Genomic DNA, 126,043 nt, shown 5'->3' on the forward strand with positions numbered 1-126,043 from the left:
GGCACTTTAGAAATATTTGAAAAAGCTTCTAAAGTAGAATTTTGGAAAATTTTGAGTTTGGGGGGAAGGAGGATTTCAAGAACATCTCCCCATAACATAATTTGTCCTCTAAAGTTGATTCTGATATTTGTAGCACTCTATGTCTTAGTGCTTTAGAAATATTTAAAAAAGCTTCTAAAGTAAAATTTTGTAAAATTTTGAGTTTGGGGGGAAGGGGGATTTCAAAAACATCTTCCCATGAAATAACTTGTCCTCTAAAGTCGATTCTGATGTTAGTAGTGCTCTATGTCATAGCGCTTTAGAAATATTTAAAAAACCTTCTAAAGTAGAATTTTGGAAAATTTTGAGTTTGGGAGGAAGGGGGATTTTAAGAACATCTTCCCATAACATAATTTGTCCCCTAAAGTTGATTCTGATGTTTGTAGTGCTCTAAGAATATTCAAAAAAGCTTCTAAAGTAAAATTTTGGAAAATTTTGAGTTTGGGGGGAAGGGGGATTTCAAAAACATCTTCCCATGACATAACTTGTCCTCTAAAGTCAATTCTGATGTTAGTAGCACTCTATGTCTTAGTGCTTTAGAAATATTTAAAAAAGCCTCTAAAGTGAATTTTGGAAAATTTTGAGTTTGGGGCAAAGGGGGATTTCAAAAAAATTTTGAGTTAGGGGGAAGGGGGAAATATTGTAGAATTCATTTGGCCTCTAAAGTTGATTCTCATGTTTTTAGCGTGCTATCTGTTAGTGCTTTGGAAATATTTAAAAAGTTTCTAGAGTAGAATTTTAGAATATTTTGAGTTTGGGGGGAAGGGGGATTTCAAAAACATCTCCCCATGACATAACTTATCCTCTAAAGTTGATTCTGATGTTTGTAGCGCTCTATGTCTTAGTGCTTTAGAAATATTTAAAAAAGCCTCTAAAGTAGTATTTTGGAAAATTTTGAGTATGGGGCAAAGGGGGATTTCAAAAACATCTTCCTATAACATAATTTATCCTCTAAAGTTGATTCTGATGTTTGTAGTGCTCTATGTCTTAGCGCTTTAGAAATAATTAAAAAAGCTTCTAAAGTAGAATTTTGGAAAATTTTGAGTTTGGAGGGAAGGGGAATTTCAAGAACATCTTCCCATGACATAATTTGTCCTCTGACAGTTGATTCTGATGTTTGTTGTGCTCTATGTCTTAGCGCTTTAGAAATATTTAAAAAAGCTTATAAAGTAAAATTTTGGAAAATCTTGAGTTTAGGGGGAAGGGGGATTTCAAAAACATCTTCCCATAACATAATTTGTCCTCTGAAGTCAATTCTGATATTTTTAGCTCTCTATCTATTAGTGCTTTAGAAATATTTAAAAAGCTTATTAAGTAGAATTTTAGACATTTTTGAGTTTTGGGGATGGGGAATTTCAAAAACATCTTCCCATGACATAACTTGTCTTCTAAAGCCAATTCTGATGTTTGCAGCCCTCTATCAATTAGTGCTTTAGAAATATTTAAAAAGCTTCCAGAGTAGAATTTTAGAAAATTTTGAGTTTGGGGGGAAGGGGGATTTTAAAAACCTCTTTGCTTCATGAGAGCATGGACCTATAAAAATAAAAACATCTTCTCATAACATAATTTGTCCTCTAAAAACAATTTGGATTTCTTTACTGGTCTATCTCTTGTCAAATCCTTTCTTTAAATGGCTTATCAACACAGAGTTGCCTTCTACCCAATGGCACCTGGGTGCTACTGTTAAAGGGGTTATGATAAGCAAAGTTGTGACATCACAAACGGGTTTGATAAGCAATGTCAGCTATATAGTAAATAAGTTAAATGGATCATTAAATGAAAATAGGATTTTGGAATATATTTTAATGAACAAGGTTAAAAGCTGAAGTTGTGTAAGGTAAGCAGTGATTTATAATTATGATAGAAATATAGGATGAAATGTGGGTAAATATCTACCAAATCATATTATTGAGTTAGAAATAAAGTGAATACACCATTCGATGCCTTTTTTTATGCTGAATACAAATATAATAAGCATTTCTATCGGAAATGAATTTCAGCCCCCCCCTATATATACCAATTCAGGGTTAGGTTAGGTATAGCCTATATAGGGGGGGGGAGGGCTGAAATTCATTTCTGATAGAAATGCTTATTATATTTATAATCAGCATAAAAAAAAGGCATCAAATAGTGTATTCACTTTATTCCTAACTCAATAATATGATTTGGTAGATATTTACCAAAATGTGAGCTAAAACAACTAGTAATGTGCAGGAATTTACCATTGGCCTAGAGGGAGGATGGAGTGGAGGTAGGCACTTCAAAGTACCATCCCAGGACATACCTTAGCATGTAGATCCATCCCTGAAAGTTTCATTTTCCTAGCCCAACCCCTTTCCAAGATAGCCAAAAGTAACTAAAGTAGAATTTTACCCCTAAGCTCAAATTAAACTGACGGTTTGATTAACTCCAACAAGAATCATCAAGATCTTTGAAATAATTAATACTGCTTACGACTTTCGATTAGCTCCCGAAACTGTTCAGATCCTTTGCTCTTCTTTTTAAGAGCCAAGAGAACATAATTTCTGAGGTCTGGGTCAACACTCATTTTGAATTTTTAAAATTAGTGCTCAATATTCAACCAATGTTACCGACTATTAGTTCATGAATGTGTCCCTTCAGCATCCGAAAATGTGCCATTTTTATCTAAAACATGTCCGTCCAGAAATCTCAAAACTAGAGGTTATTTTTTTTACATTTGTGTTATTGACCAGAAGAAACTTTGTAAATGTCTTTCAAAGTGGCCAGTTAACATCAAACATAATCAAAATGAAAATATCCATATTAAACATTCTCACAAACTGACGTATTGAGAAAGCACAAAACCATATAAAAATTTGAATCCCTTAAGCTAAGTTCTCACTGCCCAGATTGCTGTTCTCACTGACCAGAAATCTGGTCAGATTTTCGTCTCCAGAATTCTGGCCAGATTTTTTTCCCAGATTTTACTGTTTTCTGACCAGATTTTTCGATCAGATCGAGTTTGATATTTTCTGGCCAGAAAAAAAATCTGGTCAGATTTTAGCCTTAAAAGTAGTTCAAAGCATGGTTGATGTAGCTGACGAACAAGCAGATATTTAAAGATCACTCAGAAAACGACAACCACCAACCAAGATCAAGGTAAAAAACTGAAGAAGCTGACTTCACAAGAATATTAGAGAAAAATTTGTTGGAGATACATGAGAAGGTGTAGATTAGTTCCCCCTGATAAAAACAACTTTTTTCTTACTGTATTTTATTTAGTCAATTGGGCTGTAAAGTTGCACAGATAGCCTACTGTCCAGTAGAAGCAGGGTATAAGCAGCTCACTTCTTACTGTATATCCCAGTTCTATTGGTAGGGCCTCTGTACCCCACACTACAGTGGGAACTAAACTGCACCTTTATTTAGGTAACCTGACTTTGTAGAAGTAGAGCTCAATCAGTCTAGTACAGAAATATGATGGGGAGAAAAGGCCATAAATGTTTCAGCAAATTCAAAAGTTACAGGACTCTCTTAAATTATAAAATTGTCACTGGTGTTATAATTAAAAATACTAAAACCTAATCGTAGCCCGCACATTAAGATCGTCAGAGTGGAGGGAGCCAGCAAGCATCCGGCGACAGGGGTTGGGCAGAGGGGGGGGGGCGGGGGGCGAGAGGCAGCACCCCTGGTGCTACCTTTAGAACACGAGTGTCTAGGACCCTCTTAACACCAATAAGTTGTTTTTTTTTCAAGGGTAGCTAATTTGCTAATTAGTAAGGTAATTATCTAATTTCAGATATTTTAAAAGAACACCAGTTTCTAGGAACCTCTTAAAACCAATTACTTTTTTTACATAAAAATTTGTTTCAGAGGCAACTGGCGAGTGAGTTCCAACCCAGTTACCATGGTAAGCTACCATAGTAAGCTCCTTACCCTGCAGAGCAGCATGGTAAACAAAAAGTTACTATGGTAACTAAAATCAAGGGAAAAATGTCAGGTTGGAACAATAGTCATGGTAACTCTATGGTAAGGAGAAGAAGGTTGGAACGGATTTGCTAACTTTTTTTTCATGTTTGCTTACCATGGTGAGTAGGTCGGAACTCAGCATAAGTCAACTGATATTACAATATATACTGTAAATATGTTATAATGTAATAATATAATAGTGTAATCTGTACCCTTTTTTCTTTTTAGGCATAAGAACCAGAGCTGAAGCCAGCTGGTACCTTGCAAACCCCTAGGATACCATTATCGTCATGGAGGACAAAATAAAATGGTCTGACAGTGACATTGAACTCCTTGTCAACACCTGTATCAACTATCCATGGCTATGGGATTCTTCTAGAGAAGACTTCAAAGATTGTAGGAAGAAGAAAAACTCTTTTGCAGCCATGGCAGAATCCGGGATTTTGTTTTCAGATTATGGACTGCCTGTTCAGAATCTTGCATACATTTTGAAGAAAAAGTTTGACATTCTAAGAGATACTTATATGAAGTGTAGACGCAGTGAAAAAGGTAAAAGTGGAGATGGTGCAAAAGTAAACAGAAAAACATGGAAGTATTTCCACCTTTTCAGCTTCATGACAGAGACGGGTCAGCTAAGAAAAACTGTGGACAACATGACTGAGCCTCTGCAGATTGCTTCTGTTAGTGAAACTTTGACCAGGATAGATACTTCAATTGATGATGAAGACGAATTTACTCAGCATATAGAATTGAGCTCAGAAGAGTTTGAGCAGACAGCAGAATCTCTTTTTCAGCCGTCAAAAAGAGCAAGGATAAACTCCGCGGAGAATCAGCAGTCTGAAACCTCATCATCATGTATGTCACCTTTAGCTCCCATCCAGCCTGAACGAAAGCGCAAAACATCCCAAGAGCCATGTGGTAGTAGTGGAGGTAACAAGACTCAGAATACTCCTGGAGGTAGCCAGGCACATACAGACATTGACCAAGAAATTGTCAAAGCTCTTTCGTCTTTACAAGAGAAAAAAACACCCAACTTACATTTTAGCCAGTACATCTGTAGCGTGTTGAACGGTTTGCCAAAAAAGCACAAGCAGCGGCACGTCATGAAATTTCTGAAGTGCTTAAAAAATATGAAAGTGATGACCAGGAAATGAGTAATGTGTTTGTGTAATTTCTTAGTTTACAACTAGACTCTATGGTTGATTAGACCTATGGTTGGCAATCCTGCTATGGTTCAGATATACAAAGACATGCTTCAAAGGCAAGTGAGTTAGAGCGGCTTATGGCTATGCAGTAGAGCATTCAAAAGCGGTAGGAAAGTATATTGAAAAAACTAGTGCCTATGTAGAAGAATAGTATCCATATAAATTCATTTCAGTGCAGTTCTTTGCTCTGAGTTTTATCAGTATGCAAAATCTCAATACCCCAACATTTTCTACTGCACTCACTCATGCTTAGCTCTTTTTTCTACTTTCGAATGCTTGTTATAGTGGACGAGCTCGGATGCTGCATAACTACCGTATCCGTTTTTTTCTTTTTTTCCTCTGTCAAGACTTCCGTAGTGCAAATATTGATGCCTTGACGTATTCAAAAGTTGGATATAGATTAAGGGCGAAATCGAAAGTTTTTTTTAAAGCCGGTTGTTTCGAAAATCTTCATTTTTACTTTAGGACAGTGGCTAAAGACATGGAAATTGTGCAATTTCTTTTTTTTCTCTTTTTCTTTCAGGCGAGAAAAGTTCAGTGTCAAGTATGTCCACTTTTTCACGCCATATTCTTTCCAAAACAGATTGTGCCTAACGTAGCGGCTTAGAAAGAAAAGCGGTTTTGGGGAGAGTAACGAAATATGTTTATGGATTCTAAAAATGAACAAACAAATTTAAGGCCTAAACAGTCGTTGAATTAGTTGAGATAAGTTTTTGCTGGAAACTATGCATCTGGATTGCAAGCTAGGCACTAAATTTAATGGTATTCAGCGCTTCGCGTTAACTTTGGTTTCTCAACGGAAAGATTACGGTTCAGAAGTGTTATAACTGTGTCGCACATTGACCCAAACATTTATGTATAGCTTGTGCTTTGTACTTTGTACTATACTTGTGCTTTACTGAAAGTTAGTTTTTATCTCAGTATTAAACAGTATTTTATCTCACTATTAGAAAAAATAGTCGCTATTTAACAGTTGCCAGTCATTACTATCAATTATCCTCCCCTGAACCCATGCAGCATATTTATCTGATAAATTTACCAGCAATATATTGAAAGCAGGAAAATCCACCAGAAAAAGCGAAATAAGCCGTTTTTACTATAGACTTTAATCTTTACTATAGAAAAGTAACTAAACTACAGCCAGAAATAGACGCACACATTTACACATTCATTTCTGATAGTTAATCACACAACTTTGAGTGTGATAAGTTTGCATACAGCCTGCTGCTACAACACAACACTGACCTACTCAGGAATGCGGCCTTGACTCACTCTACTCAGCTGCCAAGGAACACTTCCTTCTGGCGTCATGAAGTAGTCTCGAAATTTGTCACGGGCATGTTTGGCAGCTTCAGCTGGGTTTCGTGCTGCTGTTGAGACAATTGGTAACAGCCCATTTATTTGCTCTTGTCTCCACTGCCCCAATGTTATAACACCGTCAGTTTCTGTGTCAACGAAGTTAGCACTAACATACCTCGAGTGTCTCCGTGGAGTTGTAAGATCTTCGGTACGCAAGTAATTATGTAGGCAAACACAAGTGCGTATGACCTTGTCAATATTCTCAGGCTTTGCATTAATTGCTTCTCTGAATATCCTCCACTTGGCACCAAGAATTCCAAATGCATTTTCTATTATCCTTCGTGCACGAGAAAGCCTGTAATTGAAAATTTCCTCTGGTACTGGAAGGTGATCACCAGGATAGGGTCTAAGTAAGTTTGTTTTCAAGGGGAAAGCTGCGTCTCCAACAATCACATATGGTAAGTAGGTGGCATTTCCTGTATCAGTCGTATCACTGCCTGGAAGATCTAAAGTACCGGCAATCACTTTCTTACCAAGAGTTGAATTGCCAAACACAGAACCATCACTTTGCCGGCCATAACTGCCTATGTCAACATAGACAAATCGATAGTTAGCATCGCACATAGCCATCAACACTATGCTGTGGAACTGCTTGTAGTTGAAATATTGTGACCCCGAATTCGGTGGAGCCTGGATTCTAATTTGCTTCCCATCAATAGCTCCAACACAGTGTGGGAAGTTCCATTTTACTGCAAACTCATGGGAAATTTCCTTCCACTCAGATTGCTCACTGGAAAATCGTAGAAATAATGGGGACAGCACTTGGCAGATTGCATTCAGTATTCCATATAATTTGGTTGGCAATCTACCTTCCCAGGAAATATATGAAGCTTTGGTTTCTCTGTGTACCACCAGCTGCAAGATGTCTTAATGTCACTTCAAGCCTTTCATTAGGTCATATAGCTGCTCTGAAGTTTGTATTTTGTCTTGCAATATATGGTGTAACCAGACCAAGCAGGTTATCAAATTGCTTAGGTGACATTCTGAAATAGTCATGAAACCAATCTGCATCTTTCAAACGCAGGTTATTGATTAGTAGGTTTGAAGCACCATTTTCACTTCTCATTTTTAAAAAGTCTCTGACCCAAAATTTTCTTTTTCTCATAGTCTCTGAGGCTTGTAGGCCTTTTCTCTTCTTTCTCCTTCGAAGTAAGCACAAGAGCAAAACAGTTGTAGCCTCATGATCCATTTTTTGAATCTTACGCCGATTTTTCCGATGGCCAGAAAAAAAAATCTGTCCAGAAAAATTATCTGGACAGTGAGAACTGAATTCCGGTGTGAACATGCGGAATTCCCAGATTTTTTTTCTGGACAGAAAAAAAATCTGCCCAGAAAAAAAATCTGGGCCGTGAGAACCAGTCTTTACTTTGGAGAAAATTCTTTGCTTGCAAAATCTCTGACAAAACTCGAATACTCAAAAAAAAAAATTAGAAAAATTACAATTTTGTTGAAGCGTGACATTTCTTTTACCAAAATATATATCCTGTTTGAAATATTTCATTTTATGTCATAAATTTACAAAATGTGGCACTTTTTTTGCTCTTTTATGTCCCAAATTCCTAAAATGTGTCAATTGTTTGCCCTTTTGTTATTCTATCCCAGCACATAGGAATGTGTCTTTTGACATAAAATATTTCCAGTTGGGAACCCTGTTCCCCATCCTGAGGACAGATATCAGGTCTCTGACTGCTCCATATGCTATTAAGCAGGGTAACGGCGTTTTTTTTTTTTTTTTTTTTTTTTTTTTTTTTTTTTTTGTCTGCTGCCTACCCATTCAGCTGGCGATTATCTAGTTTTCAAGCCAAAAGAAAACAGCCTTAAATCAGATTTCTTTCTGTGGACGAGCAGCTGCATGTCAAAATGTCATCCTATTGGTGAAGTTTATGATACCCCATTGCAATGTCAGTCTGCAGATATCTAAGTTAAATCACTTTCACCACATGCAGGGGTGCTAACTCACAAAAAAATTGGGGGGGGGGGCATGGATTGTTTCAAAAGAAGATGCAAAAATGGCATTTTACATGATCTAGGGGTGGTGACAATTACCCCGACCCACCCTATTCAATTGGAGTCCCTGAGTATAAGATAAATGAGTTTCACCTCTCTCCCATGTGTCTACTTGAGACTAACCTTAATCTCGGAGTCATAGACAGTGATAATGATATTTATGGTCTTACTCTGCTCAAACCTGATAATGATCAGCTTTTAAATTAATCCTGGAGCTGATGTGAGTACTTAGAATAGAATCTTCTCGCCAATTCAAGCTCCCAGCCTCAGTGGCAAAGACTCCCACTGAGTGAAAAAAAAAAACCTTCATAGCAAATCACTTGTTATTGATACGGTTTACAGCCCCTCAAGAAAAAAGATCACTGACCATCTTGAAGAATTAATAGACTTAATGAGGGTGAAGTTTCCGAAATTAAGTGCCAAGATCGCCCTAACTGGCGAGTAGTTGAAAAGTCAGACTATTAAGGCTGAGTGAATTGCTTTGTATGAAGTAAATTTCGCTTATAGTCTGGATCAAATCATGGAATTTGAAACGTATTGTGGTCCTAATGGACTGCCTTTGCGTTATTTGATCTACATCTAATACAGCTTCATTTGATGTTAAAAGCTATCCATTCGCTAGCGACTTCGGTAATCGTGGCTCAAGGATATATAAATTGCTTACATCATACCCAGCGCAATAACGCTGCCTAAGTAAAGAACGATGTGGGCACAATGTATCAATTATTTTTTTTCGTGGTCTTAGACCAGAGCACTTCGTATCGAAGGAGTTGTCGTAGAAACTTCGAAAAGGGTTCATTCAATTGAAAATTGGAGTGGCTAGTGCCCTTTTTAATAGTCGAAAGTGATTGGAGGGCACATAGCCCCCCCCCCCCCCCCGCCACGCCCATCATTCCCCCAAACACATCCAATCAAAATTTTGAGGCATTCATTTTGTTCAGCGTAGTTGATTTCCAGATAGAAAATATGTTTTTGAGGAGGACACTCTCCCGTAACCCTCAGGGCAAGGGTTTTAATTTATTCCCTGGGGGTATATAAGAACGATGTTGGCACAATGTATTATTTTTTTTTTTTTCCTCTAGAGCAGGGCACTTCGTATCGAAGAAGTTGTCGTAGAAACTTCAAAAAGGCCTCATTCAATTGGAAATTGGAGTGGCTTGTAACCTTTTTAATAGTCGAAAGTGATTGGAAGGCGACTAACTTCCCTTACATGCCGACTAATTACCCAAACATATCCAATAAAAATTTTGAGACAGCCCTTTTATTCAGTGTAGTTGCTTTTCAGATAGAAAATATGTTTTTACGGAGTAAAATCCCCCCACAGCCCTCAGGGCACGGGTTGTAAGTTATGCCCTGGGGGCATATAAGGTTTTTATAGAAGGCGTTGTCGTAGAAACTTTAAAAAAGGCGCATTCGTTTGGAAATTCAAAGGACTAGTGCCCCTTTTAGTAGTCGAAAGGGATTGGAGGGCAACTAACCACCCTCTCACACCCACCTTTTTCCCAAACACATCCAATCAATATTTTGAGATTGCCATTTTATTCAACGTAGTTTTAAGTTCTGGAAATTAGGTCTTTGAGGATGACAACCCCCCCCCCCACAGCCATCCGGACATGGGTTGTAAGTTATGCCCTGGGGGCATATAAGGTTTTTATAGAACGCGTTGTCGTAGAAACTTCAAAAAGGCTCATTCAATTGGAAATTGAAATGGCTAGTGCCCTTTTTAATAGTCGAAAGTAATTGGAAGGCAACTAACATCCCTTCCACGCCCACCATTTCCCCAAACACATCCAATAAAAATTTTGAGATAACCATTTTGTCCCATGCAGTTCAAAATTCAGGAAATTATACCTTTAAGCAGGACACTCCCCTCACAGCCTTCAGGGTAAGGGTTATAAGTTATGCCCTGGGGGCATATAAGGTTTTTATTGAAAGCTTTGTCGTAGAAACTTGAAAGGGGGCTCATTCGATTAGAAATTCAAAGAGCTAGTGCTCTTTTTAATAGTCGAAAGTGATTTGAGGGCAACTAACCCCCTTCTCCCCAAACACATCCAATCAAAATTTTTAGATAGCCATTTTATTCAAAGTAGTTGAACATTTTGGAAATTAGGTCTTTAAGGATGACAACCCCTCCCCACCACAGCCCTCAGTGAAAGGGTTGTAAGTTATGCCCTAGGGGCATATAAGGTTTTTATTGAAATTTTTGTTGTATAAATTTCAAAAGGGCTCAATCAATTGAAAAAGCTAGTGCTTTTTTTAATAGTTGAAAGTGATTGGAGAGCGACTAACGCCCCTCTCACGGCCAGCTTTTTCCCAAACACATCCAATCAAAATTTTGAGATATCCATTTTTTTCAATGTAGTTGAAAGTTCTGGAAATTAGCTCTTTTAGGATGATAACCCCCTCAGAGCCCTCAGTGTAAGGGTTGTAAGTTATGCCCTGGGGGTATATAAGGTTTATATAGAAAGTTGTTGTAGAAATTTCAAAAAGGGCTCGTTTAATTGGTAATTGAATATGCCCTTTTTAATAGTCGAAAGTGAGCCAGAACAAAATTTGCACTTTACTGAAAAAAATACACATGAATTTGCATTGTCAGTTTAATGTACATATACTGATATTTATTAATAAGAATATTAATATTATTTGATTTATTAAAGTTATAAAAGTAAAAACATTTACATATTTTTCAGTAAAGTGCAAATTTTTTTCTGGCCTTTGGAAGGCATATGGGTTTTTAGCCCCACTTGTGTTAATTTCTGCTCGTTTTGAGTTTTACTCGGTTATTTATTGTAATTTCTGTTCGTTTTTGGTTTCATTTATTTATTGATGCTGATTTGTGGTAGTTTTACGCCTGGTAGAATATTTGATTTTTGCTCATTTTTTGTTTAATGGAGTTCATTACTTTTCTTTGCAAAATTTATTTTGTGGAAAAGTTTTTTTTAATTAATCTATAAGAAATAGCCCAGGAAAAGATTTAGAAAAGAAAAACACGAAATAGCAGGGTCTTTTTCATGAAAATATATTGCAGATGAGATTGAGCCGTTTGTACCATCTAAGCTAATTAAAGTACCTTCTCGGACTATGATTTGGTTGAACCTACTATTACAATCGACTCATTGCAACGCTAGGCTGCACGAAACCAACACAGCTGTACACATTCCTCCTCCACACCCAATATGTTCAAAACTTTACTCCTCGCCCCCTCTCATGAATATCTGGTTCCCTTTAAATATTTTCTTCTGACCTGTTCGAACCCTGTATAAGACGAGCTGGCCAAAACATGAAAATTTTTACTAGGACTCAGAACGAGTCAATTCAAGCCTTGCGGGATTTAAGAAGAAACTAATAAGTGGAACTTTAAAGCGGGTTGGAGAGTTGTCGGCGAACCCTCTTCTGGTCATCAATATCCTATACTCTTGCTACAGCCTTTGTGCATACATCTTTGTTTCAAAAGTTGATGATGACGGAGCCAGCCCTCTCATCTTTCTGCCTCGCACAAATATAAACATCGTAAAATTGGATATTACCAAGGTTTATGGTCCCAGGAAAGGCCTGTTCTCCAAATATCCTCTTTTAGAATTAGCTTTAAATCTGGATCTTTTACAAAGGCTTAATCATTAGAAAGTTGCATATGTTGTCACGGTTTCCGAAGCTGACGCAGACCAATTCATGTAGGATCGTACAAAGAAATTCTGTTTTAAGGGGAAAGTATTTTGAGGGTGGTAATGGTTCGTTTACACATTGAGGAAATCCATGCGGAAATCCGTCCGTGTCTGTTCGAACTATGGCTAAAATAACGCTGCGTTTTAAGGCAAAGATTTCAAATTATTACAACAGCATGACCTATGTTCTTACCCTATTCTGAAAGCTGTTGAACAGTAGAGAGCCAAATGACACCGTTTTTCTTAGTTTTCTAATAGCCTATGTGCGAAGAATGGTCTAATAGGCGTGTAGCCTTAAATGGAAGATACTACATCGCGTAGTTTTTGATGGTTTCTATTTAGCATTCTACTCACTTTAAAACACTTGCATGATTCCATTATGTTTTTACCAAACGTTGCGGTCAGCAAGAGATTTTTTCTAGCAAGAAAACAAAACGGAATTTCCGTACGGATTGCTAAATCCGCATGAATTTCCGCAATGTGTAAACGAACCATAACTTGGAGTTCCCGGGGATCCTGCAAACGACTGTAAAAAGGACAATCAGGCAGTTATGTAAATACGTATATGAAGCGTTGACATCGATGAGTGAAACTTGATATTTATGTAATTTTTTTTTGTGGAGTGTATTTAAGAATACTGTGCTTTATGACCTGGAATTTGGCTTATAATAAATTATTATTATTATATTATTATTAATGACAAATCAGCCTGCTATACATCATAGGAGAAGCATACGAGTGTCACTGGTAAGTTATTATATCAGAATCTCGAGTCAAACTGGTTTCTAGTTGCACCCGATACAATTTTAGAAGAAAAGATTGCCTCATACCATAGGATTCCGTTGAGCTTCTTTCTCAGAGGTAAGACGTTCATTTTCTATCTTCTTGGCTGCTTAAGATATAAATTAAGACATCCTTGTATGAATTTTAGTTTTCCGTTTGTCTGGAGGTGTGTGTAAATAAATAATTTAACAACTTATTATGGCCTCTTGGGGTATGATTTTAATAGTGAAATTGAACTTGTTTTGTTGAAAGGGTTGTGGTGTCGATTAGGATGTATGATTTGTTTTAGTTGTTTTATAATCTATTTAGTCTTGTATTGTTTTTAGTAGAGTTTTGCAGCCCCCTTGGACAACTTTTTTACTTCTCGGGGTGGCAGTTAATACTGATGTTGTTTTTAGGTTTAACGAATATATATATACATATATATATATACATATATATATATATGCATATATACCTCTATATCTCATCTTTATGAACTTTGAAGTTTGTGAACGAGTTTGATACGCTTTTTCATTTGCAAAGCTTCAGAGCTATGGACATGGTTGTCCAAGGATGAAGTCGTCCTAGAATGTTTTCAAATTGACCCACGATACAAGCTGCAGTGCCTCAAGGAACCTGTCTAGGCAGTCTCTCTCTGGTGTTTATCAATGACTTAGAAGACTATCTTACGAAAACCTTACCATTATGCTGATAATACAAAGACTTTAATTGCAATTCCTAAGCTTCAAGCTTACAAGTTCTGAAACTTGAAGGTAAACATCAAGCTTACATTCAACCCTTCAAGGGTTGAAGCTTCAGGATTACGGGGAAAGACTGCTTACTGACGATAATTCAAATGTAAATTTCAATGCAATCAGAACAAAAGAGATGTCGATGTCGAAGCAGCAGCTCTGACTCTACCTTCAAGGGAGTACTCTTCTTCTTCTTAGAGCGAATTCTGGTCACTCTTATGGACTGAACACCTTAGTGAAGTGAGATCTTCATGCTCCAGGAAGCTATCATCCAATGCAATAGCCTTCACCCCGATCAACATATTATTCTTCTTTTCACATTTAGCGTTAGACCAGTTATTCAACGTACATCTCCTCCTTTACTAATTTCCCAAAATCCCATACTGCTCTTCTCAAGCGAATCCAAAATGGAGTAATAATAATGTATAAAACAAATCTGGTAGGAATATTACTAGCCTCCTTTAAACATTGCCGAGCTTTGGCGTCGCGACTATCTCAGTTCTTTATTAATATATAAACACTGTCCTCCATCAGAGAAGCTGGAGATATCTCTTGTCTGGTAGGGCTGAGTTGATGAGATTTACAACTTACAATAGGGAGCAACCCGCGAGGAATACCGAAAAGATAGTACTATTCGACTTAATGTTGCCATGTGGAGTAACCATACAGCAGAGGTTATCGCACAGAACTTAAGCACCATTTACTGATTAGAGTTTCATCGAGTTCTTCATTCCCAGTTACCATACCATGTACCTCATTTCACCAATTATTTGGTTTTCATACTTTTCTTTTTATTAATATTTACAAGATCTTCTGAATTATTAATATTATTAATTCTTTGGGTTCTATTGGACGCGGTTTAGTAATAAGAATAAATTCTTATAAATAGTTGAAATCATTCCCACTTTCTTTTCCTCTCTCCTTCCCTTTCTCTCCCCTCTCCTTCTCTGACATTTCTCTGAGCATTTGAACTGTATGCAAGGTCGCATCCAATATATTTTTCGAATGAGGGGGTACAAAAAACATTAAAAAACGCATAAAAAATTGGTTTATATGTATTTTGTTAGGTTTTTACGAGTTGTGCAAAAGTTTCGAGGGGGAATGAGGTTAAAACCCTGTAACCCCTCCCCCTGGATACAGCCTACCCTGTATATCTTACCTTCACTTAGCAGACTAAGAAGCCTTTGGGGGGAATAGTATATCGTATTATTGTATGTGTATTGCATTATGAATAAATTGTTATCTATTTTATCCCTTAAAAGCCCTCTTGTTGTTTTTTTTAATCTCGCATTTTCGGACCTGAAATAGTATTTTTTATTCATTTTTTCTATGCTATATTTTCTTCAATTAAATACAGTCAAATGACCTGGGTTCTTTCGATGTATACAACAGCTCCACTGAATCAGTGGAACTGAATCATAAATTCTCAAGAATATCTACAGAAGAAATACGAACTAGATAGCATGAATATACGAATCTTCCCAGTGAATTAATTCAGCTTTGAAAAAAAAAAGATTTTCATGAAACCCAAACAATTCACAATGTTTCGTTTCAGGCACAGAGTTGCAAGACCTCTCTGAACTAGTTGTGAGTTCATTATCCCTAAAGTCAAACAGCAATACTGCATAAAACTCATATTTATTTATAATCATACGAAAACAACAACGAAAAATCCACATTTTTCCTTGCATCTATTCCGAAACAAACTCAATAACATTCATGCTTATACCCTTATATTGTCATATAATATTATGCATACAGACTAAGTGACGTTTCATGCCATTTTTGATAATACTCAGTTTGTTGTGACGATTTACTGTGACAATCATTCATGATTAACCATTTGGGTTTTTTATTACCTGGCAGGAACAAAAGCGCAGAGGAGACAAGGACCATGAGCCACCCCCCCCCCTCCCCCCAAGCATGCGTGCATGATCTTCTTGAAAGGGAAGGTTAGATCTAAGAAGAGGGCATGCTCAACAAAATAGAATATAGAAAGTATTTTTATAAAAACCATGGAATAGTTCATTTTCAGCGCCACCCCCCCCCCCTCCCACCACCACCAACATAATCTGAGTCTGTCCCCATGCACATTGGCTTAGCCAATTTTGTTACTTCTAAAGGCAAATTTTACTTTTTAAATCAATAAAATTCAAAATAGCGTCAATTTTTGTTTAGAAATTTCAATAATTGACAGAGTGCAGAAAACGGCCCCTTCCCCATGCCAGATTCCGGGGTACGTCCCTGTGCCTGGGCGTTATCAATTATGTCATGTTAGTCACTGGGTCCACAAAAAGCATATAAATACCTGAAAGAAGTGAAAATTCCTAACAGTACATAATCAAAAAGCTTAAAAAGTATTAAAATATGCAAAAGTACTTATGAAAGTATAAAGTCTTCGCAGGTTAAATATTAAAAAATGCATTTTGTTCTTTTATTTGTTAAGTACAAATAATTTAGGCATAGATAACCTGAGATATAAGGATGAACTAACAAAACAGTATTCAAGGCCGTATCCAGGGGGGTTAGGGGTTTGAGCTTCCCAACTTAAAATTTTTGTCCGACTCGTAAAAGCGTAAAAAATGCATATAAACAAATTTTGATGCGTCTTAAAAAGTTATTTTGTAGTCCCCCATCCCCCGAATAAAAATCCTGGATGCAGCCTTGAGAATAATACATTGCTTTTCAGACACACTTATTTTAGCACCTCAATTTCCCACAATATGTCTCTTAATGTAAAATGGGTCAAGGAAAAATATAAACCCACCCGAGGTGTTACCAAATATCAGAAAGCACGTACATCAGGTGGCAGGTCCCGAGCATCGCAAACTGTGCCACGCATTGCGGGGACTGTGCCACACGTTGCACTCCGATACGTACACCAGGTGACAGAAATTGTGCGACCCCTCGTATACCGCAGGTAAGTTTATCATTCACTTATCTAATGAAACAACGTAAATATATTTTGTCTGTTAAAAAGAGGGTAATTAACTACCTTCCGCTCTTATCTTTATATCGACAACATATTTTTTTTTTCAAAGGAATTATTCAGACATTGCAGACGTGGTAATAGATAGACGTGGCAATAGATACACGCCTCTAGCCTCTACAGAAATGCGTTCTGCGCGACGATGCCAGAGACGTTCGAGCGTCTGATAAGCAATACTTTACGCTAAATGAAAGAGAAAATATAAAAAACATAATAAAATCACTTTTTTGTTCAGCTTTCGCTAAAAAATCTATAATTTTTTGGATACAAATTTGCAGAATGTATCCAGCCCAGAAAAAATACCCTTACACCCCCAGGGAAAATATTCAGGTATCACAGTTACCAATACCAATTTTTATTGGATTTGGTAGGGGGAAGAGGGAGCCATCACGATTTTTTCTCCCAAGGGGGGTGAATTTTGGGAAAAATCCTACAATACTACAAGGTTTTGAAAAGGTCTGGCATTCAAAGGTAGATGGAATACACAGTCTAAAAAAACCCTAAAATAAATAAACTGTTTATTTATTTTAAATATAAATAATGTTTTTTTTTTTTAATAAATTTTTTTTCCCATTTCGCCGGCCCTTCTGCCTTCCAGGTCAATTCCTATGAGTCTTTTCTTCCTAAGGCTTAAATCGGTGAGAACCTAGGTTTAAAATATTTTCTATATAACTGTATTTTATACAATATATTGTACAACTAAAAGGCAAGCCAATCCCTTGACAGACGCAAAGAAAAATACTTAAATTCGGCAAATATGATGAGCATTTAATTCATTCGCTCATATTGTTTTTTTTTTGTATTGAAAAATAGGATTGATAGAGTCAAATGATTCTCTAAGACGAAAAAGACAAGTGTCTGAAAAGACCAGACTTCTATTCAGACATATTAACGTTAAGATAAAAACATAAGTTAATAATAATTTTAGATAAGTTAATAATTTTAATAAGTTAATAATAATTTTAGATAAGTTAATAATTTTAATAAGTTAATAATAATTTTAGATAAGTAGTTATTTTAATAAGTTAATAATAATTTTAGATAAGTTAATAATTTTAATAAGTCAACAATAATTTTAGATAAGTTAATAATTTTAATAAATTAATAATAATTTTAGATACATTAACAATTTTAATAAGTTAATAACAATTTTAGATAAGTTAATAATTTTAAGGAAAGATTTATCAAGGCAAAACAACGACTTGAATTCTTTGCAAAGTAAAAAATGGTAAGTAGCAGCCATAGATTTCCTAATAATTTTATAGAGTAGAACACAGAGTATAAAGAGTGGGAACTAGCTCTAGCATTAAAAAGAAACTATCAACGCCATCTGGCATTTGGCAACACTTAGTATTTTTTAGCGTAATAATAAAATCATCAATTTAATTAGTGTAATTGGTAAAAATTACGGTAGTAATAAGCGCCTGATTTCAGTTCCCAACAGAAAAACGATTAGTAAGCTTGAAAAAATTCCAAGTGTCGCCAGGCTAGATGGTCTTAGCGCCAGTTTCCACTCTTTGGAGTGTTATCCATACTCTTGGAATAGAACCTCATCATCCTACTTTGATGCAATATTTGTTTAGTTTAGGGCGAGGATTACTGGCGTTTCCTTGTAAGACAAGCTTAAGGTCCACCCAACTTCAAAAGGATACCTAGAGGAATTTAGAAGAAAATACGGGGGTAAAATTCTAATTTACGGGGTTTTGAGTTACGTGAATCAAACTTTCAGAAAAATATCTAATTCAGAAAAAAACAGAGAAAAAAATGTACCCCAGGAAGGTATTACCGAGCAACCATACCAACCTTTTTGTTATTTCTAGGGCTTAGAAGATGGTATACATGACAGGTCTACACCTATCTGAATTCTGACAAAAACTTTTACCTTAATTTTAAGTTTTCATTTTAGTTTTTGAAAATACAATTCCTGTTATTTCAGGAGGATTTAAGCCACATCTAGGGTTTATTTCAAAATTTAACAAATACATCTACATATCTTTAAAACCCTATAAATTGGGACTGAGCAAAGATACGAGGGTCGAATCACTTTTCTTCAGGGGCACTAATTAGGGGGAGGGGCAGGAAGGGCAATTACCCCCCGTAGACTTTGAAAATACCTTCTTATTTCTATTTCATAAATATTTTCTATTTTATCATGGCTAACTGGTCGTTTTTGCCCTCCCCAACGATCCTTGGCTCCTCCCTACAATACAGTTTCGCGAATCAGTACCACTACTTTTCTTGTGCCTCATTTGATCAGAAGGTCTATTTTCTAAGGTTTCAATTTTATAACACCAAGATTGTTCAAGGTTATCTTCATGGTCAATTACCCCCCCTCCCCTCCCCCCATCTACGACCCTTGCCTCTCCCTACAATACAATTTTGCAAATCGGTGCCACTGCTTTTCTTGTGCCTCATTTGAGCAGAAGGTCAATTTTTTAAGGTTTCACTTTTATAACCCCAAGATTGTTCAAGGTCATCAAAAGCCAGTGCCCGCTAGAGGGAGGAGTGGAGATAGGTGCAAAAAATATCTTTTCAGGAGATTATTAAGGCTCTTGATGCATTCCCGAGTTTCATTCACCAAACTAAACTGCTTTCCAAGCCTTTAAACTAGAATTTTATTCACCCGGGAAGCGTCGGATGATTTGCCTCCAACCATACATGCCCCCCCCCCTGCCTAGGGCAGAGCATCAGGAAATCGGTACCTGCGTTACGCACACCTCATTGGTCCGTATACGAAGGTTTGTTTTTTATTTCAGATTCTCCAAAAACGATTTGATTTGTTACATAAATGATAAGATTTTTAGCAGCTCACTATCAAGCAATTTTCAATAAAATTTGTTTCTAACAATTCGTGTTAGGACGTTGGAAAAACGGCTTTAGATTTTAATGAATATACTTAAATAGATATAGGGCTGGATGCTCAAAGCATTAACGTATTCATTTGTGAGTCCATCCTACGGGAAGAAAAGCATATTGCAGTCCCAATAAAAAATTATACACCAAGCATTAAAAAAGATATGTCACAACACTGCATCTACCCACAATTTAAAGATAAAGGAGTATTTGTTGATACATATTTAAAATACACTATAATAAAATGCATCACTCTTGTTTTAGACCACAAATTGTTTTCTGACTATGAAAACAAAGGCTAAAAGTCATAGAACAATTTGAAGAACTATGTGAAGATTACAAAACTCCCAATGGATAATTGCTTTCATAAGTTGACGCTTCAAACCTAAAAAAAGAAAAAAAGGATAAAATATATGTTTTAAATCTGGCAATTTTTCTTTTTTTTTCATATAATAATTTTTCTTTTGTTTGGTGCAAAATTTCACATAAATAATCCAATGGTTATAATGTAATTTTTGAAATTTTCTTTTTATTAAAATAAAGTAGAGGAGCAGTTAATAAATGAAAATAATTAATAAAATATTAATTAATTAATAAAATAAAAATAAGTAAAAGACGAACAATAATTAAATACTAATAACAAAAATAATAATTAAATAATTTAGATAACAAATAAACTGTATTTTCATCAATAAATTGAAAGTTACAATTTGGCCAGAAAACCTTGTGGGAGACAAGGTGGCGCGGGGGGGGGGCTAATAAAGTTTTTTTCCCTGGGCACAAGAGAGGCCAGAAATGCCACTGTACTACGCACACTACAAACAAAGAAAGCTATTGCGGACATGCTGTCTTCGAAGTTTCAAGGCTTTTACAGCATTCTAGGAAATTACAAGATGCATGTAAAAGTAAATACCCTACTTATTGGATTATTCTTATTGAATTATTATTGAACTGCTAAAGAAAGATATTAAAAAAAATACCAAACGAAGGTAAGACACAAATGTTTCAAATATAGTAATTCCAGAAGAGCGAACGCATGAAAAAATTTCGTTATAAATAAGATAGCGTTATCTATGCCGGAATTGATCCAAAAATTATTTGTTGGAGATGAGAAAATGGATTAATGCAAAATCATTGTCAGTGATAATAAAATACCCACATTATTTAATGCTCAGCTCTGCAAAAATATAATAAAAAAATAAAATATTTTTTCAAAATCATTATAAATATACAGATATTTCAACATACATACATAATTCTTATGTGTATTTTATTACATTATTTATTTTTATTATATTCTTTCGAATATACATTATTTCCAAATTTATATCACAGATATATAATTATTTCCACCATGTAACTGGGAAAACATGAAAAATAACCAAAATAAATGATGAAAAAAAATTTCTTTTGTTTAAAGCATCAAATACACAAAAAGCGCATAACTTCCAACATTTCGTTGCAAATACACTATCTATGAAAACAAATGTTTGGAATTAAAAACAAACCGTGTTTCGGTTTAGTGCCACAACAGACATCAATTTCCCTCCCGCTTTTCCTGCCATTATAAATGGCTCTATGGATATCACATGGGAAGGGTCAGAAGGAGAATGACTCCTTCTGGAGAAACAATAGCAATAAAAAAATTTAATTGTTTGAGTCCTAAGCCCCTTATATATTTGTATCCCCTCTTTCCTTGTCCTTGGATCTATTTGAAACCAAGTCGTTCCATTTTAATGAAAATATTACTAACACATATACAATACTTTAATGTATTACCATTATACATTTCATTAGAAATGGTGAAAACTCCCATCCCCCACCCATAAATTTTTCTGGCGGCGATTGGTGTCCTTGACTGGTTGAACCCATTTCATTCTTAACTGGTATGACCAAAGATAAATTAAAGATCAAACTTGTCTCAAAGGAAAGCGAATCTGCTTCTAAATATCGAAATGTCAATTTTGTTCTAAAGATATTGCATTTTTTGACGATGGTGACCAAATTAGAGAATCAATCCGCTAGTGGATTGCTTATATATTCAACACTCTGTTGAGCAATACCCCCTTAATTCATCAAAAACTGGGCAGTCACTTGTTAATGTTGCTGAAACAGGGAGATGACAACCCTGTAATATATCATTGTGTTTTAGAACTCTTATCCTCCTGATTGCAATTTTTGTGTTATTTTAATTCGGCTCATAAAAAAAAAAATCAAAGACAAAAAGAGAAAAATTAATTTTTCGTTGTCAAAACATAAAAAAAGAAGAAATTGCAAAAATAAAAAAAATATGATAGGAAGATTGTTAAAATGTTTACAAAGGAGGAACTAATAGGGTATATTGGTATATAAATAAAAACACAGTACATCCTTTATTCTCCATTTATCTTAGCAAATTATTTTTAAAATAAAAGTTAACAAAATATCCGCTCAACACACATTCTGAAGCTGCATTTCAGCGTCGTGAAAAGTACAGTGTGATCAAGAGAGTTTTTCTTCTTTTTCTTGTCATATATGACCCCTAAATAATGATTGAGCCGTCTTTTTTTTTATATTTAACTTTGTTGAGAATATCCCTATCAACGTTTTTATAAGAAGCTTTTAGGCTTTTTGAAAATTAAAAACAACATAGCCTATTTACATGTAAAAGCGAAGATATATCTTGGAGGAACATAGGTTAAATTATTCCAGGAAAAGATTTTCCAGATTAAAATAAGGGAAAAACAAGAAATTAGTACATTTCAAGTCAGTAATTATTCTAGAGGTAATGTGCGTATGCGATATCCATAAGAAAAGAACAAAAAAAGCACTTTAAAAATACACCAAGAGAAAATAAATCTGTTTGTCAAAACATTAAAAGAAAAATTTACAAAAATAAAAAAATGCATAAAGTACTGATAAAAGCTTAACAAATGAAGAACTAAAAAGAAATATTTTTATAAAAATCAAAGTTCAATATATGCTTTATCCTCCATTCACCTTAGCCAAATTTAATCATGGCAATTTATTTTTTAAATAAGAATTTAAAATATTAATTTCAACACGCATTCTTGAAGCTGCATTTCAGTGACGTAAAAATTTTTGAGTTAAATAAGTATAATTTAAGCAACCATCTTTTTTTTTCCAACGTTTTTTATTTATATAAACTTTTAGACTTTCTAAAAATTTTAAAACAATATAGCCAATTTACATTAAAAAACAAGTATACTTCTTGGAGGAAATTTTGTTATATTATTTCAGGGAAAAGATTTTCCAGATAAAATTAGGAAAAAACACGATTAATGAAATTAGTACATTTGAAGTCAGTAATTACTCGAGAGATAATGTTCACATGTGATTTCCACGAAAATAAAAAGGAATAAAAAAAAGCACTTTTCAAAGACAACAAGAGAACATAAATCTTTCGGTCGAAACATCCAAAAAGTAAAATTTTTATAAAAACCAAAAATGATTAAAGTACTATTAAAAGCTTTACAAATGAAGAACTAATAGGATATACTGGTATATAAATAAAAATTCAATATATACTTTAATCTTCATTCATCTTAGCCAAATTTTAATCATAGCAATTTGTCTTTTAAATAAGTGTTTACAAATATCAACTCAACATGTGTTCTTAAAGCAGCATTTCAGAGCTGTGAAAAGTAGCGTGAGCAACTTTTTTTTTTTTTTTTTTTTTTTTTTTTTTTTTTTTACTTCGTTGAGACTATTCATATCAAAGTTTTTGTAAGAAGCTTTTGGAATTTCTGAAAATTAAAAACAATACTGCATATTACATTTAAAAACTAATATTTTTCTTGGAGGAAACTAGGTTATATTATTTCCGGGAAACAGTTTTCCAGAGAAAATTAGGAAAAACAAGATTAATGGAATTAGTACATTTGAAGTCAGTAATTAGTCGAGAGATAATGTTCATACGTTATTTCCACGAAAAAAAAAACTTTTCAAACACAACAAGAGAACATATTTATCAACCTATCAACAAGTGAAAATGGGATCATTTTTATACAATCCTGAAAAAGGCTTAGGCCAGCTTTGCCTCTCGCTCAGACTGTCTGTATTGGCTCTATCTCCAATTAGCCATGGCTTGATGGCAACTTGATTTAACTTTAAAAATCAACGGACTCGGTCTCGACCTTCAGCCTCGACCTCATTGTCTGACCAAAAGAGGCTTTTGGTCAAAACACCAAAAAGAAAAATTTACAAAGATTAAAAAATGATTACAGTACTGTTAAAAGCTTTACAAATAAAGAACTAATAAAAATTCATTATATACTTCAATCTCTCCATTCATCTTAACCAAACTTTAATCATAGCAATTTGTCCTTTAAATAAGTGTTTATAAATATAAACTCAATATATGTTCTTAAAACGGCATTTCGGAGTTGTGAAAAGTAGTGTAAGCAACGGATCGTTTTTTTCTTTTTTTATAACTTCGTTGAGAGTATCCATATCAACATTTTTTCTAACAAGTTTTTAGAATACCCGAAAATTAAAAACAATTTAGCCTTTTACATACTGTTTCTCGTCTTTGTAATTTGTTCGATGTGTTTTTCTTGTGTTTTTTTTTTGTTTGTTTGTCTGTGTGTTTTTATTTTCTTTCTTTTTTAGTGATACTCCGTCTTTTGTACTTTTTTTGACGGGTAAATAAATAAATAAATAAATAATAATAATAATATAAAAGCGAATATTTTCCTTGGAGGAAACTAGGTTATTATTTTTCCGGTAAAAAATTTTCCAGAGAAAATTAGGAAAAAACAAGATTAATAAAATTAGCCCATTTGAAGTCAGTAATTAGTCGAGAGATAATGTTAATTTGCGATCTCTACGAAAAAAGAATAAAAAACCACTTTTCGAACACAACAAGAGAGAATAAATCTTTTTGTCAAAACATTAAAAACGAAAAATTTTCAAAGACTGTTCAAAGCTCTATAAATAGGGAACTAATAGGATATATTGGTATATAAATTAAAATTTAGTATATGCTTTAATCTCTATTCATCTTAGCCAAATTTTAATCATAGCAATTTGTCTTTTAAATAATTGTTCACAAATATCAGCTCAACATGTATTCTTAAAGCATCAATTAGGATTTGTGAAAAGTAGTGTAAGCAACAGATTGTTTTTTTCTTTCCTTTTTTATAACTTCGTTGACAGTATCCATATCAACGTTTTTGTAAGAAGCTTTTAGAATTTCTGAAAATTAAAAAACAATATAGTCTATTAAATATAAAAGCGAAATTTTTTCTGGGAGGAAACTAGGCTATATAATTTCTGGGAAAAGATTTTCCAGAGAAAATTGTGGGAAAAACACGATTAATAAAATGAATACATTTCAAGCCAATAATTATTTGAGAGGTAATGTTTGTATGCGATTACACGAGAAATGAACAAGTATTTAAGACTAAATAAAGAAGACAAGGCGATTAAAGCATAAAAATCAGAATTAATAAAATAACAATAATAAATTCAATAATTAATAAATAACTGCATAAAGAAGGCAAATAATTAATAATAATAAGAGTGAATAAGACAATCAAAAGTGAATATCAAATTATTACATAATTACTAAAGTAATCAGAATAAATTTGACAATCAATAAACAAATAACCAATAAATAACTAAATAAGACAAATAATTATTAATAAACTAATAAGGATGAATGAGACAATAAATATAAAAAAAAAAAAAAAAAAAAAAAAAACTAAGATAAGATAAGAGTTAAGTCAATCCAAATTTATACTTTAATATCCATCCAGCATAGTCAATATATTTTTTAATAATGGTTTACTAATACTCACCATCGTGTCAACACGTTTTCTTGAGGCTGCATTTAAGTACTGCAACAAGCATTGTTTGGAGTATTTCTGGTGAGAACTTCTGAAGTGGATATACTTCTAAAGTTTATACCGAGACAATCACAGCCACAATTCCACTCCCTTTAGCTAATCATTTTCATTTCGAAAAATAAATTAGCTAGTTTCAGTAAAGAAAGTCGAAAATATGCATTTTCAAACCATTTCCACAGAAATAAAAATTATTAGCCACCCCCACATACGTGCTGATTATTTTGAAGATCATAAACTCATCTGTATACATCATATATTTATCCCTGGTTCCCCAGAGTAAATATGGATCCCATTGGAAATTGTCTGGTATTATAGGCTAAATTTTCTTTGTGATTTATTTACATTCTGGAATACTCATTTAATTGTTTACTAGGAGAAGCGCCCATACGACAGCAGGGATGAAAAAAAATATGACCTGAGTGTTTAATGAGAAATATCAGCTTCATGTACTCATCGTAAAGCGTCACAATTATTTCATGTCTGAACATTAATCATTGTTTGGCAGTTATTACCAAAGTCAATTAAATAGGTAGATAGTTTTTTTTTGTCATGGCCCTGTGCCTTTTTTGTAATAGTAATTAAATTACGTATAGATATATTGATATAGACATAATTCTCACAATAGCCCCATGTGCCATGGATATTACAACAAATTTGAAAATAACACTACGATAGAAAACCCTCCCTATGTCTCATCCCCACGCTCACAAAATTTCCCAAATTTTTAATATCCACTTTGCAACTACTTCCTATTCTATTTTCTAAAACACTTCTATGCATGACATCCCTTCCAAAAATTTCCCTTCTAAGTACCTTTAGTTCTATACAATAAATTATAAAATGTTTTAAATATCCCACTATATACTATTAGGTGTCTGTTGTTCTAGCCTAATTAGACAGTATTGGTTCCTGGCATGTGGTCTTTTTAATCATCAAAAACACTAGCCTAACAAAATTATTTTGAGAGGCCTCCACAATAATCCTCCCCCTCCCCCAGGAGGGTCCCCTCCCCCTCCTAGGAGGGTCCACTGCATCTCTGGCTGCACTATATGTACCCTCCCCTAGTCTGTTTTAAACTAACAGCAGAGCCTGGGAATACAAAATAAAACAAATAACAAAAAAAAAATATAGAAATAAAATAAAAAATTGAATGAAAGTTAAAAAAAAATTAAACCAAAAGAAAAAAAACCGTAGTGTATACTTCTTCTCAAGGGACGGGAACCCATTCACTATATTGTAAGTTGCAGTAAATATGCAGTAATGAATTGGGACTTTATTGATATAAATTTCGTCATGTAGTTATTATGCTTCTTTTTACTGTTTTACGTTTTCCATCCCAAAGGAACAAAATCAACTTACAAAAATATTGAAATTCGTATACTCTTGTCAATGGTCAGAAACCCATTCAATATATTATAAGTTGCTCCCTGGGTAGAATGGCTTCAGACCCCCGTTGTATAAGACCACATGAGTGTTTTCATAGCTAATGGTTACGTACAGCCAATTATACGGCTAGATAGCAAAAATTTAATATATATTTGGTTAGGCTTTTAATCGCTTTCTTTCAAAAAAGCCCCCCTCGTGTAGCAAAATCCTTGGAATTCAAAGATGCAAACATCAAATCACAACTATCTCCCAATTAAGCAAAATGAAAGAAAAACTCTAAAGTAATTTTGAAATTAAGTAATTTTCTTCTCAATTTTAAGGAAAATATATGAAGAGACTTGAATTCATAATTTTTTCAGTAAAACTGCATGAAAGATATTTTGATTGTAATCTCTTTTTCTTGCTGATATGAGGAAATAAAGACGGCTCTAGAATTGATAACCAAGACTAAACGCATTAAGAATAATAAATAGTAATGTTATCAAACAACTTTGAAGAAAATGAAAACTGAATATAAGGAAACAAGAAAGAACTTCTCGAAAGGTGTTTAACACCTGAATATTAGGGGATTTTTTCTCTCTTTTGTTTTAGCCTTGTCTTTGTCTTCGATGGACATAGACCGAATCATCGGGAAAAGGAGGAACCCCCTTTTGTTTTAGCCCCCTTTGTTTTTGTCTTATATCTGTCATCAATGGACATATAACTAATCATCAAGAGAGGAGGGGATCAGAGAATTTTCCAGGGTGGGGACTAAAAACTGCGAATAAACTGCGAGTTTTTTGTAAAAAATTTCCACTCTTTAAGATAGGGAGTCCTTCGGTTAGTATTAGGAGAAGGGAAACTTCATATCCTCCCTGTTGTCTCTAGCATAAATGGGGCATTAATGAGGCCAGGAATATGCAATGATAACGAAAAGTGGTATTATAAAAATCGTATCTGAAGCTGAAGCTTATGCAAAATTTGAGGCTACAACAGCAGTTTTAAGGGACTGCAACAGTTAACTTACCATTGACATCCATTCAGAGCGATTCAATTTCTTGATTTGTTTCCTTTTATCAGGTAGGGTAAGTCAGAAACACGGCATGGAGACAGCCATGTCAATTGGAGAAGGGGCAATTTGAAAAATACTTTTTTTTGGTATCTCGATCGAAAAAAAGAACAAAACTGCTCCCCCTATATTTTAAAAACACGCCCCCTCCCAAAAAATCGTGCGTTGACATCCCGCGGTCCGCAAATGATCCGTCGATAAAGAAGCAGCAATTGCCAAGGCTGTTAACTATAATACTTATTTAGGGGGTTTGAACCCCCCCACCCCCCGAAATGTTTGTCTGACTCGTAAAAACGTAACAAAAATAGATATAAACAAATTTTTTATGCGTTTCTGAGGGTTTTTGTGTTACCCCCCCCCCCTCCCGAAATTTTTTTTTGAGTAAAACCTCCTCTTAAAAAACTCCTGGGTACGGCCTTGCCACCACTTCATGCTATATAAAAACGAAACCCTGGTGATAAAAGAGTTCGGTAAAAGCTGACATAAATGAAAGCAATTCTGGTCACAAATTGTATATGCAAGGTTATGCTATAAAATGCATGCTAAAAAATTTCATTAGATAAAATTAGCCAAACCCTTGGCGAAAAAACATCAAAATGAATTAGAAAGTTTTAACTAATCATCATGCGATTCCAGCCATCTGGCTCACGCACAAATTTCTCAGATCTTTTAGAGCCATTGCTTGTAATTTTGCAATAAATTAAACCACCCACATCTTAAATAACATTCACGGCTCTAATGGGCAATCCACTAAGAATGGAGTAGTAGCCAAAAAATTAATAAACAAGATATGAAACCAGAAATAATCTATGTTCCCACTGACAGAAACCATGTTGACAAGTTCAAGTGTGAGCTTCGTCCAGTTCTACTGGTTTAACGATCTTATGTCATCAGAAAAGAAATGATGATTTTTTTTTAGCAGTTGCCCTCTGGGAAACCAATCAAATAAAATATTACTTTCTTAATCTGTAGTATCTCAATAACCTTCTAATATAATTCTTCAGTCATATTTATAAGTCATAAGACATATTTATTAGGTTTTCGACTATGCTGAACAAAATGGCTATCTCAAAATTTTGGTCGGGTGACTTTGGAAAAATATGAGCGTGGTAGGGTCGTTGCCCTCAAATTTTTTTGGTAACTTAGAAAGGACACTAGAACTTTTAATTTCCGTTAGAATGAGCCCTCTCGCGATATTTTATGACCACTGGATCGATCGATCACTCACGGAAAAAAAACAAAAAGAAAACAAATAAACACGCATCCGTGATCTTTCTTCTGGCAAGAAAAAAAAATAAAAAATTCTACATTTTTGCAGGTAGGAGCTTGAGACCTCTACAGTAGGGTTCTCTGATACGCTGATTATGATGGTTTGATTTTCATTAAGATTCTATCACTTTTAGGGGGAGTTTTCTCCTTTTTTCGAAAATAAGGCAACTATTTCCAGGCTCGTAACTTTTGAAGGGTAGGACTAAACTAGATGAAACTTAAATATTTGAAATCAGAATGAAAATTCGATTCTTTTGATGTATCTATTAGTATCAAAATTCCTTTTTTTAGAGTTTTCGTTAATATTGAGCCGGGTCGCTCCTTACTTAGGCTACAGTTCGTTACCACGAGCTGTTTGATGACAAAATGAATTTTGATTGACAAGTTGACAAAAAGAAACTTTAAAAACGTATCACATAATTGGCCACGTACATTTTTGTTACGTTTTTTACGAGTCGGACAAACATTTCGGGGGGGGGGGGGGGGTCACACCCTCTACCCCACCCCCCTTGATACAGTCTTGGTGGCTGGGGTTATCAAAAACATGGCTGCTTAAAGCAGAATCAAGAGAAATATTAGCACTATTAGAATTTAAAGCTTCGGTGATGTCATCTGCTATAGTAGGCGTTTTTCTAAATTCTGATGGACTCTACCACCAAATCAACTAAATCAACCAAAATATCACTAAAATCTAGTGATTTTTTCTCATCGGTTGGCAACCCTGCCCTTAAGTATCTTTTTCGGTGCCTGTACGCTTCTGTCCTAAAACAGGCGACCTCTTAAGTCACTTACAACCAAAGTATAATCATCTACTGAACAAGTACTGACAAAACCTATCATCTCCACACAAAAAAAGTGACCCTTTATTACACAATTTATACAGACCCTTAGGTTGTTTTTAACCCTAGAAAGGTAAGCTTCCCAAAAAGTTACGTAGATGGTAAGCTTTCGTAAAAATTACTACTTGCAGAAACATTGACTTTTAAAACTCATCACTTAAGTATATTTTAAAAGTAAGAGGGAATTATCGAAAACAGATCTTCAGATAATGTTTCACACAGCACAAAAGGTTAATTTCATTTCTTGGAGACACATGGTATGCATGACTTCGCACGATGCTCACAACAGAATGGTTTTTGGGAATTGTTGCAAAAACTGGTTGTTATTCGGCAAGTGCGCGCCGGGCTAAGGCTACAGGTCATTCTTCTCGCATCCACAGACATTCCCTAACGTATGTTACCTGTCACCTCCAGTGTTTGACTGATATCGAGTCTGACCGAGTGCTGCCCAGTGGGGGTTTCTAAGCGAGTGGTCATATGCGGCTGGGTCAACTCTTTGAACAGAACATTCATGAAATCCTTTCGTGAAAGTGGTCTTCCACCTGATTTGGAGATAGTGAAGGGGTAGAAGACATAACTGTTGATGCACTCAATGTTGATCAGCCCATAAAACATGCACATGCGCCACCTGCTGGTCTTCCGAGAGTTTGACATTTAACTACACAGTTGGTCAAATGTGTCTACACCGCCTTTGGTGTTATTGTAGTACTCAATGATTTCAGGCTTCTTGCTTGGATACGTGATACTGGTACCCTCATGGCAAGTTGACAGAAGCAGGACCATTTTTGATGGCTTAGGAAGATAAGACACTAGAGTCAGCTCCCGATCGAAACAGAACATTGAGGTTCCTGTGATTCTCCCTTTGCTTACAAGCAGCTCTTTCAGAATTTCACTCTTGTTTTTTCGTACTGTACCAACTGTAGTCAGTCGATACGGTTCTTTCAGTAATTCTGCTGCAAACGGAATCGATGTAAACCAGTTGTCAGTCGTGACATTTCTATTTGTCCCCCAGATAGGTCTTGTGAGCTCTCGCACATAGTATGGTCCTAGTGGAAATCTGTCAGTCCTTGTCGCCTTTCCCAAATATGGCATTGCTTTCACCATGTACTTTGTTCCAACGACGCACATCATGACATTCTTAAGTCTGTACTTTCTAGGTTTGTTGGGAATATACATTCTAAAAGGACAGCGTCCACGGAATCCTAAAAGCTGCTTGTCGATAGTGACGTTGATTCCTGGGCGAAAATGTTCTTTGCAGTTCTGTATGATCAATTCCCACGTTTCCCTTATAGGCGCAAACGGATCATGTTTTCTTCGTTCTTCCCGACTATTTTTGTCATCGAACCGCAAACAATTGACCAAGAATCTGAAGGGCTGACAGCTCATGGTGGCATGGTATGCAGAGCCACTCAAGTGGGTGTCGAAGAGCTCCTCGGTCGAAAGATACCCATATTTGAGTGAACCTGAGAGAATAAGGATACTAACTCGAGCCCGAACTTCTATGTTAGCCATTCCAGCAATGTTTGCCCTTTGCTGTGAATACAAGTCTTTCTTCCTCACTATTTGCTCGTTCCTTTGTTTCGTTATTTTCTCGAACCCAACGTTTGAAAAAAACAGGTGAAATGCCGACAGTTCACTTTTGGCCGCTTTTGTATCGCCTCTTACAGGACCAGCTACACTTCTAATAATGTTTCTCGCCTTTGCCTTGTTAGGTCTGGACGGCGGGACAGCCGACCATCGATGACCATTCTTTCCTTTCAAAGAGTTTGTCCTTGGAATGACAATATGTTCGTCCCCTGGCAGCTGAGAGGATAGAGGAGGGTCGTCATCGGTCTCATTTGACGATTCAGGAGATGTAGGACCTTCAGCAACGGTTTTTTACGCTTCGAATACGGCTGGCTTAAACTCACTGTAGTAGAAAGGTTTTCATCAGGGCTGCTATATCCGTTCTCGTCTGGAGGAAAATAGTCATCATCGGAATCTTCGCTATTAGAAATGTCAAAGATTTCTTGGTCCTCCTCATCGTCTTTACAAGAATCTTCTGCTGGTTCACCATTTTCTGATTCAAGCAGACGCAGGATTGCCGCATCTGAATCCCGTCGCGAAGTCATTCTGCAAAAAGAAAAATTTTTGCTGCTCATTTTTTAAATCAGAAAATAGCCAAATTCAGCATTTTCATGTGCTATTTGCTCAGGAAATTTGCTACGAAGATTGTCAACAACGTTAAACAACTTATATAGCCTCAGTGTGCAAAGAAGCTTTCTAGATATCCAGTTTTTGTAAAAAAATCCCTTTTTCTGAAATAAGAGAAAAAGTTAAAAAGATTTTGAGATTTCGTAAATTTTAATGAGCACACTTAATATATCCCCAAACAGTTCAAATAAAAAAAACTCGGTGACGGCACAAGAACTGGCTAGTCATAATATTAGCATATCGGGGAGGTCGGTTCGCGCAATGCATCCGTTTCCATGGCAACCGCGAAAAAGTGTTTTTGCGTCGTAAAATATACGAAAGCTTACCCTTCTAGGGTTAAGAACCTTAGTTACACAATTCAATACAAATTTCCGGGTAACTCGTCGCCTGAATCACGCTCTATTGGCTGGGGCGATTGACTGAGATAATTTATTGGCTGGGAGCAAAGTACTTTGGCTCGGAGCGATTAAGTAGTACAACATTTTGCGTCTAGAGGCGCTGAGGTACGCGGATCATTTTTGGAGAGTTTTTTCAGTACTTCAGTAGATGATTATACTTTGCTTACAACCAAAGTATAAACACATACAACAAGTACTGACAAAACCTAACCTCTCCACACAAAAAAAGTGACCCTTTGTCCCCGTCTCCGGAGACGATTCCATACCTATGCGAACCTGGGGGATAAATCACAAGTTCCGTAGGTGATTATACTTGTTCCGTAAAAGCTGTATTAAATTTAATTTATTGGCTCGGAGCCATTAAGTAGTACAGCATTTTTCCTCTAGAGGCGCTGAGGTACGCGGGGTCACTTTTGGAGAGTTTTGTCAGTACTTGTTCAGTATGTGTTTATACTTTGCTTACAACAAGGAAGAATAATCGTCAGAACGGTTTAGTGAAGGCACAGAAATATGCTAGTTCTGCTCCATAAACTTTTTCCAACCATTGCTATAAGATATTTTCTTTCAGATTCAATCTTAAATTACGTAATTTGAGAAGATCTCAGGGGTGGCATGAAGGTCGAGTTTTGTTATTTTTTCCGCATCCTGGAATTTTCGTTATGGAATGGAATAATTTTTCCTTGTCCTAGACGACCATATGTTTCAACCAAGAATCAACAATTCCGTATCATAAATGAAAAACACAACCCTCCACATAACAAACAGATGCAACCTAAGGAGGAGATAGGGAAACAAAAAGGACGTTCCGCACCCATGAAGAGCTGGTATTTATGGTGTTACACCTAACTGTTGAAACTCCACTCATGTGCCCATTCTTCTAAATGGCAATAAATCAATTGTTTATTTTTATAAGGACTGCGAATAATCGTAACCGAGGAACGTCACATTTAACAGCTTTAAAAGTGTTTATTCAAGAAGGGATGGCTCATAGCCTATTTGGACACAAGCCCAATTGAAGCTTTTGTTTCGTCTACGCACTGTTTTGAACAATTTTCATCCAGCATCCATCAGTTATCACTAGGTTGCAGCAGTAGCTGCAACCTAGTGGAAGGAAAATCATGGCACTTAGTACTAAAATTAATAAAGTAAAACATAAACTAATTTAAAGTACAAAGGACGTTAAAACAAGAACGTATTTTTCCCCTGGAAACTTAAGAAGGGTCCCCTTTAAAACAAAGATTTTCTTTTATCTTTTGTTTCTTTCAAATTCAGGAAGATTTTATGGCAATATTACATTTTCGGGTACTTTTGTCTTATAGCCACCATACTCAAGAAGCGAAGTTAGGTTAATCCTAATGAAAGGGAAGGTGTCATAAAATCTAACCGTCAGGAGCACTACAAAATCCGTCATAACATCGACAAAAAAGAAATCCGTCAGAACCACTAACCGTCATAACATCTAACCGTCAGGAGCACTACAAAATCCGTCATAACATCGACAAAAAAAATCCGTCAGAACCACTAACCGTCATAACATCTAACCGTCAGGAGCACTACAAAATGCGTCATAACATCGACAAAAAAAAAAATCCGTCAGAACCACTAACCGTCATAACATCTAAAATTTTAAAACTTTAGTTTTTTGGGGGTTTAGGGGGGAAAACGTACCTAGGCTAGATTAGGTTACGTATATGATATATGCTATGTTTTTCCCCACTCCCTGATGTGCAAATATATAGCCGAAATTTGTTTGTAAACTATTATATACTTATTACTATTATATAAACTTATAAAAAATTTTAGATGTTATGACGGTTAGTGCTTGTGACGGTTAGTCGAAATGATAGCACCTCCTGATTTACTATACCTGACTTCGATGAAAGTAAAATACTTTTATAACAAGATTACGGAAAGTACAACAGAGAATTATGGGAATAAGGGCCCCCGGACGCATTATATTAAATGGTTTGGGTACTTCCTTGTTAGCTATTACACACTCAAGAATTGAAGTTAGGTTAATCATAATGAAATATACCAGAATATGATGAAAATATAACAGTTTGGTACCAAAAAATGGAAAGTACAACAAAGAATTATGGAAGGGGGGCCACCCTGACCGCATTATATTAAATACGTAACCTAAACTAACCTAACCAAAATATTAACTAAATATTTAATTAAAATATAGCTACAATGTAGTTTCCCACCGAGCCGAACCTAATACTGTCTGGTATAAAGACCATGAACACCGGTTATTGTCTCATGTTCGTGACACAAAATCTCTGTGTGGTGGCTTTAAGCCACAAGTATTCATTTTCGTTGGTGTTGCCACGTCTAATCATTAAAATAAATAAGTAAAACTAATTAGTTAAAATCAACAATACTTTTCGTTCACAAAATTTCACATATTAACTATCTGTCGATACCTAAATATAGCCTAACTACACCTTCAAAGGAAACCTAAGCTCTCTTGAAGTTTTCTGGTGCCATGTTGTTTTAGCTAATTTTTTTTTTATTCTTCATCCAAGTTTCTTAAAACTTGCAAATTGAAGTTGCATTTATTTTTAACTTCTTTTTTAGTTTTTTTTATTCTTCATCCAAGTTTCTTGTCTTCTTTTTTAATTTGGCACCCGCTGCTACCAAACCTTCATAACTTCATATGGAGTCATGCCATTAAAAATTCAATTCCCGAATGTTCTTAATTTTTTAAGATATAGTCTACATGGCTACGTAAGTCTCAAATTATTCACTTCAAAGAATCAGAACGGTAGTAGTAGTAGTAGTAGTAGTAGTTAATGTACCAAGGACAGTGAAAACAGAATGACCGAGATGAAAATGAAAACTACTGAAAATGAAAACAGAATGAAAACTACTAGTAATGTAGCCATGTAGGCTATATCTTAAAAATTAAGAACATTCGGGAATTGAATTTTTAATGGAATGCCTGCATATGAAGTTGTGAAGGTTTGGTAGTAGCGGGTGCCTTATTAAAAAAGAAGAAGAAAAGAAACTTGGATGAAGAATAATAATAATGATAATGATAATTAAAAAAGAAGAAGATAATTATAAAAGAAGAAGATATGATAATTATGATATTATAGAAGAAGAAGATATGATAATTAAAAGCCCAATTAAAAAGAAGAAGAAAAGAAACTTGGATGAAGAATAATAATAATGATAATTAAAAAAGAAGAAGATAATTATAAAAGAAGAAGATATGATAATTATGATATTATAGAAGAAGAAGATATGATAATTAAAAGCCCAATTAAAAAAGAAAAAGAAAAGAAACTTGGATGAAGAATAATAATAATGATAATTAAAAAAGAAGAAGATAATTATAAAAGAAGAAGATATGATAATTATGATATTATAGAAGAAGAAGATATGATAATTATGATATTATAGAAGAAGAAGATATGATAATTAAAAGCCCAATTAAAAAAGAAGAAGAAAAGAAACTTGGATGAAGAATAATAATAATGATAATTAAAAAAGAAGAAGATAATTATAAAAGAAGAAGATATGATAATTATGATATTATAGAAGAAGAAGATATGATAATTAAAAGCCCAATTAAAAAGAAGAAGAAAAGAAACTTGGATGAAGAATAATAATAATGATAATTAAAAAAGAAGAAGATAATTATAAAAGAAGAAGATATGATAATTATGATATTATAGAAGAAGAAGATATGATAATTATGACATTATAGAAGAAGAAGATATGATAATTAAAAGCCCAATTAAAAAAGAAGAAGAAAAGAAACTTGGATGAAGAATAATAATAATGATAATGATAATTAAAAAAGAAGAAGATAATTATAAAAGAAGAAGATATGATAATTATGATATTATAGAAGAAGAAGATATGATAATTAAAAGCCCAAATAAAAAGAAGAAGAAAAGAAACTTGGATGAAGAATAATAATAATGATAATTAAAAAAGAAGAAGATAATTATAAAAGAAGAAGATATGATAATTATGATATTATAGAAGAAGAAGATATGATAATTAAAAGCCCAATTAAAAAAGAAGAAGAAAAGAAACTTGGATGAAGAATAATAATAATGATAATTAAAAAAGAAGAAGATAATTATAAAAGAAGAAGATATGATAATTATGATATTATAGTAGAAGAAGATATGATAATTATGATATTATAGAAGAAGAAGATATGATAATTAAAAGCCTAATTAAAAAAGAAGAAGAAAAGAAACTTGGATGAAGAATAATAATAATGATAATTAAAAAAGAAGAAGATATGATAATTAAAAGCCCAATTAAAAAAGAAGAAGAAAAGAAACTTGGATGAATAATAATAATAATGATAATTAAAAAAGAAGAAGATAATTATAAAAGAAGAAGATATGATAATTATGACATTATAGAAGAAGAAGATATGATAATTAAAAGCCCAATTAAAAAAGAAGAAGAAAAGAAACTTGGATGAAGAATAATAATAATGATAATTAAAAAAGAAGAAGATAATTATAAAAGAAGAAGATAATTATAAAAGAAGAAGATATGATAATTATGATATTATAGAAGAAGAAGATATGATAATTAAAAGCCCAATTAAAAAAGAAGAAGAAAAGAAACTTGGATGAAGAATAATAATAATGATAATTAAAAAAGAAGAAGATAATTATAAAAGAAGAAGATAATTATAAAAGAAGAAGATATGATAATTATGATATATAGAAGAAGAAGATATGATAATTAAAAGCCCAATTAAAAAAGAAGAAGAAAAGAAACTTGGATGAAGAATAATAATAACGATAATAATAAAAAAAAAATGGTCCGCTGTAAAGCAAAACTAAAAAACAGGTTAAAAATAAATGCAACTTTAATTTGATATTTTATTTAGTTTTAATGTTTTTTTTTAATATTATATTTATTATATAATTATATTATATAATATTATATTATATACATTATAATTAGGTCATCCTCAGCGCACCTACTCGCCACAAAACTAAGAAAGCACTGCCTTATTCATTTTCAGATACTGCCTCTAAGGCCACTCCATACCTTAAAATCACTTTGCAAGCTTAAATAATTTCGCAAGCTAAAAATCATTTTGCAAAATCCTTTTAGCATCTCAGAGACAAAGCATCCATTAAAGAATTTTCCATGCACCACAAGGAACTTCTAGAGCTGCCAAGCTACCAAAACAATATTTTCTTGAAATTTGTGTAAAAGTTTATGATATGTTTGAAAAACTAACAGTTCGAAAAACTAAAACGGGGATCCAAAATATAATATTTGACTAATTGTTAAGCAATGCTCTGTCTATTCAATGTACCTACACCACAAATAATATGTCATCATCTTTGAAATAATATTTATTATTTCATACAAATAATATGTTTGATACATATATTGTCATCATTATTAATACGACAAATAATACGTCCCTGTTGTCGGCAAGGTTTTCGGCAAGGTTTTCAATCAAAATATGTAGCACCTCATGGAACTCCCAAAGCTGCAAAATAGTTAGAATAGTATTTCCCTTGAGCTGATTTTGAACGTTTTCCCAAAAGGTATGCTAGAGCATTTTTTGAAACCGCGATTGTCAAAAAATTTAAACAGAAAACGTTACTTCATTTTAATCGAAAAAACAAAACAAAATTCATACTTCATATTGATGTATGTTTCATTAAATCTAAATATCTCCATCTCCGGAATAAAACGGGAGAAGTTAAATGGTTTCTCTCTGATTTCCAGGAAAATATTTGTCGGTTTTTAGTTGTCTGTCGTTTACTCGGATCTCTTATCCAAGCCCTATAAATTATGGCAAGACCGCTCAATCAATTCTGAACATTTTGGCCACACAAGCTAAAAAAAACTTGAATTATTTTCCCTATTCATCCCACATTAACACTTGGTTCATAATGCGAAACAGCGCAGCAACAGAAAGTAGGACTCTATTCCGACCACAGTTTATATAATTATCCAGTATGATCATAAACTGTGAGTATGATCTTCCCCTATCTCACCCATTATAAAAACCCGGACCAAGGTGCGAGTGCTCCAGAGAACGTTTTTGCAGATAGAAACATAGGCGGCATCAGATCTTTTCATGGGTAACAAGTCAGACAGTGATCTAATCGGAAACAAGTGGAAACCCGCTATTACGAATAATGCACTTTGTTGGAAACAATCGGAAACAGACTAACCCGCTAATGTAGAAAGAAGTGGGAGGAGCTTTTTGTTCGCACCGAGAACGAAGACCAGAAATGATATGCGATAAGCTTACTGGATAATTATATGATCTGTGATTCCGACCAAGATCAACCATATATAATGTATTTGAAGATACTGCTGAATGGAAATCGAAGGGCCTTTCTGTTGTATTATAAAGAAAAAGGATAGTGTCGAAGTGGTCACTATAGTGTATTAAAAAACTAAAAAAAAAACGTATAAAAAATTTGTTTATATTCATTTTTGTTAAGTTTTTAGGAGTCAGACATACATTTTGGGGGGGGGGGGGTATTGCCTAAAAGAAAAATCACTAAATCAGCACATAAATAACTAGATTTTTGAAGAAAATCACTAGATCAAGCACAAATCACTAAAATATAGTGATTTTTTTACCGTGTGGCAACCCTGGTGAATAAGACAGCCCAATCAATTCTAAACATTTTGGCCACACAAGCTAAAAAAAAAATCATATAATGAACGAGACAGGGCGATTCTTTGAGGTCGCCTTAATTCATTTTCAGACACTTCCTCAATAATACGTCTAGCTTATAATCCATGCATTTTCACAAAAAAAAACGAAAGTAAGAAATCAGAATGTTTATTAGAGACAGTAGTCACGTTTTTATGGCTTACAATACCACAGGTTTCTTTTTTGTTTCCTTCTTTTTTCTTTGCGTTTCAGGAATTCATCTGCCGTCTCAGATAACTATCACTTTCTTCTCCAGTCACTTCTGCCTTTTTTCTTTACAGTAAAAGGCGACAGGGTTCCTATTAGGAATTTCTCTTCGAGTTCCTGGCAAGCGTAGCAAACCAGTGGAACAATTGAGCCTTGTCTATATTATGATGTCCAACTTGAAAGCGATTTTTCTTCCATGAGCGATTAAAAAAGAAGGAATCGGAAGGGAGCAACAGAAAAGAATAAAACTTAAATGTAACGGTTTAAAAAAAGGGGTGACATACAGGGTTGCCATCCAGTGATTTATCATTATTTCTAGTGGTATTTTATATTGCCTAAAGAAAAAATCACTAAATCAGCGCATAAATAACTAGATTATTGAAGAAAATCACTAGATCAAACAAAAATCGTTAAAATATAGTGATTTTTTCACCGTGTGGCAACCCTAGTGACATACCAATGCACAGGAGCATAAATACAGACAGGGACAACCCTTGGGAAGGGATGGGACCTTGCGGTCAACTATATTCCCACTTGAGGAGTGGGGCCTCTCGAGGAAATTATAGCCCAGTAAACGACACAGCATTCTCACGGGATTCTAATTAATGGATAATTCTTTTGGGCTTGGTCTGGTTTGACGGGCGTTTTCGCGCTGAAAAACCTCTTCCTAGCTAATTTATCTACTATGGGTTTCCTCCCCGTAAGTAGTGCAGGATTTCGACTCTTGTTGATAAGATGGCTTTACTTCGAACTTGTCTACAAATTAAATAAAAAAAAAAGTTTTTTTCAACTAAAAGTAAGAAGCGACATTAAAACTTAAAACGAACAGAAATTATTCCGTATATGAAAGGAGTTGTACCCTCTTCAATGCCTCGCTCTTTACGCTAAAGTTTTCTATTGTTTAAAAAAAATACAGTTGTGAGAAAGAGTCAAAAAGAGTATAAAAAGTATAAAGGAGTGCTGTTATTGATGTTAAAATAAAGATCACCAACTTGTAATGTCTAGGGTTAATTTGAAGCTGAAATTTCGGAAGGGTAACTCCCTCCCGGGAAGTTATGATGTTGGTAGACTCCAGGATGAGAATTTGACAGAAAGTTTCCAGTCACAGTTGAATACTAAACTTAAAGAGTTCAAAATTTGACAATGTGGAAGATGGTTGGAATAATTTTAGAAAAACAATTTGTGAAGTTGCTGATGGTGTCTTAGGGAATTAAATAAAAAAAAAAACAAGTTTTTTTAACTGAAAGTAAGGAACGACGTTAAAACTTAAAACGAACAGAAATTATTCCGTATATGAAAGGGGTTGTCCCCTCCTCAACGCCGCGCTCTTTACGCTAAAGTTTTTTATTGTTTAAAAAAAAATTGATTTGTTATAAAGTAAAATTTTAGCGTAAAGAGCGAGGCGTTGAGGAGGGGACAGCCCCAATCATATACGGAATAATTTCTGTTCGCTTTAAGTTTTAACGTCGTTCCTTACTTTCAGTTAAAAAACTTGTTTTTTTATTTAATTTTTGAACGTTTTTGAATTAATGCAGGTTTTGATATTGGCTCACCGTGCCTAAATAATTAAAACAAAAGTTTCCTATTAATTTTACTTTTATTTGGCTAAATGGCTTTCTCGAAACTTGTTTAATTTTATTTAAGAATGTTTTTTATTAGTAATAAATATACGTAACTTACGAATTAACTTACGTAACGAACTTCTATATTCATAGATTTTTAATAGGTATATTAGGGGGTTCGCCCCCTAGTCAATACCTTGTCTTTAAGCTAAAGTTCAAATTTTGTTCCAATTCTTTAAAAATGGCCGCTTAATCACAAAGGCCGTTAATTAGAATAAATAGCTCTTATGAAAGTACTAAAAAATCTTTGGCTTAAAGAGCAAGGTATTGACTAGGGGGTGAACCCAATCATAGATGTAATATTTTCTGTTCGTTTTAAGTTTTGATGTTGCTGCTTACTTTCAGTCGAAAAACTTTTTTTTATGTAATTTCTGACCTTTTTTTAAATAATGCTGGGAAATCCGGCGTCCCCTTCATAGCAATGTCCCTTCCCCCATGAAAACTTCCTTCATGGAAAGATCCTCCCACTAAACCCCCCACCCCACACTACCAGAAAAATCCCTCCTGAAACGTAAGTATACTTCCCAATAACCAATACTATATGTTAAAATTGGGTAAAGTTCATAACTTTCAGCCCTCCCCGCGGGGACTTCGGGGGATTAAGTCATCCTAAAAGACATACTTATTATATTTTCGAACATGCTGAACAATTTGACTATCTCAACATTTTGATCGGGTGATTTTGGGAAAAAAGAGCGTGGGAGGGGGCCAAGTACTAGATGGAAGGTATTTTAGATTACTTTGGAACACCTTTTAGAACAGTTAATGGCAACCCTGACACAAGCTCCTTTATGATCTTGCTAAGCTCCATCGATACAATAATTTTACAAATTATAATTCGTCTTTATGGATTATTTATTACTTATTCATCGATAAAAAAGTCTTTGTCCTCATGTCATTTATCGCTCCAATGGCCGTCGGCCAATCATCTGCTCAATAACCATAAAGTGGCATTTCCCTTTTCTCATTTTTATTGGATAGTAATGACGCTTTCTTCCGAGAATAGATGACCACTTTAACTGAACCAGGAATCCATTAAAACCTTAAAAATGCATATTTAATTGTTATAGTCATTTTTCTTTGTGATTTCAAGTCAAGTACGACGGGTAAGTATTTACTGATAAAAAAATTACAAAGTGATTGTGAAACATAAATAAATTGGCGAGTTCTGATGTAAAGGGCAGCGTGGAAATCCTAATTAAAATAAACCGAGGGGGCACCAGCTTTCAGAAACCATGTACACCAGGCAGGGACGTACGCAGGGGGGGCCTTCGGGCCCGCCCCCCCCCCCGAAATCTTACGATTTTTTTCATTTTCCCATAATTTTCTGATTTTTCTCACAGAATAATGGGTTTGAAGGATTTGGTCCCCCCGCCCCGAAACAAATTGGGCCCCCCGAAACAAATTCCTGCGTACGTGCCTGACACCAGGAAGCACGTGGAGAAAGTGTACCAAATCTCTTGGGGACTATGCCAAGCGTGGCGGAAAGTGGGCAATCCTTCGAAAACTTGAAGATAAAACTATTTGGTACTTACGTATTATCAAGAACACACTCGAGAAGTTTGTTTTGTTTGATCTGAGTAAACCAGTTTTTCTCTCGCATTCGGACATGATTAGCTCATTCTTTCGTGAAATACACAACGATGCAGGTATATTTTAATTAAATATTTAATAAACAGAGGTGGTTAGATTAGGTATTAATATAATGCGTTCTTGACGGCCTGCTTTCCATAATTCTTTGTTGTAGTTTCAACAGTTTTGTTACTAAAGCATTATATTTTTATCATATTTTGGTGTATTTCATTATGATTAACCTAACTTCACTTCTTGAGTATGTTCTAAATAATACGTAAGTACTAACTATTCAATAAAGGCGCATCGAAGCCCTTTAAAAATCTACAAAAAAAATAGAAGAACTACGAAAAACAAGATACGAGGTCCGTGCGTAGAAGGGAGGAGAAGGGTCTTTGTACTAGCCCTTTCCCCTAGAGTCTGGACATTTTCGCAATCTCTTCCACTATTTCTTAAATATTTCGTATTTCATTATTTGGAACAAGGGACCTTGTAGAAAAGAAAAAAAAAATGTAGGCTTATACCAGACGAGAAGGTACTCGGGCACTATATTGGCCTTTACAAGGAAACCAGTCACGAAAAACCCGTTTTGACGGGTTAATTCATGAGACCGCTATAGAGTAATGCAATGCATAGCGTGGTTTTAATTACGTTACGATATTTAAACTGTTGTTTTTTGGGGTTTAGGGGGTGAAAGGTACCTAAGTTAGGTTAGGTTACGAATTTAATATATGCTATGCTTCACCCACCCCCCCCCCTAATGTGCAAATATATAGCCCAAATTTGTTTATATACTATTATATATTCATCCTATTTTATTTTATTTCATTAGTATTAAACAAACTTAACTTTTTAGAAAGGCCCATATAATGCACAAGCACCGCGAGAATTATTTTAAGTACTATAATAATTAATATAGACAAGAACTATATTAATTGTTATATAAAACTTCTATTTTAAGGTTTAAGTTCCCTGTGAAAGTTGTGGCATATTTTTCTGTTCTCCTGCAGGTTTAACATATCAATGAACTTTACAACTACTGCACTAATGAAAAAACCTAAGTTTTTGCTGGCGTGCAGTAATACTGCAAGCTATTTAAAAAACACGAACAAACAACAACTAAATAAACTAAAAAATGGAAAAAAAAACAAACCAAACAAGCGAAATTTTCAACCAAGTTTAGATTCTTCTCTTGGAAAGTCTAAATAATGCCATAATTGTGGCTCGGTTAAGGCATCTCTTACTTCAGAACATAGTAAAGATATGTAGATATATCTACTGTGTTTCAGAGGGAATATACACCGTCGGGCAAACAAGAAAGGAACATAGTCTAACTTTAAAAACTAACGCAAAAAAAAAACAGTGGAAACTATAACTAACAATAAATACTAAAAACGTCAAGAAAATATTGAAGAACTGCGTATTCAACCCTAGTCCCGTCGTTAGTGATAAAACTACACAGTGGGGTAGTAATTAATCTACGTCTTTTCAAAACCTATGATAGGGGGAAAGTATAGAGTATAGCAAAGTTTGTTTAAAACAAATACATTATCAAATTGCTCAAAATATTGAATAATTTATATTTATTCTACTACTGGGCAAACATACTCCCTTGGGGTTGGTCCCCAAGAGTATACAACTTAGATTAAAGTAAAATAGGTAAAGGATGCGGCACTAGACCCTTAAGGTCCGAGCCAGCGGTGCTGATCTCCCTCTGAATGTGATTCAGCCAGGAAGTACAATGGGGGGATGGGGGCCAGCCATCATGCGCTTTTGCACACCCTCCCTGTTTACCTTCTCCAGATATCTCCAGTTACCCATTTAGAGCTGGGTCGTATCGGGCTAAGCTTAAAGAGTCATGCCACTGACCCACGTCCCAAACCAAATAATTGGGTACACTAGGATTCGAACCCTCGCCGTCTCGGACATAGGATTCTGAGTCTAGTGGACCAGTCCACTCGGCTAGGACGGCTTAGATTACCCGGGAGGCCACCCACTTTCCGCCACATGGTGTACATCTCGAAGCTCCACATCTGCCGCACAGTTCTTCTACGCTTGCCACAGTTCCGCCACACGTGACACAGTCGCTGCAATGCTTGAAAGGCACCACATGATGTCTGAAAGTTGGCGACCCCTCGAGATAGGCAGCGCCATTTTGTTACTCCCAAAAAGAAATGATTTGTGCATTTTAAAGCGTTATACAGCGAGAAAACCAAAGTATAATCACCTACGGAACAAGTAATAACAAAACTCCCCAAAAGTGACCCCGCGTACCTCAGCGCCTCTAGACGCAAAATGTTGTACTACTTAATCGCTCCGAGCCAAAGTACTTTGTTCCGGCCAATAATTATACTAGAGCGTGATTCAGGCGACGAGTGACCGGGATGAATTGTGTAACTACGGTTTTTAGTTGCCAGGTTTGCATAGGCATACAAAGGGTCACTTTTTTGTGTGGAGAGGGTAGGTTTTTGTCAGTACTTGTTCCGTAGGTGATTATACTTTGGAGAAAACCTACTGCGACTCAGTGTGATTCAGCTTAGCAGTGTGATTCACATACTTGCGACTCAGTGTGGCTTTTTTTAGGGGGATTTCCACCACATGGTGTACACCTCAGAACACCACGTGTGCCACGCAGTTCCACCATGCTTGCCACAGCCTCCACCGCGCTTGGCATGCGTCACTTGATGTACGCGACTTCTAAGAGTGACCGCCCCTCATTCTCTGCAATGCTCTAGGCTCAAGGCTTAGCATTGTGACTTTGCCATCATAGTCAAAGTTGCTGCCCCTGGTGATTTATCACTAGTTCTAGGGATTTTTTATATTGCCTGAAAAAAATCACTAAATCAGCACATAAGTCACTAAATTATTGAAGAAAATCACTAAGTCAACCAAAAAATCACTAAAATCTAGCGATTTTTTCACTGGGTGGCAACCCTGATCATAGTACTATCCTTGAGAGCATCTGAGCTGACTTGTTACGACTATTGTGAAATTTAACGTCTACATATCTCTGTTATATCTCTCTACAATGCTTGTTACTGAACGAAAATGTAGTGTTTCCGTCAAATTTATTACATTTTCAATTACGGCACCTCAAGACGTTAATTATATATATATATATATATATATATATATATATATATATATATATATATATATATATATATATATATAAAAATGAAACTTATGTTTTTCTACATGACTGACCTAGGAGAAAACGTTTCCGCATAACTAGAATATACATAAATTATTTCTATTTTTAAGGCAAAAATAGAGATACAATTATTTTTTCTTTTAGCAAAAAATGATTTGCCCCTTTTGGTTTCTTTTCATTTTCAGGTCCTTTTTCCTAGTCATATACACTGTCCGCAGGTATGGAAAAAGTTTCAAGGCTGTCAGTAGTAGAATTCGACAGAATTCCAAAAGCTGCAGGCACTTTAACAGCACAACTTGTGTTTTGACAGCTTTTCATTGAGCAAAAAAATTCTTACACGTAAAAATGGTATTTTCAAACAAAATCTTATAATAAATATGAAAACTGCCAAGTAGGACTGCTACTTTGCTACCCTACTTTTTGCACGGTGGACTGTCCGGTAATCACAGCTGATGGTTTGCCTGTGTATGACTCATAGCCTGACCGAGGGATCACTCGCTCTCAGAAGTCATATATACCAGGTGACGTGTGCCCAACTTGGCGGAACTGTACAGCTCCCCTTTTAGCCTGAGAAATGATGGTACAGAGAGACAAAGCTCCCCAGAAGAACAAGGTCAATGGACCAGATACTTAAACAGTGAAAAGTGGGTCTTTGAACCAAGGCCCCTTCACTGAATGTTGTTTTTTTACAATTGTTCTGAAGTTTTCCTTCAAAAATAATCTTGCCCCATTTTTTTAATTTTTCAAACCTGCCCCTCCCCGAAGTGAATTCTACCATACTAGCCTGGAAAGGACATAATAGCTGGAGACATTGTTTTAAACATAAAATCCTGTCAAGAAGGTGCACTTTAACATTTGGGGTTTTGCTGTTCTTTCTGGCTGAACCGTTGAAGTATCAAGGACGTTAAAACAAAAATATTTTTGTTCCTTGGATCCATTTTAGGTCTACTCATACCCAAAATCTGCAATTTTCTAAAAAATTTTGTCAGTGTTGCCACTTTGAACCGTGAAAATAACTAGGCAAAATTTTGTAAACCTAACTACCCTTTTCGTCCGTAAAACTTCAAATATGAATAATTTATTGACAGTAAACAACTACATCTTTAAAGGAAAACTACCGATTTTTCTATTTTTAATTCATTTTTTATTTTTAATCTTTTAAAGTTTTTTTATTTTATTTTGTAAGGTATATTTAGTTGTGTGAGTTTCCATTTAATCAATTCATAAAATCAGATTTCATTTTCACACTTCTTAGTACTTTGTGGCGCTTCTGCTCAGGGTAATTTTTTCTCGTTTGATTTTACAGTATTTATAAACTTATAAAAACCGTAATCTTATAAATTACACAATGATCTGTAAACCCCCAAAAAATCTCGACAACAATTATAAGCAAATAAACTATAAGAGTAAACACTTTTATAATTATTTGTGTATGCTTGAGTCTGCATACGAGGGTACCAAATTTGGCCAAACTCGATTATGTTGTTCATGATCAAACAAGATTATAATAATTATTCAAGGGGGAATATGACCATCTGTAAAAACAACCCAAAATAGGCTATAGGCCTACTAATAAATCCTTGAGGGTGTCAAGCCAATTTGAAAAGAGATTAATGTCGAAAGGTCTAGGTAGTTTTCAACCTGCTAAGAGGGGTATTTTGAAAGAATCATTTTCATCGGTTTAAACCAGACAATAACGAACATTGTAGTAATAAGCCATTGTAGTAATAAGAGGGAAGTGCAAAATTCGCATATTATTTCTAGTGATGCCAGAGGACATAAGAAAAGGGATAATCAAAACTTGATTCAATCCGATGTGCTCTTTTATCTAGTCCAAGATCTGATAGATGGGTCCTTAGGTACTTGTGCATTATATCCTACACACGAAAAAAGTCAAGTTTGGTTAATGCTAATGAAATAAAGTAAAATTGAATGGAAATATAATACCATAGTTAGAAACAAATTTGGGCTATATATTTGCACATTAGGAGTAGGTAGGTGGGGGTTAAAGCATAGCATATATTAAAGACGCAACCTAACCTAACCTAACCTAGGTACCTTCCCCCCTAAACCCCCAAAAACAACAGTTTGAATATTGTAAACGCAATAAGAAATCACGCTTTGCGATCCATTTATCTAGCAAATACCCGTTTGAATGGTTTCCTGCAGTACTTCCCCGTACAGGCTATAGCGCTGTGTAGGATATAATGCACAAGTACTGCTCCTTATTAACTAATCATTACTATTAGCAGTTTTAAATAAGTCTTCACTCCCCCCCAAAGGGTACTCGCCTTTGATGATCTTGGAAAAGTTTCTGCTACAGCAGCAAGACAAATAACAAGGAATTGTTTTGACAATGAAATTTTGGTACTGTTCTATCAGCTAGGCAACACGCGAGACAGCCACTCGAGAAAAGCAAAGATCAAATAGGCATTAACCGGTAATTCCTATTAGATGCTGAATAAACAAGGGGTTTCTCACTCCGGGAACTATATTTAGGCTAAACTTGAGTTTTTTTGGGTTTAGGGAGGGAAGGTACTTAGATTAGGTTACGTGTTTAATATATGCAATGCTTTACCCAACCCCCCTAATACGCACATTTATAGCCGGAATTTGTTTCTAAACTATTATGTTTTCATCATATTTTGTTTTATTTCATTAGCATTAACCAAACTTCACTTCTCGCGTGTTGCATAGCTAATAGAACAGTACCGAATTTTTTTCTAAATGAATATTTCGGCTCTATATCTAAAAGCCACAATAAGCAAAGCACAGATAAATATGAAATGAGATTTACAATAAACACGTCACCATTAATACAAAAAAATTATCCCAGCATCATCACTAAAAGGAATCAAACAGTTCGTGGTGACGAACTGTAAGTAAGGAGAGACCCGGCTCAATGGTAACCGGAACTCTAGAAAACGGGTTTTTGATACAAATAGATATACAAAAAGAAATAGATGTTAATGCTGAATTCAAATATATAAGTTTCATCAAGTTTAGTGTTATCCATAAAAAGTTACACACCTGAGAAAATTTGGCTGATTTTCAAAAAAAGGAGGAAAGACCCCCTAAAAGCTATAGAACCTTAATGAAAATCGCACCATCATATTCAGAATATAACAATAACCTACTTGAGAGGTTTCAAGCACATATGTGCAAAAATACTTAATTTTACATTTTTTGCAAGAATAAAAATCACGGATGAGTGTTTATTTGTTTTTTTTTTCCCCAGGGGTATTTGTATTGACTACGTAGTAATAGAATAACTTGAGCGGACTCATTGAACCGGCCAATAAAATTTCTAGTTCCCTTTTTAAGTGACCAAAAAAAATGGAGGGCAACTAGGCCCCCTCCCACGCTTATTTTTTCCCAGTCATCCGATCAACATTTTTAGATAGCCGTTTTGTTCAGAATGTTAAAAAATATGATAAATATGTCTTTTAGGGTGACATAATCCACAGAAGTTCCCAGAGGGAGGGCTAAAAGTTATGAACTTTACCCAATGTTAACATATAGTATTGGTTATTGGTAAGTATACAGAAGTTTTCAGGAGGTTTTTTTTTCTGGTAGTGGGAGGGAAGGGTGGGTCGGTGGTTATGTTGGATAGATCTGTTCATGATGGAAGTTTTCATGGGGGAAGGGAAATTGCCATGAAGGGGGCGCCGGACTTGCCAGCATTATTTATTGGTTATTGGGAAGTATACAACCATTTTCAGGAAGGATTTTTTCTGGGGGGGGGGGGGCTAGAGAAGGGGGTTACTCTGGAGAAGAGGTCCTTGGAGGATGTTTCTTTGGGGTAAGAGACATTTCTATGAAGGGGGCGCCGGATTTCCAAGCATTAGAAATTAAATCGATCATTAGACGATCAGAAATTAAATAAAAAAACAAGTTTTTTCAACTGAAATGTAAGAAGGAATATTAGAACTTAAAACGAACAGAAATTATAACGTATGTGAGGGGTTCTCCCCCAAGTCAATACCTCGCTCTTTACGCTACAGTTTTTTTTAGTGCTTTCAAAAGAGCTATCTATTCTAATTAAACGGCCTTTGTGATTCAGGGGTTTGTGAATAAAATTTTTTTTAAATTTTAACGTAAAGAGCGTGGTATTGACTAAGGGTACAACCCCTTCATATACGTAATAAAAAAAACAATAAAAAAACAAGCGATACGGCTCAATAGTAATCGAAACTTTTAAAAACGGAATTTTGATGTGAATAAATGTATCAAAAGAATGTGTTTATAATGCTGATCATAAATATATAAATTTTATTAAGTTTATTATTACTCATCAAAAGCTCCAGGTCTGAGAAAATTTACTTAATTTTTTAACGAGGGGGGAAAAATCACCTACAACTGAAAGAATTTTAATGAAAATTACACTATCAGAATTCAGCGTATCAAAAAACACTATTACATATGTTTCAAGCTCATATCTGCAAAAATCTGCAACTTTTTATTTTTTGCCAGAAGAAAAATATACGAATACAGAAGTTAGTTACGTAAGTTAATTTGTAAAGACATCCATTTAGCAAAAGAAAAGTAAAATTTTTATGCAAATAAAAGCTGCATTAACTAAAAAACGATCAGAAATTAAATAAAAAAAACAAGTTTTTTAAACTGAAAGTAAGGAGCGACATTAAAACTTAAAACGAACAGAAATTATTCCGTATATGAAAGGGGCTGTCCCCTCCTCAACGCCTCGCTCTTTACGCTAAAGTTTGACTCTGTCTCACAACTTTATTTTTTAAAACAATAAAAAACTTTAGCGTAAAGAGCGAGGCGTTGAGGAGGGGACAGCCCCTTTCATATACGGAATAATTTCTGTTCGTTTTAAGTTTTAATGTCGCTCCTTACTTTCAGTTTAAAAAACTTGTTTTTTTTATTTAATTTCTACAAGGATTGAAAAACAAACACGAAATATATCAGGAGCATGTTTTTAATGCAATTCTTACTTTTTTGGCAGTTAATCTAAAAGGGCTTTTTGATACAAGTTCAATGGTATTAGGTTTCACAATGGGATATGTTAATTCATTCTTAATTAAATTTGTATATAATACGTTGAGTGAGTGTTCTCCCAAATCTCTATTTAAAAAAAGTAGTAGCCTATTATTTAACTAAAAGTTCAGTTTCTATTGTTTCTCGAATTATTTGTTTAATACCCAAATAATTAGCCTACTAATGAGGGTGGTGTTTTCAAAAAAAAAATATTGTATAGTCAGGGTTTTCGAATATATGATTACTGTTCAAATGGATCAAATGGGACAAAAAAATCCCTGTTTAAGAAATCCCTACACTGGGATGAAACTATCCTACTTCCAAATGGGCTCCGATTGAAGCTATCCTACCTCCAAATGGACTCCGATTGAAACTATCCTACCTTTAAACGGACTCCGACTGAAACTATCCTAACTCCAAACGGACTCCGATTGAAACTATCCTACCTCCAACTGGACTCCAATTGAAACTATCCAACCTCCAAAAATGGAAAAATAGGTAAGTTGTCTGTCTTGGGCTAAATTTTATGCTGAATCCGAATTTGCAGTCAAAATTGGCATTACACCGCTAAACTATCTTCAAAATTACCTTTTTTCTTTCTTACAATATGTTGCAGATTTGCTTTTATCACTACCTGAAACTATTCTAAGGCCTTGTTTGGACTTGGGATAGTTACATAGTTGCCAATTATTGCAAAAGAAAACTCTACAGTTTGGTCGTTCCCCTTTTGTTAAAAAAGGTTGTCAACCTTTTTTAGAAGTACTTGAAAAACAATTTCAAAAACTTCAAAAGCTCTCCTGAAAAGTAGCAGTTTTGGAAATCGAGGGATCAGCCACTTTCCATAAACTGGTAAGATCTCGGAGTGCCACGCGTGCCACACAGTTCAGCCATGCTATGCACACTTTTGCCTTTCTTAGCAAGCGCCATTCGTTGTACATGATTTCTAAACTGGCGACACCTCGGTATGAATCAACGCCTCTTGGAATCTATAAAATTCAGTAGGCTACTAAAGGGGTTCGACGATTCAGAAACTTAGTAAGCATTAGCATTTTGTCAAAGATTGCCCTTCCTTAAAACCTCCATTTTCAGCTATACATTTTATTTATTATGGGTGCAGCAATAGGTGCAACCTAGTCAACAGCGAACCATGACCCATAGTAATCGGAAGTTATTATAACTAGTATTCTGATTAATCTTAATAGTAAAAGATTATTTAAAAAAAATCTATGGGAATTTTGAGACAGCCTGAAACTGAACAAAATTGGAAACTAAATTGGCGTCGAATCGAAATGAAAAGTGCACGATTGAAACCACCGTGGTAAAAAACTCTATTGGAGAATTACAGTCCCCCACCTTGAACAGCAAGGAAGATCACTTTTTGCATGAGGAGCAGACATCTTCTTTTTTTATCCTAGGATGATTGTATCGAACCAGAGGTCGTAGAATGTTGGGAGAGGGCTTGTTTGAAAGAAAATTATAATATCTAGTGCCGTTTTCAGGTAATAAGACATCGTGGCGTTTTCATACCTTTTTGCACCGCAAATTTCAATTTTTGCCCAAAGAAGACCAAAATGCCGGGAAATCAAAACTCTAAGATAGCAAATCGATTTCTTTCGCCTGCCACTGAAATATCTTTAGAATTTTGAAAACTAGCGCTTTCCTGAAAACTCAAAATGGACCCAAAAAAACCCCGGATGTTCTCGTAAGATCAGAAAATTCTATAAATAGCCTGCAGAAAATATAAGACTAATTTGTGAGGCTCTTAATACTCTCACAGGCCATGACATCGATAACTTTTAGCATACAATTACAGTTATCCAAAACCTCAAGCAAGCTCAGTTTTCCGTAAAGCGGTAGTTTTGAGAACTTTACAAATAATGGAAAATATCAAGAGTCAGTTTATCTGAGCTAGTTTTGTATATATAGGCTATTGCGTAATCTGCGAAGCAATAATTTTAGTTCCTCTAAGTTTCAACTTTGCTCTTTACTTCTGTGAGAAAATATTTTTTGGACTAATTATCTAATAAAAGGACATTTTAAGAATTAGGACCCACCCCCTCGTATAGTTTAAGTTAGACTAGAAAAAAAGATCCCGAAGCAAAGCAGATCAAGCCAATTCAAAGTCATTAGATGTTATTATTACCAAAGTTTTTTTGCAACTAATAGATCTTGATAAGAATTTTGGCACAACAGCAAGTTTTATTGGCGGCATTAGTTGTAAACAACTCTTTTAATGATTTCCTTTGACAAACAAGTCTTGAGGCGTGATTATCCAAACAAGTAAAGCTTGCAAGATAAAGCATTACTTCAAAATAGGGTGGGCGGGGGGGAGGTATTTTACTCTCAATACAGTATCGTATAATTTTTCACGGGTAAAAGGAAATAAAGAAAAAAGAAGAGGAATCTCAAATTGAAGAAATACGTGGGATATATACCGGGCCGTATCCGGGAGGGGGGGGGGCTACCTAGTTTGACCCCCCCCCCCCCAAAAAAATTCTTCCGACAAGTAAAAAGTGATGAAAATGCATGCAAACAATTTTTTGTTGCTGTAAAGTTTTTTTTATATACACCCCGTCCTTGAATAAAATTCTGGATACGGCCCTGATATGTATACATTTTCCAGAAACATGTCTGGTGTCGCCAACTGACAGTCTACTGTGATAAGGCACGTAAAAAGAAATTATTTCGAGGGATAATTTGAAAAAGTTGACGAGACACAGCGGATGTGAAATTACAAAGGTTAAATTTCTAAAACAACTTTTTTCAACTGAAAGTAAGGAGCAACATTAAAAATTAAAACAAAGAGAAATTATTCCGTATGAGGGGGACTATCCCCTCCTCAATTCTTGCTCTTTACACCCAGGTCTTAAAAGTTCGTTAAAAATACTTCCCGTTCAAATTCAACGGCCCTTGTATTTCGGAAGTCGTTCTTACATAATTGGGATAAAAAGTCAAACTTTAGCGTAAAGAGAGAGGGATGAGAAAGGGGCAGTTATTTCAAACCGTTTGTTACCGCGAACTGTTTTAAATCGCAAAGATCTTGTGACTTAGGGAGACAGGGTCGCATCCAGGATTTTTTTGGGGGAGGGAGGGGGTACAAAAGATTTTTTAGGGGAGGGGGGTTACGAACAAAGGAATATGAATCAAAAATTTGTTTATATTAATTTGTTATGTTTTTACGAGGCAGATAAACATTTTGGGGATAGGGGTTAAACCCCCTAACCCCCCTGAATACGGCCTTGGAGGGAGAAGCTGGGTCTGAAAACCCCTTATTGCTGGTTTCATCTTGTCATGGGCACACACGAATAAACACCGTGATCCTGTCTTATGTACATCTGAGCCTGTGTCCAGAGTTGCTCTGTATCTTCCCCCATTACCTCGTATACACGAAGTGATCTAGCGTGTAACTCTTTTAAACGTACTCCATTCACATTGACCGGTTTAGGTAAGTTGTTCATCCCCACCAAACACGCCTTCATTCGTAGAAAAACTAGATGCAGCCGTATCACCAGTAATTAATTCATTCAATTTTTTTTTACAGCAATCCAATGGCATGACTATCATTAGCTTGAACATAGGATGTACTTTTATGCCTTCCCAGAAAAATTAAAATAAATTCAAACAGCTGGCCCAATCATTTAACTTCTTGATATCAAGACAAGATATCTGTCAAAATGTTGAATGCATGATTGATCATCTTTGATAAGTTAAGCAATTTTTCCACCTGCTTATATTGTATTGTTTTTTTTTTTTCAGCGGACTCAATTAGCGTGGCACCTGCCCACTTGAAAGTACTATCAAAGATACCTTTGAACAATAGAAAGGTATTGTCATTATAAAAATCCTATATCACAATATATGATATTTTTACAATATAGGATATTTTTTTTATGAGGGGGGGGATATACAAAAAAAATTACAAAACACAACAAAATTTATTTATATGTATTTTTGTTATTTCTGTACGAGTCATACACAAATTCTGAGGGTCAAAGCCGGGTGCCCCTCTCCAGGGTCATATCCAGGATTTTTTTCGGAGGTTTTACCCATTTTTTCTCGGCGGGGGGGGGGGGGGGTTACACAAAAAACGCATACAAAATTTGTTTACGTCCATTATTGTCACGTTTTTACGAGCCAGACAAACATTTCGCGGGGGGGGGGGGGCAAAACCCCAAATCCCCCCGGGACATGGCCGTGCCTTCCCCCTGGATATGGCCCTGTGTGCATGTATCTTTCTAACAGAATTGTTACCAAAAACATTTACCAGAAATACATTTTATCGAACCTGGGTAAGATTTGTGCAGAATACTACTAGTTCAATTCTCAGCCAAAATCATGTTGTAGGAAACTATTTGTAGATTTTAAGTGCATAATACAAAATAAAAGCAAAAAAAATCAAGTCTAACAAATTAAACTTTGCAAATTCTATCAGTTAAGCTTTGAGGAGTAGCTGTAAACTAATTTTCTGCTTTACAGTTTAGCATTTTATTTTTACACCTGCGGATTTGAAGTTTTGAAAAGATTTTTTCAAGTATCTATTTATATTTAAAGATTTAATGTTTAAGTTCCACGACAAATCGCAGCTGTGAATTGTAAGTACCCATTGTTTGTTAACCAACAATTCTTTCCACGCATTTACAAAAGATTGCTATGAACAATTATTGCTCTATGGTTTTACACTTTACTTTAAGGCCTTTTTTCAGATATTGTTTATGCTGTATGGATTAATTTTTAAATTCTACGACAAGTCGTAAACTCCTGTGGATCGTATTTTTAGTTATCATTATTTTTAAAATTGAAATTTTTTATCTAATTTAAAAAGATTTATTTGTTGTTTTTAAAATTAAATTTTTAAATTCTATGACAATTCGTAAATTCCTGTGAATCGTATTTTTAGTAATCGTTATCTATTAAAAATCGCTATTTTTTCGCTCTCCTATTAGTGGGGCTGTTAAACAGAAAATATCTCTAGAATTGTGCACTTCAGGCAAAAAGCACCAAAATTGGTGCAGATATAGATTAAAGCACGGGAAATCCAATGGTGACGGGAAGCACGTCGAGCGAACGCTCGAAAGCACCTTTACGAGCGCCCGAGGCGCAAAAAAAGCGCAAGTTTACCAGTCTTTCTACAGACGTATCAAAACTTCTGACAATTAGTTCTAAGATATGGAGAACGAATTGTCAGAAGTTTTGTAAGAACGTTCTTGGTAGCTAAATAAAAAGCAACAGATTGCTCTGAAGCGCGCAATAGAGCGCAAACTGTGCAAAATGGAAGCGCCTATTCAATGGAATACACAAACTGACAAAAACATAGTTTAGAGTGCTAGAAATTCGACTATTACAAGAAGCGGCTCGAGTTTGGCTGTTCAAGCGCGTATTTGCGCGCTCAAAAGCGTGCAAAACTGATGGAACGTTTTGAGAAACTCTGGGAAAAACTGGAAATATAGCATGAAATATGGGGAACCCAACGGTGATCGGTATGAAGGCGAGCGATTGCTCTATAGGGTCTTATAAAGCACCCGAAGCGCTGAAAAAAAAAGCGCAAGTTTACCAACCTCGCTACAAAAGAATCAAAATTTATGATTTTCGAACGATCCGAAATGAGAAGAAACAGCGGACTGTAGAAGATCACAAAATGGGCTCGGCATTTAAGAAAAGGTTCCAGAAAAACACTAAAAACCTTGTAAATACCCTAATAGAATGGGGTAATCCTTTCGAAAGTATGTATGAGTCTCGTTTCGATCAACTCCAGGGGAGTATCTCATTGTCGTGCCATCAGTACCTACCGAAGTCTGGAAATTGTTGGCTAACCCCAGTATGATACTTTTGTGGAAGAGCGTTTTGTAAAACCTACAAAGCCTATTGATTCACCGATACGCCAAAACAAGATGCTATTATTTTCAACTCCCATTTCATCATCGATACCAAAGTCGAAATCGATCCTTCAGATGGCCAAGTCAGATTCGGTCAGATTTGCCAAACTCTATATTGGTTGGAACACCAGAGGCGCTGACTTGGAAGAGTTTTTTCAAACACGAGAACCAGCCTTTCCCTCCTTCAATCTCTCATCGGGGTAATCTGAAATTCGGCAGGAAGTCTGATATTGTTACTCTGCTCACAGCTCATTCTTCTGAAGTTGTGACCGAGAAACCTCACCCCGATTCCAAGATTGTTGATGGTGCTGTCCCAGTCTACCGTATAAAGTCAAAAAGCAAGACGTTCGGCGAACATGTTACAGAAGAAATCTGCCAATACCTCCGTAAGCAGTTCACAAGTGAAACACAGCGAGTTAACGTCGTCTTTGGCGTTTATACGTCCGATAGTTTGAAAACTTCTATTGAGAAAAACGCGGCAAGGCTATGTATCTGACAAAGGTTGAAGAAAGAGCGCCAATTCAAAAAAACTGGACTAGTTTCCTTCAGTGTTCAGAAAACAAGAAGAGCCTGTTCGAGTTCATGGCAAAAAAAAAGAATTGCGACACTGTTACCAATCATTTGATTGTCGTGACTTCTGGTGATATTCCGAGAAGTACAATTCCAACTGACTTGACTGAAATTCATCCTAGCAACCACGAGGAGGGATATAGCAGGATAGTCCTGCACTGCCTTCATCAAGCGCGCTGCGACATGAAATCCATCACTGTCAGAACAGTTGATTCATATGTAGTTGTTCTGCTCATCGCAAAGTACTTTCTTATTGGGGCCGATCAACTGTACGTAGCCTACGGCCAAGGGAAGAGTTCCCGCTACATTCCTGTTCATGACATACCAACTGCAGTTGGCGAAGAAAAGGCGCAGTCACTACTTTTTTTTTCAAGCTCTAAGTGGCTGCGGCACTGTTACCACCATTCCTGTGGCATGGAAAGGAGGGATATCTTCTCCTCTTCAAGAGCTCACTGAAAACGACTTTGCACAGATTGTAAAGTTCATTGTGTACTGTACATGACAGATTCAGTGGGAAAGAGTCGGTAAACAAGTTGAGGATGTATCTGTTCACAAAAAAAGGATCATCCATGGGCAGACTTCCGCCAACCCAGGATGCGCTAAACCAGCACATTCGGCACGCTTACATTCAAGTCCGGGTATGGTCCAGTTCTCATCTTGCCATTATTCCCGAAAAGTACCCCAATGATTACGGACGGGAAAAGACCAGCAATGGGTTTTGGGCTCCCCGACGGTCAACCCTACCCCAAGCTTCTGTCGCCTGTCGAGAGCATATACGATGCAGTTGTAAAAAGCTATACTCTGGGCGCTGCAACTGCAGGAGCAGCTCACTTGAGTGCACCCAGTTATGTTCTTGCCACGGGTGCTGCCAAGTATGATGAATTTTTATGTATTATTATTTTGATGTCCCTTTTAAGACTTAAGCCTAACTTAGAATCTCGGTTTCTCAACATGTGATCTGATATCTCAGTCAAGTACCATACTATGTGATAATTATTGCCTTACTTTGAATTACATTTTCCAATAACAATGACAATCAAGACAAGTTAGCTAAAGTAGCAAACGGAAATGGCTTTTTTGGTTATGCATGTCCAAAAAAGTGCAATGTAGGTCTCTATGTGTGTCGGAAATCCTTCATTCCCTTCGTGTCATTAAGCGTCGTGGGCTCTGCTGGACGCTCTAAATCACGCTTCGTATTGCCTGTTCGATGTCATTTCGAATTATCGCTTGTTTTGAGAAACTAACGTTTTGTAAAATTTCCCATTTTCGCTCTTGAAGCGGGCAGTAAGACATGCCAGGACCGGATTCTGGCTTATAGATTCACTTTTTTAACACCACTCGTCTCTCCGTATTTCAGACCGTGTTTCAATCAAATCTGAACTTTCTGTAACAAGCAGATGAGTTTTGCGCTTTTAGCGCACTTTCAGCAATTGCAAAGGTGCTATAAAGCGATCGCTCGACATTCTGCCTGTGATTATTGAGTTTCCATACTTTGTACTATATTGCCACTTTTTTCCGGAGTTTAGTCAAACTTTCAATCAGTTTTGCACTTCTTGCGCGCTTTTGAGCGCACAAATTTGCGCTTTGACGCACAGACTCGAGCTGTTGCTTGTAATCTTAGGACTTCTAATACTCTAAACTATGTTTTGCCTATTTTGGTATTACATGGGATAGGCGCTCCTATTTTGCGCTTCACGCGCTTTTTTTAGCGCTCTATTGTGCGCTTCAGAGCGATCCTTTACTTTTTATATAGCCGCCATTGGAATCGCCATATCTTAAAATATAAATTCAGAGTTTTGAAACTTCTGTAGAGATGCTGGTAAACTTGCGCATTTTTTAGCGCTTCGGGCGTTCGTAAAGGTGCTATAGAGCGCCCGCTCGACGTGCCCGTCATCATTAGCTTCCCCGTACTTTAATCTATATTTCCACCAATTTTTTTGCTTTTTGCATGAAGTGTACGATTCTTATGCTTAACGGCCCAACTTATATGGGTTTAACTTATGAATGAAAGACGAACATTTTTGTACCATTTCATATCTAGGATTTAGCTCTAGGCTATCCATCTGCCAAATCACGTTTTTGAAATTTCATGTACATGGATTTTTAGATTGAAAATAATTTGAAAATTGGTTAAAAATCGTTGAAAAAAGGATAATTTTTCTATTCTTTTAAGCAAGTTCAGATCCTTCCCAAAGAAAAGTCTAAGTAATGGCGTAAGTCTGGCTTTTTGGATGTTAAATCGGAGACTAATGAATCCAAAAATGCAAGTATATTGTTCTTGTGAAGTAAGTTACAGCTGAAGACTTTCACAGCTGAAACTTTAAGTTACAGTTTTCAGAGGGAACATATACCTTAATCAACAACTGTTTCTATCCATTCCAAAAGGATGGTTGCTAAAAATTGTTAGAAACAATTGGAAAGACAGACACAGGCGAGAACCCTGGAATTTTTTTTTTCCCGGGGAGGCATTAATAAAAGAAAATATAGACAGAAGGGAATGATAAGCACATTTATTTGATATTTTGAACAGAGAGTGTAAAAATATTAAGAAATCTTAGGATTTCAGGAGGCCCGGGCCCCAAGACTCTCCTTGGGTATGTCCCTAAATATACTGGCCCTCGAATATACCTTTCTAGGTCTTATCTAGAAATCTAGATTGGGCTAGTTGATACTACACACAGCAGGGCAAGGGGTTATCGAGGTTTATCCCGAAACCTTATGTGAATAGACTACAAATGCTGGTTACACTATATTGAGAATCCGAAGATAATTTAAGCTTCATATGGATAGAACTGTTGACATTCGTCTTAAGCTGGCGGACATAACGGTAAATAATCAACCAATGAAAAAGTAAAAAAGCTGTCTTTCCACGACATCAAAAGAAATACGCTTTCCTATTGATGGATTCGTTCACTGTTTTGTCCCTAAACCAAACATAAGGTGTATTCTGCCAATATATTCATGAATATTGCTCAATATAGCATTATTTTGTGTCCATAATATTCCAATGTCTTTGGATATATCTTTCCGTCAAAACGTATTTTGAATAGAAGTACCGTTTGGGAGACACCCTTTGCTTAAAGGAACTCAAATAATATAAAAAAAACAATTTTTAAGTTCAGCAAGGCCTTATCTAAAAGAGGAGAGGTACCGGGTTTGACCCCCCCACCTAGCAAAAATACATAAAAAAAAAATCTGGCACGCTTTTTAAGAGTATTTACCCCCCCCCCCCCCCCAAAAAAAAATCTTTGATATGCCCTTGTTCAGTGTTATAATTTTAACGTCAAAACTCCCTGCAATTTATTTATTGGCTGTATAGGGACACGGTTCATTGTCCCACACTCAACAATGCCTTTATAGTCCTAACATAAGGCAGGCTTAAATACTATTGCGATTTCATGTTGCCCATCATGAAATTCGTTCAAAGGTCTACTGCATGTATCATATAATAATGGGTGTAACCCAATTGACTTGTAGGAAGATAATTATTAATTTTACCTCAAAAGGATTATTATTATTGCTCAAAACATCTAATTTACATTTTGGATACGGGACTATAAATTTCGTCAACAGAAAGAATTCCAATAACATAAAAAAAGAGAGAGAAAAAACTGAGTCAGTTTGAAATTCAACCATAGCTTTGAATGTAATGAAAACATTGGCTAGGGTCAAGACTGTATCCACGATTTTTGCTCGGAGGGGGGGGGGGTACAAAAAAACTTTAAAAAGCATCAAAAATTCATTTGCATGCATTTTTGTTACGTCTTTACGAGTCAGACAGACATTTCGGGGGGGGGGATCTACTCCCCCCTGGATACGGCCTTGGGCCACATATGTACGCAGGATTTATTTGAGAGGAGGGTACAATAATGAAAAACAGTATTTGATATTTGAAACAAAAAGTGCTTATAGATTCAGAAAGCTTAGGAATAATGGTTGCAGCGGCAGCTGCAACCTAGTAAAGAGCAAACCACTAAAGAGCAGGAAAATGACTAGGGGGGTGGCCAGAGCATCATAGAGAGATGTGTAGTAGCTCATTTGAAAGGGAATTAAATTTTTAAGTGCCCTTTTTAAGTGACCAAAAAGATTGGAGGACAAATAGCCCCCCCCCCACCCAACAAGTCCTATAAAAATTTTGAGATAGCCATTTTGTTTAACATAGTTCAAAGGTCCAATATATATCGTTTTGATGATGATATGGCCCTTCATAGTCCTGTATGTGGTATCGGGCGTACTGTATCGGAAATATCGGTATCCGCTGTTGGTTTTTTTTTTTTCATTCATTTTCTAGGCTCATTTTTTTAAAGCAGGTCCCGGCAAGTCATTATGGTTGCAGCGGTAGCTGCAACATAGTAAAGAGCGAACCACAGCCCATAGTAACCGAAAGTTAAAAAACACGTTTTGAAAAAAACACTGTCAATTGAATAAAAATTCCATCCAACACTGACTCAGGAATATTAACTATTATTTCAGTTTGACTTAAAAGTAAAAGTTTATTGCGAAAAGAAATTTATGGTGATTTCGAAAAAAAGCCTCAAACCCACTCGAAAATGGCGTCAGATCAAAATGAAAAGTGTACCATTGAAATTAAAATGGTCAAAGCCTTGTACAGGGAAGTTACAGTCCCCCTCCCTGAACAACAAGGAAAATCACTTTTTTGCATCGGTAGCACCGATCTGTCTCACTTTTTTTTTTTTTTTTTTCCCAGCAGGTCTAGCGGGCTACTACAACATCATATAGATTCTTAATGGCTCATTCAAAAGCTGTTTCTCATATCTACGTGCTTTTTATAAATTCTGCCATCTGCAAGTGCAATATGGCACTAAAATGGCACTTTTTGTGCTATTTCTCAATGGGTTTCACCGTAAATAGGCTATATCAATCAACACGGTTTGAACTTCAAAAGTAGTTTGAAGTTTCTTGAATATCATTTTCAATTTGACTATAGGACCAGAGAAAGGAACTTGGATTCAAAGATCCCTATTCCTGTGTTCATGCCTGAGAATGGGGTTGGAATTACAAACGATTACTTTGTACAGTTCATAGCATATATGCTTACTTTATTTTCAATTTCCTTAGCTGAAACGTCTAGAGAATTAAAATCAACTTGGTGGACTGTGATGAAAAAGTTGAGAGCCATGGCTAATTAATAAAAAAAAAGCCAAGAGAGATAGTCTGAGTGACAGGCAAAGCTGGCATAGGCTCTTTTTCAGAATTGTATAAAAATGATGTCCTTACACTTATTGATATATAGTCTATCATCCATCCTGAGGAATAACTAAGGTTGATAAGCATGGAGTAATGGTAATTCAAAAACTATACAAGTTCTGTGAGCCATTTAAAGGCGATTGGAAACCAAAAATAAAGTTTTCTAGAATTCTTTACTCTATGCTCAGTCGTTCGGACAACTGAGATTGTTAGTTTTATATGAGTTTTGCCTACTGGGAAAGCCCACTGGAATTGCAATGGGGATGACCGAGATTTTTGGGTTGCCTAATGAAAAAGAATGTCCACTGGACTTGTATGTAAAACGGGGGATAGCTGCTCCCTTGCCTTCTCCTGTGTTAGGTATTGCTTAGGGCGAGAAGAAATGCACAAGACAAGCATAAACTCCTCGAATTACAACTTAACTATATTGTTATTTCCCAGCAAATACTTTTAACGACTATAAATAGTGAAAATGCTACAAATGACACCGAGAGCCCCCTGCTTGATTTATTCCGTTACAAAGTTTAGAAATACTTAACTTGTTCGGTTTGTCAATGGAGTCAAATTGATTCAACAACTTTAGATGATACAGAAGCATGCTACTTTCCTGTACCTGCAGTCCTCTATCCTCAAGCACATGTCGACCAAGAGATCATAGATACGACGGACATAAGATTTTCCATAGTACTCTACCCGTTTCCACCAGCAGGTATATGTCCCAATTGCCACGAACGTCAGCTTCAGACCATATTCACACACACTCCTAAATTTCTTGTTGTAAATCTGGACAGAAGAGCATTTCAGGTAAAACAAATAGAAGAATACTAGATTTTTGTCGAGGCAACGTACACCTGAGGAAGACAGATGAGCGTAATCTGAGTCAACGTCAATATTATGATCTGTTTATGTCATCAGAACACTATCGTGCATGCTCTGTTGTCATTCATAGTGGATCTCAGTTTAATAATGGTCATTATTACGTTTATCGAAGGACCATAGAAGGAAGCTGGTGCTTGTGCAACGATGAAAAAGTAAGAATGGTAAGCCAAACTGATATTGACTTCTCAGGCATAACTTTCTTAGTTCTTGAAAAATGATCCTAGGTAAGTAAAATGCTACTTAACACGTTGCTATAAATTGTTGTTTTTGTGATTCATTACACATATTAACCTTGTCCTTTCAGGCCAGCCATGCAGAAGAATGCCAGTATATGGAAATCCTCGATTTATGACAAACTGGTCAAAGTGTACGCTTTATACAATCTTCGACCAACCCCCTTTTCTTCCCTGCGCTTTGTCTTAGCATTTGGTAGTAGTTTAACTATTCAGTGACTAGTAGATCTGGATAAGGCGAAGGGAGTTTTTTTTTGCATTTGCGGAGACTAAAATTTGGACGAAATAAAATTGACAGTTTCTCTCGTGAAGCAACCTAAAAAGCTTTAATATCTTATCAGAGATTTATATCTACTTTTATAAGTACTTCGAGTATTTGAAGGCTCCTAACATGCAAACTCCTAAGTTTTATATTTAAAGAATTCTTCTTTTTGTATTTTTCCTCTTGTAATGGAATCCTTAGTCTTCTACTGTAACTTACGATGTTCAGACAAAGTGTAAGCGGTGGCGCCTCATTGTGGCGGAGAAGTGTAACATAATGGAATTGTCCGATCTTCTATTTTCCTTAAAAAAGTAAAAATCAAGTGATATGACTGTATTTCCTTGTAGAAAAACATACTATAAAAACTAACTAGTTGATGATGAATGAATACACAATGAGAAGACAATTCCATCATGGCCAAGACCGCTGTGTTATTTTACCTGTATCTACATTTCTTTTTTCTTGGCCTAAAGATACATTGTTTTGTATGGTATGCATAATAAACTTTCTGTTGTAAAGTGAAAGTTGTTGTAATTTTGTAGGTAGTGGGTAGTATCCGTAAGGGCTGTATTTTTTCCCCTAGATCGGTGATGATTAGAAATTATATAAAAAAATAAGTTTTCAATTGAAAGTAAGGAGATATATTAAAACTTAAAACGAACAGAAATTATTTCGTGTAAATAAAAGGACCATACGAGTGTTGATTCTACGTTATATTTTAATAAAAAAAAAACACGCAAAGATCATGGATGCAGCGGCAGCTGCAACCTAGAACGGTACCATTGCAATAATTATGGTCTAAAGCCCTTTGAAAACGCCATTTTTTGGTCATTTCATTGGAAAAGACACTTCTTTTATTTACAAAAATGGGGGAAACAACCGAAAGAGCTCTTTATGAGAATGTGCTATCAAGTCCATTTTATAAAAAGCGATTACGTATAAATATAAGCTTTTAAATGAGCCTTTAAACAGCTCCCTTTTGTTACGGTAGCCTTCTAGTTTCTGCTAATCAGTAGGTGATTTATAAAGCCCTGTCTTCATTATGGCTTTTTCAGGCAAAGTCAACCAAGCATGGGCGCCCATAAGCTGAATTCCAGGGGGGGGCAAACCGCATCTAATTGACATTTTTAATGCTATATAGTAGAAATCTCAGAACAAAAATATAAAAATAAGGCAGTATCATTTAAATTAGGCAAATCATATGGGCGCCCATGCAGCCGAGTAAAAACAGCTTTTTGCTAATCGAAAAACAAACGTTCCTGAAAAACATGTATTGTTTTGCGAAGTATGGATAATGAACTTTATGTTATAGACTGAAAGTTTTTCGTAGCTGTCAAGGTTATTTGCAGTTTTTTCTAGGTGTCTTATCTCTCCTCCTACTACTACTACTACTACTAATAACTCACCGCAGCACCAAGCCGCCTGAGGCCAACACAGCTACGCACGATCCTCCTCCACCCCAATCTATTCAAAGCCTCCCTTTTTACACCCGCCCACGAAGTTCCCATTTCCTTTAAATATTTCTTTATGACGTCCTCCCACTCCAGACGGGGGTGACCTGCTTTTTGTTCAGCCCTTGATGGTTAGCCAAAAAGAGCAATCTTCCGCACTCTGTCATCCTTCATCCGCACAATGTGCCCTTACCACCACAACCTTTTTTACGTTCTAACCCTCAAAAACGGTATCGAAACACTTTTTTCGTATAGCCTATTATTTGAAATAGGGTCAGTCAGCCGGGTACCCAGAACAATCTTTAAGCAATTTCTCTTGAATACATCTAGAAAATCTTCATCCGCTTTTCGGAGCGTCCATGCTTCAGAGCCATTTTTGACCACTGTCATCACTGTAGCTTCTAATATTCGAATCTTGGTTAGCAGACTTATCTTCCTATTCTTCCAGACTTTTTTTAACTGTAGAAAAACACCCTGAGCCTTGGCTATTCTACTTTTAACATCTTCACTGCTCCCACTATCTTTACTAATAATACTATCAAGGTAAGTGAAGCTGCCAACCTGATCAATCTTTTCATTACCCAACGTCACCTTTTCATCTTCACTTATTTCTAGCCTTAGCGACTTAGTCTTCCTAACATTCATTTTCAAACCTATTCTAGTACCCTGAACTCGCAAAACCGCTAAAACTTCCTTCATTTTTCTCACACTTTCATCTAGGATGCTTAAATTATCAGCATAATCTAAGTCCAGGAGACTTTTTCCTCCCCATTTGATTCCTTGGTCTCCAATTGCCTTTCCTGTGCTCCTTAATACAAAGTCCATCAAAATAATTCATATAAAGGGGGATAGAACACAGCCCTGCTTAACTCCTGATTTAATACAGAACCAGCTGCTAACCTCATTTCATACATAGCACTAATCTACTTAATGTATTTGTCTGGTATACCATACAAGGATCAAACCGTTGCTAAAACTCTTGTATCAACGGAATTGAACGCTTGTTCATAATCTATAAAACTAAGAAACAAAGGCGTTTGACAACTCAGGCACTTCTCAATTACTAGCCTAAGAGTGCAAATTTGGTCGACACATCCTCTAACTTTTCTAAAGCCGCACTGCTCTTCTCTTAAAACTTTGCCTACGGCATCTCTCAGTCTAAAAAGTATAATATTACTGAATAATTTACTACCTACAGAGACCAGACTAATGCCTTGATAGCTACCACACTCACTTTTATCACCTTTCTTGTAAAGTGGCTTAATTAAGGTTTTCCTAAAATCGTTAGGTACTTCCACTTTTTCAAAAATCATCTTCATAATCTTCAGTAACTTATTTCTAACCTCAGAGCCACCATATTTAAGAAATTCACTTACCGCCTAATCAGTGCCTTAAGACTTATTAGTTTTTAACCCTTTTTATACTGCTGATAATTTCTCCCCACAAAACAAATTTTCATTCACATCCAAATGATCACAAACTTTTTCATTTTCCTCTACACCTTTTCATGCAACTCTATCTCAGTTAAGAAAGTTCTCAAAATGTTCGGCCCATGGCGCTTTATTTTTTTCCTTGTCGCTAATTGCGACCCCATTCCTATCTTTAACTGGGACAAGTCCGGATTGACTACTCCCTCTCAATTTGTTAACGTGCCAGTACAATATTTTACTATTATGCCGTCTAGCTGCATCTTCCAGATCCTCGGCAATTTTATCCATGGCCTCCACTTCACACATCCTTACTTCATATTTTAATGCTTTCTCCATTCTTTTTACATTTCTTTTGTTTTCATATGATCTATCACTCAGATGATTCTTGTACAAGTCCTTTCTCCTTTCTATTAAACATAAAGCTTTTTCACTAATATTCTTAGCTGCAGTTCTAGCTTTCTTCCATAAGACACCTTCAGCAACTTAACAAATTTTTTTTTTTAATTATTCCAACCATCTTCCACATTATCAAATTTTAAACTCTTAAGTTTAGTATTCAACTGTTCCTGGACAGTTTCTCTCAAATTCTCATTCTGAAGTCAAACAACATCAGAGCTTCCCGGGAGGTATTTACACTTCCGATATTTCAGCTTTAAATTAACCCTTGACACTACTAGATGGTGATGTTTACTTTTAACATCAATAACGGCACTTCTATATACCCTAGTATCTTGTATTGTTCCTGCCAGTCTTCGGTTTACAGTACATAACCAATAAAGCTAGTAGCTTTTCAATCATACTCATAGTTCATCAATCGATGAGCCATTTAATAATCAAACACCGTGCTGATTATAATTCAGCTATTATACCCTCAAAATTGCAGCGATATACGGCCATTGCAGTTATGTTACGCTACACCTTATTTACCAAGGCAGTTATACCCCATAGCTTTATTTGTACCAATCTGGGCATTAAAATCTCCCAGTAATAACATCATATTTCTACCTGGGACCTTGTCTATTTGCTCCTGTAACTGTAAGTAAAATTCATCTAAGTCCCTAGTATCTCTAGTATATACCATCTATTGAATTTGCCAACGCCCCCGTACCAAACAGGTTTTTCTGGTAGGTAAACAGGTCATTACACTCGGTCATTACACTCTTTGTCAAGAGGATTTACGCAATTTCAAAGTACAACTTGATTGGTGATTAGAATTTGAATAAAAGGAATAGTTTTCTTTACAATTCATATTAGTAAGAGAATTGAATTCAAAGAGAATAGTTTTTTATTTGAAAGGATATTAGAGGAGAAAAAAAAATGAGTGGTGTATTTACACTATTGGAGATTAATGATGGAACCGACAGCAGCAGCAGCAACGATATACAAGTACCTAATGTAGCTGTGGAAATAACTGCTGGTTGTAGACTATGTCTTGAATGGGACATTATGTATGAGAGATATGTGATATTATTAAGCAAATTTAAGCAGGAGGAGCAGCTGTGTTTTGCTGGAAAAGTAAATATTCTCCATATAAATAAACTTCGGTCAGCATTAGATGTCAAATCGAAATATATTGATGAGAACAAAATGCATCAGTGAATATTATTATTATTGTAATTATGTTCAATAAAACTGTTTCTAAATCAATGGTATTTTTCTTTTTCTATAGTAGACTAGCGTATATTTTTTAGAGTAGAAAAAAGAAATTCTGTTTAGTCTGAAGTTGGTTGTGAGAGAGTTAGGACTCTAAAAAATGGATAGATTCGAGAAAGATCTAATCATGAGGAATCTATTTCTTATTGGAAAAACGTTTGATTCTAGATGATGATTTTCTAGAGTTGTCTATTCAAAGGAAAATATTTTCTCTGGGAATGCTTTTAGATATAATGAAAACTTATTCTCCATCATTAGACTACTGTATGAAGCTTCTACGTTGTGGTCCAAATGTATTTACACAATTTAATGATATATTGATCACGACACGACAAAATGATATTGTGGATATGCTTTTAAACATTAGTTTTTAGAAATTTAAGACTTTTTTTTCATAAGAAAGATGGTGCTCTAGGATAATTAACTCCTCTCTCTCTCTATCTCAGACAATTTTTTTTGTGTTGCTAACTCAGTTTCATTGTTGTAGTGAGATCGTTAACACATGACAAAATTTTCCATACATTTTCGTTATGTATGTACACACAGGGCAGCTGGTCATCATGTGAGAATTGCACAATGATTGAGCAGTATGATGAAAAGTGTAGATACTGCAACCCGTGTAAATTGCATAGAGGATATGCTGTACAAATTAAAGGTTGTAAGTCCTGTCTTGAAGAGGTGTGTGACTCTCGTCCTAGAGGCCACCAATGCTCCAATTGTCATTATGATAAATGTAAGTAGTGGGAGAGTACATATCCCGGTATGATTGGAAAGAATCCTAACCGTGATTTTAGTTTATTGCTACGAGATTGGTATCGTCGTGGTTTTAGATTGTTCTGGGAGGAGGAACCTGGTCAACGATTCAACTGTTGGAACAACAAGAGAATATGGTTTCAACGTCATTGTTGTGAAGACACTGGGTGTTATGATTATACGCCCACTGATTTTTATTTGGCTGTGACGGAATGTGATTCGACACTTGAGGACACTGTTTGTGAAATTGCTTCAAATAGGCAAATTGAAACATGTGAATTCTATAGAATGAATGCGAATAGTATCATTGACTATACAAAGATATATGACAAGAGTGAAGTCAAAATCTACTGTAGAAAATGTGATCCTGACATTGCAGTACATCAGAATCAGTACACTGTGTATCTACCTTCAAATAATCTACCCTCACTAGGTGTCTTCGAAAAATACCTATTTTTTTACTAAATATAAAAGAGTATAAATTTTGTTTTATCATGTGTATAATTTTTTTTTTATTAATAAACAAATTACAATAAAAAATTAGAAAAAATTAGTCTCATTGACAAAAATAAAATATTAAATAAAAATTTAATTATATTATAAAATATTAAGTCTTTAAATTTAGGTAAGTCAACGTAGATGTCGACAAACTGTTTGTAGGTGTAGCCGTGGCATCTGAATATGAAAAAGAGAAGTGCATGAAAGCCACGTGTCTTAGTTGCTAAATCCTGTACTCTTCATTGATTTTGAATAATGGTTTTCCCACTGCTTTCAATAAATTTGCTGATGTAGGGTGTGTAGAATTTATACGATAGACCAAGAGGATCAGAAAATTCAATATTATTCGCTGTTTGAAAGATGCATAGCCAATGGCCAGTCTTCAAAGTCGATGGACTGCTATTAACAATGATTAGAGTATTGTTAACACTTTGAATTTTTTCAATGAAGTCCGAGGGTATGCAATAGGACTTGTACTGGAACATGTCTGGATCCATACTAAATACATTGATTATTTGGTTTGTGTTCATGGTGCTAGGTCTAGTAGAACACTGCCGTTGGGTGTGATTTCCCAATAGGTTTCAAATTGACTCAGTGATATTAGCGTGATACTCTCAGTCAGAGCATTGGCAAATGTACACTCTAAACGTACATTCCCTGTTCGTACTATGGTCACATCTTGCATGCCTGACAAATCCAAAACAATAGCCCCATGATTTTTTGAAAACATTGAATAGGTTATTCCATTTTCAAATAGTTGAGAGTCATGATCTAGGGATTGCAGTATGAACTCGAACAGATTTCTATAGGATTTTTGTCAAACGATAGAGTGTACAGTGGAATACCATTCACTTTTCACACGAGGCTAGATAGACCGAAAAATTTAAATCATGGGGAGATTCAGTCCAGGATCCAACGGCGCTGCCACTCTTCACAAAGGCCAAAGCCAATTTTGATGGGATTTTTCCATTGATAAATGATGAATCGCTAGAGCTACGAGAACCGGTGGCAATGTGACGTTGATTGGCGATTGTATGGGGGACAAGAAGTTTAATGTTGTTACCATTGGCTCTTAGCTTTTCCACTGCCAATGCAACAGAGCTCATAACCTGTTGTTTTTGCACGTGGAGAATTGCCGATGTGATAATAACATTTGCATCGGGTGCTGCAGGACGTGTTTTTCTCAAAATGAAATTCAATGGGGCCATCTGCAACTTTATGTCAATCTTGACATTGGGGGGTAGCCATTGGGATATATTGAATATCTCATGATTTAATTTTCCAACTAGATGATACTCATGGGTCACTGCTGTAGTCAACTCACCGTCATTATCAACACCTGTTCGATATTAATAGCCCAATGATTGTCATCTCATCTCATTGTAAGACTTTTGCTTCATCATCATAAATTGTATGTAGCTTGCATAGTTGGATAAATTATTTCTAGTGCTCACCAATGTTCCATTAATAAATACATTAATTTGTTTGAATAGGTTGTGTAGAATACAGTTTTCATAGGAGAGACCATAGCCGGCGTTTGGAGTTGTATTATCTGACTTTTTCTTGACCAAAAAATTTAAATCAATACATTTTGATGACAAATCAATGAGACAGTCTTCATTTGAAAATATTTGAAAGTGTATATTTTCCGAGAGGGGTTGTTGAGGATGAAATTGTTCATAGTAGACGTACTTGACCCTCACCTCAAAATTTTCAGCATTGAATAGATTCAATGAGGAAATGATTGATGGATATTATTCCTTGTGGGGGAGATATGTCATCTTAAGAGAAGGAATCCTTGTTTGATCTTACAGTCTTTTTCTTTTTCTTCTTCTGCTGCGGCTGCTGCTTATTGGCCTTCGTTGTTTTATTTTTCAAAGGCCTTGTTGAACTCCTTTGCTTCCTTCCTGGGTGGAGACTGATGAGTGAATGACGCGAACGCATCGTTTTCAACCCCTCCCCATTTTGTCGAGATTTTAATTGTTCACCAACGCCTCTTGCTGAAGATCTAATATTTTTCTTAAAACTCCTTGAAATTCTTGGCTGACCCCCAGTCCTCTAATGTGGAGGTACCAAAATGCGATGCAACAAGTACAAGATATTTTCCGGCAAGGGGTAGTGAAGAAAAAAATAGCTTAGCAAGCCTGCTACCAGTACCGGAGCCAGACATTGTAGTACGCCACTTGTAGTATTCAAATCCATTGACTACTTGACGTGGACTCAAAGTACCTACATAACACTCAATATCGGGACAGACACATGGCATTCTTCTATTATTCATTTATTAGGTGATTGTACCGTCGTTGTCGTTTACAATGGGTCGAAAATTAGATTTAATCACTACTAATCCTTTTTAAATTGCTATTTGATCACCTAATTAAGTTCTTATTGTTAACTGACAGAGTTACAAATAGGAAGTGTTTAAGGGACTATACTGAAGATGCTTTATATTGTAGTGGTGAACGTGTTCTTGATTGATTTTTCGTTCAAGAACTCGTAGGAGGGGAACATTTGAATTACCATCCCGAGATGTTTCCACAAATGAAGCGTAGAGAAATATACAAGTGTCGGTGGAGAAGCTGGGTGCATAGTCTGCATAGATAACATGGTCAATACCACTGAAATTTTCTGTCTTAATAATACGTTTTTTAAAACCAAGAACCTCACGTAAATTCTCATTGAGGAAATTTCTTTCATTCTCATATGGATTGGTAATATAAATTCTCCTTTGTTCCGTCGAGTAATTGAAAGTGAAACCGCCTTTTTTTCGCCTTGCAATTTTTTTGTTGATAACTCGACACAGTTCATGCATGTTATTGTATTCCCTGTAGGGGATGTTAGCAATAGGGTACTGATTAGAGTCAAAAGTTGCCATTGCACCTTCATCGCCGAATTCAAAAGGTCGTATTTTTATTTCATATTTACGATCATTTCTAAGGATGTCATATGTATTTTTGAGAATACAGTCGGCAAGAGCCACTTCATACGTACTTTCAAATTTGGTGGCAGGTGTAAGTTTTTTTCAAAAACCTATAGTTATATTCTAGTAGTTGCTGAGAAGAACGGAAATATTGGACATGAATGCTAGATAGAAATCATGAGTCATTGTCAATATCTTCAATACCAATCCAAGAATCAAAATCAGAGTTGTATCCTAGCCACCGAACAAGTAACTGTTTCTTACCCTCGCGAGTACGTGTCTTTAATATCTTTTCAATTTGATAGATTTCACTAGAATTTTTAACTTTTTGCAGTTCATAGTCATAAAAGCCGTCGAGAATCTCTTCATCTTTGGTATCACGCAGGCGATAAGTTATGAGTTTAGTGTCTAGGATTTTTGCCACTTTAAAAAGTTCAGTGGACCACAAGTAATTCCCCTTTTCAAAAACATTAGTTGTTCTATTAATTCGAACCGTATCACCAACATTGAATTTATTTTTCTTCTTCTTCTTGACTTTTGATTCATTGGAATATTGTTTAAGAAAGGTGTCAATTGTATTATGATCCGAATGATGAACTTCCGTTGGTGAAGAGTTGGACAATGATTGATGAGGTCTTTGATTATAAATCAACATGATTTTATCTAGATCATGAATAAAAGACGGTTTATTTTTCAATGTACAATATCTTGAAATTAAAAGTCGAATAGTTCTTATCAACCATTCGGCGAATGCAGCCTTTATAGGACTGTGCGTCTGATAGAGCAGTGTACTATATTTCTTTAGTACTTTTGCAACATTAGGATTAACAAATTCACTACCGCGATCCGTTTGAATTTTTTTATATGAATCCTGTTGGAGAATACTTTCAATGGCCTGAGCAACTTCAACACCTCTCTTTGATCGCAATAGAATTGCATATGCATAGCGACTAAAAACACTGATTGCAAGTAGAATGTACTTGTACGGTATATTGTGACGTCTTTGAAGCTCATCTAGAATCAGGAGATCTGCTTGCATTATATGCAATGGGTAAAAGGCTTTAGTTTTTCGATATTGAGTGGCACGAAGTCTATGATTTCTATGCAGAGTGTAGCTTGGCTCATTTTGTAGATAGTCTTGTACACTTTTAGAGCGAACACCTGTGACTTTGGAAAGAGTTGTGGGGGAACTTAAACTCCCCGCCCCGCCAATATTTTCATAAACACCTTTCAGAACTTCAGCCATTTTGAACGTAAACAAGTTGTGTAACGTCCGCTACCCTTTTGTATACTGGCTGCTGCTGGTGGTGGGGACGTTGACTTGATACGTCTTCGCTTTTGTCTAGCTATCAGTGGTGTGCTAGTATTTTACAAAATTGATTTAAAATATTCTTCTTCAAGTTCATATTTTAATATTGGTGATGATGATAATGCACGCTCATTTAGATTTTTTAGAATTGGTCTATTGCCAATAAGACTTTTGGGGAAGTTTAATGTATTTAGAAAGTTGTATAGATGAGTGTCAAATGATAATAGTCCTTTACGATTTGTAACCATGTCATACATAAAATAAATTAGATTATAGCTATTTACTTGAATTATAATCATATACCAATTTATCTCAACTTGAATTTGACCACTTTCCATGAGATAGATTAGGAGTCGTTTTATTTGTTCACGAAATGAGTGGGGGATTTTATTTACAATTTTAAATAAAAATTAATTAAATTACTCCATATTTAATTTTGTTACAGCCGCAGCAGCAGCAGACTCTTGAGAAGATGATTCTTTTTTGGGATCAGCAGCAGCAGCAGCAGCAGTGGGCTTTGATCGATAGTGTTTGTCCACTCGGCGAAGTGCATCTTGAAGTAAAATCAGTTTTTATCATCATCAATAGTTTCATTGTCGAGGAATTTACTCAGATTATCCTCAAAGTGTTCGACGGGTGAGAGGGCGAGTTCTATTGGAGTCAATTTATAGGGTTTTGCCGTTCTCACTAGAGAAAACTGTTTACAAGTCCTGCAATTATTGGCAGTAAAAGTGTGAAAAAGCTACCACCTGATTGAAGAAGACGCTTCTTTTTAAAATTATTCCCTTTCGTTTTAGAGGCCACTGCACGTACAATGGAACGATGTTTATTTGCCTGCTGCTTAACTACTTCTAGTAGTTGAACATTACCCTCGGTCAAATTTAAACAAAGTTCAGATATTAGATTAATGAAATCATTGTCAATACCGTGTTTGAGTATTGCTTTTCTAAGCTGAGGTTTTGAAGTGCTTAGAAATGAAAACAAATGTCTATTTTCATGTAGTTTCTTCAGTGTCATGATAGCGACTAATAGGTCTTTTTAGTATTCACCGGGAGATATAGTGTAATTTCATAGCCGAAAATATCTGTGACTACACTTAAATCCTCGGGTGTATTTTGATTAAGATCCAATAGAATGTAACCGTGGGTTTTATTAGGTGCCTGATTGTATGCCGAGATCAGAAATTTAGGGGCTCCTGGATAGATTTGTTTATTGAGGGTTATTAGCGAGCGAGAATCCCGAACAACTCTGTAGATGATATAGTAGGTACAGTTCAAAGCAATTGTTCGCATACATGTGCTCTGATGAAAGAGATTGTGTAGAACAAGAGTAACGGAAATCTGTTCATGATGAGAGCGAACAGTGAACAATTGTAACATTTGCTGAGACCATTGTTCAATATATTCAGCCAGATCGTCAATGATCAGCCAAGAGTTTGGTTCAATAATGTTGAAAACATCAAGTCCCTGTATAAACTGTATCTGCATCGATCCCATGGTGATGGTGGCAGCAATTGATTTTATTTTATTGTATGACTCCTGCCAAATACTATAGCAATAGTAGATTTTTTTCGGCTTTTCCGCAAACATTTTATCACAATTTTTAATTATTTTAGTTAAGACTGTTGTTTTCCCCGACAGTGAGTGACCACATAGAAACGATCTAAATGGTGTTTTAAATTGATGCATGTTCCTTTCAAAAGTTCACCTGGAAAACTACCTGTAGACTCTAATTGTCTAATGACTATATAATTTTTTTTCCCTACTACGACTCTGTACTTCAAGAAGAAGAAGAAAAAGACAAATACAAATAATAATATTTTTTTTCTTTTATTATATGAACATAAAAAAAGTAACAATACATTGAAAAAAAAAACAAACACTTTTTTAAATTTATTTATAATAAAAAATACAACAACATTTACATATGTATAAACACAGAGAAAAAAACACTTTTTTTTTTTATTTATAGAGAGAAAAAAAACATTAAATTAGAGAGAGAGCACTTTAAAAAATACACTTTTTTTAAATTTATTTATAATAAAAAAATACAACACCAACATTTACATAGGTACAGAGAGAGAGAGAGAGAAAAAACACATTTTTTTTTTTTTTATAGAGAAAAAAAAACATTAAATTAGAGATGGCACTTGAAAAAAAAAAAATCTGCTCTAAGTCCAAAAAAAAAAAAAAAGATATCTTTGGTGACGGTGCGCCCCCCCGCGCTGGCGGCGGCCGCCCCCCCCCCGGCCGCGAGGCCCCCCCCCAAAAGGTTTTTTAGGAAATTAGTTACAGGACTTTATTTAAACCGAGACTTTCCCTGTGGGCAGTACATTCGATCCGGTCTGAAGTTAAATAGTGTCCAAGGGGGAGGGTGGTCACACCATCTTGACAAACATAGATCTTGTCGGAAATGGTACTCATGGCTATTTTCTCTACATTTACAGTATAGTTCTTGTAGTTTAATGAACGAATTGCCAACAATTTGGCTCGTGGAATTGTATTTTCAACAATACAATTCCTATAAATGGTCATGTCGAAATTCTTGTCCACATAGCGCGTGGGTACTCCTTTGCAACGTTTCTTGATTTCTTCGTCATATGTCTGTATAAAGTACACCTTCGGACCGACAAACATACCACGGGAAATCAAGTCACTACCCGTTTCAGATTTAAAAAATAAAAGCTGATTGGGCACCCGACGTTTCACTAGCTCAGGGTAAAGATCACTACTCCTAGTAGTGGAGTCCATTAGTTAGGTAATAATATCGCCGAGTGCCAAATTATCCATGATATTCGATGTTTTTTCTTTGAGCCGTAGAGAACCCGTGTCACCATAGCAGACCTGTACTTGCTTATTTGCCAGCCACTGTCCCCTCGCCACATTGTAATAGAATTCCAACATGAGCTTTTTTTAGATCTCCAAGATAGCACTGCCTGCAGCAATATTTTTATTCAGGACAATGCGTCTTTTTTCCTATTCAAAAGTACCATGTCCGGACCAATGATTGTAAACGAAGTGTAATTGGGATCGGCAATAATTCGAGCACATTGTTCTGGATTGGTCACAACGTCACAACTATTCCTATTACAAACACTCTCCCACATTGTGCCGAAAGCCTAATTCAATTTGACTTTATCACGGGCCAGGTCGGATTTTTTCTTGTCTAAGAATCTATTGCTTAAGCAATTATAAAAACACGATTTAAAATAATTATTTTGGCCACCCACGAAGGCCCGTTGAACCGGTGATAAGTTTAAGCAGTTTCTACTACTCAAAGTTCACGCCACTTTATGTAAACCTATGTTTTTTTTCGGCAGATGGTCAGCACTAATTTTTTTTTTTGAAGTTGTCCAATTGAATCCGTCCACCTCGACTAAACGCCTATTGCGAGGACTCAAAGAGTCCTTAGTCACAGGTATATTGATACACGGGAAAACAAAATCCTATACTGAATCGTGAATCTCGACTGGTATCTCTCAATCAATTTCAAAAAACCATCCAACCGGTTCAGTCTCCTCAACACTGTCGTCGCCAATGTTGGGGAAATGGTGAGCTTGAGGGTCACTGAGCCATTTATAGTCGCCGCACGGTAGTGCATAATGGGACTTGGCCGAGGGGTAGAGAGAATTCATATCGAGGAAAACTGCATTTGATTTTGTCCCCGTCTTCTCCCCCGTTGGATTGTTTTCCAATATACGGGCGCCTTTAAAAACAAACCCCCCCCCTCATTTACCTCTCGATGAACAGGTGCTGATCAATGTCAGTGATTAGCCCAAGTTTTTCCCCACTAATTTTCAGGATGAGGTCCATCACTAGATGAGGCGAAGAAAAATAATACCCCAAATCAAGATTAAACTCCTCATAGATTTTATCCGTATTTTTACACATAATGTCTAACAAAGTTAACACTTCACTCGACAAATACAGCTTGCAGTATTCAAATCCATTTTTACACCCTCCCTCTGCCCAAACTTTTTTAGCAAAACTGTATTCCTCGGGGGTGCAACTACGATCGTGAAGACTGTCGTAAAACAATTCACTGCAGAGACTAGCCTCCTCGGCGACTCTCGACATGGAACAATAATGGTCATAAGGATATATGCCCTTGACTGTTAACAACTCATATAAATAATTTGGACATTGTTGCTTGAGAAGGGGGAAAGCATTGCTGCCGTCATCGTTTTTCTGCACTTGAATTAATTCGCTCAATGATTTGGGGAAAAAACTGTAGGAATCTAAAAAGCGAATTTTATTCGTGTACTCAACACCGGCTTCAACAAATTTCCAGATAAATTCCAAAACAAGCAACTGTTCTGCGGAGTTAGGTATGATTTTTTACGTAAAGCTGTCTATCATCCATTCATCATCATCATCATCATCATCATCCTCTGTTCCATTTCTTTGTAGATGTGCCAATGTAGGTAGCACAAAATTCAGATCGTAGTTAGAGTTATGCATAAAAACCGATAGAAAAAGTTGTTGATTAATTTTTAAATTACATGAAGTGTTAACAATCCCCCGAACATGACTTTTTCCCGTTCAATTAGGGTCAAGAAGGTGATCTTGGTCCTGCATTGTGTCTTTTTTATACCGTACATTCCTACACCCACAAATCCCTGTTCCCATTCCCAGAACCCATTATTTTTTATCCGACTATGTCCTTGGATAATTGGTATGACGTAATCGTGAAATTGCACTGTTTGCCGTTTTTATTAAAGAAACCAATAACTTTTCCATACTGCCCTCCTCGTCCATAGTTAAAAAAAACTCTTCCAATAGCATTTTAGTGTTGGCGTTATGACGGGCGTGCGCATAGGAACACGCAACTAGTTTGTGTTCCTTGACTATATTTGGCCTTGATGGGTCTGAGACCTCAACCAGTCTTGTTTCACAATTTAAAGACACTATATCAGATTGCAGAATAGAATTTTGATAAATTTTAAATTGTAAAATGTCTTTGCCTTCTACCGGCATTTCAATTCTTTGATCTACATGAAGTTTTCAATGCCCCATGTGATCTGATAATGTTCGCTCAGATCTAAATGAGGAAAGGCACATGGGACAATAGAAACGTTCTCCAAATTTTCTGCCTCGAGATAGGAGTCGACTTATCGCAGTAACGGGGAAAAAATTACCATAAGAATTTACATCTTTGGGGGGTTGGTAAATAACCCATACAAAATTTTTAACATTTTCCACCATTGGTGTCCTCACTGAGTACAAAACCCCTTTTAGATTCGGTTTTTTCCCCCCATCTACAAATTCAGTGTCATACTGGAGAACAACTACCCCCACCCCAAGATTTTCATTTGCTTTATCGAATATGAATATTTATTTAAAGGACACCCGATATTTTCCCACTAAAAAATCAAAAATTAATTTAGGGAAATTTTTTCCACCGTTACGTGCAAGTTCGTCAAGATTTTTCATTGTTGACTCATTATATAATGTCTTATGGGCCGCTGCTAAAAATGCATACTTAAAGCATTGAAGTCCAGTGTCAAAATTGAAACCCTGAACTCCTCCTGTAGTCGACAAATCTGGGTGGCATTTTATTCTTTTACCCCTCCCACCTCTTAAAATAAAGTTTTTTTTAAATCTACTGAGATTCAGATCCATGCGTTCAATGTATAAAATGGTGGAACCGCTTCCTCTCTCATTAAATGTATCCAAAGTTTTAATTATTTTATTCACCCATTTGAAAAAGTTGTCTTAAAAATTGTTTAGACATGGGTAGAAAGTCTGGTTACCGGTTAAACAATGAAAATAAAAGACGTCTCCGGATGTCCCCTGTTATAAATAAACTTTTTGGTTCACTGATGCTTTAAGTCCCCCTCGACCTCCCTAAATCTGGATCTGAATATCAAAAAGTGTTCGAAGTCTGTCGATAGAGCGATGGAGATTTTTAACGGGGTCATTTAAAATAATGTTCGCGTTTTCCTCGGGAAAGCTAAAATCCACCCTGTACGTTTGCAAATGGCTTAGAGCAGATTATAACAGATAAAAATCAGTCAATTCCGGGGACGTAGCACTATTTTCATGTCCTGACCCTGTTTGTTCAGGACTCAATTCACTAATTATAAAGTTCTCATTAAAAATGCCCCCGGAAAAATGAGCCGATGTTGTATTACTACTACTATTAAGTGGAATGGTGGAGGAGGGTGACAGGGAATTGTCAATAACACCACTCCCAGTCTGTTTAATCACATTGGGGGGATGTGACATGAGATCTCCTAGTATATATTCCATGGTGGTTGGGGACAATTGATCGAGCCAGCCTATATTGTCTTCTGATAGAATTTTATTATGAGGACCCGGTTCAAATTTACTTGTAGGATCATCTAAATATTCACGCATGAAACTATCTGCCCAATCTGGGTCCTCAAGCATGTCAATATCACAGATTAAGTCATCCAGGCTGGCCATTCCCCCAAAAACATCATGAAGGAATCCCTCATGCCACTCCATATTATCTAGAACCAGTGTAGGTTCATCCCTGAACTCTGCTGGTGGTGACAGAATTGGTACTGTAAATATACCTGCTTCATCACTCGACGGTGCCACTGGGAGTTCTATATTTTTAATCTGTAGAAAAAAAAAGTTTTATATTTTATGTAAAATAACCATTTTTTTGTAGTTAATTAACTTTGTCAATTTCTCATAGTCATTGTCCCACCACCTGAACAATTAAAAGAAAAAGAAAAAAAAGTTACATTGCCTCAAGTCTTTCATAATTTCAACTGAACATTTTAAAAAAATTATTTTTTTTTGTCGGGAAAATGTAGTTTTATTCTTAGAACGATAAGTTAGAACAAGAGAATGATAAAAAATTAATGGTTTTATTCCAAAATTTTTTTTTTAAAATAAAAATGCAAAATTTGAGTCCAATTCGATTGTTTGAGCCTCTTCATCATAACTGTTAATGAAACTTGACCATTGTTTGACTGACGCAGTATGCTGTACGAAAACTTGCTCCTCGGCTTCAGTTAAAGGACACAAAGTCCATATGTCGGTGGTTGGTGGTGGTGTTGTTACTTTCTCAATAATCCGTATTTTTCTCTGTCTTTTGCCAACGGATTGTTTCAACCTGTGCTAAATAAATGTTTTGTAAGAGAGAATAAATTTTTTCTCCATCCATATCAAAAATTAAATTGTTGGTTGGTCCTTTTTAGAGACCCCCGCCCCCCCCCAAACCCCTTCCCGGGGAGAACCCATGGGAACCGGGAGCTTCCGTCGAGGTAAGAGGATCGATACCCTTTCCGAGTTGAGGGGGTATCGGATTTCACAACACTGTTCAAATAGAACAGTCTCATTCTTTTCTTGAACCTTTAAAAAACGAAAATAATTGCCTGAGTTGTGAAACCCATAATTGGAGATTAGTAAAACCTCTTCCTGTCAAAGGAAACACATTTACAATTCAATACGATGGGACGATTTGATACAATGCACCTGATTGTAGCGCAATAATATCAGTTTAAGGGTGACTTGCCAAGCGTGAAATACCAAATTGTTTTTTTTTTGTTTAAAAGGAATTATTGCATTAGAACTTATCTTGGTTAGAAGTTACAAGGTAAGTTTTTTTTTGTTTTTTTTGTAGAAAATGCGTATAAGCACTCCTTTATATATATATATATTGCTAATTTGATTAATGAAATAAAATGAAATAGCCTAGAAACAAATTTTAAGTTTTTTTTTTTTTAACTCACCAAAAGCTATGCGCCTGAGAAACTTTTGTCTTATTTTTGAAAAAATTATGTATATACTTACAAATTCTGACTGGGCCTCTATATCTGAACTACTTTGTAAAACTTGAAGGGGGTCGAGCTCAGTAGGCCGAGCTGAGACATTGTATAAAGTAGTCCATTCCCTTTTCAACTTCCTTCCAGTTGCCATGGAGCTAACGCGGGAGTCAGAGGGCGCTGTCATTATAAGTTGGGTGCTCAATGGATGGTCCAGATCGCGTGTAACTTTTCCAGCGAATTTGATAACAGACGCCCTTGCGGTCTGTATTAATGAAGGTTCGCCATATCTTGCTTTCTTCTCAGAAGGGGGATTATTGCACGTATATTCTTCCTTTAAAAAAAAAGACAAAAATTTAGCATGTAGCAAAAATGAATTTTGGGTTTTTGGAAAATAATTCAGTTTATGTTAGACATCTAAAGTAGTGTAAAAAACATCTTGATTTCAAAATCAGGGGTTTTGATAGTGAGATGGAGGGCCTTTTATAAACTGCTCCTCCCCCCCCCCCCCCTACGTCCATGCTTCCGTGACTGTATTTGTAAATTCAAACTTAAAAAGCAGTATTTGCGTTCCTTATTAAACAATATGGAGAAGAATTGCATGTGACAGTAAAGTAAAACTATCAGATTTAAATCAAATGTAAACATAAATAGACATTTAAGAAGTGAAAAATTTAATAAGCTGGGCTCAGTAAACCCCCCCCCCCCCCCTATTAGATAAAAATGGACCTTAAAAAAAAAGGATTGCAAAACAAACAAATTTTTTTATTAAATAGGGTTATAAGGTAAAAAAATTTTTTTTTTAGGAAATGGGGGGGGGGTGAGGGTTTTGAAAGCATTAAATTTAATTAAGTGAGTATTCAACGCAGACTGGCCATGAAGAATTTTAAAAAAAAATCCCTAAAAAAAAAAAACACTAATCTTGATAAAAAAAAATCACACTGTAATAAAAAGGAAGCTTTTGTAACAATTAATACATTAAAAGAATCATCATTTTATTCTAATCCCAAATTACTGATCTAAAGATAAGCACTTTTTCAAAAACATTCCATAAAAAAGGCCACTGATATTGATAAAAAATCAAACTTTAAAGGCATACTGGCCTTTAATTATTTTAAAAAACAGACATAAAAAAAAAGCCACTTATCTTGATAAAAAAAAGGAAGCTTTTTTAAAAATTAATACATTTTTAAAATAGGTAACCACACTGTTTAAGGAAAGAATTTCTTCATTAACTTAATGACAATACAATTTTTTTTTTTTTTTGCAGACTGGCCTGGAAGTATTTTCAAAAACACCCCTAAAAAAAAGGGTCATTGATCTTTATAAAAAAGGAAGCTTTTGTAACAATCAATACATGAAAAAATCAGCATTTTATTCTAATCCCAAATTGCCGATCGAAAGCTAAGCACTTTTTTCAAAAAACATCTAAAAGACCCATTGATCTCGATAAAAAAAAATCACACCGTAAATTTCAACCTATAAGAGAATTAGAGGTTTTTCAGCTCCTAAAAACAGGCTTCTAAGTAGATAAGTACCCTTAGTTCTAGTATAAGGAAAGAATTTCTTCCTTAACTTAATGACAAGACAATTTCTTTTTAATATAATAATGAGAATATTTTTTACTCACCAAAAATTGGTTATAATTATCCATTTTTCAATGTAAATGCTTTTTACAAAAAATGCCTTTAATCTCGAATATAAACTATTCAAACTGATTGAGAATCAATTTTGAAATCTCAATATATATAAAAATAATTGTCGGGTACAAAGAGACACCGGTTATTGGTTTAACGCTAAAAAAAGACACTGAAATTTTGAAATTACGCAAATCCTCTTGACAAAGAGTGTAATGACCGAGTGTAATGACCTGTTTACCTAACAGAAAAAACTGTTTGGTACGGGGGCGTTGGCAAATTCAATAGATGGTATATACTATCTCTGTCTGTTGGTTCTACATGGGCGTATACTACTATAACTGAAACCCTGAACTTTCTAGTCATAAAATGAGCAATTAGCATTCCATTATTAATACCTCCCCAACCTAAACAAGAGCTGGCAGCTTCCTTATTCATCAGGAGCCCTACTTCCTGCCTGGGCCCCATCCTTCCTGCCTCAATAAATAAATTTTATATCACCCAGTTTCATGCTTCCTACCCCTGGGATATGAGTTTCTGAAATTCCTAATAAGTCCAGCTCTAATCTTCTGAACTCGTCAGTTAAAATGTCGTTACGATGGTCGTTTTTTAACGTCGTAACATTCCAAGTTCGAATTTTCATGTACTTTAATCTTTGAAATTATTTTGGCCCCAGGAAAAGCAATGATCCCGGATACCAGTGCAGGAAGGGGATCACATATCTTCTCAAGTCTACACCGAAGTGCTTAAGCCGGCTTAGAACCGGACAGCAAGAAGTCCCTGAGACCTCCATGAATGGAGGCTTTGTGCAATCCTGGGCCCATCTTCGTCACAACATGGTTTTCAGCACTTGGCAATGCTCTTCAAAGTTTTTCCGAGGGAAGTAAAGTGCGAAGTTGAAGCTTAAAACGGACAAAAATTATTACTTCACAGCCTATTTAATATATATTAATATAACAAGTACAAATAAACCAACTAATTATGTTTCCCTATGCTTTTATGATTGTACAAAACTAGCGCTTTAGGCCTACTGAAAACACAAAATTCAAGTATAAAAAAAACAGGATTATTTATTCAAGAGTCAATAGTGAGTATGTAATCTGAAAAAACTAAACTAATCTATAAAGGTTTTCATAGTCTTACACCAGTTTTGACATTAGTAATTTTCAGTATACAATTAAAATAATCTTAAAAACATAAGCGTAAAACCAAATATTTTTTAATAACCGCGAAGTAATTGAACAGCATACAGAAATATTGGATTGATTTATGAAGCAGCATTTTGCTCTTACCAGCTTTAATACCAATAGTGGGTAATATACATTCTTAAATTGTAAGAAATATGCTTTAGTATCACTTGCAATGAAGATCAAATAAGACATGATATGAACTCTGGAAATCCTATTGTTTCTCTCCATACAAGAGTGAATTTCAAGCTATGATACAAATTCTAAGAGCTAGTCTATAGTCCTAATACTATCAAGATGGCCTTAATTCAAACTAGTGTACAAACTAATCATGATATGTCCTTTTAAGAACCAAAACCAGAGCAATTCATTGAACTGAGCCATTGTGCGGAAGTGATACCAATTTAAGTGTAAAAAAATAAAGAACATCCTAAATTGAATTGTTGCTTTATCTTAGAAGGGATAGATAATATTTTGATTCTGTAAAAAGTGTTCTTGATTGGTTTGCTTTTACTGTACCAAAACTCCTGTATTATTTTTTGTTTTCAGTAAAGCGCTAGTTTAATCATAAAAGTATAGGGAAACATAATTAGTTGGTTTATTTGTACTTGTTATATTAATACAAAGGCGGATCCAGGATTTTTTTCGGGGGGAGTTACTAATTTTTTACTCAGTTTTCGACTAATTTAACTAATTTTTACCTAGGTTTTACTAATTTTCTACTCGGTCAAAAATTTCGGGGGGGGGGGGGGGTTAAAACCGGGTAAACCCCCCCCCTGGATACGGCCTTGTATTAATATATATTAAATAGGCTATGAAGTAAAAATTTTTGTCCGTTTTAAGTTTCAACTTCGCTCTTTACTTCCCTCGGAAAAACTTTGTCTTTTTTAAATTACTTCATGAAAGGGCAAGCCCCGAGCTCTCAGGTAGGTGTCTGACATTGACATTTCTGAACTCGATTTAAAATACTTTTTTTTAAACTAGCAGCGATGCCGGTCGGACGACAGACATAAAAAGAAAAAGACAGTACATACTGCAAGATTAAAGACAAATTGTTTACACCCCCAGCACAAAATTACAAGTCATCTTGTCCCTCGACTCCTAAAAATTGCCCCTAAAAGTTTCAAAACGACCCCCCCCCCCGCCGCGAGACAAAATAGAGAAGTCTTGCATATATTATGACTTTGGAAACAATGATTTTAGAAGAGAAAAGATCCCGCCCCCTTTAGTCAAATTCTTTATACATCTGCACATGTCAAATACTCTAGTATCGATTTTTCCTCAAAATGCAAATTTTATTCAAAATATAATACATTTCCAACATATAAATTTCTACCGACGAAAACAAAAGAAGAAAACTAGCACTGAGCTCGAAGTTGTGACCTTAAGATTGAACGTTAGCATCTTCGTCAAAAAAAAGTATTTATTTTAAATATAACGTTTTGGTACTTACAAAAGGCATTAAATACAGCAACTTCCTTTGAAATGAGCCCTTAAACAGCTCTCTATGATGTTCCAGTGTCCTGCTAGCCATGGAAAAAAAAATAAGGACACATCAGTGCTACTACCAATGCAAAAAAGATTTTCCTTGTTCGTCAAGCAAGGGAACTGTAAGTTTCCTGTACACGGTTTTTCGCCATGGCGATTTCCATTGTACACTTTTTATGTCGAGCCGACACCGTGTTTTAGGGTTTTTTAGGCTATTTTTCGAAATTTCCATATTTTTTTTCAAAATAAGACTAATCGAGATAATAATCTACATTCCTGAATCAGGTACAAATAGCGATTTTTTCTCATTAGCCAGTTTTTATTAAAACGTGTTTTTATTTTTGGTTACTATGGGCCGTAGTTCGTTCTTTACTAAGTTACAGCTACAGCTGCAACCATGATCCGATTCTTGACTGCCTTCCCTCCAAAAAGAAATACCGCGTGTGGCCTTAATTTATGCCAGATCTTATTTTTAAAAGTGTAAATTTGGATAAAGAAGTGAATAACCATAAAAATAATCCGGTAAAATTTTAGCCACATGTACCTTTACTTATAACCAGCGGCGCCAATTCACCAGCATTTGGTGGTGGTGGAGGGGAATATTTTTATAAATCAAGGGGGGAATTTTACTGGTTTTTGAATTTTTTATGAAGATACCAAAAAATGCATTTTAAAAACCTAGAGGGGAAAACACCCAGCCCCAATTAAAAGCGCTCCCTATAGCCAATAGCAGGCTCTAAGTCACAACAACAGCAACAGCTTAAATGGTGTGAACTTACAAAACAAGCAAAATTTTACAAAATGAGGAAAGACACTGAACAAGAAGTTTTTTTTTATTATTATTATTACTGCCGAAAATCATTAGCTCTTGGGCATAAAATGTAATATACAAAAATTAATTGTGTTTTTTAGAGGGGTGGGGGTGGGCATAGATAAATTACACTGACAATTTTAAACCCGTCCACCCGCATGGGTGCATGAAAAGGTAAATTTACTCGGGCAAGTACATGGGAGTGTGTTAGAGGACGGAAATAATATCAAGACATTAGTAGACAAAAGTAGTAAGGGTGTACGCAATTTCAAACTTACATGGAATTACACAAGAATATACACTACAGTTTCACGTACACATTGTAAAAAGCGAGCAAACCTTTACCTATAAAGTGAACAAAAACGTTTTCAACCAGATGGGTTTTTGAAGCACATTCAGCATAGCGTGTCTTATTTTTTCCTTTTTTTTTGGCAATTGACATTTTTTTCTGATAACAAGTACCATTCATTGCGATCGTAGCTTTCAAATGTGAAATTTAAGTCCAGTTTTGGATCAAAAATTAAACTATGTCCGTAAAATCCGAGCTGATTACGGTTTTTGACCGTAAACTCTAGTTTTTTGTAAGAAAATTATGGAAAATACAATTCCCTGGTTTAAATGTGAAACTTAAATCCATTTTTGGATATAAAAATAAAACAATTTCCGTAAAATCTGAGCTAATAAGGTTTTTTGATCGTAAACTCTAGTTTTTTGTAAGAAAATTATGGAAAATACAATTCTCTGGTTCAAATGTGAAACTTAAGTCCATTTTTGGATCAAAAAATAAAACTATTTCCGTAAAATCTGAGCTAATAAGGGTTTTTGACCGTAAACTAGTTTTTTGTAAGAAAATTAAGGAAAATACAATTCTCTGGTTCAAATGTGAAACTTAAGTCCATTTTTGGATCGAATAATAAAACTATTTCCGTAAAATCTGAGCTAATAAGGGTTTTTGACCGTCAAAAAGAGTGAGAGAGATAAAAACACATACAAATACGTAGATTTAGACACAAAAACCGAGAAAGACATGGAGTGTACACCTCGACGGCACATACATAGTGAGAGAGACATGCGCAGTCGACATAGCTTTATTTCATTTTTTAAGGTTAATTTAGACGAGGTTACGTGCGCGCACGTAAATTAAGAAAATTATGGAAAATACAATGCTCTGATTCAAATTTGAAACTTAAGTCCATTTTGGATCGAAAAATAAAACTATTTCCGTAAAATCTGAGCTAATAAGGGTTTTTGACCGTAAACTCTAGTTTTTTGAAAGAAAATTATGGAAAATACAATTCGTTGGCTCATTGGTGAAACTTAAGTCCAGTTTTGGATCTAAAAATAAACCATTTCTGTAAAATCTGAGCTAATAAGGCTTTTTGACCGTAAACTCTAGTTTTTTGTAATAAAAATATGTAAAATAAATTTCTCTGATTCAAATGTGAAAATTAAGTCCAGTTTTGGATCGGAAAATAAAACTATTCCCTTAAAATCTGAGCTAATAAGGGTTTTTGATCGTGAACTCTAGTTTTTTGTAAGAAAATTATGGAAAATACAATTCGTTGGCTCATAGGTGAAACTTAAGTCCAGGTTTGGATCGAAAAATAAACTATTTCTGTAAAATCTGAGCTAATAAGGGTTTTTGACTGTAGACTCTAGTTTTTTGTAAGAAAATTATGGAAAATACAATTCTCTGGTTCAAATGTGAAACTTAAGTCCATTTTTGGATCGAAAAATAAAACTTAAGTCCAGTTTTGGATCGAAAAATAAACTATTTCTGTAAAATCTGAGCTAATAAGTGTTTTTGACCATAAACTCTTGTTTTTTGTAAGAAAGTTATGGAAAATTCATGTATCTGCTTCAAATTAGAAACTTGACTCCAGTTTTAGATCGAAAAATAAAACTATTTCCCTAAAATATGAGCTAATAAGTATTTTTGATCGTAAACTCTAGTTTCTTGTAAGAAAATTATGGAAAATACAATTCTTTAGTTCAAATGTGAAACTTAAGTCCAGTTTTGGATGCTCATAATGATGAGGACTGATGGTTCTAATTAAATATTTTTTTCATAAAAACAAACTATTTTTTTTAAACTTCGAAATTATTCAGCTTTATTTATTTTTTTATTTATTCATTTTTTTCGTACGTAGCTTAAAATGACAAAATGTGCTTACGGCTCTAACAATTGTACTCTATGATTGCTCAGAGACACGATGTGGCTTTTCCACTGGTATTCTATGGCCAGTTATCGACACTACCTAGTCTACTGCATGCATTAAATCAATATTTTTACGCAGTAGACCGATAAACACATAAGTCATATCTTTAAAAAAAGTGAAGATGGAGCATTTTAATAAAGTTTATTTACATGACAATGTTAGTGTAGAATTGAATGCCGACAAGGAGAAGTATTTAAACTATGAAACAAGTATAAGTGGTAGCACTATTGGAAATGTGTGCATGCATTGTCATGACAGTAAGGAATTAAATTTCTTTAGAATACTGAAAAAATTAAACTCTTATGTTGGTGGATATGTGAGACTGAGATCTCCAGAGATGATTGCAATCAAAGAGAATACCAACATAAAAATAATTGTTGATCATAAAGGACAACTCGTTGCTACTGTTGGAGGTAACACACCACCTACTGATTCATCAAATTGTCAGCTTTCGGGTATTAGCATTCAAAGGAAGGTAAAAAAAGAAAGGCCTACTGTTTTACAAATTTCACTAACCGTATCTTGTCTACATGATGAAACTCTTACCTGTATAGAAACAATTTGATAATAGACAGTGAAATTACCAGTAAAATAAGAATGGCATTGGCTGAAAATATCACCATGGAATATAAAGATGAATCGATGAAAAACAAAGCACCGGCAAACGTTACTGCTATTGATCAAACAGTCAATGAACCAAATAATACCAAAGACGAAAAGCATATTGAGTCTGTCGATGACACACCAGTAAAAATTGTGTATGACTCAAAATGGAATAATTATTATTTTACTGATTACGAACCAAGAGAAGACAATAGCTACAATATCAAGAGAGAACATGGTGAACTATTTTATGGAACAGATTCAAAATGTCAAAAGTTAATCATTGATATTAATAATGTATCATAATATATTTTTGTATTAATATTCTACATAGCATTATTTCATTAAAAATATATATGCATTACATTGTTATGTGTTCATTAGTTTTAGAGTAAGCTAGCATATCAAAAATTTAGCATATCATATAGCATATCATATCAACAACATCCTTTGTCGGATATATCGGATAAAACTGACAGAATCTAAGTATCAGAGTGATTAAATTCCATATCAACATCCCTTTCTCGGATACATGGGATAAAATTGAGAAAATCTAAGTATCAGAGTGAATAAATGATTTATCAACATCCTTGAAATGCATTATCAACATCATTTGTAGGCTATATCGGATAAAATTGACAAAATCTAACTATCAGATTGATTAAATTCTATATCAACATCCCTTTCTCGAATACTTGGGATAAAGTTGACAAAATCTAAGTATCAGAGTTATTAAATTCTATATCAAAATCCCTTTCTCAGATACAAGAGATAAAATTTTCACAGTCTAAGTATTAAAGTGAATAAATGCTTTTTTAGTATCTCTTGAATGCATTATCAACATCAAATATCAGACACATCAGATAAAATAGATAAAATCTAAGTACCAGAAAGAATAAATTCGTTTTCAAAGTTTTTATCGGATTCATCAGATAACAGTCATAAAATCCAAGTTCTATTTGTTTTGACTTCATGCGTCTTTACGTTGAATTTAGGTTAGACCGGTTATAGATGGCACTACACCCGCTCGGACACACAGTCATAGTGAGAGAGATATTCAAAATGTTGAGTTAATTTAAGTTCACTTAGAGTGGCCAGACATGCATTGGAATTAGCAAACACCCGCCCAGACACACAGGTGAAAAGAGTGAGAGATATAAAAACACATACAAACACGTAGATTTAGACACAAAACCGAGAAAGATATGGAATGTACACCGCGACGGCGCATACATAGTGAGAGAGACATGCAAAGTCGACATAGCCTTATTTCATTTATTAAGGTTAATTTAGACGAGGTTACGTGCGCGCACGTTTTATGACTGTTATCTGATGTATCCGTTAAAAACTTTGAAAACGTTCTTTCTGGTACTTAGATTTTATCAATTTTATCCGATGTGTCTGACATTTGATGTTGATAATGCATTTAAGGGATACTGATAAAGCATTTATTCACTCTAATACTTAGATTGTGCCAATTTTATCCCTTGTATCTGAGAAAGCGATTTTGATATATGATTTAAAAACTCTGATACTTGGATTTTGTCAAGTTTATCTCAAGTATTCAGGAAAGGGAAGTTGATATAGAATTTAATCAATCTGATAGTTGGATTTTGTCAATTTTATCCGATATAACCTACAAATGATATTGATAATGCATTTCAAGGATGCTGATAAATCATTTATTCACTCTGATATTTAGATTTTGTCAATTGTATCCCTTGTATCTGAGAAAAGGCTGTTGATATGGAATTTAATCACTCTGATACTTAGATTCTGTCAGTTTTATCCGACATATCCAACAAAGGATGTTGACAATGAATTTTTTCTCTCTGATACTTAGATTTTGTCAATTTTATCCCATGTATCCGAGAAAGGGATGTTGATATAGAATTTAATAATTTTAATACTTAGATTCTGTCAATTTTATCCAACATATCCGACAAAGGATGTTGTTGAAACATTTATTCATTCTGATATTTAGATTTTGTCAATTTTATTCAACATATCCGACAAAGGATGCTGAAAAAGCATTTATTCACTTTGATATTTAGATTTTGTTAATTATAATTGTTGTAACTGATAAAAGATATTGATAAAAATAAATTATTAACACTGATACTTAGATTTTGTCAATTTTATCCCATGTACCCGAGAAAGGGATGTTGATGTAGAATTTAATCAATATGAAACCAATAGTTTGTCAATTTTACCCCATGCACCCGAGAAAAGGATGCTGAAATAAAATTTAAACAATCTAATACAGAAGTTTTATCAATTCTGTCCGATATTTTATCCTATGTATCCGAGAAAAGGATGCTGATATAGAATTTAGTCCCTCTGATACTTAGATTTTTGTCAATTTTTTCCGACATATCCGATAAAGGATGTTGTTAAAGCATTTATTCATTCTGAAGTTTAGATTTTGTCAATTTTATTTGATGTATCTGACAAATGATGTTGATAAAAAAAAATTATTCACTCTGACACTTAGCTGTCAATTTTATCCCATGTATCTGACAAAAGATGTTGATAAATAAAATTTATTCACTCTAACACTTAGATTTTGTTAACTTTTTCCTATGTATCCGAGAAATGGATATTGATATAAAATTTAATCAGTCCTATGCTTAGATTTCGGGAAATTATTGTAATGTGTGTCTAGCAAACAACATCAATAGATAATGGATGTTAGTACTGAGATTGTTTAATATTTTTTTCATAACTTCCTTAATTAAAGTTCTGTACTGTGTATTCAAGAGGTGAATTCAAGAAAGAGTTTGTTACTTACTTACTTACAATTGTTTCATAATGACATAATGACATATCCAACAACGGATGTTGATAAGGAATTTATTCATTCTGATACCGAGATTTTGTCAATGTTACCCCATGTGTCTGACAATAGATGTATACAAATTCCTTTTCTTACATCTCCGATGTTTTAATAGATATTCTAAACGTTTGTTATGCTAGTTTACTCTAAAAATAATGAACACATAACAATGTAATGCATAACATATTTTTAATGAAATAATGCCATGTAGAATATTGATACAAAAATATATTATTATACATTATTCATATCCATGAACAACTTTGGACATTTTGAATCTGTTCCATAAAATAGTTCACCATGTTCACTCTTGATATTGTAGCTATTGTCTTCTCTTAGTTCGTAATCAGTAGAATAATCATTATTCCATTTTGAGTCATACACAATTTTTACTGGTGTGTCATCAATAGGCTCAATATACTTTTCGTCTTTGGTTCATTGACTGTTTGATCAATGGCAGTAACGTTTGCTGGTGCTTTGTTTTTCATCGATTCATCTTTATATTCCATAGTGATATTTTCTGCCAATGCCCTTTTTATTTTTCTGGCAATTTTACTGTCTATTATCACATTGTTTTTACACAGGTGACAGTTTCGACACGTAGACAAGATAGGGTTTACGATATAAGTAGAAGAGTAGGCCTTTCTTTTTTTGACCTTCCGTTGAATGCTAATACCCGAAAGCTGACGATTGGATGTATCAGTAGGTAATGTGTTACCTGCAACAGTAGCAAGGAGTTGTCCTCTATCATCAACGATTATTTTTATGTTGGTATTCTCTTTGAGTGCAATTGTCTCTGGAGATCTCAATCTCACATATCCACCATTTGTACAATGGAATTTTTTTGGTATTCTAAAGAAATTTAATTCCTTACTATCATGACAATGCATGCATACATTTCCAATAGTGCTACCACTTGTACTTGTTTCATGGTTTAAATACTTCTCCTTGTCGGCATTCAATGCTACAATAACATTGTCATGTGAACACACTTTATTAAAATGCTCCATCTTCACTATTTTTAAAGATATGACCTATGTGTTTATCGTTCCACTGCGTAAAAAATACTGATTTAATACATGCAATGGACTAGGTAGTGTCGATAACCGGACATAGAATACCAATGGGAAAGCCACATTGCGTCTCTGAGTAATCATAGAGTAGAATTGTTAGAGCCGTAAGCATATTTTGTCATTTTAAGATACGTACAAAAAATTCAATAAATAAACAAATAAATAAAGTTGAATAATTTCGAAGTTTATAAATAAATAGTTTGTTTTTATGAAAAAAATATTGAATTAGAACCATCAGTCCTCATCATTATGAGCATCCAAAACTGGACTTAAGTTTCACATTTGAACTAGAGAACTGTATTTTCCATAATTTTCTTAAAAAAACTAGAGTTTACGGTCAAAAACCCTTATTAGCTCAGATTTTACGGAAATAGTTTTATTTTTCGATCCAAAAATGGACTTAAGTTTCACATTTGAACCAGATAATTGTATTTTCCATAATTTTCTTACAAAAAAATAGAGTTACGGTCAAAATCCCTTATTAAGGGTTTTTGTGGGGGGGTTTAAAACCGGGTAACCCCCCCCCCCCCCCCTGGATACGGTCTTACTACTTGACCGATCAATCGACTGTTCAAACATTGTGATATTTCGACTAGACTTTAGATTTTTTATTATTGCCTATAGAAATTATTGGAGTTAAAATTATGAAGCTCCTGACAATACCGATTTCCATCCTCTCCCCAACTCTGAATGTGCCCAGCAAGTAGGTAGAATTCTAGCATAGAGTGAACTCCTTACAGAGCAGTGGCGGTTCAGGCCTCTTGACATGTGAAATCGTCCTCTTGGATTCTCTTGTCCTCTTGGATTCCGTGACAAGTGAAAGATGTGTTGCAACAAAAATATTGACAGCTAGGTTAATCTATTAAGACAATTTAAATCAGGAAGAGACTTTACAGCACCCTCTGCCCCCCCCCCTAAAACCACCTCTGTTACAGACACTACAAGATGGCATTTCAGATACAAAAGTTGGTTAGTAACACAGCTTAAAGAGCAGATAGATAAAGGCCATGTAACAACACCCAGGAGAGCAATATAAACAGATCTCAATTTTAGAATGTCTCGTTGATGAACCTCCCTGCTTCGTCTTATAAAGCAGACATAGATTCGAAGGATAGGAGGGCAATTTGAAAAGTCGACGACAAACCTATTGTAAACCTCTAAATTATTTCTTATTTTGGGTTATTTGATATATTGCTCACGGATAAACATGCAAGTTACCGTTCTAAAGTGGTGGGGGATTTCTGTGCTAAGCACAAGATTGATCACCGATTTTCTAGTGGCTATAACCCATTTTCGAATGGTTTATGTGAAAACCGAGTAAAGGCGTGCAAAAACATATGCAAGGCCTACTGTTATGAATCCAAGTCTAATTGGTCGGAGTATATTTCAAGTATTCAACTGGTACTCAATAGCGCTATTTCATCAACCACAAAATTTCAACCATTCTAACTTATGTTCGGTCGACAACCGATTTCCTATCTTGATTTAAAGTTTCTGCGACCGCGACGGGACGACTTCAACAGTTACGAAGAATTTGCAGCTAGCCAAGTCCAACAGCTTTTCTACCTCCATAGTGTTTGTCGCAAGGAAATCGAAAAATCAAGAGAAGTTCAGGCCGGACAATATAATAAAAACAACACAAAAATTCCAAGGCTGAAAGAGGGAGACATTACCTATGTTCAGGATATGACATGCAAAGGGTTAAAATTAAAATTTCGCGGTCCATATATAATAATAAAAGTAATACAACCAAACCAAGTTTTCCTACTACAGGAACTAGACGGAAAGGGTACAAGAAGAATAGTAAACATAAGACTAATGAAACCAGTCAAAGACCCCTCCGTATTTCTTGCGAAAAATCCAGAGTACTCTGAGTATGTAAGTAATAAACCAATCACTAAAGAATCGGAAAAGACATTAAATGATGTTGGGCGTTTAGGTCAGCGTTTAAAAGAAATTTCTTTATGTATGGATGTACCAGCAGCACAGCAACAAAGTTTAAGAAATAAAGGTAACTCAAGCACCGCCTACTTAGAATCAAGAAGCCAAAACGGGGAATTAACAGTCCAGGAGTCCAATACCATCAACCCATTATTTGTGGATGTAAACACAGGGGATACTCACCATGACATGACTAATGTATCTACTATTTTGTCGAAACATACTAGTCCTACAAGTAATACTGTCCAGGAGAGTAGCACCAATAATAATGTAGAAAAATCCCCAGTAGCACTGCCATTTGTTGAACCACAAGCTAGTAGAGAAAAACCAAATAGGTCTAAACCGAGGCGTTCCGCAGCAATAAAACCCCGAGGATTTTATTGGGAATAATATCTTAACGTCATTGCTGCATGGTATGATTTTTAGAGTTTCTGCAATTTCATTTATTTGTCGCTGGTATTTTCAGGATTAATTAGCCTTTCCCGGTCATTCCTTTTGCCCTAATTCAAAGTTTATACATAATCCCAACTTTCCTTGTCCTCATCAAATTCAGGGGTATGGGGAACAAGTCTATTTTAAAATATACAAAGAAAAATGAAGTGTTAAAATATCCAGTTTCCGACTACTGTTGTTAGTGTGGTTCGTTTATACTATGTAAGTTTTTACTTATGCAAGTATTGTGTAGTGTTTGTATTATGTAATTGTTTACTAGTTCATGCTGTAGAATGTTAGTAGGCGAGAAGTGAATAATTTGGGAAGGGAATGTTTTGAATTCAATTAAAGTTTGGGGGTTTAATGAGAAGGGGATAAGCCAAATTTGGAAAATTTAACTAAAAACAGGGGGGAGAATCTGTAAAGTATTTAACATCAATTCGGGAAGCATTTCCGGGTATCTCCTTTCTTAGTTAGTTGGGCATTTATGAGTCAATGATAGCGGTCCAGGGGGGGAGCTCTTGGGACTAAAAGCTAGTCGTGGGACAGGGGTCGTTCCCAGGGCTGGAACTTCCGTTCCAGGAAAGTTACATTCTTGGCTCAGTTCTAAAGGCAGTCCATCTTTCGCCTTCGTCTTAGCTAGTTGTTCTTGTGCTACCTTATTTTCTCTGTGTGTATTCTCACGTTATTCAATAAAGACCTTATACCAACGTTTATCGTCTATCTTTGGAATTTACGTAAACCATCACATCTGCCAATACAATAAGGGTATATGGAAAGGACCTAAATAGAGGTTTACACTATTTGCAAATTTGGACATCGAAAGAATTAAAATGTCCAGAACAAGTGCAGTCAATTGGGGGAAGGGGGCGCTTGTCCCCTAGATTTTAAAAATACCTTTTTTGGGTATTTTCATTGAAAAATGCTTTTCTTGGTATATTCATTGATAAAACTGCCCCTCCTCAGGTTTAGAAAAATATATGGTACTATCCCATTATGCGGGTCTCTCGGGTTAATCTATAGAGCAGGCAATGATAGCAAGGTTTTCATTGCGTATACGATATTAAATTGTGGTTTTTTGGGGTTTAGGGGGGAGGTACGGTACTCTTTTACTAAACTGACTCTTTTACATACGGCAATGCAAACCAGTCATCAAATAGACCAAGACGCATGATGAAAAACAGGTTTACGCTGCCTTCTGGGATATAAAGAAAGGCAAGAACTGTATTTAAATTGTTTTTTTTTTTGGGGGGGGGGGGGTTTAGGGGGGAAGATACCTAGGTTAGGTTACGTATATAATATATGGTATGCTTTGCTCCCTATCCCCCCTAATGTGCAAATATATAGCCCAAATTTGTTTCTAAACTATTATATATTCATCCGATTTTATTTTATTTCGTTAGCATTAACCAAACTAGCACTATATAAAAGAGTCCGTTTAGTAAAAGAGTACCAAAGGTACCTAGGTTAGGTTAAGTATTTAATATATGCAATGCTTTACCTCTCACCTCTCTAACGTGCAAATGTATAGCCCAAATTTGTTTCTAAACTATTATATATTCATCCTATTTTATTTCATTAGCATTAACCAAACTACTTTTTAGAGAGGCCCGCATAATGGGATAGAACCAAATATATTTACCCCCCCCCCCCACTTTCGTGAATTGACGTCACAAGTCCCATAATCCCCCAAAGGCGGTACATATAACACTGAAGTTAAATTTGTTTTTATCTGAGATACATAAACCGCTTTATTAGGTGATAAATATGAAAGACAATGACGACAAAATACCCTGACATCGATCACCAGAGCTTACAAAGAACACCGACAACCCTTTGCACTTGTGCCAATTGAAACTAGTCCACTATATTCTCAGATTAATACCCTAGAGATCAAAGCCTAGCCTGCTCATTTCCGGCTTGCATTAGCTTGTTAACAACTATCTCATTTCAAGTAGATTAATTAGATACTTTAAATGCTTTTTGCTTCCAGCTGTTTCGACCATATGAGTCATAGATCGTCGGTCGACTGCCTTTTCATAGAAGCATGTGGTTTTGATTTGAATTCTAAGTAGCCGAGGAAACATAGATGGACAAGTATGATTGATAAATTAAGTTTTGCATAGAGATGGAATCTCCTATAGGCCGTCATAACTCGATTGCAAATTTAAATATTGCTAGAAGTAATTTCAAGTTTGATACGGGTTACAACATGCCTGTACCTCTAGTTTTGATGGTAATTATGTATTATAGCCACCACACTTAAGTTCTAGGTCTGAGTATAACCGGTCTATTTCTGTATTTCAGTATGTACTCCGTGATAATCAGCTTAGCCTGAGAGAGACAAACTACAATGTTTTTTTAATTAAAAAACATTGTAATTAAATATTTTATATACAGAGTTGGTATTTAGGTTAGAAACCATTTAAATTCCATTTAATATAGTGAGTACCGGGCGGTCTGATTTCCGTAATTCTCTGTTGTAGTTTCCATAATTTTGTTACTAAAGTATTATATCTTCATCATATCTAGGTATATTTCATTAGGACTAACTTCACTTCTCGAGCGTAGTAGCTACATAACATAAGTACCGTTTTGATTATTGATATAAATATAGACAATAATACATTTCACTTTTCTTAAACTTTTTCATGCGAGGGGCTCCTACTTTCAAAAATCGTGTGCACCATATCGAATGCTATGGGTGTACCACATGTTGCGTGAGGAGGCAAGGTTGGGTAGAACTGCCAATGTGTGGCACAAAGTCAGGCACGTACGCAGGAATTTGTTTCGCGGGGGGGGGGCCAAATCCTTCAAACCCATTATTCTGTGAGAAAAATCAGAAAATTATGGGAAAATGCAAAAAATCGTGAGATTTCGGGGGGGGCCGGGCCCGTAGCCCCCCCCCCCCTGCGTACGTCCCTGTACAAAGTGATCCACATGTAACAGAGCAAGTGTCACTTCATGATGTATACCAAGTGTCATAAAACAGGCACGTACTTACGTGTTTCCTCGACCATATTCAAGAAGTGGAGTTAGGTTAATCATGATGAAACTATACCTAAATAGGAAGAAAATATAATACTTTAATAACAAAACTATTAAAACTACAGCAGATAATCATGGAAAGCAGGTCGCCCAGAACGCATTACATTAAATACCTAACCAACCCTATATATTAAATATTTAATTGAAAATATACTTCCATCGTAGTTTATCTCACTCTGGCTAAGCTGATTATCCGAGTGCACAAAGAAAAACCGGTCATAAACATATCAAATTTCTTAAGTTTAGTCGGGATAACACATTAAGTACAAAAAGGCAATCGTTCAATTGTGCCTCAAGAAAAAACAAAGGGAATAGACACATTTTAGTAGGTAGCTACGAGGATAGACAGATTGCTTAGGCCTATATAGGCTACTTACTTGCAAACACGATAGAAGAGGGGCAAATTCCCACTTAAGATTGATCTGAAGGCCCATTTGACCACCTGGAAAATTTTCCACAATAGGGGCAGGGATGAATACAGAGGGGCTCCAACCTCCAAAACCCTAGATCTTCCCGAATTCATGGGCAATCCTTAATTAAAGTATCAAATAAAACTAATTTGTTATTATTGCCCCTCCCTTAAAATATCCAGCTTATGTATATAAAATTTCCACATTAAGGTAAAATTCTAAAAATGTTCTCATTCACATGGGGCTGGGCGTCTACCCCGGGAGAATACCTTCCGGCAGAATATACCCAACCCCCGCCGCTGGTTGGTCTCCAATCACTTTCGACTTATTGGGGATGCGGAAGGGGCAGTTCCACTCCTATACGGAATATATTCTGCTCCTTTTGCGGTTAAATATTGCTCTTTACTTTCATAACAGCAGTGTAGACCAGAAATATTCCAGGAAATCAGAGGGATTAAATATCAATTTCATATTTTGATGCGTTTTTGTACCCCCCCCCCCCCCAACAAAACCCCGGGATACGGTCCTGGGGAAAATAAATCAATTTCTACCTCCACTAACTTTCTACCAAATAAGCAGAATTTATTCCGTATAGGGGGGGGGGGGGGGCTGCCCATTGCTCATCCCCACCTCCACCTCATGGTCGCAGAAACTTCGGAGGGTGCTCATTACGTCAGAAATTAAATTCTTTTTTTAAAAGTCGGAAGTGATTGAAGACCAACCAGCAACGGGGGGGGGGGGGCCGTTCACGTATAGGTGGGGAATACATGACAAAACTTTCTCAATTAGATTGTTTTAAAGACGCTCGGATAAAAAGGACAAAAAATGGTGACCTTAAAATACTCCTCGCGTTTTTAGCCTGCTCGGGAGAAGCACTTGATCTTCAAGAACCCCCCTCTCGTAAAGTTTGACCTATATCTACCCATAGGGCCTACTTATCATCTTTGATATAAAGGGGTATCATAAAAAGAATTTAAACCCTTCTAATTTTACGTCCGGGTCGTAAAACAGCACTGCTCTACCCTGAAATACAGACAACTTATAAGTCGTTTTGATTAAAAAGCTCAAAACTATTTTTAATGCCCAGGTGAAAATACAGAATACAAGTTCAATCTTCATGCATCATCAAAGTAGGCATGCATCGTTGTAAACATGACAAACGGGATGTCAAAAGTAGATATTTATCATTCATATTGGCTCTTCTCTTGCAATCAGTTGTAATGTTATTTTTCCTATCAATAATACAAGTCGAAGCGTGGGTAAACTATCAAACAGTTCCTGGTAACGAACAGTAGTAAGGAGCGACGCCGCTCAGTCACTTAGGACTAACCGAATCTTTAAAAAACGGAATTTATATTAGTACAGGAAAATGAGCTCCAAAAAGAGGTCGACCCCAAACAAATTGCTACAGAAATGATTTTTACACCATCTTGTAGAGAAAATAAAACTGAACAACATATCTATTTTCGCATATTCTGAGTCGACGCAAAATAACCGTTTTTTGGCTTTTAATACTATTTTTTCCGTTATTCGAATAAAAATCGCAATTTTCATGGACATCGGTTTTTCTTGAACTGAAGTATGATTCTAACCCAAAATAACATGGCGAGACCGAAAACGAAGTCGGATTTAGCGTATGAAGCACCATACAAAAACTAACTGCATTTTTTCGACTTTTTTCGCCTAAAAAATACAATTTTCGTTGTAACCCGATTTTCTTGAATGAAAGTGTGGTTCTGACGTAGAATCACGAGCTGAGACCGAAAATAGAATCAAATAGGTTGTTCACTGAACCAGAAAAAAAAAATCGTAATCATTAATGAATGGTCTATATTTTTTTTAGAAAATAATTAGGGAAAGTGAATTACAAACCGAACTGGTTTTCAGTGGTCAGTATCGTAAATCACACTTAAAACACTCTTCGTATACTATTTAGGGTCAACCCATAGTTTCTAATATTCACAGTCTATTAAAAAGAATCAATCTTATAAAAAATACAAAATAGAGAATCAGATTCCGACTAGTTTCACAACTTCTTCATTTGGAATGGATTAACAACTAGAGTTCTAGGTTCTCTTCATCATTGTTGCTGTCGATTTTTGGGGAGTTGGAACACATTTTTCCCTTGCAGGTTCTGCATGCTAAAGTACAAACTAAGCCGTTTTTAAAGCAGCTACACCTCGCTGAACTACACTGTACACGACAGGAGCACTTCACGATCTTTAGGAGCATACGCGGGGCTGGTGGGAAGTCAGTTGTTAATGGGTACAAGAAGTCATCTTTTGTTGTTAGAATGGGTACAAGAAGTCATCTCGTCAGTTGTTAAGGAACAGTATTGGGCACATACACGTGTTCAAGAACCTCTCTGAGTCCTGACCCATCCATGATGTAACCCACTGCTCCAAGAAAACTCATCATGGTATGGAATCCACCAAGTTTCAAGACGACTTTTGAAAGTGCACTTCCTGGTGAAGCCGCTTCGACCATTTTTATGGCTTTCCACCACAAAGGTTGGTCAAAGGTTACGATGGGAGTAAATCCATGTCACATGGCCTGGTCTACAATAAAACGCAAAGTGGAGTAACTACAGGTGTCGTCACTAGCTGGGAAAATCGATCATTGGGAGGAAAACAATAGACGATTTCCCTGGGTGATTCCCCACCATAAGTGCTTGCTGTGTGCCATTCCAACCCGGTGTTGGAGTTTTCAGGTACCAGGAGGAATGCCAGAGGATTTCAAGGGTAGAGTTAACAACTGGTTGGAAGTCTCTCAGACCTTCATATCTGACTCGCGAGAGTATGGAATCGTCTGATTTATGGTGCACAATGCGTATCTTTAGAGCATTTCTTATGTCATCGGCAGTGGGATTAATCCTAGGAATGCGTATTCTACCAGAACTTGATGCTGGTGTCACAGAGGCAATGATACACATACCGTGGAAAGTATTGTTGCCATCGAGAGTGCAGATATCATGATCCACGTTGTCGGCAACGTTGTGAATAAACCCGCTAGGGAGAATTTCATCCAGATCTTCAACTGCGCTGACGGCTGAATATCCTTTGAATCGCCGAACTTCATAGTACGACAAACACAATCCCATTGCGTTCAGAGTATCGATGAGATATTGCGACGCAAAGTGATGATGCATCTGTACACCCAGACCTATTTGCAGAGGTGCAATTACAGCTTGTGGTCTAGCTGCTTGTATGATCGCATGACCAATACTAGCAATCTTGAGGTCTACGGTCTTCCCAATAAATATTTCCCGAAGAAAAGTCTGAGGCTGTCAGGTACAAAGTTCACAGCTTCTGAAGTGGTTGACAGTTTTTCTAAAACGTCGTAGTCGTCTTTGTTTGTCTGTAAGCCTTTTATGTCGTTTTTCAACAGTTTTGCTGCAGCGCAAAGCAACTGTGCTTTTTCCTTCTCGGGATCTGCAGATCTTGCTTCCACATGATACTGATTTAAGATTGATGACGCAGTATCCGTGAAAGTCACTACATTCGACTTTCCGTCGACAGTCGAGATGAGAATTCTAGTACCGAAATGCTCGAAAACTTTTTTCTTCATATAAACATTGCTGTAAGGCTCAACACCCACCTCAAGAGCGTCACGCATCTTTTGAACTACATCACTGACTGTTGTCTGTTCTTCGTCATTCCTTTCAAGAAACTGCATCGCTTTTATGAAAGCATCCGTTTTCACCTCGTCCTCTGGTCTGCCTGACCTTCTTCTCTTTTTCTCAGGCTCATAGTTCATGTTCTCGTATTTGAATGGAATCCCTCAGCTTGTCCGAAAGTTATTGCTGCAAAGCTGATGGTACACGGCATCAGCGGCATGAAGGTCTGGGACGGTGCATATCCTTCGGAAACACTAACTACCCAGTCATCATTTCTCAGTTCGCATGTTTCTTTAATTGTTTTGTCAAAGTCTATGGTCTGAACGCAGAAAACATCTGAGCCTTTCCGGTGTGAAGCTGAGAGGTCAACAGGGCAGCCACAAAACAAGCAACATTCGTTAAAACTGAACTGTGAAGTACTCGACCGCAACTCGCACTTGGCAGTGGAAATTTTAGCTAGCCACTCGTCCTTTCGCCTTTGAGTGTCATTGTTACGCCTGTGTGTATAATTCTTTCTGCATAACTCATGGACCTTCTGTCAGGCAGTGACCACAACGGTATCCCTTCGCATCTGACTAGATTGGTTAATTCTGGCAGCTCCTTTCTGTTTAATAATCGTGTAATGTGAGTCGTCTTCGACATTTCTTTTGCAGATTCTGCAGTGCTCCAACTGAGTAGACATCTCGCTATAAAAAAAAAGAGTTCAATAGAGTACTGTACCCAGGGCTGCCACAGGTTCAAGTGGTGAGATAAAGGGACTTTGGGACCTCTTTTCAGGCAAAAAATGGCCCCTCTAGGGACCATTCTGGATGCAAAATTGACCCCAAAACTCAGTTTTCAGAAAGCTTTTGAAAGAAAAAACAGTGACACAACAACAAATGACACTTGACTACGAAAAAAAATGGGAATGATCATTTGCAGACATGTCTCCATGATCAGAGGCCAAATGATACTTAAGAAACAGACAACCTGAGAATCATCATGTCATGGGAGGAGCTTTTATCTTCTTTTTTCTGAACGCTTTACTTTCGAATGCAAAAAATCAGATACAAAAATATGATGAAAGAGATAAGGGTACGGTAACTAGAACACACAAACTATTTTGTTTCCAGATTTTCGCACTACCTACTGCTGGAACAGAGATGCAGTTTTCAGATGTCTTTCTACCACTCGTTTCATCTTTTCGGACCAGAATCGAATCCTCATTTGAAGCTCTTTCTTACTTTCTGAGTTTGTGGTTTCGTCAAACTCGACAACATAATAACTGTTGCCGACTTCATCAAGGGTCATCTTCCGGAAATGGGGTCCAAGAGCTTCGGTTAAAAAATTAGCGAACTTAGTTCGCCCAAAGGAGAAGTTTTGACCAATGTATCTCTGAACATTTTTCCAAATACATCTGCTATTCCGTCTGCTGATTTCCCAGAATAGTCAGACTCAACCAAATATTTTACTCAATCAATAATAATTGAGCCGAGGAGTGAACGAAAAAAGAAAAATATAGGGAAGGGGGAAGAGGTTCCCAACAGGAAGGATACGGAGCTCTAAACCAAAGCAAGAAAAGGAATTTTAGGGACCTTTATCAATTTAAGGGGCCAATAGGGACCTTCACTTGATTTTAGAGACTTTTAGGGACTTTGCGACAGCCCTGTGTACCTAATCCGTCAATCGTTTGGTCCCTCACAGCTCTGAAGAATACCACAGGCTCATAATACAAGTTAACCTGTCGTGAAGATGAGGTCACCTGCTGGTACAAGGTGTATTTCAGGGGGCGATTGTCTTCTCAATATATATAACTGTAAAAAAAAAAAAAAAAAAAAAAAACTTAAACTGACATTAAAAAACAAATAATTTTAAGAAAAGCATTAAATTAAAAAAATTTATACTTTAAACTTTTAAATTATTAATTTCCGAACCACCATAATAAAAACCGACTTATTAACTGCGCTAATCATTCATCAGAACACTAGCAGATTCACCGGAAAGTATTACTCGACTGTTAGAGGGCGGAATTTCGAATAAAATTTTTCTCGGGGTAGATGGCGAATTCAAATAAAGGTTGTCACTGACCGGAACTGGTTTTCTACTCGACTTTCTGGCATTATTTGAGGTCTTCGTCTAATTGATTTCTCAGTCAAATCTTGGGAATAAACTTTGAAATCTTTAAAACACTGAGTGATGAATGTGACGATTTTTATTGCATTACGTAACCTTCGAAGTGTCTTATACTAGTGCCTAGCTCAGGTATTTTTACGAACAACCGAGCATTTGTTGAATAACAAGTGCCGATTGATTGTCGACAAAAATTACCGCAACGCATATTGATGATAGTGAAACTTTTTGTTTTGCAACAGACACCCATTCTGACTTCATTTTCTGTCTCAGCTTGTCATTCTGCATCAGAATCACTTAATTTCAAGAAAAACGGTCGGATGCTAAAATTATATTTTTTTCAGAAAACGAAAAAAAATCGCATTAAAAGCCAAAAAACAGTTATTTTGCGTCGACTCAGAATATGCGAAAATGGATATGTTGTTCAGTTTTTTTTTCTCTACAAGATAATGTAAAAATCATTTCTGTTGCTATTTGTTTCGGGTCAAACCTCCTTTTGCCTGTACTATATATCAAATTTAACAAAATACAGGTTTTTTCTACTGAAAGTAAGGAGCACCATTTAAACGAACCGAAATTTTTCCCTATATGGGAATAATTACTATAGAGGGGTATTCAAGAGAGGGGGGGTGCCCCCTCCTCAATACCCCTCTCTTCACCCTAAAGTTATTAAGAACTTAAAAAAGGTTTTGATTATAATTACACGGCCCTTGTGTTTCAGGAATCGTTCTTAAAGAATTAAGACAAATGGTGTCCCTCGTGTACGGAATAATTTCGAATAGCTTCTTGATGTATTAGTTTTGTCATGCGGCCTTCAAAAATCGTGCACACCATTTTGTGTCTCATGGATTTTCGCACATTATTTGAAAAACGATCAAAAATTAAACAAAAAAAACAAGTTTTTTCAACTGAAAGTAAGCAGCGACATTAAAACATAAAATGCAAGGAAATTATTCCGTGTATGAAACGGACTGCCCCTCTTCAACACCTCGGTTTCCATGCTAATTTTTTTATCATAGGCAGCGCAATAGCGCTGCCTAAGTAAAGAATGATGTGGACACAATGCATTATTTATTTTATTTTTTTCTTGGTCTTAGACCAGGGCACTTTGTATCGAAGGAGTTGTCACATAAACTTCAAAAAGGGTTCATTTGATTGGAAATTGGTGTGGCTTGTGTTTTTTTTAATAGTCGAAAGTAATTGGAAGGCAACTAACACCCCTTCCACGCCGACCATTTCCCCAAACACATCCAATAAAAATTTTGAGATAGCCTTTTTTTGCAACATAGTTGATTTCCACATACAAATTATGTTTTTGAGGAGGAAACTCCCCCAGATTCTTCAGGGCAAGGGTTGTAAGTTATACCCTGGGGGTATATAAGGTTTTTTATAGAAAGTGTTGTCGTAGAAACTTCAAAAAAGGCTCGTTCGATTGAAAAAAAGGGCTAGTGCCCTTTTTAATAGTCTAAAGTGATTGGAGGGCAACTAACCCCCCTCTCACGCCCACCTTTTCCCCAAACACATACAATCAATTTTTTAAATAGCCATTTTGTTCAACCTAGTTGAAAGTTCTGGAAATTAGGTCCCTTTGAGCATCCAATAAAAATTTTGAGATAGCCATTTTGTTCAGCGTGGTTGATTTCCAGATAGAAATTCTGTTTTTGAGAAGAACACTCCCCCACAACCCTCAGGGCAAGGGTTGTAAATTATGACCTGGGGGCATATAAGGTTTTTATAGAAATTGTTGTCATAGAAACTTCAAAAAAGGCTCGTTCGATTGAAAATTCAAAGGGTTAGTGCCCTTTTTAATAGTCGAAAGTGATTGGAGGGCAACTAGCCCCCCTCTCACGCTCACCTTTTCTTCAAACACATACAATCAAATTTTGAGATAGCCATTTTGTTCAACCTAGTTGAAAGTTCTGGAAATTGGGTCCCTTTGAGGATGACAACCCCCCCCCCCACCCCATAGCCCCCAGGGCAAGGGTTGCAAGTTATGCCCTGGAGGCATATAAGGTTTTTATTTATAGAAAGCGTAGTCTTAGAAACTTCAAAAAGGGTTCATTTGATTGGAAATTGAAATAGCCACTGCCCTTTTTAATAGTCAAAAGTGATTGGAAGGCAACAAACACCCCTTCCAGGCCCACCATTTATCCAAACACATCCAATCAAAATTTTGAGATAGCCATTTTGTTCAAAGTAGTTGAAAGGTCCTGAAATTATATCTAAGAGGATGACACTCCCCCACAGCCCTCGGGGTAAGGGTTGTAAGTTATGCCTTTGGGGCATATAATGTTTTTATTGAAAGCCTTTGTTGTATACGGTAAACTTGAAAAGGGCGCAAAATAAGTTGATCCGATAAACTTGCGTTTGGAGTAAGTTTAATTAACGCAAGCTTGCGTTAATTAAGTAAATTCCCCTACTTTAGACTATGTTAGGGGGGGGTGCCCCCTCATCCCCCTGGACCCGCCACTGTCGAGGAGGGGGCAGCCCCTTTCATATACAGAATAATATCAGTTCGTTTTAAGTTTTAATATTAGTTCTTATTTTCAGTTAGTTCAGGTTCAGTTAGTTATTTTCAGTTTTTTAGTTAGGTGTTAATTGAATTCATAGGAATTGTGAACAGGCAAAATGAAGATTTACAATAGTTAGTTAAAACAATAACAAATATTGGTTTGCAAAGGAGTAGCTTCAAAAGTGAATGAGGGGAAATTCATGAATATCACACAGGTAATAAACAACCAGTTAGTGCAAGGAACACATATAGGCTACAGACGCAATGCCATGTGAAGGTCTAACATAGGACATGTCCGCTCTCCACCACCTGATATATATCCTAGAGCAATAATTGTTTTGCCATGTTTGGCGAGCTTCCGCCACGGCACCTGAAGTTTTCGCCTTCTGAAGATCCGCCACGCCACAATTTTTGGGAGTGGGAAACCCCTCGGAGCTTGTGTAACAAATTCAATTGCCTGACAGGAGGTAATAGGAAAAATTCCCCTCCAGGATAGATCAGATGAACCCTCCTAGAAGCATCTAGGAAAATGAAAACCTAGATATAAGGATCTGAAATAGATTTTATTTCAACTAATATGGGTACTATGTATCCCAAGACCTGATTAAAAAGGAAACCCTAGATAAGAGTGTTTAAAACATATTTTTTTTTTCTTCAAAATTTCAATTCCTTGCCAATGAGAGGAGCTAGGATTGCATTTTAAGAGTGATTTAATATGGCCCTTGTACAGATGGGGGGGGGGGTCTCCGCCCCTAACATATCAAGTTTTCTGTTTCAATCGGATAGTTATTATCGGATTTTTTGCCCTTCTCCAACTTCCCTGGATCCACCCTTGCCTTGGTCTAGCTAGGAAAAACAGCTCCACAGACACGAAATAGCAAAAAAAGGGCCATATATGTAATCTCCGAATTTCCAGAGGGTTTTAACAACCCCAACACTGGCTAATAGATGGCTTCGCCTAGGAGAAACGTTTTGATGCCCCCATAAACTGCTGAATATGTGAATCCTTAACGGGCTTGAGAGTAAATCATCCAATAAATTTGACTAGAAAATTGCTCAATTTCTTGAGAGTAGCTAAACACAAATCTAGGAAGGGAGCACTACTAACAACTTACTGCAGGACCAAGCCACTTGAGACCAACACAGCTACGTGCAGTCCTCCATCCCACTTTATTCAATGCCTCCCTCTTTCCACCAACCCAAGAAAATCCAATTATCATTAGGTACTTGTTTATGACCTCCTCCCACCTCACATGGGGACGACCTGATTTTCCTTTGCCCCTAGATGGTTGGCCGAAAAGGACGATTTTTGGCAATCTTTCATCCTTCATCCACAGAACGTGTCCAATCCATCTCAACCTAGAAAGCGGGATAGTACCATATTTTTCGTGGAGCTTACTGTTTGAAATATGGTCAGATGGCTACCCCAAAAGAATTCGTGCTTACTATTAAAAGAAAGCCAGTACTTACTATTAAAAGAAAGACATCCTTTACACAGCATAATCTATTGCATCTATCCAACTAGTTTGTGGCACCTTTGAACAAATCACAATAACAAATAAAAAACAAATTCACAGAAGGCATTGCATACTATAGCAGAGTACAACAACAATAGTTCCCCTTTTCTTTAGCTGGATTGCAATTCATTTCTCGTACAATTTCAGCAAACACTTCATTCACATTCATTCTGTTCCTAGCAGATGCCTCAACAAAAGGACAACCCCAGGCTTGTGCTAATTGAAGGCCTTCAGACATTGAAACTTCACGCTGATGTTCGAGGTCAACTTTGTTTCCGACTAGCAGCAACGGAACTCGGTCTGTTCCTTTAACTCGAGTTATCTAAAAACAAATATTATTTTTAAACAACTTAATAGATAGATCGACAGTAAGTTAGAGCTATAGACCCTATTACCACCGTTATTGAAAGCCCGGAAACGTTTCGAAGTTTGCATGATCTGAACAGAGCCGTATCCAGAGGGGGGGGGGGGGTATCCGATTCGGCCCCTCCCCCAAAGATTTTTTCCATCTCGTAAAAAATAACAACAATGTATATAAGTGAATTTTTGATGCGTTTTGTCGCTGTTTTTTGTAAGTTCCTCCCCATCTCCCAAACAAAAATTCTGGACGCGACCTTGGCATGGACGCCCATAGGTTGAATTTTAGGGGGGAGGGGGGCTTACCTGGTCTAATCGGCACTTCCAATGCTGTATACTTTAAATTTCAAGACAAAATATCATAGGCAGTGCGATAGCGCTACCTAGGCAAAGAGCAATGTGGGCACAATATATTATTTATTTTTTATTTTTTAGGCCAGGGTGCTTTTTATAGAAAGTTATGTCATAGAAACTTCAAAAAGTGCTCATGGTGGGCAACCAGCTCCCCCCCCTCCCCTACGACAATCACTTACCCGAACACTTCCAAACAAAATTCCGAGAGAGTTATTTTGTGTGACGTAGTTTAAAAGCCCAGATATTAAGTCTTTGAGGATGAGATTCCCCCCCCCAGTCCTCAGGGCTGTAAGCTATGTCCCAAGGGCATATAAGGTTGTTTATGGAAACGGTGGTCGTATAAACTTCGGAGGGGGCTCATTGGGTTGGAAATGGGAAGTTTGAGTGTCGTTTTTAAGATTCAAATTTATGGGAGGCAGCTATACCGCCCCCCCCCCCCCACGTCATATTTTCCCCAAATGTATCCGATAGAAATTTTGAGATAGCCATATGTTCAAAAAAAGTCCAAAGATCTCATAACACGGCCTTTTGGGTTGACGCAACCCACCAGAGTATGGGGGTTAGGGTTGTAAGTTATGCCCCTGGGGAGTGTAAAGTTTTTGTGAAGGGGTGGTCGTGTGAACTTTGGAGGAGGTTCATTTGATTGGAAATTTTCAGTTCTAGTTCTATTTTAAGAGTCAAGCATGATGGAGAGAAAAAAGCCCACCCCCTCCCTGATCTCCTCCTTTCCCCAAATGCATTCAATCGAAATTGTGAGACAGCCATTTTGTAAACAATAGTCCAAAGAGAATATAACAATGTCTTCAGTAACCAAATATAAGAAATATTTAGACGGACTTTGAACTAAATCCAAACAAAGTATGAGCATATGGACTTTCAAAAAGGTGACAAAGCAATATCTCAAGAACAACTTATGTTAGACCTTTGAGAGTAAGTGAGATGGCACTATGTGCATACTTTTAATACTACCACTATAGTTACTGTAACTAATGACGCAAAGAGTATTAAGGTGAAACTTTTAGGAAGTGTTTAGGGGGAGTTCCAATTAAAGGAAAAAACTGTATGTATGCAGGTTTTTAAAATGGCATGTAAGCAATATCATAGGCAGCGCCACTCTATAATAGCTAGAAATATCACTGAAACATTTAAAGAACCTAATTTGATTCAAAACTAAAAGTTCTAGTGTTCTTTCTAAGATTAAAAAGAGATTGGAGGGCAATCAGCCCGTCTCTCGAATCGATTTATTTCCCAAACACGTCTAGTCAAAATTTTGAGACAACTATTTTCCTCAGCATAGTAGAATGGTCCAGCAACTATGTTTTAAGGGATATTAGGCATGACAACCCCCCACAATTATGCAATTGGCCCATTATGCTATATAAATAAATGCTGCTTTAAAACTAAAGAAAAAAAATATTGTGCTTGCGGTTGCCAATAAAGCACTTCAGCAATATATCGAGAACGACTGGGGGTATTAAATTGAAGCTTTTGGGGTTACTACTGTTACTACTTCTGATCTTACAATTTAAATAAATAATTAGAATGTAAGTGTATCCAGTTTGTCAAAGAGCATAGATAGAATCTTTTGGGAATGATATTAAGTTTTATTTGTTCAGGTTCAACCAGTCCTGGTTGAACTTCCTTGAAGTAATGATATTAGGGCTGTTTCAAAACATTTTTTTAAAAAACCTTTCAGTTTTAATGATTGAATTTTAATGTAAGTTTCTTTTATATTGTTTTTATTCTCTTTGTCGGTTTTGCTGAGGACAGCCCTTGGATATAGGTTCGAAATATTCATTTAAAGTTGCGGTCCACTGCCTTGTATAAAAATTTCCCTGTTGTTCTACTTATTTGTCAACTTGAGGGGGTATAAAATTAAATCAAAAGATACTATTTGCATCAGGATTAAAAAACTTTGAAAAAGTTTCTCCCAAAATACAAATAGAAAGCCAAACTATGAATTCTTATATATATATATATATATATATATATATATATATATATATATATATATATATATATATATATATATATATATATATATATATATATATATATATATATATATATAAATTTTATTCATTGAAATGACTATGTCAATAAAAACAAACAGAAATTAATTTTAAAAAAACTTTTCCCACAAAACAAGTGTTTCAAAGAAAAGCAGAGCCCCGTTAAGCCAAAAATGAGGTCAAGTAATCGTCCAAGCATAAAACTACCGCAAATCACTATCAATAAATAAATCAAACTCAAAACGAACATAAATTAGAATAAATAGCCAAGTCAAACTCGAAACGAGTAAAAATTAACATTAATAGGGTTGATGACCCCCATGCCTTCTGAAGACCAGAACATATTTTGAGCTTTACTGAAAACAAAATATGTTTAAATGTTTTCACTTTTTATACTTAAATAAATACAAAAAAAAATTAAGACTTTAAGAAATAAATATCAGCATAAGTATATTAAACTGTCAATCTACAGTCGTTGGTTTTTTGTTTTTCAGTAAAGCCTAAATCATGTTCTGGTCTTGAGAAGGAATGGGGTTTGTCAGCCCTAGTAATGTTAATTTTTGCTTGCTATGAGTCTGACTAGACGATTTATTCTAATTTATGTTCGTTTTGAGTTTCATTTATTTGTTGATAGTGATTTGTCATAGTTTTATGCTTGGAAGATTATTTGACTTTATTTCTGCCAAAGTTGTTTTTAAATTAATACAAATACAAGTCAGCGTTATTCAGTCAGGGGGGCTTGAACCCCCCCCCCCTGTCCCCTTATGGGCACCAATGGATCTTGGAACTGAATCACATTTTTTACGCATTAAGTTTCTTAAAGTAATATCTATTTGTTCTGATTTAGTTTGGTTTCGTTGGTTTCCCAGATGTTTTTGCTTTTTTGTTATTTGTGTGTATTATGCTGTACTTTATTATGTTGTTCGTTTTTCTCTTTATATTTATTTACTATTACTTCTTTTGCCTATTTTTTTTGCAAAACATGAAACAAATCTCATTCATTTAAACAATATTAAACAACTTCATACAAACTTTAAAAACAATTTAACACAAAGTTCCAGAGTAACTTATAAGTATGGAGCAGCAGATCGTATTACCTTTTACCTCTGAGTAGGCTACTAATCCATTACTGAAAGGCAAAAAACTTAGAAGTTCGTGTCATCAGAACCATGGTTTCTGCACGTTGTTTTCTTAAGCAAAATCTATTTTTTTTGATTTTGTAGCTATTGTTCCTCAAGTTATTTTGTTGTTCCTCAAGTTATTCTGGTTCCCTAGTTATTCACTACTTTCAAAAAGAAGAATATTATAGTTAGTCAAATTTTCTCCCTTTAATGCTTCACAGGCAACCCCTTCTGCATCAACCTGCAAACCTGCCACACCCTTCATATTTAATCATTTTGAACTAAAAGGACTGGGAAAATAACTGAGTACTGTAGCTTGACTTTTCAAAAAAAAGGATTCATCTGAAGACCTTTGTAGGGGAATACCTGCACATAGTGGCATTGATGAGGATTCGATCTATGCAGCTCCCCTGAATTTATTCCAAAGAACCATCCCTTTCCCCCCAAACAAAAATAAAAACTGCATTGTTATTCCTCCCTCTAAAGGATAAACCCTCAGATCCGCCTAAGGGTTTAACCTCTGTGTAACTATGAGTAGGGGGAATGTGCATAGTCCAATAGATAAGGAAACATTACGCTATTTCCAAGAATACAGCTTTCATCAATATCAAGGTACCGACAAAAAGAAACTTTATTAGGAGAGCTCTCTTGATGTTACAAAGAGGGTGAACCCCTCCCCTCCAAGAAAGAGCTCAGTTCGTGATTAAAATCATATCTTCCATTTTATTCATTGGCTGGCCCAAAAGGGGGAAATCCAAATTGAAAGCTAGCTCCAATATAGTCAATAAGTTTGAAATGGTTAACAAAAACCCTCAGATTGTATTCCATCTTACATAGATGGCAAGCTAACTTACAATGGTACTTCATTTAAAATAAATGGGTTACACTAACTATAATTTTGGATACTAAATTTAATACGTTTGAGACAAAAAGGGCACAGGCAGGAGGAAATTACATCTCCAAATAGTTTGAGATAGTAGAATAATGATTGAGATAAATTGTATATGATAAATAAATTTCAAATAAATGGTTTGCACTAACTATAATTTTGGATGCTAAATTTAATACATTGGAGACAAAAAGGGCACAGGCAGGAGAAAATTACATCTCCAAATAGTTTGAGATAGCAGAATAATGATTGAGATAAATTTCATATGATAAATAAATTTCAAATAAATGGTTTGCACTAACTATAATTTTGGATGCTAAATTTAATACGTTTGAGACAAAAAGGGCACAGGCAGGAGAAAATTACATCTCCAAATAGTTTGAGATAGCAGAATAATGATTGAGATAAATTTCATATGATAAATAAATTTCAAATAAATGGTTTGCACTAACTATAATTTTGGATGCTAAATTTAATACGTTTGAGACAAAAAGGGCACAGACAGGAGAAAATTACATCTCCAAATAGTTTGAGCTATTAGAATAATGATTGAGATAAAATCATTATCTCAAATAGATTGAGATAATGAAAATTATATCCAAGAATATAATTTATTTCTTTTCCATCACTCAGACTAGTGTTAACCTAAATTAGTGAAAGTAGCCATGGTAACAATGTAGAAATGTGTAGACAATAAAGGGAATTATGAAGTTTGGAGGCATTTAAGCCCATGCCAACTGCTAAAATCTCAAGACTTACATTATTTATCTTATATTTTCTGTATAATTTACCTATAATTTTTATGCCCCCCCTCCCCTTGAGAAAAGAAGTTGAACCACCCCCAAAATAAATTCTTTCTTAAGTTTTTTTTTTATTTATTTGCAAGCAGCCAAAAATAAATTTATCTTGTTAAGGGGGAGAACATAGAAGAAAAGTGAGTGTTCAAGCCTATACCTAGATTAATCTATATTTTAACAAGCTTTCAATTAAGTTTTCCTTTGCATGGAAACCCATGGGTCAGGCCCTGAGGGAAGGGAGTCAGACAAAAACGGTAGAATAGAATAAAAACAAAGAAAGAAACAACAACATAGCTACTTTACCAAATAAGGAATTGCATCTACTTTAGAAATGGACTTACTTGTTCCTTCATGGTTTTGATATCTTGAAAAGTCTGATGATTAGTGATACTATAAACTATCACAAATCCCTGACCATTTCTAATATACAAGTCTCTCATAGAGGCAAATTGTTCTGTTCCAGCAGTATCCAAAATCTCTAGCACACATGGTGAATTATCCACCTCTATTTCTTTTCTATAGAAATCCTCAATTGTTGGATCATATTTTTCCATAAAACACCCACTAACAAATTGTACTGTTAATGCTGACTTTCCAACACCTCCAGAGCCTAAAACAACCACTTTAAACTCCCTCATTTTCTTCTGGAATGGAAAACCTGAAAAAAATTGAAGCATTTAGACTTTTACACATGAAGGATGATACTCTCCTGAGAAGTTTTAGAGGGTGCTTGAATATTTTTCAAAATATGTTAAAAATCGGAATCAGTTCTCTAAATTGGTGTAAAAACAGGTCAAATCATCCAAACTTTATAGATGACCTACAGCTAGGTCATTAAGGAGGCAGGGAAGCAGCATTATTAAGGAAGCAGGGGAAGGTGACAAAGGCAACAGTAGCAATCTTTGTATTTGAAAAAAGTATTGAATAACAAATCAAAGGATACAATTTGTTTTCTGCTATCTGACTTCTGTGTTATGACAGAATATTACCTGTTACTGTTGGGATATTTTTCTCATTCTTATTAAGTGGAAACAGATATTTGTGCACATATTCTGAAGCAGTAATGCCAAATCACAAAAATTTAGGGAGAGGGGTTGATTTTATTTTCAATGAAGATAAAAAGTAGGTATTTTTCAATATCTATAGGGACATAATTTTTTAAATGAAATACTAAAAGAAGGTATTTTCTAAAATTCACAGGGGGGGGGGGGGGTCCTCCTAATTGGTGCCTCTGTTCTGAAGCAACAAATTGATTTTTTTTTTTTTTAATTTTATCATGTGAAAAGAGTATCAGCATCTGGAAACCTACTTCACACAACCCAAGAGAAGGACAAACCTCTATCAATGTATTTTGATTTACAACAGTTACACTGCAATCTCAATCATTTAAAAATAGCATGGAATAATTTAGAACAAATCCCCAAATAACCCCTTTTTGATCATAAATTCAAAAAGGTGGAAGATGTTTATATGTGCAAAGATAGGAGGTGGAAGCAAAGCCCAGGATTGGGCTTTGCTTCCCTTCCTGGAAGGGATTTTGGGCTTTCCAGTCATATAAATTGGAAATCCTTGTAAAACTCTCGATTTCAACAAAGAGTAATACAAGCATCAGATTTGTAATCAACAAACTCAGAAATTCTTAAATACCAACTTTTCTGAAAACCAAACACAATTTGTGAATTATTTCACTTTGTATTTTGGACTCCTAAAATACAACAGTAGCCTAATATTTGTATTAACAAGATGGAAAATCCACCAAGCAGACTTTGGTGGAAATCAATTCTTTGATTTTTACAATTGACCTAAGAGTTTTAATCATACCAGGAGAGTCTACAATCCACAAGCCATCAGACAAAAGATGTTACAAAAAACTAAATTCATCACTAATAAAAATGCAATAAATAATTTTATCACAGCATCCTCCTTAATCATTTACTGACTTCTGCTTTTCTTTTCTTTACTATCAGACAGGGTTATCACTATGAGTTTTAAAATGATGGCCAAGAATTGCCGAAAAAATCTATGGGATCACAAAAGTAAAAAGTTCGTCAAAACCCACAAAACAAATGACCTTGTCCGCAAGCTTTAGTGACAATTATCTCAGACGGAATCTGAGACGAAATTACAAGAAACCATTTTGAAACCACTTGTATAACAAAAATATAAAGCAAATTACCTTAGTCTTGCTCATTAGGCATTGCTGACAATCAATAAAAAAAATTATGCCCTATGGTTTGTAAAAACTAATTTAGTCTATTTGACCTTAAGGCATTTAAAATTAAATAACTGGAAAGTAGAGGAAAAATGTAGTCAGAGTAAGTTGCAATAATCAAAAAACAACTTCCTTGAAGGATTTGACAAGCTTGTAGTTATTGTGGATAAAAATACGTTTCTTTCTATCCTGTATGGTACAAAAACGGATTGTTTGGCTATTACAATCAAATCAACAAGATGGATAGTACAATCCAATCAAAAAAACTTTAATTCCCTCTCTACCGCCACATTCGTAAGTGGTATGGATAGTATATTCCAGGTCAAACCTGTTATTCTTAGACTCTGGCACAAACGACTTTAAGACCCTATGAGGAAATTTGCAGCTTCAACCAAGTCAAGGTTTTTTTTTTTACCTTTTTATGCTCACAAACTTGGGAAGAGATCAAAATAACGTATGAAGATGGCATCATTCTCCTTTTTATCATCGATATTTTTATCAGCGAATCTTTTTAGCTTAAGAAATTTTGCTTTCTTTAAGCACTTAATGTTACAAGAGATTTGAACCCTCTACTGCAAAAAAAAACTAATACCTGCGTCTTTTGTTAACGATTCACCAATGAATGAGATAACAGTAAATTCCCAGTTCTGCACTTTTGGGCTTGTTCCTGTGAAAGAGCATCGAAGCACCAAAATCTTGCCAAAATAAATGGCAAAATAATGTTTAACTGTCATATGGTTCATTTTTAAAGGCAATGCTTAAGTATTGGTTTTGATTGAAAGCACAGGTGCTGAGTATTGGTTCAATCGGGACCATAGGAGTTTAAATGAAGAAAATTTTGTAGTTTCGAACATAGGTATCTTCACCATTTCAAGCAATAAATTAAAAAAATATTTTTCCACAAAATAAGTTTTTCAGAGAAAAGTATAGAACTCAATTAAACCAAAAATGAGCAAAAATAAAATCAAATAATCTACCAAGCGTAAAACTAACACAAGTCAGCATCGATCCCTTTTTACACCCTCCCACGAAGCTCCCATTTCCTTTAAATCTTTCTTTATGACGTCCTCCCAACCTAGACGAGGACGACCTGCTTTCCGTAGAGCCCTAGACGGTTGGCCGGAAAGAACAATCTTTGGCAATCTGTCACCCTTCATCCGCCCAACGTGCCATAGCCATCTCAACCTTTCTTTCATTATAGCCCTAGAGAGCGGTATTGAACCACATTTTTCGTACAGCTTATTGTTTGAAATACGGTCAATCAGCCGGGTACCCAGAATAATCCTTAAGCAATTTTTGTGGAAAACATCTAGCAATTCTTCATCCGCGTTTTGAAGAACCCATGCTTCAGAGCCATATTTGACTACTGTCAATACTGTAGCTTCTAATATTCTAATCTTGGTTTGCAGACTTATCTTCCTTTTCTTCCAAACTTTTTTTAATTGTGAAAAAAACACCCTGAGCCTTGGCTCTTCTACTTTTAACATCTTCACTGCTCCCCCTATCTTTACTAATAATACTACCAAGGTAAGTGAAGCTGCCCAATTGATCAATCTTTTCATTACCCAAAGTCACCTTTTCATCTTCACTCATTCCTAGTCTTAGTGACTTCATAACATTCATTTTCAAACCTATTCTAGCACTCTGAACTTGCAAAACATCTAAACGTTCCATAAAATGTTTATAATATTTGATTTTTTAAAGTTATAAAAGTGAAAACATTTAAAACTTATTTTTTTTTAGTTAAGAGCAAATTATGTTTATACCTTGCCACAGGTTTTCGGAGGGTTGTTCCAGCTAGACCCCGGCTCCGAGCCGATGACGGAAGACCGGTGGTGACGGGGCCAAAAACAGCGCGCCGGTAAGATGTCAGGCGGCACGCCTCCGGCGCGATCAATGTTGACCACAAACATTAATGTTTTCATCAGTCGTTCTCAAATCACAGCTTAAATTTACAACAGATTCGAGGCTATTCATGAATTCAAAAACTTCTCAAGTCACTGGCTGGAAACTGGTTTTCTTCGTTGTTCATCAAGAGAAGTAGAAATCTGGTAGAAACGAAATGGCTGTGGCGTTTCAGATCCCTTTCATAATAGTTGAAGTATCTATTAGCTATACATTCTTAACATAAACAATTATCAAAATTAGTAGTTTTTTTATATCGAGCATTACTGCATACAAAACTTCAAATACCGTATCACAAAATTCGTCAGTTATCTGGGTAAAAACCTTGAATATAAGTTTGAACTTAGATGCTTAATTTATTCATAATGCCCTTTGCTTATATCTGTTTTGTCACCTTTAAAACAGTTGAAATGGGGGACTTTGATATTGATTGTTTTTTGCTCTTTTGGATTCCTAAAAAGCCTTCCTTGTATTAAAAAGTGGTTTAGAATAACAATTTAAAAAAATATATTTTAAAGTTTTTTTTGGCTTCTTTATAAAAATATATATATCATGGAGGCAAAGGCGTAACTGCTGCTTTTGTTATTGCTTTCGGCTGCTCTTTTGGATATTATTCATTTTTTCTTTTGGGGATTCATTCCAAAATATAAACTCATAAATAGCAAATATCAGCTAAATTATAAACTGCATCTAAAAGGAGTAAATTAATCAAATTGAGAAATACATGATGAACACTTCACATGAGAACACTTCCATTACAAAGAAATAAAAAACACTTAATGGTTTATTCGGTATGAAGAAAAATGAAGTGCCAGCTATTTTCTTTAGTAAAAAATGAAAATCTAATCCGTTTTAAATGTAATTGAATGAAATAATATGCAGACTGAAGAAGCTCCAGGAAGATGTTGAGATATTCTTCCTAGTTCGCCACTTTAATCCAAGCAATATGTTAGGAGACTTAGTATCAGTTATTGAGTTTAAGCTTTGATTTCCAAATGCTCACAAAAATTACCAAATTCAAGAAAGTCGCAACAATAAGTCACCTGTGGTCAAAATACTCAAAGACTCCTTTTTGATCCCCACCCAGGCTCAAAGCTTCTGCTATGGTCATATCAATGGAAATCTCCAAAGAGTTTCTTTTTAAAATAGTTTTCAAGCGTAGTTAGGAGTTTTTAGCCTTTTTTGCTTTTCTTCAAAGCTTTGAAAAAAGTGTTATAATATTCCAAATTACATTTATTATATTTGTGCATATTTTTGGACATCATTTGTGGAGTGATCGAATTTTTTCAAAACAGGTTGGGCGCATGTGTGACTTTCCCTTTGGACAATAAAACTATACAAGTGCTGTATCAAGTATAACTCACGAAAATCTTGTTAATTTTTTTCAACTTTTCAACTGTTTGGCATCCCTACTTTCAATAAAAAAAATCAAGGTACTATCACTTAAATACAATAACTTCCTATGCCCCCCTCTGGATACCATCTTGATAGGATACCGTCTCTGCTTTAAATAAAAAAAATAATGAAATTATTGGCATCCCTGCTTTCAAAAAAAATTAAAAAGATTTGAGGTATTATTATTTAAATATGATAGCTCCCTACCCCCCCACCCCCTCTGGATACCACCTTGATGGGATTCCGTATCTGCTTTAAATAAAAAAAAAATTGGCATCCCTGCTTTCAATAAAAAAATTTCCCGATATTATCATTTAAATGTAATACCTCCCTACCCCCTCCCCCCTCTGGATACCACCTTGATAGGATACCGTCTCAGCTTTACATTAAAAAAATAATTTACTTAATAATTAGATAGGTCACTATATGGTTCAAACAAACATGCAAAATAATGTTAAAAAGCTTAGTGTTTCTTGAAAAAAAAGTCAGAGTATGAATAAAGGGGTACAAAGACAACAACAAAAATGTCGAAATTATTCAGATGTATCTCAAACTATTGGAAAACTGAGTCATAGATTCGCCGTGGTATTCAATAAGATCCAAAGAATCTAATTAAAAGGGAGCACACAAAAAAAAACAGAATAGGCCAGTAGCCTAAGAGAAATCGCAAAATACCCAAGACAATGAACAAGCCTCAATGGGGGGCCCTGGGTCTATCAAAATATTGCAATGACTTCCCAGGGAATCTGATATCATTTTCTTCCGTCTCCACTTTAAATGAAAAATATAATTATCTTTTTGGTATCCCTGCTTTCAATAAAAAGAGGTATTATCATTAAAAAAATTATAGCCCCCTACCCCTACCCCCCTATTAGCAATAATTTACAATTTTTTTTATGAATAATATTTTTGAGGTAACTTTATTTTAAATCTTTAATTCCCAAACCGTGTACATAGCTTAGTCTATAGCTAAATTTTTTCACAATAGAAGGGTTTTTTTTGGGATGGGGGTAAAACTTTTTCAGAAAGAAGATTGTATTTTCTTAATCTATCAGGTGTCCAACAATTGAGTATTAAACATTAAGGAAACCTTATTAAAAACAGCAAAAGAAAAAAATATCTGCAGACTTACAATTTATCAAGTTGAAACAATCTGTCGGCTATCAATTTCAAAATCCTACTGAAGGCTGAAGCTGTATAGTAGTGAATGCGTTCTATAATTCTATTCAACTATAATTCTATAAACTTCTTGACTACGAATGATGTAAGAAATAGCAATTGGAAAACTGCATTCGAACTTCAACATATGAACAACTGTGTATATTGAAATATTTGCAATTGCATATTGCATCTGTCTGGTTTTTATGCAAAGTAACAAAAGTGGCGAACATTAAGGAACAAGGGAAACCAAAGGAACGGGGGTTCGGGGAACCAATTTTTTTTTCGAGGTGACGCATACATTTTCGGGGAAATACCAGAAACTTCGAGGATAGTGTAAGCCCTGCTTGGCCCCCCACAACCATCATTCTCCCAAACACATCCAATCAAAATTTTGAGATGGCCATTTTATTCAGCGTAGTTGATTTCCAGATATAAAATATGTTTTGAGGAGGACACTCCCCCACAACCCTCGAGGCAAGGGTTTTAAGTTATGCCCTGAGGGCATATAAGAACGATGTTGGCACAGTGTACTATATACTATTTTTTTCCTTTAGAGCAGGGCACTTCAATTGGTAGGGTTCGTCGTAGAAACATCAAAAGGGGCTAATTCAATTGGACTTTGAGAGTTCTAGTGGCCTTTTCCATAGTCAAAAGTGATTGGAGGGCAACTAGCCCCCCCTCCCCACGCCCATCATTCCCCTAAACACATCCAATAAAAATTTTGAGACTAATATTTTGTCCAGTGTAGTCGATTTCCAGATAGAAAATATGTTTATGAGGAGAGAAGGCCTTGTCGTGGAAACTTCAAAACAGGCTCTTTCGATTGGAAATTTGAAGGGCTAGTTCCCTTTTTAATAGTCTAAAGTGATTGGAGGGCAACTAGCCCCCCCCCCCCCACAAGCCCATCATTTTTCTAAACACATCCAATCAAAATTTTGAGATAGCCACTTTGTTCAGCGTAGTTGATTTCTAGATAGAAAATATGTTTTTGAGGAGGATACTCCCTCACAGCCCTCAGGGCAAGGGTTTTAAGTTATGCCCTGGGGTCACATAAGGTTTTTAAAGAAGGTGTTCTCGTAGAAACTTCAAAAAAACTCATTCGATTGGAAATTCAAAGGGCTAGTTTCCTTTCTAATAGTCAAAAGTGATTGAAGGGCAACTTGCCCCCCATGCCCATCATTCCCCCAAACCTATCCAATCAAAATTTGGAGATAGCCATTTTTGTTCAGCGTAGTTGATTTCCTGATAGAAAATATGTTTATGAGGAGAGAAGGCCTTGTCGTGGAAACTTCAAAACAGGCTCTTTCGATCGGAAATTTGAAGGGTTACTGCCCTTTTTAATAGTCGAAAGTGATTGGAGGGCAACTAGCCCCCCCCCCCGCCCATCATTTCCCCAAACACATACCATACAAATTTTGAGATAGTCATTTTGTTAAGCGTAGTTGATTTACAGATAGAAAATATCTTTTTGAGGATGACACTCCCCCAAAACCCTCGGGGCACGGGTTTTTAGTTATGCCCTGGGGCACATAAGGTTTTCAAAGAAAGCGTTGTCGTAGAAACTTCAAAAAGGCTCATTCGATTGGAGATTCAAGGGACTAGTGCCCTTTTTAATAGTCGAAAGTGATTGGAGGGCCACTATCCCCCCCCCCCCGCCCATGATTCCCCCAAACACATCAAATAAAAATTTTGAGATAGCCATTTTGTTCATCGTAGTTGTTATCAAGATAGTAAATATATTTTTGAGGAGGACACTCCCCCACAAATCTCAGGGCAAGGATTATTAGTTATGCCCTGGGGGCATATAAGGTTTTTATTGAAATCTTTGTCGTAGACTTGAAAAAGGGCTCATTCGATTGGAAATTCAAAGGGATAGTAGCCTTTTTAATAGTCGAAAGTGATTTGAGGGCAACTAAACCCCCTCTCACGCCCACCTTTTCCCAAATACATGCAATCAAAATTTTTAGATAGCCATTTTATTCAACGTAGTTGAAAGTTTTGGAAATTAGGTCCTTAAGGATGACAACCCCTCCCCTCACAACCCTCAGGGCAAGGGTTGTAAGTTATGCCCTGGAGAATATAAAGTTTTTGTTGAAAGCGTTGTCGTAGAAACTTCAAAAGGGCTCATTCAATTCGAAACCAAAAGGGCTAGTGCCTTTTTTAATAGTTGAAAGTGATTGGATAGCGACTAAAGCCCCTCTCACGCCCACCATTTTCCAAAATACATTTAATCAAAATTTTTAGATATCCATTTTGTTCAACATGGTTGAACTTTCTGGAAATTAGGTCTTTTAGGATGATAACCCCTCAGAGCCCTCAATGCAAGGGTTGTAAGTTATGCCCAGGGAGTATATAAGGTTTATATAGAAAGTTGTTGTATAAATCATATGCAGCACGATCGCGCTGCCTAAGCAAAGAACGGGGACACTCGAGAACGAGACAAGAAACGGGGACTAAGTAAAGAGGAGGACATTCCCCAACAACCCTCAGGGCAAGTGATTTAAGTTATGCCCTGGGGGCATATAAGAACGATCTGGGCACAATGTATTATTTATTAACTTTTTCCTTTAGAGCAGGGCACTTCGTATCGAAGAAGTTGTCATAGAAACTTCAAAATCCGCTCATTCAATTGGAAATTGGAGTGGCTTGTGCCCTTTTTAATAGTCAAAAGTGATTGGAAAGCGTTTAAAACCCCTCTCACGCCCACCATTTCCCCAAACACATTCAATCAAAATTTTGAGATAGCCATGTTGTTTATCGTAATTGAAAGTTCTGGAAATTTGGTCTTAGAGGATGACAACGACCCTAACAGACCTTGGGGTATGGGTTGTAATTTATGCCCTGGGGGCATATAAGGTGTTTATAGAAAGCGTTGTCGTTTCCAGAACGGCTCATTTGATTGGAAATCGAAAGGGCTGATGCCCTTTTTAATAGTCGAAAGTGATTTGAGGGCAACTAATCCCCCTTCTACTCCCACCCTCCCACGCCCACCCTTCCACGCCAACCCTCCCATTTCTGCTCTCAAAATTTAACCAAATCAAAATAGCGTAAGGGTATCCAAGCTATCAAACAAAGTAAACAGATTTTTTTGCGAATGGTATCAAGTTTTCCATTTCAGGTCAACCAGAGAAGGTATGAAACTAAATTAAACACTATTTGTGTCCAAATTTTTAAAAGGGTGTATGTTCTTAAAAATTGCAGAAATTTTTTTCCAGCATATAGATAGCAGGCCAAACTATAAAGTCTTACAAAACGAAAATATTTAAAGTATTATTTTCTTTTTCTCTGAAAAGACTATGTCAATATAAAAGGAACAAAAATTAATTTTAAAAACTTTTTCCACAAAATAAGTTTTTCAAAAAAAAGTAAAGAGCTCCACTAAACAAAAAATGAGCTAAAATAAAATCAAATAATCTACCAAGCGTGAAACTACCCCAAATCAGCATCGATAAACAAATGAAACCCCAAATGAACAGAAATTGCAATAATTAACCGAGTAGAACTCAAAACGAGCAGAAATTAACATAAGTTGGTCACAAAACCCCTATGCCTTCCCAAGGCCAGAATAAAATTTGCACTTTACTTAATAAATACAAATGATTGTGCATTGTCAGTTTAATATAGATATACTGATATTTAGTAATCAAAATGTTAATATTATTTGATTTAGTTAAGTTATAAAAGTAAAAACATTTATATTTTATATTATATTATATTTACATTTATATTATATTTTTAAAGATTTTGACCTAACCCAGGATTCCTGGTTCCGAAGGTATGATTGAATTTCTTGAAGCTAGAAGGCTTACTCTATCAAAACTTGCAACTGAAGTTTTTTCATAGGCTACTATCTAACCTTTAGTGGGTCTAGAAGAAGGTTTTTTTGTGGCAAATTCATTGTTAAATATTTAGACCACCTTTTTCTTCAACTTAATAGTGGTAAAATAGGTAAGATTGTCAAAGTTTTGAGTGACAAAAATATATTCTACCCATTGCTAAGTGCAGTAGAAAGGAAAGCCACTGGTAAGGACCCCCAAAGGATTATTTAAGGTTATTTTAAAAGGATTTACTGCCCAAAAAGTTGGTGTAACTGGAGAAGGGCTTCTCAAGAATTAATGACTTTAAAAGCTGTGATTGTATTGTCCACACTTTTGTGTGGTGTTATACACAATAACACCAAGATACACATATTTTTTATGCAGAAAGGCAACATGACCTAAAAAGGTATTTAATACTAATACAGTAATACGGTATTTAATACTAATAAAGGTATTTAATACAACTACAGTAAACATATCTATTGCTTTCCTTAAGGATCAATGAATATGAAATGCTCTTTGGAAACTGAACACCAACATGACCACACAAAAAAAAACTATTTAAAAGATGGAAAAGATATTAAAAAACAATCTAATTGCTCTAAGTCATTTTTATGACAATTTTTACTACTATTAATTAAAAAAACTTTCTTAATTTCTTAATTAACATAAGTTGGGCGCAAAACCCCTATGCCTTCCCAAGGCCAGAACAGAATTTGCACTTTACTGAAAAAATACAAATGAATGTGCACCGCAAGTTTAATATGCATATACTGATATTTAGCAATCAAAATGTAAAAATTATTTGATTTATTAAAGTTATAAAAGTAAAAACATATATATTTTTTCAGTAAAGTGCAAATTTTGTTCTGGCCATGGGAAGCATTCGGGTTTTGCGCCCAACTTATGTTAATTTCTGCTCGTTTTGAGTTTGACTCGGTTATTTATTTTAATTTCTGTTCGTTTTGGGTTTCATTTATTTATCGATGCTGATTTGTGGTAGTTTCTAGCTTGATAGATTATTTTAT

At 35.6% G+C, this 126,043-nt stretch overlaps 3 protein-coding genes across 9 annotated transcripts in view; all 3 read right to left on the bottom strand.

The window, feature by feature from the left end:
• The window catches only part of Atg16 (Autophagy-related 16), a 274,634-nt gene extending 272,042 nt beyond the window's left edge, over positions 1-2,592 (bottom strand). Inside the window, exon 1 of the mRNA XM_089104133.1 lies at positions 2,494-2,592. Within this exon, the coding sequence (XP_088960259.1) occupies positions 2,494-2,587 (94 nt within the window). The 5' untranslated portion in view covers positions 2,588-2,592. The remainder of the gene's footprint in view (positions 1-2,493) is intronic.
• Positions 2,593-6,419: 3,827 nt separating this feature from the next.
• LOC148941259 (uncharacterized) lies at positions 6,420-7,750 on the bottom strand. The gene is made up of 2 exons (XM_089104134.1): positions 7,465-7,750; positions 6,420-7,388 (listed from the first exon to the last, which is right to left on the bottom strand). The coding sequence occupies exons 1-2, from the start codon at positions 7,720-7,722 to the stop codon at positions 6,420-6,422; spliced, it is 1,227 nt and encodes a 408-aa protein (XP_088960260.1). The 5' UTR covers positions 7,723-7,750.
• A 7,591-nt stretch (positions 7,751-15,341) lies between these two features.
• On the bottom strand, positions 15,342-116,475 carry Rap2l (Ras-associated protein 2-like). Of its 7 annotated transcripts, none has more exons than XM_089104468.1 (6): positions 116,346-116,475; positions 114,866-115,182; positions 108,948-109,316; positions 98,783-98,843; positions 45,178-45,445; positions 15,342-19,946 (listed from the first exon to the last, which is right to left on the bottom strand). In XM_089104468.1, the coding sequence occupies exons 2-3, from the start codon at positions 115,160-115,162 to the stop codon at positions 109,068-109,070; spliced, it is 546 nt and encodes a 181-aa protein (XP_088960594.1). In that variant the 5' UTR covers positions 115,163-115,182; positions 116,346-116,475; the 3' UTR covers positions 15,342-19,946; positions 45,178-45,445; positions 98,783-98,843; positions 108,948-109,067. The 7 variants fall into 7 exon arrangements, with proteins under 7 accessions (XP_088960594.1, XP_088960596.1, XP_088960593.1 ...); XM_089104470.1 differs by lacking the exon at positions 45,178-45,445 and adding an exon at positions 85,833-85,902; XM_089104467.1 differs by lacking the exon at positions 98,783-98,843.
• Between the last annotated feature and the right edge of the window lie 9,568 nt (positions 116,476-126,043).

Source organism: Artemia sp. Qi Xiang Cuo, chromosome 18 (genome assembly GCF_049724085.1).
Source record: "Artemia sp. Qi Xiang Cuo chromosome 18, ASM4972408v1, whole genome shotgun sequence".
Taxonomy (NCBI): domain Eukaryota; kingdom Metazoa; phylum Arthropoda; class Branchiopoda; order Anostraca; family Artemiidae; genus Artemia; species Artemia sp. Qi Xiang Cuo.

What these genes read in the sequence shown, in the direction of transcription:
- LOC148941259 (XM_089104134.1), bottom strand. Translation starts at nt 7,722, where the DNA reads ATGGATCATGAGGCTACAACTGTTTTGCTCTTGTGCTTACTTCGAAGG. An exon ending in GTCTGGTTACACCATATATT is followed by an intron (nt 7,389 to 7,464) that starts GCAAGACAAAAT and finishes GACATCTTGCAG; the next exon opens with CTGGTGGTACACAGAGAAAC.
- Rap2l (XM_089104466.1), bottom strand. Translation starts at nt 115,162, where the DNA reads ATGAGGGAGTTTAAAGTGGTTGTTTTAGGCTCTGGAGGTGTTGGAAAG. An exon ending in TCAAAACCATGAAGGAACAA is followed by an intron (nt 109,317 to 114,865) that starts GTAAGTCCATTT and finishes ATTTGTTTTTAG; the next exon opens with ATAACTCGAGTTAAAGGAAC.